At 40.2% G+C, this 121896-nt stretch overlaps 2 protein-coding genes across 2 annotated transcripts; one reads left to right on the forward strand and one right to left on the reverse strand.

Moving 5' to 3' along the window:
* The first annotated feature begins 25919 nt into the window (after positions 1–25919).
* Positions 25920–76051, forward strand: EZR (ezrin). Its single transcript, XM_089530115.1, has 14 exons — positions 25920–26015; positions 29361–29457; positions 46477–46560; positions 55124–55219; positions 58064–58338; positions 59111–59194; positions 59678–59824; positions 64277–64373; positions 67146–67309; positions 69703–69833; positions 70881–71041; positions 72222–72314; positions 74104–74355; positions 74650–76051. The coding sequence occupies exons 2-14, from the start codon at positions 29446–29448 to the stop codon at positions 74812–74814; spliced, it is 1761 nt and encodes a 586-aa protein (XP_089386241.1). The 5' UTR covers positions 25920–26015; positions 29361–29445; the 3' UTR covers positions 74815–76051.
* Positions 76052–77805: 1754 nt separating this feature from the next.
* On the reverse strand, positions 77806–121596 carry SYTL3 (synaptotagmin like 3). Its single transcript, XM_089528434.1, has 17 exons — positions 121551–121596; positions 117598–117650; positions 117056–117484; positions 115331–115546; positions 108798–108862; positions 103725–103776; positions 99815–99881; positions 97781–97853; positions 95956–96083; positions 94681–94821; positions 93302–93477; positions 90723–90825; positions 87997–88167; positions 86951–87077; positions 84965–85073; positions 81693–81898; positions 77806–78050 (listed from the first exon to the last, which is right to left on the reverse strand). Exons 3-17 carry the CDS (start codon positions 117163–117165, stop codon positions 77920–77922), a joined length of 1875 nt encoding a protein of 624 aa, XP_089384560.1. The 5' UTR covers positions 117166–117484; positions 117598–117650; positions 121551–121596; the 3' UTR covers positions 77806–77919.
* Between the last annotated feature and the right edge of the window lie 300 nt (positions 121597–121896).

Consider the following 121896-nt stretch of genomic DNA (forward strand, 5'->3'; position numbering starts at 1 on the left):
CCAGAATTCCATACGATGGAGTCATGACAGTTAAAGCAGCATTAAACTGCATTAATTCTGCAGTGTGGTAAAAGCTTGAGGAGGCCCTAGAAGTATACTTCAGATCCAATGATTAGTTACAACTTTCACCTTTGTTCCTCCGTTTGTCTTAACATATTTGCTCCTCTCAATTCTTTACTACCTAGCTGCCTAAAGGTATTGAAACAAGGTTGCCAAGTGGCAAGAAAAATACCAGCTTGGCCTATGTGCATTTCTTTTAACAAGAGCATTTTGCTATACAGAAGTCTGCCAATGAAGTGTTTATGAGTGGCACCATGCTTAACCAGACATCTGTTAAAGAGGCACTTAGAGGGACTGTTCCAAAGACTGGAAATTCTATGTTCAAGACAACATAGCCAACAAAATTATATAAGGATCCAAAATCCTTTAAAATACAAGACACACAGAAAGAGATAGCAGAAATAGGAACAGTGGATGCAAGCTACAGAAAGAGAGATTCCACCTAAACATTAGGAAGAACCTCCTGACAGTAAGAGCAGTTTGGCAGTGGAGTATGCAGCCTCTGAATGTGGTGGAGTCTCCTTCTTTGGAGGTTTTCAGAGGCTTGATGGCCACCTGTCAGAAATGCTTGTATTATTAATTCCTGCATGTCAAGGGGTTGTACTGAATGGCCCTTGTGGTCTCTTCTGACTCTATATGAGAAGTGACTGAACAAATTGATGAGATATAGTTTAATAAAATGTTTAGACAGGCGTTGCTAACCAACACTGTGCAGAACTTTTTGTTTACCTTTTTATCATGAATCATAGCTCATTCCTCCACAACTGTACATCTCATTCTGGGTGTGTCTTAAGGAGGCAGTGGATTAACCATCTGTTTTAGATTACATCAGTGCTTTCTGTTGTCAGGTGAGGAGGAACCTTCAACCTGCCTCTTCCTCTGTCTTCCTGCCCTCTCCCTGTACGGCAATGTGATTCTAAAAACCCTAGTTGATTAGATAAGGAGCTGCAGAGCATATAGAATTACCTGCCCCCGCATCCCTTCAAGTACAGGACATGCTGGAGCTGGGCCGTTCATAAATTTGTTGCCGCAATTAAAGCTGACAGCTTTTTACCTCTTCCTGTTCCATTAGCTGCAGCCTGACACACTAAAAATATGCAGGAAAGGTTTCATCTCGATCAGGAAGAAATTAAGCGGCTTATATTACTGCACATCAGGCTGATTAAAAAGTTACTTTTTTGCACTCTATCTCATATGTAGAATCCCCTAACAAGCCAGACCAAAGGCCACTCTGGCTGGAGGAGCCTGACAACTGCAATGTTAAAAGGTAACTTTTTTTCAAGCAGCATCTAAAAGTCATGAGAATATCTCCCTCTTTTCATGTCCCTCTTGCTCAAACACCCAGACTTGCACTGGTGTTGTGTAAACTCTCCTAATGAAATTCAGGGTGACTGGAGTCTCATTGACAAAGCAGTAAGTGAGCGTAGTTGTGGAGATGGAGATCCACTTTGTACCCCTTTCTCTCTTTAAAAAACTTCTGCTATGTGCTCAAATACACGTTCTGCAAGTTAAAATAAAGACAAAATGAGTTCACATGACATGGTCTTGCATTAAACGTAGCAGGCTATCCTTGTCTTCTCCATTTTTAGGATGACCAAGTTTCCTGATATACCCCCATATTTTTATTTGCCCCAGCTGTAGTACCTCTATTCCAGAGATGGCCATTCTTCAAAACCCAGAAGGCCAGGCTAACTGATTTGGGGATCCTCCATTGTTTTTTGATTTTGCCTGTTTAGGGGAAACAGTCAAATAGCATGCAGCTCCACAAAGGTTTGGTGTTTTGTTTTTGTTTTTTGGTTTGTTTTTGCCAAAATGGTTTTTTTAATTGAAAAATTGCAAGGAGGGGCACCAGAATTTTTGTGGTTCAGTGAGGTACAAAGGGCCCCACTGAGCCTCACCAAATGGTTGTGCAGAACCTGAAAGCCACACGATGCCCACTCCTTCTTAAAGTTCATCACATTCAGCAAAATATCTTGAAGAGGCCATCTAGATTGATAAAAAAATTGCAAAAGGAAGGCTTAAATCTGCCTTCTCCGGTATTGTGGCATTGTTGGTGTCAACTCCAACTTATCCAGCAACCCTATTGCTGGGTTTTCTTGGCAAGATTTATTCAGAGGTGATCTGCCAATGACATCCTCTAAAGCTGAGCGGGTGGGAGCTGGCTATGGTCACTAAGTGGTTTCCATGGATAAAAAGAGATCTGAACCCTTATCTCCCAAAGTCCCACTTCATCATTCAAGGCACAACACTATACTGGCTTTTCTAATGCTGTGATCTCAGTCCGATTCTAACTTATGAAGACTGAAGGAGAAGTGAAGGATTTATTACACAGGCTGATGTACAGTTCCCTGCAGATCTCCAAAGTATTGATCTATAGTAGGATTTCTCACAGACCTAAGAAATTAGGCAAAAAAGGTTTTGCATGCCAAACTCCTCTCAAGCCTCACACCCATTTTCAGTGCAACATAAAAGAAGACACAATAAAGTATTTTTCTTTGGAGACTGGGAGTTTTTCAGAGCTGCCATCTGTCATGCTCTACTTCAGGGTTTGTGAGTAGTTACCTATTTTTCTTTTAATATCCAAACTAAGTTCTACTACCTACATTTCCCCCCAACTCCTTGTCTACTTCTTTTCATTCCTGAATAAATCCAATAATTTTAGTTAGAGTGGGATTTTGTGGATCCTCTTAATAGCCTTGGTTCATAATAGTGAAATGTTCTCCCTCATTATTTCCTGCTCACTTTTCAGATGGATTTCCGGCTGCTTATCCTCAGCTTCCCTCTCTTCTTCCCATAGGAGTATAATGTGTTATAGTAAAGGAACTGTAAAGGAGAAAATGATAAAGGAATTAAGAGCAGTCTGCACATTCAGAATAATATTCTGTGCCCCAAACCATCCTACATTTCACAGATGAAAGTCAGGACACATGTGGCCAAGCAACATATGGTCAAAATGGCACAAGTTATTAATGAGGAAGAACATTTAACAATCTATGAGAGGACACAGCAGTTTGCTTTTGCCTGAGCCTGCTGGGATGGCCAAGACTCTGCCTTTTCTCTTCCCTGTTGAGTTAACTGAGGACATTATCACATTGCATTTAAAGTGACTTATCCCTGATGGGATGTCAGGTTTAATTTTAAAAGTGGGTGTTATCACACACAGTCATGACCAGGCGAGTGCAACCTGTATGCAGCCCAGATCTGGCAAGCTCTCATTTTTGAAAAGCTGCTGGATAAGCGTGGCTGGGATCCAGGCTGCATATGAGTTGCACTCACCTGGCCATGGCTGTATGCGATAACACCCGGTTTTAAAATTAAATGTGACTGTATCCCGTTGGGCATAAGTCACTTTAAATACAATGCAATAATCTTCTGAGTACAAATTATTTTTGCACTTTGAATTCTGTCTGCAGTGATTGAAGTAAGATGTGGATGAAAGTAAAGTGGGAAGAGAAAGAAATTGGGTCATTTTAAAAGCATCTGAAGAAGTGGGATGACACAGGATTAATTGGGGCTGTCCTTGCAAAATCAAGATTACTGGAGAGTATGGCGTCCACATTGTCTTTATACACACATTCTCAAGGAACAAATGTGGCTTCTCAAGTCTTGGCCTTTTATGGTTAATTTGTTCCAAAGTCTTTACAACTTTTGGGAAGTCCACTGTTGACACACAGCTAGAACATGTTCAGGGAAATGGGTCACGTTGGCTTCTGTGCTCTTTCCCAGGTTCAGGAAAGAGGTGGACAAAACTGTACATTGCAACTCCTCTGTTTCGGTTGTACCGCCCTTGCTTGCACCAGGTCTAAATTTAGCAACCCTACAGTATCACACAACAAACAGGATCTCTTTGTGGTGGGTGTATTTTTGGACTTGTGTCTCTCATCTAATACTTGGTGTGCAAAGGTTAATTATCTCCAAAAAGGAACTCTCATTGAGAAACAAATGAGAAATTGCCAAAGTCAGAATAAAATGTGCATCTCTAGATCATATTATTCATAACAATCTATTAGAGTTCCCTGGTTTGCCAAAAGGTAATCCTGTAAAATGCTGAGTGGGAGATGATGAAAAGATATCATCTGGCCATCATTTTGTGTATTACCACATTTCCCTTTTCTTTTGCTATCCTTCAAATCCATGAAATAGTTTGAAGTGGGAACTAAAATTAAATGGAAATCTGTAAAATTCTTTCTAATTTTGACATCTCCCTTGCTGCCACTCTGAAGATTTGCTAACATTGCCTTTGGTCTGGTAAATTTATTTTGCAGTATTTTATTTCTAAACATTTTCTTTTTCTTTCTTCTGAAGAGCTGAATAAGTAAGATAAGCTTGCTAAATCTATGAAGTGTTTTTAATAGTTTAGAATAGTTTAGAATACTTTAGGACAATTCAATTTTTCCCCCTGTGGCACTGTTCTCCTCTCTCCCCAAATCACATTGTGTGGCTTATGATTATTTTAAATTGCCTTTTTGTACACAATGTGGTACACAGCTTGCCTGAACTGTATATTAAATATCTCTCCAAATCCCCAGAAAGATATGTTATGTACATGTGAATTTCCACTATGATACAACCAACCTATTAAAAACTACCTGACTCCCAAGTCAAGCAATGAAGAACAGCATGCATGACCTACCTAAGAATGTAAGGTTTTTTTCTTCCTTAACATGGTTATAGTGCTTTACATTGCATAACTTAATCCAGTTCCTCACTCAAGTAATTACTCATACAAAGTATTCTCTGTATTATTATCATGGGTGATTTCCCCCCCTAATTATTCTTATTGCAAAATGCAACTCTTCCTTGGAGTCTGGGCTTCAGAAGTTTGCAGTTATTTACAATGTGTCAAGAGGTCATTGCCTAGTATCAATGTGAAATGCATTTAAAACAATAGCCATTGATTCTATTTTAATCTAAGCTTTTCTGCGGTTAAAGATTTCTCTTTTTTCAAAGCCAATAAATTATGTTTAACTAAGGCAGATATGGAAGCAAATGCATTCTTCCTAATGGCGTTCTCCTTTGTGCAACATCACACCTGTTCCATTTTACATACTTGCTTAATTATTTTTTTCTCCAAGCATATACAATGCAAATCCACAGACAACAGGACTGCACTGCTACCTTTAATAAAACCATCCCTCTGGCAGTGGTGAAAAATGAAAAGGCAAGCTCGAGATGGGAAGAGGTTGCTGATATTTGTGTTCATCCTGTCTTTGCCATACCCAATAGCAAAACATTAAACAATCCCATAGAAAGAAACCCTACCCCATAACAGGGCAGAGAGGTAGGGTAGATGTTGAAAAATTCAATAACTCAATAACTATGGTTTGAAACCATAGTTATGTGTACACCTCTTCAAACTGCAGTGTGGGCTCACACTGAGACCACCTCCAACACAGACGAACCTCTCTTGATGAGTGGCAGTGGAACTTTTCTGGCAATGACAGCATGAACCCAAATATCAGCAGCCTCTTCCCATCTCAAGGTTGCCTTTTCATTTTTTTTTTTTTATCACCACTGCCAGAGAGATTTTAGCACAGCAAGAGTTCCCAGGGGTCTCTGGCTCCCATTTTGGTTTCCCTATAATGCCCCTAGCCCCAATTATAAATTTAAAATGGCAGAGGAGGATGCAGATACCTCCTGACGTACCATCACCAGTGGGAGTAACAAAAAGGTGAAAGATAACTCTGGTGTGGGTGGCTGCTGCTTATACTTCTGTTTCTGTCACTAGATGATTTTTTTTAATTAATCCTCTGGGCTATGGAAGAGAACCAGAAAAAAGAAACTAAGGCAGCTGTCATCAATGGCCCCTTCCCAGAGTGCCAAGTCCCTGTCATCTGGCCAAGATTACTAGGTCCTCACCCTGGCACATGTGACTGAATGCTCCTCTGTATCAGGAGCACTTAACATTTGGTCTCCCAGATGTTTTAGACTTGAAGTTCCAGGAGCCCCAGGCAGCACAGCTAATAAAGGATTCTGTGAGCTGATGTTCATATTATCTAGAGGGCCAAAGGTAGACCTGGTGCTCTATAGAACCAATTATCAGTATGTAGAAACCTAGATGTCAGAACTCTTCTTCATTGCATACTAATTTTCTGTGTGCAGGGACTTCCTCTTCCACCACTCCACGTTTTGAAATAGTAGAGCCTAGCTGCAGGTTTGCTACTTCAGTGAGAATAAACCACATGTTGATAGCATAGTACAGTCATCCCTCCATATTTGCGGCTTTGATATTTGTGGATTTGATTTTTCACAGATTTGATTAATATGTTCTCTCTAGAAATATCTAGGTCCTCTAGCGCAACTCTATGGTCAACCTTAACTAAAAGTTAAAGAGAGACTGCTCTACTAGGCCTTTGTAGCTCCTCCAGGGCAGTTCTATGGTCAGTGTCTGTTGGACATCAACCACAGAGTTGCACTGGAGGACCCAGAGATACCTAGAGAGGTGTCCTCTCAGTAAAAACAGGGTGTTTTTGTTATTCGTGGCTTTTCCATATTCACAGGGGTCTTGTTCCCCTAAACCTAGCGAATATGGAGGGACAACTGTATTTCAAAGTTCAGAGGTGTAACAATATAAGCAAACATTTCCACCTCCCTTTTTACAGCAGGACTCCAATAAGCCAGCTAGTTCCAAATACAGACTTTCAAAATATTCCAGGACTAGAACATGCCAGGAAATCACATTTTACTCCTATTTATTTCCATGACAGAGGCCTGTTACAGACTGCCAAAATAAAGCTGCTTCGAGTCTCTTTGGAGGTATGCTGTTTAAATGATGCATGCATCCTAAGAATCCAGAAGCTGCACCAAAGCTGCCCTCCTGTACTTAGGAATGGAGTGTGGCTTTGGCGCGACCTCCGGACTCTTAGGACCCATGCATCATTTAAACAGTATACTTCCAAACAGACCCGAAGCAGCTTTATTTTGGCAGTCTGTAACAGGCCAGACTTAGGCATGTGATAAACTTCATGAGGTTACTATCTCAATCCATTAGTCTCCAAATCCTCACCTAGGCTCGAAGGATGGGACACAAAATTACTATGTAGTTTATGAATGGAGTAAATTACACTTCCTTTCCCCAAAGGATCTTTGAGACTACAAAAATAATAATTATGACAGAAGGAAATTCCTCTCTTTTTATATAGCTGGCTGAAAGAAGTGAGGTTTTGGTTTTACATGGAGCTTTAGCAGTTTCTTGTTTCAGTTTCTTGCTGCTCTGATAGCCTTGGCTGAAGTGCGGGGTATAAATAAATAAGTATTATTTTTATTATATTATTTATAATTTTATGATTATTTGTTGCATTAAAATCCCATTCTTCCTCACATGTGCTCAAGCAATATACTCTAATAAATAATAATAATAAACATTTTATTTGTATACCGCCCTTCCATAAGATCAGGGCGGTTTACAGCATTTAAAAACACACAATATACAGACTAAAAACCAAATCAAAAATTACATAAATCACATTACACACAAAAGAAAACAGGACAAAAAGCAAACGAAACAAAAACCAAAGCCCCCGGGTTAGCCAAACCGTTGCCTGTGCGGCCTGTGCGGCGAGGGGGCCTGTAGGGACTTAATCGGGGAATGCAAATTGGAACAGGTAGGTCTTTAAGTCCCGTTTGAATTGGGCCAGGGAGGTAACTGAGCTGAGCTCTATGGGCAGCGTATTCCAAAGGGCCGGGGCGGCGATGGAATAGGACCTCCTAGAGGTGGAAGATAATCTTGCCCCGGGAACCCTAAGGAGTTGCTGCCCAGATGTTCTGAGGGTGCGAGGCGGAATGTACGGGGAGAGGCGGTCCTTCAGGTATCCTGGGCCCAAGCCATTTAGGACTTTATAGGTCATCACCAGCACCTTATATTGCGCCCGGAAGCGAATGGGCAGCCAATGGAGGTTTTTTAAAACCGGTGTTATATGGCTGGCCCTGGACGTGCCAGTGACCAGCCTAGCTGCCATGTTCTGGACCATTTGAAGCTTCCGGGTTTGGTATAAGGGCTGTCCCATGTAGAGTCCATTGCAGAAATCCAGTCTCGAGGTTACCAGGGCATGTACCACAGTTTCAAGGTCCCTCTGGGCCAGGTATGGGCGCAGCTGGCGAATAAGCCGAAGCTGATAGCAGGTGCTCTTGACCGTCGCATTCACCTGAGCAGTCAGGTGAAGGGACGAGTCAAGAAGCACCCCCAGACTGCGCACGGAGTCCTTCACAGAGAGCGTGACCCCGTTCAGGACAGGTGGAACCACCGTCATTCCTGGACCAGGGGAACCTATCACGAGTAGCTCCGTTTTCTCTGGATTCAGCTTGAGTCGGTTTTCCCTCATCCAGCCCATTACTGACTCCAGACAGGCCACGAGAGGAGAGACGCCATCCTCGGTCACTGCATCAGTCGGAGACATAGAGAAAATGATCTGGGTGTCATCAGCGTACTGATAACCCCGCGCCCCATGTCTCCGGATGATCTCTCCCAGCGGTTTCATGTAAATGTTAAATAGCATGGGAGACAGAATGGCTCCTTGAGGGACCCCAGTTTTAAGGGCCCTCTCATCGGAGCACACATCTCCCAGCTGCACCGTCTGGGACCTCCCGGAGAGGTAGGAGCGGAACCACTGGAGCGCAGTGCCCCCGATTCCCACCTCTGCCAGGCGCCCCAGAAGGATACCATGGTCTATGGTATCGAAAGCCGCTGAGATGTCCAAGAGCACCAACAGGGACACGCTTCCCCTGTCGATGCCCAGACGGAGATCATCGACCAAGGCGACCATGGCCGACTCAACCCCATAACCCGCCCGAAAGCCAGTTTGAAATGGGTCCAGATAATCCGTTTCATCCAAGACCCCCTGAAGCTGGATTGCAACCGCCCTCTCGATCACCTTCCCCAAAAATGGCAGCAGTGAAACTGGCCGATAATTATTATATACCAGGGGGTCGAGGGAGGGCTTTTTTAATAAAGGTTTTACTAGGGCCAATTTAAGAACAGATGGAAATTGCCCTTCCCTCAAAGATGTATTAATTATCCGGCGTAACAATGAAGTTACAGCCGGTCCCCCCTGGGCTGCTAGCCACGAGGGACAGGGATCGAGAGAGCAGGTTGTCTTCCGAACACTTCCGAGGATCTTGTCCACATCCTCGGTACTAACCAACTCAAACCGATCCAGCTTAACTAAGTCCACGGAGGCCCTGGATGCCTCTACGTTAGGTTCTGCCTGAATGTCGGCGTTAAGACCTTCGCTTATACAAGAAGTTTTATCCACGAAGAAGTCATTAAATAAGTCACAGCAGGCCTTAGAAGGTTCAAGGATCTGGTTCAGGGCAGGAGGGAGCTGAGTGAGCTCCCTGACTACCCTGAACAACTCTACTGGACGCGACTCCGCGGACGCGATACGAGCACCATAGAATGAATTCTTTGCTGCGCGTATCGCCTCTCCGTAGTCCTCTAACCGTTGGTCTAGGAGAGTCTTTCGCATTTTACCTTCACAACAACTCTGTGAGATAGATTAAGTTGAGAGTGGCAACTCACCCAAGGTTACCCATTGAGTGTTGCTGATTGTGGAATTATTTGGTTTTTCAGAAGTATTTCTGAATTATTTCCCAGCTCACAAGAGCTCCTGAGGAAATGAACAAATAAAAAAATGAAATTTCACTCCATGTCTACCAGACTGACAATATATATGTGCTGTATACTACACCAGCTTTTTCTAATGAACAAGAGCAATCCAACTTAACTAACACAAAAACTAATTCATTAATTTTTTTGAAAGTTATTTCCATGAAAAAAAAATCCTTCCATTGCTCAGAGTGGCTTAAAACTTCCAAGAAATTTTAAAAAAGGAAATGAGAACAATATAAAAATGTACTACCCAAAAAATAAGGGCTTCTATCACATAGGACACCACTTACCCAGCAATACAAAAGCCTGCTAGAACAGAAAGGCATTCAAAAGACAGTGGAAGCAAAAGGCCAATTGAAGCTCATAAAGCAAGATGTAGCCTGGTCAATCATGCCTCTGCTACAGAGCTATAGCTTCCAGAGTCCCGGGCTAGTATAGTCAACTACCTCTCGACTAGATCTTGGAATAAGACAAACTGGTACTAGAGGAAGTGTTTACTTAGATATCCTGGACATTAATCCACTGAAAACTTGGAAGCTAATTATGCACACTTTGAAGCTTTGCTGCCATTGTCTTGCAGTAACCTAACATGGGGTAAACAAAGGATGTGTCACTATTGCCAGGTCTTAAATTCTCACAGATGAGCACTTTCGTTGCTTTTAGGAGTCTGTGTTAAGACTTTGTTTGTTTACTTGTTTGTTTGTTTAGATTCATCTCTAGCCTTTCTCCCAATAAGGCATCTTAGAATGTAAGTTAAAACAAAATTATGTGATACAAAAAAATTAAAAAGCACTAAATAAATCCAGTGAAAAGATTAATATAAAACAATTAAAAACACATCAAATACTTATTATGTATTCAGAACAACAGACCAATTGTACATCCTTCTTCATAACAAGTTAAAATGCCAAAGGCCTGCTTGAACAAGGTCTTTGCCTGCCGACAAGGAGAGCAAAGAAGGGATCAAATGAGGTTGCTGGGGACTGGGAGTTCCATAACCTAAGAGCAGCTACCAAGATGGCTCTCCCCCATGTTGTCACCCGGTAAGTCCATGAGGTTGGTGGGGTACAGAGAACCATTAGCAAGGCCAAGATCATCACCAGTTCTACTTCCCGAGCAGAAATTAATACAGCATTTTTGTCTATGTACAAAATGGCCTTGGCTACTGTGGGGGGGGGGGGGGGGGATGATGAACCAGATGGACCTTTGGCCCTCCAGATATTTTGGACATCAGCATCATTTCTACTGTGTAAATGTACCTTGATGTACTCCAGCTTTGTTCTTCTTAAGCTCTTATACCCCTTGGTTGTTCTTTAATGAAATATAACCTAGGAACAGTCAGGTTAAGCCAGCCTTTCTCAAATAGTGGGGCGGGCCCCCCAGGGGGGGCGCAAGGCTCCGTAAAGGGGGGCGCGAGGTTCTGTTATGCAGAGGTGTACTTATAACAATTTTATAGACAAATGATACTATTTACAGTCGCGCGGGGGGCGCAAAATGTTTTCTTCTTCCTAGGGGGGGGCATGACAGAAAATAATTGAGAAGCACTGGGTTAAGCTCCTGCCTTCTTATTTCTGCCTAAAAGAAAACTCCTTGGGGTGGGGAGACCCAAAACAATAGCAGTAAGCAACAAATGACACCAACACCAAACCCTCTTCCCCCCGTATGTGTGTGTGTAGAGGAATAAAAGAATGAAGTATTTCCAGAGTTTCTTTTCTGTTTCTTATGCTGCGGTCAGCTCAATCAAAGCTATTACATTGTGTTATCAACATATACTCACCATGTTGAGGCATATATTGATCTAAAATTGAACTTGGCAAGGCCCTATTTTCAGGAATGCTTTGCTGTGGATAGAAAACAAAATTAGAGCATAGTGAAGCAGTGCTCCGTGTTAGAGCACAATGCCTTGATCAGCTAATCCACTTGAGGAGGCCTTAATCCACTACCACACGTGATCTCAAGTAAGCAACAACAGAAACAGACAGGGCACACTCACTAGGGGCTTATGTTCTCTGCAAGGATCCTCTGGCCTCAGCTCTGTTTAAGCACAGCTGAGAGGCATCAGCTCTCAGTTATCTCAGCTCTTACAGCCCCTTTAAAAGCTATTGATGCGTATCAATAACAATACTACAAATTGAACAGAAGGATTTTAATACCTTTGTTTCTAGTGAATGAGATCAGCGCATGGAAAAGCTACTCATTTGAACTGCCATTCCCAGAATACACATACCCAGTTAGAGTGGCTGCTTGCCAAGCTAGTTGAGGAAGAGTTTGTGGGCAGTTCAAAAATGTAAATTTTCCAAGCTCTGAATGAGATAAAAACGTGAGTTGTATGTTTTCCAAAGAACTGTCTGATGGTTTTGAAAGAATTGTTTTAAAGGCACTACATATGCTTGTTAAACTGGGCAGATTTGCAAAGATACATCAAGCTTTCTAATTTCTGTAGCAAAAAAAAAGGACTTTTGTTTGTGTATTTTTCAACCAACAAGTTAGTCAAGTGAAAGATAACATCTAACCTGTTCTGATTTTCCATGACCAATATATCACAATAATTGTGCATGCATGCCAAAGAAACCAGGCCTATTATTGTTGCTGTGTACAATAGTTACTGTATCATTTTTCTTTGCTGCTTTTTCCACCCATAGCCCACAGAAATCACTTCCTACTCTTTCCTCCATGAAGGAAGTCTTAATAATTATTTACAACCTATGCTGAGAACTATCTTTTATTTCCAGCTGTCATCATTCTCACCTGAGGTATTTTTCTGACAATGCTTAGAGCTAAGCTAGTCACAATGGTGACACTTGTTTAATCACATATTTGCCCTGTTCCCATATACAATTCTCTCTCTCTCTCTCTCTCTCTCTCTCTCTCCTTCTGTGATAATGAGAGAGAGAAAGATTTTAACAGCAACAAGACTATATGGGAAAAGAGAATTGAACCCTCTATACCACTTTACCTCTGCACATTTCCTCATTCAGACACATCTCACTCTTGATGTATGGCTGCATGTACAATGCAGAAATAATCCATCTTGACATCACGTTAACTGCTATGGCTCAATGCTATGGGATTTTGGGAATTGTAGTTTGTTGTGGCACCAGAGCTCTCGGACAGAGACAGCTAAATGTCTCCCAAAACTACCATTCAAGAATTCCATAGCATTGCCATAGCATATCCATGGCATTTAAAGTGGTGTCAACCTGGATTATTTTTGCAATTCAGATGCAGCCTATGAGAGGGAGAAGAGGGCTTGGGCAACAGGCACATTAAGATCAGGACTCAAATAACCGGCTACTTCTTTGACAGTCTGGTACAATAATTAAAGAGTTGGGTTTATTTGTAGGAGACCCAGGTTCAATTACTTGCCCAGCTCACCTTGGGCAAGTCAATAACTCTCTATCTAAAGCACCAAACTGAGGAAGGCTGCGGGTTGAATGAGTGAGTTATGCAGACCTGTTATCTTCATAACAGGGGCCACACTTATCTACCACACTTTCAAGCTGCATGTACAACTGATGGTCATAATTGCATATCCCAACAAATAAATGGCTCATCCTTGTAAAATGAATAGCATAAATACAAGGTTGGGCTAAGTATACACAAGGGGCCACATGTAGTCCCCAAGACTGATTTTCCAGCTCATGATCTATTCAGATTGCCATTTCCCTAGTCAAAATAGGCTAAATTTTCTCTCCTGGAAGCCTTCAGGTGTGTAATATCCCTTTCAAATAGCTCCCACTGAACTGTTCAATATTTTAAAAATACTGTTTTCCAAAGTCAGAAGTGAGTTTCTAGCCATTTTGCTTATTTTATTTGATATTTTTGGCAGTGCATACATGCCTGGAAGGTCATGCATGGACTACCAGATCAAATGAAGTCACCCATTCCTAACATAAATCTTTGCATTTGAATGTATAACTTAGTAAATATCAGATTCTGGGAAAAGTAGGGATACAAAGTGAACGTACTTTTGATTGTACAGAACAAAAGGGTGGTTGGTTTTGTTTTGTTTTAAGTCAGTTTTTAAATCTTATGCTATCAAAAATGTGTTTGGGGATGCCAGCCACCAAATTCAGGTTTAAATGTATGTCTCCAGCAATTTCTACCATAATGGGGGGATAGTGAAAGCTAAAGGAGTTTCATTTTACAGGCCTAATTGCTAAACACTTATGGGAATGAATGCATTCATTCTTAGATAACAAGAGTTTCCAAATGCACAGAGAGTGAAACAATAGAATAACTGTACCTGCCCAGGCACAGTCCATGAAAGACTGGACATTTAAGATTTCATGGTAATGTCTGAAAATGCAGGTAGACAGGTAGGTGGAAAATGTGGTGCAATGAACAGAAAGTAAATTTCCAGAGGGGTCACTATGGCGGGTTACAAACCGCCATAAAGTACGCGCTCCGCGCGTACTAGGGTTAGGAAGGGCCGTATTAGGGTTAGGAAGGTTCTTACCTTCCTGACAGCCCTTTCTCCCAGTACGCGCGGAGCGCGTAGTTTTTTGCGGTGCCCATCCACATGGGCGCCGCCATGTTGACGTACTGGACGCTGTGTGTCCAGACGTGTCGCGGCGGAAGTGACGTCGCGAGGACGCACTCCACCCCTCGCAGCGCCACTTCCGCGTTCCAAAAAGGAGCGGCATTTCGCCGCTCCTTTTTTGCTGCGCAGGGAAGCCTCGCGGTCTGGCAGCTGGGGCTTCCCTACGCAGCGAATGGCGGCGGCGGGAAAACGGCCCCTTGAGAGCCGTTTGTAACCCGCCTATGTCTCTTTCGCCACAAACAATAAAAGAGTCTTGTAGCACTTTGATTGTTAATTGTTCAGGAATAGTAATGAACAAAAAGCTTTCTTCTTCTCATGGACCCAAAATTAGGCTGTTGAAAAAGAACACTATGGGGAAATAGATTTTTGTTTACAAGGGCATAATTGGTTCTTGCACTGACAACAAATTCCTGCCTGAGCACATGCTAAGAGCAAGGATGTAATTCTCCACTATGTTTCTTCTGGAAGGTAGCAATTTTCTTCCTGCTGCAAGAAAGTCTTTGAAAAGTCTTAGAACTACACAATTTTCAAGGGCTATTTGCAATTCAGGACTTATTCTGCACACAAAAATTGCATGTAGTTGTTTTGCACAGGAAACAAAATTTTCTGCAGTACGGGATATATTAATTGTATTAATATTAATTTCAATTCAGAAATATTAATTGCTGCACATAAAATTCTGTTTTTGGAGCATAAAATCCTGTTTTCTATTCAAACCAACCTGTGGGAATTTTACACAGAACAAATCCCAAATTGCAGCAGGTTTTTGTACAAAAAAAATCCAACATTTTTTGTACAGGAATTAATAATTTTGCATCAAAGTATTATTCTCCATGCAGAAATTGCTGTTTCCTGTGCAGCAAGTGATGTTTTCTGAGCAAAATAACCACATGCAAATTTTGTGCAGAATTAGTTCCAAAGTGCAAAGATTCTCATCAGTCCAGTATTCTTCTCATCATTGTTTTGCAACACTTGGGGGAAAAAACATGTTTTCTTACCATCTTTCCAATATTTTCAAATATTCTTTCTATCCTTAGCTCAGACACCTGATTCCTGAATTCTCAGCATATATCCAATTTCCTGAGCCATCATTTTGTCTACCTGTTGATAATGGACTGCTTCTAATAAAACAAAACAAAACAGGTCCCTTATGCCTGCAACTAGTATCCATGAAATGGATCCATGAATTTTTATGTCATAATAAATATGTTTAAAAACTCTCTCTCTAACGCACACACACTCAAACACACACACTTACTTTTGCTTTTACAGTGAGCACTTCCGTAGCGAGGGAGAAGCAGGGTCACTTCGAATCCAAGGCCATTGATGTGATGAACTATCACACGTAAAGAACTTAATTGTGGTGATTCCTGAGTCAAAGCGGAGTGAGAGCACTTTGAATTACCACACCAGTACATATCATGCGGATTCAACAATTTGAATTGGCACCCTTGCGCATGTTCAGTGGGGGTCTGAACACATCGAGACCTTTTACACTTCCGAGGTGAAGAAGGGGGCCACTTCCTGGTTCCACTTTCACGTGAATGCTAGCCTCACGTGAATTGTTCCTGTCATCTCTCCCCCTAACCTCCGATGGCCCCCTCCTTTGCTCCCATCTCTCCCTCCAGCCTCCTGTTTCATTCCCCAAACGCTGTCATCTACATCTAAATCTACCCTCTCTTTCATTCCCCCAACCCTGTCATCTACATCTAAATCTACCCTTCATTTCATTCCCTCCATCCCTTTCCAGTTTCACATGAATGCTAGCCTCACATGAATAACAGGGAATGTCCCCTATGCCTACATGCCCTCTGCTTTATCCAAATGTGTCACCTATCTCTAAATGCCCTCTGCTTCACCTGAATGTATCACTGGCAAAATTATTATTATTATATTATTGTTTTGCAGTGAAAGAATTTTTTAAATAATAATAATAATTCCTTAACAATAATAATAATAATAATAATAATAATAATAATAAAACATTTCTTTCACTGCAAAATAATCAGTATAGAAGCTGCAGGGCTACTTGGAAGTAAATCCTTTGGATCTGAAGGAGGTTGCATCTGCACTGGGAAATAATCCGGTTTGACTCCATTTAACTGTCCTGGCTCACTGCTATGGAATTCTGGGAACTGTGGTGTTGTGAGACATTGAACTCTCTCTGCCAGAGAGCTCTGGTGCCTCAGCAAACTAATAACTTATTATTATTATTTTAAAAATTAATTATTATTATCATTATTATTTTAAAATAATAATTATTAATATTAATATTATAACTTCATTGCTTCGATAGATGGGAGTTGGAGTTTGTTGTGGGGTCCTTGGCTTGAGGCTGTGGAATTCTGGGAGTTGGAGTTTGTTGTGGGGTCTTTGGCTTGAGGCTATGGAATTCTGGGAGTTGGAGCCTCTGCCCCAGCCTCCGGTGGCCCCCTCCTTTGCTACCATCTCTTCCTCCAGCCTCCTGTTTCATTCCCTTCATCCCTGACATCTACATCTAAATGTACCCTTCCGAGCACCAGAAGCAAATGGGGCAAAATTGCAGCACAGCATCATGGGAAATGTGGGGCCTTGGAGGTTTGGGGGGGTGTACCAGGACAGAAGCAAAGTTGCATTCCACACCAGACCAATTCAGAGTGAAATCAAAGTGAGCTTGGAAGCAACTTCTGTGAATTCGCTTGTTACCGAATTCACCAAAAATGAGGACTCACTTTGGATTCACTGCGGAAGCGCCACGGAACAACCCCCCATAGAAAGCAATCACCATGTGATAACACATCACGTTATTGCATGAATTCACATCGTTGGACCTGCAGTCACGTCGGATCAGAGCTGCAAAAGCCCCTGTGTGATAAAGCCCAATGGCTACCATTGACCTGATCTTCTCAGACCCAAATTTTTGCTTAGAGATAGATAACAGCACCTGGTAAATTAACCTAAGTCGTTTCCCCTTGTTCTCAGGGATAAACTGAATTTTCATGTATTTCTCAGGAACAGACCTTTAGTTAGGCAGAATAAAGTGGCCACGTCAGCAACAAAGTATTTTAGAACAAAAGTGTACATCACAATGTGGCCAGTGTATTCCCTAAACCAGACAACCACTTTAGGTACGAGTGGAAGATGCTATCCTGTTGAAGGGAGATTCAGCTACAGGTCTAGTTTGTTTCCATACATGGAATAGAGGGTGCTATGTTATCCCTTGTACCAGGCAGCAAAATGACTGGGCCTTATTCTGAAACTAAATGTTTCTAGGGAGACCTCACAGCAGCAAATCAGGTGAGATCCCATGAAAGGCAAACAGTATATTACTCAATAGAGAGTACAGTGCAGGGACCATGGTGTGCATTATATCAAGACACTGAGCACTATCAGAGCATACTTCTTAAACACTGGCACATTTTTAAAAAAATATATTTTTGTGGAGATGAGAGAAAGGTTGTTTGGGAAAGAATTTCTGTATGAAAATGTAAATACACACACACAATCCTTTGTGCACTTGAATCTGAGCTCACTACATCCGGCCGGGCCAAATGTAATAAAGCACTTTGGACATTAAAATTGCAATATGTATTATTCATAGTTCCTGACGGTTTCTCGTTGGTGTTTCCTCTTCTTTGTGGTAAAACCTGTGCTGATTGCCAACTTGGCACCATCAACAAAAGCTCCTTTGCTTTGCAGTTGTATTTAAATGCATCATAAATTTTGAAAGGTACTAGATAAAAGAGGAGTTGTTTTTCTTTGACCCCCTCATCCTGTTGTGCTTACATCCTGCCCCTATATCCTTGTCATCTGTAATAACTTCATTGCTTTGATAGATGGGTTTCCATTTTAAGAAGACATCCCATCCTGAAGATCCAACAGCAGTACCAGATATAGGATTCTCTAGGCACAACAGCTTTGTGTTAATTTAAGGCACTAAAATAAGCCAAAGGTTGGAAGCAAAGTTAAGTAGGACCACTGTGTACAGGACACTGATAATGAAACATGACATTGCTGGGGTTGTTGTTGTCGTGTACACCTTCAAGTTATTTTATGATGACCCTAAGGCGAACCTATCAAAGCAAAAGGGTAAAGGTTTCCCCTTTGACAAGATTGCCTAGAGATACCCAACTGTAGGGGATGGTGCTCATCTCCGTTATTAAGCCAAGGGAGCCAATGTTGTTCAAAGACAACTCATGTGGCCATCATGACGGCACAGAACACTGTTACCTGTCCACCGAAGTGGTACTTATTTATCTACCTGCACTTTTACATGCTTTCAAATTGCTAGGTTGGCAGAAGCTGGACTAGTGACAGGATCTCACTCCGTCACGCAGCACTTGGACCTCAAACTACCGAACTGCCGATCTTGCAATCGTCAGAGTCAGCATCTTTAATCGCTGAATTACCACATTCCCCAGCTATTATTTCAGTATCACGGCTACTATTTCAGAATTTCAAAAGTGGACAGTATTCAGTGTTTTCACAAGCAAGGCACATCCACATAAGAGAATGTTGGAGCTGTGTGTAAATCATTATGTGCAATCCAGATGGGTATATTTTATTGTGCATATAGTTACTAGGAAGCCACAACAGTAGTTTCCCAACACATATAATGAAATCCGTGTGTGATTGTCACATAGAGGAATTATTCAGATGCAGGTCTTGACATCCTCTTGCTGAATGGAGGTGTTTTTGTTGCAGGAAAAAGCAAATCTGTGAATTGGTGTATGATGTCTAGAACAAGTATATACATAGCAAAAGTATTTGGGAAGTATGTCAATATATAGGCTGCATCTGGAGGATCTGTGCAGTGCCTTTCCCCATGGTAGGACACTGGATAAATAAATAATCAGTCAATGTGATCTGTCTGCATTCTTTTTAAAATCTGTTAATTATTGTTCCCCTGTTCCCAAACAGCATGTCCCATCACCCAAAATACTATAGATCCAAGCCAGATGCATCCAAGTGTTGCTCACCTGTATACCATCTACAGAATATAGGAGTGTTGTTTGCATTAAGAAATGCTTTTGCATTAAGAAACACTTGGTTCCTCCTCATCCAAGTGACTCTTTCCTCCACATGCTACTCCCAGTTTTCCATCTTTGGACTGCAGTGAGAGACAAGGCAATTCCCAATTCCCAAGAGAAAGGGAACCTTAAGATAGTCTACCAAAAGCAGCAAATCATTTCTAGAGTTCATTGATTTCCTGCAGGCATATCCCTGCCTTGCAACAACCTCCCAAAGGATCCCTACTTGCAGTTTAAAACCTCAGCATATCTAACAGGTCTGAAAACATGAGTAGCACCTAGTGTGGTTTGTTAGATGATAGGGACCTAAGTGCTATAAATTCTGAAGGCTTTACCACATGAGTTGTTTTCATAGCAATTGCGGGGCCCTGGCGGAAATGGAAACATACTGCATTCAGAGCCCCAGTTGCACATCTTTGGAATCACATGACTGGGGCTGCTCTTGCCATTGTACTCTCTCCCTGAGTTCCCTTTAGCCCTGCCGCCTTGCCTAATGCCCTACCCAGCTTGTCTTTTGGTATTTTTATTTTTATTTCTTTTAACTCGTGCAGTTCTGGGTCTCTGCTACAGCAATGTCAGTAAGAAAGTTTTTTAAAAGAAAAGAATTAGGGGGTAAGGTAATCAGGCTGCTTGGTAATAGTGGTGGGTGTGGGACACACAGATGCCAAGTAACTGGCAATCTTGCAAGTGCTCCAGCAGTGATGTTTCACACCTGAGCACTTGCACTATTGACCCCTCATTGGCAAGTTTCCCCCCATCAGTGAAAAGGGACACCCTGAATGTGGTTGGTGGATGCAGCAACTACAGGTTGGAGGTGTCACTGTGTGATAAGTACAGTCAGCCCTCCATATCCACGGATTCTTTATCCATGGATTCAAGCATCCACAGCTTGGAAATATTCAAAAAAATATGAATTCCAAAACTCAGACCTTGATTTTGTCATTTTCTATATGGGACACCATTTGATTATGTCATTGTACTGAATGGGACTTGAGCATCCATGGATTTTGGTATTCACAGGAGGCCCTGGAACCAAATCCCAACAGATTCCAAGGTCCTACTATATCATCAAAGACACTTTTTTCCAGGTGTAATTGTGATTTAAAAGCTGAGTAATCTCCTGAGTCAGACTATGCAAAGCATTTTACAAAGAGCATGTCACAGAGACTTCCCCCCACCCTTTTCTTTCCAAGGAACTCTGATTTGTATTTCAACTTTTTTTTAATTTGTGTATAACCTGGCCTTTTTCTACAGTCTCAGCTCAGACACTAAAGAAGAGAAAGGAGGGACAGGGGTTACATTAATGAATAACCTGTTTCAAGGTATCCAACAAGCAAAAGTGATTGATTTTTTCCCTAAGGTTCAGTCATTGTGTTTCATATGAATTACACAATGGGTTGCTTGATGAAGGCTGCAAATCAATCCTCTACTTACTTAGGTGTAAACCTGACTGAACTAAGTGGAACTTAATTCTACATAGACATCTATAAGAATGCATATTAAATGCAGAAAAGTTGTATTTACCCATAAAGGCAGGCTTAGCACAACTGGACAATCACAGCATTAAAAATCCAGCCAGGGTTCACAGAGTGAAATCTGGAGAGGTCATTTGTACCTTTAATAGCTGCATAAAAGAAGAAATTTCAGCATGTGTTGCTTGCTACCTAGTTGTGTAACAAGCAACACTTGCTGGAATACCTGCTTCTACACAACCATTAAAGATACAAGGACCCTCTCCAAACTTCTGCTTGGAAACTCCTAGTCCAACGTTAGGTTTCTCAGTAAAATATAAAAGAGAACACACCTCTTGCACTTTTAGTAGTTGTGCAATACAGAGAATTTCAGCAGATACTGTGTGCATGACAAGTTATACTTGCTTGGAAAAAAATGCTTCTGCCTTGCTCTCCCCAACCCCCACCCCCACCCCTAGACACTAGTTCCTATGGGGAATTTTGTACACTCGTGATACTTCTAAAGCTCAACCAAAGCACTGGCTTTTCAGCCTAATTTTTTCATGAGTTTCTGGGCTGATCCCAAACTAGGCTTTCATTGTGCTTTCAGATTGTCTCAAACACTGAATTCTGAGATTTCCTTCTTCCATTTGTATTTCCCCACAAGTTCTTCAATCTTTTTTCATAAAATACATTAAGGAAGGCAAGATGGAATAGGTGCTAACTGTCCTTTCTCTAACAATACTAGAAACTTTCTACCTGGAAGCCCCTCCCTCTGTTGCAGTTCTGCTTCAGAAACCAACTTGACAGCTTCTTTTTCATGATGTTATCTTCTCCTGTAGGGAGGGCAATGCTGAGGCTAAAATCGTACAAAGGCTTACTGGGGAGGGGGGGGGGTTGAAAGAGCTCAATGGGGCTTACTTCCAAGCAGACACTGAGTGGATTGCTCCTGGAGTAAGTCTGTCTGGACTGGATATATTTGGACGGCAGCTCCCAGCATTCCTCACCAGTAGCAATGCTGACTAGGGCTGCTGGGAGTTGCACTTGGCTGGTTAATTTCTTCCCCAGTTTTCTCAAATGCAACCCCTCCCCCAACCTTGCATGGGCTGCACAGATGAGCAAAGAAAACATTGTGGTGGTGATGTGCCTTCTATTTGTTTTTGAGTTATGATGAGAACCTATCACAGGTTTTTCTTGGCAAGATTTGCTCAGAGGAGTTTTGCTATTGCCTTCCTCAAGGGTGAGAGAGTCTGACTTGCTCAGGGCCACCCAGTGGGTTTCCATAGCCTAATGGGGAATCAAATCCTGGTTTCCAGAGTTGTAGTTGTAATGCTCAGACCACAATACCCCACTAGAAAGATATTTGATTACTATCGTACCTTGCAAAAACAAGTCTATTTAACAGGTTTGACCAGTTAAGCCATCCTTCCATTGTCCAGATCTCAAGCCTACTATCATAAAACCATTGACCTGGAAGCAACCTTAAGGTCATGCAGCCCATCCCCCTATCTTGTTTGATAGAGATAAGCAGATCAGGTCTCCCGGTTTAAAAGCAACTGAGAGGACCATGGGATGGGGGCCCCAGCCATGGGGGAGGAATTCTTAATCCCCTCCCCACTATTTCCATAACTGAAATGCCTCCCCCTCCTCCACAAGCTCAGGGAGGGAAGCATGGCCTTCTCTCCCACACAGGCAGCAGCAGCAGAAGCTTAGGGGATTTTGATGATCAAAAAAAGATTACCCACACCCACACCCCCAGTAAGGTTCCCTACAAAGGAAATAGAGGGATAAGATTTAGGAAAGATAGGAGATCTAGTTATGGAACCTGTGCATTGTAGTGTAGTCTGACCACACACACCCCAACTGCAACACCAAGCAATTTAGGGGACTGGACCCAAAAAAAACCACAGTGAATGTCAATATCATTATAGAAACCCCCCAGAAATCACAGTGCCTCTTGCAAACGTTAAAATTAATTAGAGATTATTTGTAACCCAAAGCAACAAAACTCCAGCTGCATCCACACTGCAGAAATAATCCAATTTGACACTGTTTTAACTGCCCTGGCTAAGTGCTATGGAATTCTGAGGAGTGTAGTTTGTTGTGGCACCAGAGCTCTCTGACAGAGCAGAGTAAAGGTCTCACAAAACTACAATTGCCAGGATTCTATAGGATGTAGCCAAGGCTGTTAAAGTAGTATCAGACTGGATTATTTCTGCACTATGGATGTAGCCCTTGTTTTCATGTGGATCACCTTTTATTTTATTCTTGGGTGTTGCATTAATTGTGCTATATATCCAAGTTGAGAGGCTGGTAAAGTCAACAACTTGCAGGGGGGTGTAAGGGGACCTAGTTGGCCCATTTCTTCACTTCTTGGTATGATTCCTTCTACCCCTATAGACCAACGCAACTGAGGCTGCATCTGCAGTGCAGAAATAATGCAGTTTGATGCCAGTTTAACTGCCATGGCTCAATGCTATGGAATCCTTGACTTTAATAGTTTTGTGAGATATGCAATCTTCTCTGTTGGAGAGCTCTGGCACCACTACAAATTCCAGGATTTCATAGAATAGAGCCATGGTAGTTAAAACAGTGTCAAACTGCATTAGTTCTGTAGTGCAGATGCAGCATAAATTAGCCTAGGGTGATAGTAAAGATCACAGTGTTTACCACTAAAACAAGCAGTTTTTGTGGCTGCCTGGGTCCTTTCTACACCTCTTTATGCTGCACTCCCATCTGTTTTTCCTATGAACCCTCTTGCTCAGGATGACCAGACATCCTCTTTTTCTAGGACATGTCCTACATTTCAACCTTCTGTCCAGGAGATATTTCAAAATATCCTCCATGTTGAGCATGACTAAGAAGCCTATTAACTCTGGTAGAATGGTTAAAATTCAGAATTTTACTAATGCTCGGGAGCTGAAGATTATAGTGCTGACATGTACTAAGAGCAAAGATATTCTAGGTCATGTAAAATTATGTTTTAGAATGTAAACAATTTGGAAGTGGCTCCTAACTTATAATTTTAATCTAAATAAAAGGAAGTACTGCATAGATAGTTTGGGGACAGTGAAATAAAACATATAGACAAAAGATAGATAGATGGGTGGAGGGATAGTGACATATGTTAGGTGTAATATGTGAATATCCAATGAATATATAGGGGTGAAAATGTTTAATTTAAGATAACCAATGAAGTGTGATTTCTAGTTTTCTTTGTTCAAAATACTATTAAAACTGGGCCCACTTTGAATTTGGGTTCCCAGTAATTTGGAATGAATTTTGTACTTTTGGCCCGTGCGGAACGGGCCTATGTTTCCTTTCCAATCAGCTCTTTGGTCTCCCTGCTGATTTCTGGGATTAATATTCTGGCCTTAAAATAATCAGTAATCTATAACAACTCCACTTGCTTTTCCACTTTGAGAAACCTGTCCACTTGGCAGCCTGTCCTAGCTGCAAATAGGGGATAGGATGGCTCCTTCTCAAGTTATTTTTTCCTAAGAGGAGCAGTAGCAAACAAGACTTGCCCCCAGAGCTCTGGGTATGTTTGTTTCTGGGGAAAGGACAGCAAACGCGTTAGGCAAGGGGCTACTTAAGGGCACAATGCAAATGGTGAGAAGGCTTTTTCTTTCATTTCAGGCCCTGATAGATGGAGGGAGTTGGGACTCCCATTTATCACATACACCCCAACCCCCAAAGATTTAAGCACTGAGAGAAGGAAGGATAAACATGTGGTGGCTGGCTCCAGATGTTTTCTAGGGCATGGTCCCTTGCAATGTGCACACTCCTTCCTTACCCCTGGTGCATCCACACTGAAGAAATAATCCGGTTTGACACCGCTTTAACTGTCTTCTCCCCAGATAACCAAGGGTTGACTGTGGGAGGAGGTACAGTTACTTTGTGAGGAGAGAGATCTTGTAGCACCTTGAGACTAACTGAAAGAAGTTGGCAGCATGAGCTTTTGTAGACTTAAGGCTACTTCCTCAGATGCACTACCTCAGACGCCTCAGGGGAAGTAGGCTGAAGTCTAGGGAGTTTATCAGACAAGGGGAATTGGAAGTATAATCTGATGGCAATTTGAACGCAATCATGGGGTTTAACATTATTGTGTGATAACCTACTACACACAAATTTGGGCAATGGTAAGTCAGTCTGAACGCAATCATGTGGCTTCATGTTACTGCGTGATAGACTGCCGCATGCAAATTTGGATGATGGTAATGGGGAGCCAGTTCGAATGCAATGCATATTCATGAAATTGTGCAAAACTAGCAACTTTAAGTGTATGCATTTTGGCCCCACTTTCTTTTCATTTGAATTTAAGAGAAATTCCTCCCGTTTGATAAACTCCTAGGAAAGTTCGTGCTGCCAACTTCTTTCTTCTAGTTAGTCTCAAAGTTGCTACCAGCTTTCTCTATGGACTTTATCACACGAAGGAGATTGGGAGATTATCCCATGAATATCCTGGGAAAATTGTGTAATTACACTAAATGATTTCCCCATGATGTTGTACAAAACCCGCCATTAAAGCGGTCACAAAGAAACATTAACAGGCATCTTTTCACTTTTGGGATTTCAGTGGCAATGCATTTCCAATATCACTTTGTTTCTGCAATTGCATGTGATAATCATTTGCACAGTTACCTGCCAGTTTAGCTTCATTTGTGGGAAGCTTTAAATGCGCTTTAATCTCTCTTTAATGCCGGAATCAGCCCTGGTTGAGAAACTCCTTGGAGACTCACTGAATTGCGTTTTCCTAGACTTCAGTCTACTTCCTCAGCTGCTCAGAGTATCTTCCTCAAAGCCTCTGAGGAAGGAGGCTTTAGTCATGCTGCCAAGGTCTTTCTTTAAGTCAGTGGAGGAGAGTGGGCCTGGCCTGGTGGCAAGGGCTTTCTCTGCTTCTGCCTTCCTCCCTTGGAGGATGGAGGGGGGGGGGGGGCATTAAAGACAGGGTCCAAGGGGGTCTCCTCCAGCTCAGCTTTCCAAATCACAGCCCTTCTCTGGTTCCCTATCAGTCAGTCCCACTTTCTTTTGGAGGGGAACTCCAACTAGGGAAGGACTAAGGAGGGGAGCCTGGCTCTCTGTCTCTCTCAGGCCCAGAGGCCGAGCGAGGAGGAAGGCGAAGAAGAAGGCAGGGCTGGGGGGGGGGGGCTGGCCCATCCCCGCCCCGTCGGCCATATTGAGCCCTAGCCACGACGCCCACAAGCCCAAGGGCCAGAGCCAGACCCAGGCAGAGAGAGAGAGAGAGAGAGAGAGAGGGAGGGAGGGAGCAGCTGCAGCCCAGCAGGACGCCCGGCCAAGGCAGCAGCAGCAGCAGCAGCCCCGGGACTTGTGGGCCCAGAAAGGTACCCCAAAGCGGCTCTTCTTCCCCCAGACTTCTCCAGGGGGGACCAGGCAGGTCCTCCTTTTCCAGGACAGGCCCTCCAGCCCCACTTTCTGCCCAGGAGGGAAGTCTGAAGCCCCCCTCCATTTTGAGAAGGACTAAGAAGCAGGCATTTCTCTTTCCAGTGAGGGTTTGGGGCTCCCTTCCTCCTCCTCCTCCTCTTCTCCTCCAGGAGGAATGGCAGAAAGGCCCTCCATTTGGAGCCCCGCTCCGAAGCAGGAACGGACACTTCCTTAGGAGTCCCTTCTTGGCTCCCGTCCTCCATTTGAAGCCTCTGCCCGGCAGGAATGTTAAGCAAGGCTAGGAAGCATGGCAGGGCTTTCTAGTTCAAGGAGGGCTTGGAGCTGTTTCTTGGGTCATGTCCTCCATTTCAGCCTCCTTCTCTCCGGGAGGAATGGGAAAGTGTCCTCCATTTTGAGCAGGGCTGGGAGGCATGAGTTTACATTTCTAGGAGTGTTTTGAGCTTTTTGTTGGGTCACGTCCTCCCTTTCAACCTTCTGTCCAGGAGGAATATCAAGATGTCCTCCATTTTGAGCAGGACTAAGAAAGATGAATTCCCACTTCTAGGAGGTTATCTTTTGGGTTTTGCTGTTGTTGTTTGCCTTTCTTGGGCCATGTTCCTACTTGTTTTCCCCTGAAGGTCCTCTCTTTGGCGCTGCCTTGTCCTCCTTGGCGGGGAGGATGTCTGGGCGCCCCTGAGGAGAAGGCCCCGCAAAATGGAGGACAGGCTGGAACAACGGAGGGACAGGACCAAAGAGAAGGGGGCAGAAATGCTCCTCTCCAAGTGTCAAGCCATGCTCCTGAGCCCTGCTGCCAGTGAAGGGCATGTTGGCCTTCCTCCTGGACAGAAGGCAGAAATGGAGGCTGGGTCCTGGGAAAGGAGGACACCAGGTCCCCCTGCCCTCTGTCAGCCTCGTTGTCTTTGGAGGACGGCGGGCAAAGCCTGAGTGGCTTTGGGGCCTGGGAGGGGGAGGCGGGCAGGCAGCTTTGGCAACCGGTGTCCAGGCTGGAGGCGGCGGCGGCGGCGGGAAGAGAGTGGTTTGATTTAGTTATAAGAGAGTATCACTCAGCTCCCCTTTGAGGTCCTCGGAGAACCCTACTAGCAACTCCGTAGTCATGGTTTAATGTACTCACATGTTACCCACACATCATATTTCCCGTCTATCACTGAAGCTAATGGCCTTTTTGTTGCTGTTCTCCTAGTGTGCCTGCAAGTTGATTCGCCTGTCCTGGTGTTTTCACGGCAAGATTTGCTTAGAAGGGTTTTTTGCTATGGCCATCCTCAAAGGCTGAGAGAGTGTGACTTGCCCAAGATCACCCAGGGGTGAAGGTTTCATAGCCTAGCCCGGATTCCAACCCTGGGCTCACTGTTGTGACATAAACAACTAGCAAAAATTAAAATGTATGCTTTTTTATACCAGCGTGGTGGAATAGTTTGAAGATCAGGGTTCGAATCCCTGCTGGGTCATGTCAAACCCACTGGGTGACCTTGGGCAAGTCACACTCTCTCAGCCTCAGAGGGTGGCTATGGCAAACCTCCCTCTGAAGAAACTTGTCAACAAAATCCATAAATTGGGAAACGACTTGAAGGCACCCAACATCAGTAGGTTCTCAGAGTAGAACTTTTTGAAGACCTCCTAGCTAGTTTCTCTCCTTCCCCTCCTTCTGGAAAGCTTTGCCCACAAGAAAGGTCACCTTAACGTGTGTCTGCTAGCCTCCCTCCACCTTGATTTAATAGTCTTTTGCCTTTAAATCTCACCCTCTTCCTCCTCTCTTTCTCACGGAACTAAGTTCCCAGGGAGTTCAGGCAGACTCGAATCCCTCCCTCAGTGTACATTGGACTCCATCCAAGGCATAAAGGAAGCTCCAGGAGGCTTAGTAGACCTCGTTGTTGTGTGCCTTCAAGCCATTTCCGATGTATGGCAAACTAAGGCAAGCCCCTCACAAGAGTTTGCTTGTCACGTTTTTGCCATGGACATCCTGAGGCTGAGAGAGTGTGACTCACCCAGAGTCGACTTAGGAAATGTTTGCAACTCTAAAGTGAGCCAGTGTGTGTAGTGGTTTGAGTGTTGATTAGGACGCTGCAGACCGGGATTGTGATCCTGGCTCAGCCATGGAAACCCACTGGGTGATCTTGGGTGAGTCACATGCTCTCAAACTCAGCAGATGGCCATGGCAAACCCCCTCTGAGCAACTCTTGCCAAGAAAACACCGTGGTAGATTTGTCTTAGGGTCACCACAAGTTGGAAAAGTAAGTCTTGAAGGCACGCAGCCACATACCCTTTACAGGTTTGGTTGAAACCTTAGCTTTCTGGGTGTAACGAGTAGTCACACTGTACTCAGTGGGGCTTACTCTGAGGTAAGTGTGAGTTGGAGTGCAGCATTGAGGAGGATTGGGGTCCCATTAGCCACCCTCTCCTTTCTGCCCCCCCCCCCCAAATATCTTCCCTGGGTGGCAGAAAGGATGGATTTCTGCCCTCCACCCTAATATATGTGTGCAGAAGGCAATTGTTTTCCTCTCCATAAGTGACTCTATAGGTGGAAGACCTGTCCTTGCATTGAGTAAGGCAGGTTCAGAAAGTGGCCAAATGATACATGCCAGCCCTGAAAGAAAGGTCTTCCCTCCAACTTTTCATTTGAAGCATGGTGGAAGCTGAAACAGTAGCTCCTGCCTGAGTGGACAGACCATAAGTTACATCATACCTGTCAGGAAATTCCTCTTGCTTTGCTTAAGTTTCAAGGCAAAATGAAGCAATGCCTCCCTTGCCTTCTTCATATTGCTTCATATTTCGGAGCTCTGGTGCCAACAAACTACCATTACCAGAATTCCCTAGCATTGAGCCATGGCAATTAAAGTGGTGTCAAACTAGATTATTTCTGCAGTGCAGATGCAGCCCTAGTAATTTCTTGAAAAGAGGCTGTATTTAGTGAAGGAAGCACTCCTACAGGGTGTCTGAAGGAGAAGTTTCTTTTAAGGGATTTAGTTGCCTCTGTGTTGCTTGGATACTTGGTTTAGATAATCCCCCACCCTGCCAACTTCCTCCTTCCCTTGAAAAAATATCTTGAAATTATAGGTACTCCTATGGGTGTGGCTAACCAAGTGGCCTTCCCTACTTGCAATTGGACTCTTCCTTCACTGGGTGAGGCTCCTGGTTTTATGTTTTCTTCTAAAGCACTGGCGTTACTAAGTAATTATTGGTCATGAATGAATCATCGCTGCGTACTTAACCTGCTTAAAACTCCTGTACTGTGCCATGTGTGTCTTAGTTTGACTTCTATGTGATAATTGTTTGGATTCTTTGCTCAGGTCTCTTAGAAGAAAGAAGGAACACCCTTAGGCTGCTGTATGAATATTTGCTTTTGGACCGACAGGAATACTTCAAGAACCGAAAATGCCAAAACCAGTAAGTGCTTATCCCTTCCTGCAGTTTAACACTATTTATTAATTAGTATGCAATTAATTATTTTATGTTTTCCTAACACAGGTGTTACAAAAATTACAGAGATTTTCAAATGTCTGTTTTGATTATAACAGGTGTCCCTTAGTATGCATGTGTGTAACTTGATCTATTGTGCTTGCCATGTAGTTTCAAATTAACTCTGGCTTATCAGGTTTTCTTGGCAATATTTGTTCAGAGAGGGTTTGCCATTGCCTTCCTCTAAGGCTGAGTGTAAGTGATTTGCCCAAGGTCACCTAGTGGGTTTCCATGGCTGAGCAGGGATTCAAACCCTGGTGTGCTGGAGTCCTAGACCAGTGCTCAAACCACTATACCATGTGAGCTTTAATTCTTGTCCAAATTAAAATTAAAGTTTTTTTTAAAAAAGCCAAAATTATAAGGACATTATTCTTAATTAAAATTTGAATGAAAATATTACTGTTGGAAACGTAATTCTTAACATTCTGTTTCTTAAGCAGCTTAGCTGTGGGTGTGGTCCAGTGCCCTGTTTCTTTGGGAGTAACCCTAATAACTCATGAGACTTGCATAACAATAGACATAAGATTATATTGTAAAATAAAAGTTGCAGGAACTCTGGTTTCCTTTGCCAAAAAGTCTACTCCTAATTTCATCTCATAGTACAGACTAAACTTATTGCATTTAAAAGTAAAACTTGACCTTTTGAGTGTTCTTATAAACCTATTATGTATATTTGTCCATATGCACCTGATTTTTTTATTATCTAACTCAAAACATTGTTTGAAAACAGGCATGCCTTATGCCCACACTACATTATATGTTATGCTATAGTTTCATTCAGAAGGACTTGCTTAGGCTGTGACCTGACACACAGTAGAGGAAAAAGACATCCTTAGTTCAACTAATTTTCAAGTTAAAGGCAAAATTAAGACTAATTATGGGGTTTAAAAAAATGCATCAGTCATTGCAATGACAGGGGAAGCAACTTGTGGCTTCGGTTTTTTTAATTAGTACTACCTTTACAGGAAAATGCTCTCCAAAAAATTCAAAGAATAAACATTTCTATACCATTGTTTTTTCAATTGTGGAGAGGAATTAGCATTCTTGCTCAAGGGCTTGATTTGGAATGGTTGCTGTGGGCCTCTGCTGACCTTGGGCTGTACAGTCACACTGAATGGCTGATGTTCTAAATTGCTTTGCACAGGTCACATGGAGGCAAAGAATTTGCTTCTCCTGCAGAATTGGTATCTAAGAAGCAGTTTAATTATGAACTTCGGTTTCAGTGGGATGGCAGAGTTCATTAACAGAAGACAAGTTTCTTTCAGAAGGATACTGAAGTACTACTTGCACAGTTCATGCTTAGTAAACAGGCCATATATAAAGTCCATAAACTGCATACATTGGTTGGATTTTTTGCCCACAATTTGTAATATATAATTATAGTGCTTGACTATAATTATATATTACAAATAGTGTATGCTTTTATGTAAATTGTTAGCAGTCCTAGACTCTGTGAAGAAAAGTGGGGCATAAATCAATAACAATGATGATGGTGATAAGGAAGAAAAATATCACCTTCTAATTGATCCTGAGCGATACAAATGGGACGTTCACAAGTTTAGTAGAGAATGATTTCTAAGAAAAGTGAATATGATGGAATGATGAAGCTCTCTATAGAGCAGGAGCAGTGGGATGACCTTTGGTCAAAGGACTTTAGCCTACCATAGTTCAGGTGTAGATGATTTCAGCATTTCATTATATTCTTCTTGAAAGTAATTTTCTAAATTCTAAATGGATATGTGACTTCATTATCATAGTTTGCATTCTGCTCATTCTGTTGCCACAGCTATATACACAAACTAACTATAAAACTTAGATGAGAGAGGTGATTTTTCAGCATCCTAATAGTGGTTGAGAAACTGCAGCCAGAGGAAGCTAGCAGTGCTCAGGACAGTCCATCTGCTGATCAGTAAAAGAGATGTTTTAATTATTTGATTGTATATTCACTTAGGTGGGGTTAAATCTCAGTTAACTTGTTTGAACCTCATGGTGAGTTAAAATTCTGGGTGCTACGAGTTCCAGAACCCCATTATAACAAGAGTCAAGGGAGTTTATTTTAGGGAGGGATGGGGAAAACCCAGTACAGTCAGCCCTCCATAGCCACAAATTCAACCATCCAGAGTTTGAAAATGCTTAAATATATACATACGTTCCAAAAAGCAAACCTTGATTTTTCCATTTTAATAAGGATACAGTTTCACCATGCCATTATCTATAATGAGACTTCAACATCCATGGATTTTGGTGTAGGTGTGGTGGTGGTGATCCTGGAACCAAACCCCAGCAGATACCAAGGGATCGCTGTCACTCATCCTGCTGTGAAAACAATTGCTCTTGCAACTCCTTGTATGGCATTGGGAAATCTGTTACTATGTATATGTGCAAGCAAACTAAAATCTGTTCTCTCAAGGAATTAGGACCAGCTCCAAAGCCTTTGAAGTCTGAAAGGGTTTAGTGAAAAGAGCCTGTGTAGGGAGGCCTTTTGCCAATACAAGCTCTATCTTTTTGGAAGAGAATTGCAGCCACAAAGTGCTGGGAAAATCCAGCCCCTTTGACTTGAACTTTTCAGATTAGGATTCATCTGTACATAAATTGCTGATATCCTTCAGACCTTTACAAGCCCTGGTTTATAAAGAGTTCTTCACCAGGGCTTTTACTTTTGTGAACTTTTTTCTTAGGTTCAGCATAGCTTCACAGGTGTGGTAAGTTGGACCCATGTGCATTGTAATAGTTGAAGCTGTGGCTCGGAAGAGGAAAGATAAATATGTTTGCTAATTCCTAATAGCTCTTTCCACCCTTGGAAATGGAGTTGTTTGTTTAATTATGAGTAGATGTGATGGATACTTCTCTGATCAAATCTGATTTACATCATTTATTATTTTTGTTGAAGCTGATTTTTTTAAAAAAATGGAATGAACATTGTATTTTATCAGTCTCAGAATCATCAGGCCTCTCCTTTTATTTACATTTCTATAGCTGTATTTCAGCAGTGGGTAGTATAGTGCGGTCTTAAATTTTCCTATCCTTCAAAATATAATCTCAGGATTTTCTCAAAGAAGTTATGAACACCATTTTATCAGGTGGTTTGACTGGCTGTGAATGGCTAGAGAAAGGATTTGGGATTGTAGGATAATAACACTGTGAAAATGGTTAGCCCAGCATGTAGTAGTTGTGAAAACAACAAATTCTGTGCTAGGGGTTGCTGAGGAGAATTGGCAATATTTCCCATAATTTAAATCCTATGTACTGGTGTGGTTGCTGCATCTTAAAATGCTGTAGAGCTGGAAATAATGGAAAGAAAGTAGTCCAAGGGGTGAGCAACACTCCTGTTAGTAAAAATTGGACTCTTTGGGAAATTCTGGCTTAGGGTTTGTCTGTTGTTTGTTGTTGTTGTTGTTGTTGTGTGCCTTCAAGTCATTTTTTACTTATGGAAACCCTAAAGTGAACCTGTAATGGGGTTTTCTCAGAAAAAATTGTTCAGAGGTGGTTTGTCATGGCCTTCCTGTGAGGCGGAGTGCATGTGACTTACCCAAGGTCACCTAGTGGGTTTCCATGGCTGAGCAGGGATTCAAACCCTGGTGTGCCGGAGCCCTAGACTTACCCAAGGTCACCCAGTGGATTTCAAAGTCATAGTTCAACACTCAAATCACTATGCTATGCTGGCTGTCAGGCCTTGTCTACATTCCCCTTGGTCTGGCTGCTTGCTGTTTATACGATGCAGCTCCAAAGCCTTGAATTGGGTCTGGGCTGTTTACACAAAGCCCAGACATGATTCAGGTTTTCCACCTCTTTTTCCATCTTAAATAGATTAACCCAATGCTCCAGGTTCAGAAAACCCAAATCAAAACATGGTGGCAATGATAGGCAGTTGCCTTCCCACATGGGCCCTGCTGTGTTGCTCTGTGGGTGCAAGTCGCTCTGAGATCAGAAGAAGACTGGGTGCCTCATTCTGTCTTCAGAGCAACTTGCGCCCACAATGGCAGTGTGGCTGGCTTGCAAGGACCACCCATCATCATCGTGATTTGCTGCAATAAGTAAGGGGGCCAGAATACTTCAGAGGCAGCCCGGAATATTCTGACAAATGTAGTCAAGCACTTAGAAAAAAGTGACGACAGACTCCTGATTTGCTTTCAAATATTCACGTACATGTTTTTAATCGTTTTAGCCTTTTATACTATTTATATATTTATTTTGTTTAAATTATTTTATTTTTACCAGGAATTATTATACATTATTTTTTTAAAAATTTGTATGCCTTCCTAAGGTCTCACAATAAAGTGATATATTTTAATTAGTAAACACTGAGTTATATCAAATTATTAGCAGTGTGGCAAAAGTGGATAGAGAGAAGTTACCGCCTTGCAATTCTGGAATCCAGAATCATCTAGTAACTGAATGATGGAAGGTTCACGATGAACAAAAGGAAGTATTTCTCAACATCATACTTGATGGCTAAACTATAGAATTAGAGGGGTTTTTTTGTTTGTTTTTTAAAGGATATTAGAGTCACAGGAAAATATTAAGAAGATGGAAAAGGTAATAGAGGTAGAGGGAATTCCAGTCAACAATGGGAAAGGAAGTGTGTTTAAGAAGTCACTATGAATTTAAATCTACGAGATAAAGAAAAGAAGGGATTATGGGAAATAATAACAATGTCTGACGAGAAAACTGTGTACGATATATTATGTTTTATGTACATGAAGACAATCTATAATAAAAAGGATTAAAAAGAAGAGCACATTAATGAAGGATGCAGCCATCAATGGCTGCTACATATACTACCCTGTATGCTACCTCCAGGATCAAAGCCTTCATATTGCTGGATGCCAGTTTCTAGGAGACAACAGTGGGAGAAAGCTGTTGTTCCTACGCCCACTTGTGGGCTTCTCTGAACAGGCACTATGGGGGGAAAGATGCCAATTAGGTGGGTCTCAGCTCTCTTCCTCTGAACTGTCATAGGGCAGTGAGCTGCCCAAGCTTATTCTCAGACAAACCACATTTTGAATGCCAGATTTTGAATCGCCATGGTCTCCCTAGTTCTTAGGTCATGAGGCAATTTTCAATAATACGATTTTACCATTCTTCAAATAATGCTGGATTTCATACTCTTGCTTAATTCTGGGGGAGTGGGCACATCATTATATTTTAAGTTCATCCATGCTACACAGATTAATTTCTGCTTTCCTGCTCCTTCCATCATCTTTTCCCCCTCCTTCTGCCCTGCCCTGCCCGCCCTGCCTCTCCCATAATATGAGGCTTTCTGCACTTTTCAGTCTAGCTGCATAGAGCAAGGAGGTTTATTTGTTGGTCAGGCTCAGGAATAGGGTCCTATCTTCTAGTTATAACCTCTTGGGCTCTGGTTAGATGCACAGAAACATTCTGTAGCTCGAGGAAAGGTTCTGTCATCTAATCAACAAAAGCTGCTTACAGCTGTGTTCTTAATTATGCCTGAGCTGGGTTTGTCAGCTGACTCTGGGAGCCATACCTAGTAGAGGTGAACTTACTCTTTTTTCTCCTGCAGTCAGCAAGTGTCAGAGTCCAAAATGCTGGTTTGGTCTGTAAGGTAAATGGCAGACATTGTTTCCTTGCCAATGATCTGGAAACTATGTGATGTCACTAGGAGTTTGTAGACATGGCTCTGTGGCCACTCCTGCTAATAGACAAGAAGAGTCATGTGGGAATTACCTGGTTTTAACAAATTATTCATTTTAAATGGCCAAAAGAATGAAAATTCACATTGGAATCTCTGTCCTGCAACTCTGCCCTCTAGCACTCATTCATATACAGATTGAGTCTCCCTTATCTGAAATGATTAGGATCAGTCCCAAAGGATTTTGGATTTTGGAATAACTGTATTTGCATATAGGTACTTAATGAGATAACTGGAAGATTGAATCCAAGTCTAAACACAAATTCTTTTATAATTCATATACACTCTGTACACATATTTACACAATATTTTTTAATAATTTTGTGCATGAAACCAAGTTTGTCTGCACTGAACCATCAGAAAGCAAATCTCAGCCACCCATGAAAAAATGTTTTGGTTTTTTTTTTAGTATTTTGGAATTCCAAATAAGGGACACTCAACCTGTATATAAATGAGTGCTGCAACTGCAGCATTGGAAGTACATTTATTTATTTTTAAACTTGATTTGTATCCCGCCTTTCTCACAGAAACATGAGATTCATGGGAACACACCTTTCTCTGGAAATAGAGAATCTTTGATGGAATCTATGGTGTTTACTCCAGTTTGATTTCTGAGATTACCTTCTGTTGCAACACAGAAGCTGAGATAGTGACTTGCCTAAGGGTGCAATCCTGAACCCAAGCACTTGTGCACCTTAGTTGAAGCAGCCACAAATAACAGTTAATTATTTGTACTGATTTTGCAGTTTCTTGGGCATTCTGTAAACTGAAGTCAAAGTTTCTGTAGCATAGGTATGCTACAGTTGGAAGGAGATCAGATGTTTACACCAAAAGCCGTATTCTACAACCTCTGTAAACTGTACAAATGGGGAAAAAGTGTTTCTGTATAGTTTATTCCATTTCTGTAGGCAACAGAAGGAGCAAGGAGCCATATAGAGTTTAGAAGCTCCACTATCAACCTGACTTCCTAATCAGCAACTACTTTTGAAATTCAATAGGCATTGGTCTTGCACTTTCAGTTATAGCTTTTGCAACCATATGAATAAATAACTTGCTTTTTAAAATATGAAAGCTTAAGTTTCTTAAGCTAATTTCTTGAACCAAAACTACATTAGGAGGCCTTTATGTATTTCTATGGAATAGTAAATAACACCCAAAATTGTTTTATTTATGTGAGTTATGTGGATTTTGGGAGATGAAATGAATTGTGGATTACATACTGAAATAGCAAAGTGGAGACAACAATTTTTTCACTATGAGTGTAGAAGGTGTTCATCATCATGTGTTGAGGTTTCTTTTGAGTTGTGATACATCAGTTGTGTATGATGCATTGGAGGAAGTGAATTGTAATCTAAGAAAAAGAATCATGCTAACATAAATTGGTTAGTCTTAAAGATGCCTCAAGACTCCTTTTTTTAATGCTGAAATGCTAGCACAGCTACTTCTTTTAAAAATGCTATACAGTACTTCCTCCATGTTTCTACATGGAGTTATACACAAAATTTGCTTAGAAATGCAATAGGCAATTTTACATAGCATGAGTGTAAAGTCTGGAATGGGATGAAAACTTATCTGGGGCTGCATTGACACTGCAGAATCAATGCAGTTTGACAACACTTTAACTGCTATGGCTCAATGCTATAGAGTGCTGGGATTTGTAGTTTTGTAAATATTTAGCCTTCTCTGAGAGTTCTGGTGATGCAGCAAACTACAAAATCCAGGATTCCAAAGGATAGAGCCATGGCAGTTAAAGCAATGTCAAACTGCATTAATTCTGCAATGTGGCAGCAGCCTTAGTTTCTCCATAGAACTAAACAGAAACTCCTTCTAGAGATAATGGCTAGCCAGATATAACTTGCTATTGAATTACTGTTTCTACAAACATAAGTAAGAATTAGGAATTGAATGAGGCAAGGCATAATTCATGCAATTAGATTATTTTAATGGATTTTTTTTTAAATTGGGAAGAGGTAATTCATATTTGGGTGGTGGGGGAACAAAGATTTAAAGCCCTTCTAATAACCACGCTCTGTGAAGACAGATTTAAGGAGCTGGTATCTTTAACCTGGAGAAGAGAAGGTTAAGAGGTGATATGATAGCTCTGTTTAAGTATTTGAAGGGATATCATATTGAGGATGGAGCAAGTTTGTTTTCTGCTGATCCAGGGACAGGATCCAGAGCAACTGAGTCAAACCAGAGGAAAAGAGATTCAATCTCAACATTAGGAAGAACTTTCTGATACTAAGAGCTGTTCAACAATGGAACACGCTCCCTCAGAATGTGATGCAGTCCCCTTCTTTGGAGGTTTTTAAACAGAGGCTGGATGGCCATCTGTCAGGGGTGTTTTGATTGTGTGTTCCTGCATGGCAGGGGTTGGACTGGATGGCCCTTGAGGTCTCGTCTGATTCTATGATTCTAACCCATACTTGCTTTTTACACTTAATATTCTAGCAATTGTTCATTATTTGGGCTGTAGTGCATTTTAAGACACTTTGTGCTTGGGCGAGTGAGTCCCATCACTTGATAAGTCCTATCTCTGATAAGATTGTGTGTTAAACAGAATTGTTGCCAGCTTCACAGGAGAGGTCTTGCTGCACAATGGTGCAACAATATTTGAAGGAAACTGAAGGTATATATACTTATGATAGACTTCAGGAACTGATTTTTATGCTTTGATGTGTGCAGGTCCCATCAAACGTTAGATATTTGTTAGACACGTTTATCAAAAATATTCAGGCTGACAAGGCAGGAGCTGTCATGTGACAGAATTTTCACAGTCATTATGCATGGGATTTGGAACATGCCTTCAAATGTAAGCATAACCTCTCAGTCAGCTTTAATATCTTACAGATACAGAATGAACACAAGAACTTTTCCTGGGCAGATTTTCTTGCTGTGCATGCCTTCAAACCCAACTTCTGTGAGGGGTAGACACCAAGGAAAATTGAGGGAGTGTATGTACTCAGAAAGAAATACTATTATGTTAAATGGGAGTTATTCTCTTGTAAGGGTGTGTAGGATTTCCACCTGACTCATGTACCTGCTTGCTTCCTGCAGTAGGTCCTGATCTGCATGACTCAGACTTGATATATTCACCTCTGTTCTTTAACATGTGTGCAACATGGCAGCATTTGGGGACCAGAAGGTATTTCAGTATCAGGGATCTTCCAGTGCGACACTTGATTTTTGTCTGAATGTAGGCCAGAATCAAGTCATTAACCTACCTATTGTTTGTATCTAGCACTGAGAGAGCCAGTGTGGTACAGTGGTTTGAATGTTAGACTAGGAGTTTGGGATATGATGGTTCAAATCCCAGTTCAGCCATAGAAACTCAGTGGTCAAATCATGTTCTCTCAGCCTCAGAGAAGGACTGTGACAAATCTCCTCTGAATAAATATTGTCAACAAAACACTCTGATAGGACTGCTGTAAATCAGAGTTTCTTTGAAGTCACATAACAAAGCATAGTGTGATGTCTGTCCTGTCTTCTTTCCCCCAAAAATTGTATGATCCTTTTTTTTAGAACACTTTCTGAATGAAACTTAAGCATCTTTTCTTTTAGCATCACCATCTCCTTCATTAATGAAGTCCCAATTTGCATACAGCTGTTACAAGAAAGCTGTTTTAGGGAAGTGTGTGCTAACAATTGCCTGCTGCTTTTCCTTGTGTCAGTTTGGTCTTTCATACAAAGAGTCCTTCTGTTCTCATGCAGTCTGTGCTACACAAAGGCACATGAACCGTTTGTCATCCAAAAATTAGACGGTATCAATCTAATCTGTGTAAATATATAAACAAGAACCATGCTTCTAATGAAATTACTTTTTTTGGCTATTTTCTGTAGTGAGTTCTGCAACCAGCTTCATCAGGATTTTCTTCCACCTTGAAAATTAGGGCACAATAACTGAACAAGTTCTACTGGTTTTGTGGATTTTTTAAAAAAAAGAAAAGAAAAGTATTTTGTGTTTCTGGAAAGTGACAGTGATTAGAATCCAAGATCTTGGATGCACTCCATCACTGAAAGGGGTTTCCTATGAAGTTCATAGCATCTTTGATCATCTTAAAATAACATCAGATTTTACCTTTGCCAGTTTTATAGCACCTAATACGATTTTAAAAAAGAAAAATGTAGAGTAAGAGTTCCTCTATACAGATGAAAGACAGCAGAGTGGTGGGTGTGTATTTATAAAATAAAATTAGGCAACACACATTTTTTAATACCATACAACTCTTCCTTGATACATTTTGGGAACAGGGAAGGGTGTTATCTAGTGTTGTATTGCCGGTTTCAAATTTTAATGCTAACCAGGTGTTAATGTAAAGTAGGTTCATGCCCTGAAATCTGTGCCACTCAGGAGGCAATGAGAAATAGTGAACATTATAATTCATTAGTTAACATTACTTTAAAATGTTACAGCTGAAGTGAAATGGTCCGTTATAAGTGTCGATGTGCAAGGAAAGTGTATTAAGTCACAATCCTAGAAAAAAAACAAAGTTAAGCCGGATAAATACATTCAAAATATGTTAAGGCACAACTTGAGCAGGATGTATAGAACACTGGGAGGATTTTTTAAAATGCACAAAACAGATAGGAATTCAGTAGTAAAGCTTCTGAGCTTTTGTTAAAACGTTTAACAAATAAGCAAAGGAAAAATTAGTTCCATCTGTTTCATTTAGTACTTCCTAAGAAGACTGAATGGCAAAGCAGCTGTCCCTGAAGAACACACCAGAATTCATACCAGAATGCTCTAAAAGATATTTGTAAGATGCCTTTCCCACTGAGTTGCATGTTTATTATCCATACAAGTATAGTTAATAGGTTTGGAATAAACCAGAATATTAGGCCATGTGGCTTAATATCCTGTCTTGCTCAAAAAATATTAACCATAATTTCTCAGTTTAGAGCAAATGAGATACTATAGTTGAAGGATTATTGATTGGTCCATTCCTGACCTGAAGGAAATGTATCCCTCCCCATATGGCTTTTTCATGTTTCACTTTATTAAGCTTAGATATCACCTGACCCATCATATTTTTAAAACTCAAGCAAGATATTTTAGGGTTCAACGTGTTTGGTTTGACTTGTTCTCCAAAATTTTCCTGAACAGAGGCATTCTAATTCATAGCTTTTGGTATAAATTGGATCTATCACCACTGGCTAGAATCTGATTTTAGGGGGATAGAAAAAGACGTCCTTTAAGTGTGTGTATGTTTTAATGTTGTTGTTGTTGTTGTTGTTTTTGTGTGTCTTCAAGTCATTTCTGACTTATGACGACCCTAAGGCCATTGGGCTTTCTTGGCAAGATTTGTTCAAAGAAGGTTTGTCATTGCCTTCTTCTGAGGCTGAGAGTATGTGACTTGCCCAAGGCCATCCAATGGGTTTCATGGCCAAGTGGGGAATCGAACCCTGGTTTCCAGAGTCTAGTCCAACACTCAGACTACAACACCATGCTGACTCCTTGTATTTTAATGTAGTATTTAAGTAATGCTGTTAGAATTGGATTTGAGCTCTTGATAGTACCTGAAATCAGCTTTGATTTCATCATACCTAAGAAATAGGCACAAAGTTTTCTTTCCTGGGGAAGAATGTAAAATAAGCAGGATATGATTAGACCTCTGAACACTTTATTGTGGGAGTATGAGGAGGTGATGTGGGTTGCTGTTTATGGACATGGGGGGGTGATATGGGTTGCTGTTTATGAATGTAGTTTGTGGGTATTAATGGGTCTTAATCTTAGTGAACACTTCTCCACTGTTTGGACATTTCTAGCTTTCAGTGATGCTCCCTCTAAAACAAAAATAAATATGCTTCTGAAACTACTAGGCTGAAGAATTTTAATTCCTTGATGTTCATGCAAAACAAATTTTAAATACATGAATAGCTTTAATTGCTTTAGGCAAATGACCCAGGGCTATTGTATTGAAACCATAAAATATGCTGTGAAGATTGAATTCAAAATTGCCATTGGTGCCTTCAAACCTGTATATCTTGTTTTTCACTGAAGTTGGAGCATAGGACTCATGTAATACTTTTGTATACCTAAAGATTTAAGATAATTGAAAGCACATTCACACCAGAATTGGATGGGATTCACAACTGAAATGCAAAAACAGACTTCTCAGTCAGTAAGAATAAAGAGAACAGTCCTGTGACTTTTTGTGAAGCCAGACTTGAATAGCATGTCTATGTTGTCATTTAACCCGAACTTTAAGAGAAAGCTGTCCTGGAAACATTTTTTAAAATGTGCTGTGGATTATTGTTTGCTGCATTGCTTTATACATGTACTAATAGGGTACTCTTAAAATAAAGTGATTTTTTTTTATTCTGGGTAATTGTTCCTTTTCAATGAAATTAGATTGGCACAGGTAATATTTTAAATCACATTGATTTAAATATCTGATTTAAAGAATTTTAATGTTTGATTGAAATCACCAAGAGAAAACCATAGTCTGAATCACTGAATTCAGCAAAAGTTTTGCCTGATACATCTCCCCATGTTTCTCAAAAAACACTAAACTACCAGTATGTTAATGCACAACCCAGGGGAGCAGTTTACAACATCTAAACTGCTTCTTCTGTGGCAAAGTCCTTTGTTCCCCTTTCATATATGGTCTCTTTGTGCCATTTCACTCCTTTGCCTTTTCTGGTCCACCTTTTTATATCATGTTACTGTACGTTAGTCTACTGAGAAACAGAAACTGAAAGTCATGAATGTGAAGCAAAAAGTGGTAATTACTGTTCATTGCAGGGACAGACTAGAACTCTTTTCATGAAATAGAAAACTTAAATGAATGCCTATGTTTGATTGTAAGTAACTCAATCTGAGCAACTGGAAGAGAGAGATTTGTTCATTTTCATGAGATTCTAAGTAGGTTTAGGTAGCATTTAGTGATGAGATTTATTTTTAAGTCAGTCAGTCAACCTTTATTAGGCATACAACAACAACATACATTTACAATAAAACTTCAGGATCATTATTAAAATTTAAGCCATAATTTTATTGCCTCCACCAGAAAATTGGCCATTAGCCTGGTAATATGCAGGTTCCGATCTTCCAATGTATCCCACTGATAACCCATTCCAACAGATATTCATTTCCAATAAGCTTTTTAACAATTTTTTCCCTCGGAATTATATACAATGGACAAAGCAATATAATATGATGGAGAACAACTGGAGCTTGATCACAGTGACATACACAATTTAAAAATGGGGTCTGCAAATATCTGTCCCGGTCACATTTGAGGGTACATTCAATCTTGCAAACAAAAAGGCCTTCCTCGACACCAGCAGTGAAAGGGTTTGAAAATAATCCGGAATCCTACCCTGGAGAACACACTCTAGGAGGAGTTGGATATGTCAGTTGATGGTCTCTCTCTACAAGGCAGACCCTAATAGATTCAAGACACTCCATTTCGGTTAGTATTTTAAAGTATTTAGTGAAGAGAAATTTTGGTCCAAATCTAATTGTTAGTTCCAGACTAGAAGAATAGCTCCAGATGAACCAATGGAATCAAATTACATGGTGAATTATCAAGACTTAATCTTTATTTTTTCTAAAAAAAAAGGTTGATTTTTAAGAATCCACTGTGGTTGCGTTATTGATGAGGTTTTCCATCTGAGTGTTTAATCTCTTACTACAACACTTCACAAGAGCACTTCATACTATGGTATGCAGTTTTACATGATGTACAGTATTGCTTCTATTTTTGACTTATTAATGTGGATTGTAGTAGCTCTCAGCACTGCCTTCCTGGATGTTAGTTAAACATCCTGGAAGGCAGTGTTGGGTGCTGCTAGTTTTTCTCTAAGTGACTGTATGTATTTATGTATGTGTGGACTGTATAAACCAGAATTTGATTGGCTGTACAGAGGAATCAAAAGTCCTGTCAGGCATGTCTGAGTCATTCCATGTGCTTAAGATACAGCATTGAAGTGGACTGGTGTTGTGGCTTTGTCAAGAGTTCTGTGGGCTTTTGATTTGTTCCATGTCACATTGGCGTTTTACAGACCGCCCTTCTAGGCGGTCTGCCGCCGCCCTTGTTTGCCGCGCGAGGGAGCCACAGCAGACAAACCGCACGGCTCCCCCTCGCATCAAAAAGAACCTGCAAAAAGTGGGTTCTTCTTGCGGTGTAGTTATGATGCCGCAAGGCACCAATGGCACACTTGCGGCGTCACAACTGCGTCATGACGTGCGGACTATAAGCGTCCATCCATCACGTCAAAATGGCGGCGCCCATATGTATAGGGCACCGCCATTTTGATGCCCTCGTTACATGCAAGGAGCAAGGCGCATCAGGAAGCGCCGCCCCCACGCCTAACAACGGCGCCCAATAGGGCCTGTCTATAAAGTGCCATTGTTTCTCTACAAAGGCTGAGGATCCTAAGTGTTAGTGCTCTTTCATGTTTCCTTAGCTGAATCACTGGGAAGTGTCTTTTGCTGATATCTGTTGCTTGTTACAGTGTAGAGATGATAACCACTGAACCCTTGCAGAAATTCTGTACAGTTTGTAACATTCATCAGTGTGAGAAATGCACCAACTTAATGACAATATGGGGCAGATTACGCACCATGCTGAAAGCTAACTTCTTATATTCAACATCTGAAATGTCTGAAATAAAATCTGAAATAAAATATATTGTGTGTAAAAAGAATACCTGACCTGTGGCTTTTAGTGTGTGTGAGTTTCATATATGGAGCTTCTTAGAATGATACAAGAATCCAAGTGATTTTGCATGTGTGAGCCAAACTTGCCATCTTCCCCCTAATAGAAGTAGATTCAACTTTAAAAGCTGTACATTTAGAGAATCTATATCATTTGTTTTCCCAGTGATAATTTTGTTATGGACGTTCAAGTCATTTCTGACTTAGGGCAGTTTTAAGGTGACCCTGTCATTTCTTGGCAAGATTTGTTCAGAGTGGGTTCGCCTTGTCCTTCCTCTGGCTGAGAGAATGTGACTTGCCCATAGTCACCCAGTGGGTTTCCATGGCTGAGAGGGGATTTGAACCCTGGTCTCCAGAATCATCGTCAGTTGCTGAAACCACTATACTATGCTGGCTCTTAGTGGTAGTTGCTAGGAAGCACTGTGGATCCTTTTTGGCCGGTGTTTGTTTTGATAAGCTTAAAAGGCTTTCTGTGTGCCCAAGGGATTAATCTGCATATTTGTGATTTTCTTAGGTGAGTAGGCATGGTTTCAAGTTTAGCAGCTAAATGAGTCAATTCGCTTCCTAATAAACAGGATGTTTGTATTGAAGAAGAAAGGACCCATCACAGATGGGAAAGAAAACAAAAAGGTTTTCTGAACCTTGCTTAGTATTTCAGTGCAAACATACTTTACATGGATATTGGCTTTCACCAAGAAGTGTAAATAAAATATGTGAGCTGCAGGTTTTGTGATTTATATGACTGATTGTGTACCTTGCTTAAGGAGGTACAAGAAATCTGATCAAAGGTCACTGTCTCATTGGGGTGAGAAGGAGATTTTCTTAACAGATGTACCTTAAGGCTTATACTGTTATAGCCAATCACTGTATTCTTAATGGGCATCTTTGGATATGGAGACTAAGAGAGAGGACCCATTGTTCTAATATTTTAAGGGTTTATTAAATCCTATAGAGAATAAATATTTGGAAAACCAAACTGTCCATTATTTCCACACTGCATTGATTATAACCTAAGAGAATTATAATACATGGTGTTTATTATGGATGTATTGTTGCAATTACTTTTAGCTCAGCTTTGAATATATTTAGAATAAAAAATTCTAAATAAATTCAGAATAAGAGTTCTGACTACAGTTTTCTCATGCTTGGAGTCACAATAAAGTAGATGTATTATACTGCAACACTCCATAGCATAGATCCTCCTCAATCCATGAGAACAGTCTTTAACTATGTGCTTTACAGTAGTTTGTAAACTTTAATTCTAATATAAGGATTTTTTTCCTGTTTTGACAAATCATGTGCCATATTGCCCAGCATTCCATTAATAATAATTTAAATGTTTGACACATTCATGAAAGGTGATCTATACCTGTGTATGGCCATGATAGCTTTAAGGAAATCTTCATGCTCAGCTGTAGAATATCTCTGTGATTCAAGTATGTGAATACAAACCGAGGTGGCTGTTAATCTTTACATGTTGTTTCTGAACTTTCAGTGTTGGAAACAGAATGTAGGGCCAGACAGGTGTTGGCCTGCTTCAGCAAAAGAATTCAAAATATTAACTTCATTCCTAGTAGGATCAGCATAAGAGAATTTCTATCATAGCAACTGCCGGAAGAGCAACTTTCTTTTCCTATGATTAATGCACAATAAAACTGTTTTCATGTACATCCCTAGGCATACGGAAAATTCTGTTACCATTATTCTCTATCCATAAATTCCCGTAAACTTGTTTTCTGTTTTCAGTAGACCTCTTAAAGGCAACATAACACTGCATGCTTATTGGATTAATGTTGATTAGCTTGGAAGAATAATCACCATCCTTTTACCTCTTTAAAACCCCAGAATAACTCCAGCTCTTAATATAACAGGAAGGACTATGTTATAATTTAAAAGCTGTCCCTTAATGTAGTCAGTTCCTTGTCCTAATTCCAAAAGGATTTTAATTAAGATGTCAAGTTCCATAGTAATAGCAGGCCTGCTTAGTGTAATGGCATACTCTGGAACAATCCACACTAAAATGTCATCTTGCTTCATTAAAAGCTCAATCCAATTCAAAGCTGAGTTGCAAAGACAGCAGAACACTCAGGATAATGTTTGGCCCTGTTGCCTTGGTGTATGCAAAGGATTTATCTTTTTTTAAAAAGTAACAGTTGTGCCTCTTAAGCATTGCTATTATTATAATATAGTTATGAAGACACACCCAACTAAAGGTGGTGGCAGGTTTGGGTGTGCAACGCCAGTACCCTGGTGAGAACAAACCGTGATACCCAAAAAGATCTGAAACTAGATGTAAAGTTCAAAAAAGGGGGGAAATTTAATTTAAAGGAAAGGGCAAACCAAACCTAGAAATGAAGCAGGGGAAACCTACAGCTCCTCCCATAAACTAATACAAAGAACTTTTCTACACTAAAATAATCTATGGCCTGAACCAACACAAAGGAAAATGCAGGGGGAAATTCAAACAGTCCTGGCAGGACATCACAATAGTTTTCAAGTACTTTGCATTTAAAAAACACTTTTGATTCCCAAGTTATAGATCTATACTCCACACATAAGATACCAGTAAACTGGAAAACTCTTGCACTTATGTGGCCCTCCATTTCCTTATCCTTTATTTTAATTTCTTTTCTAGGTCAATGTTCGGGTTACCACTATGGATGCAGAGCTGGAGTTTGCCATCCAGCCTAATACTACAGGCAAACAGCTGTTTGACCAGGTTAGTATGAATATGTGTGTCATTTTCTTCCAGTTTGTCTGCAGCCGAATGATTGACTTTTTCTATGGGCAGAGAGTCTTGGAATGCATGTGTTTGGCACCTTGAAGATCTGCCCATAGAGAAATCCCAAAACTGATGTCCCTAAAGCTGGAATCCCATAACTTTGGGGGGGGGGGGGGGAGTTGGTGGACACATTCCAAATTCTGTGGGTGAATTGTGGGCACTCATAAAATGAGTGTCCTATAGAATGGCCACTCACAAAATGTCTGCCATAAGTTTTGTGGACAGCCAGAAAACACTGGATGAGACTGAATGAACAGACATTTGTCCAAGCTGCTAATGCAAATCAGAAATAGTCTCTGAGCTTGGAGAGAGAGAAGGGGAGAACGAGAGTGAGAAATCACTCTTTTGAATTGACACTTTCTGCTTCAGTGCTGGTTTCACAGAAGACAAGCTGATAACATTCAGACAAGTGACTTAGCCAAGAAATGAAGTACAGAACAGATTCAAAGTTGAGCTCCAGATGCCAAACATAATCTGCCCTCACAAAAAAACTGGGAATGTTCATATAAATACACACATTCACAAAAAAATGAACATTGTGGTCACATAAACACACAGCCCAGGCACAAAACACACCACATGAAGAAAATACCAGGAAAAATACAACATACACAAGAATAAATCAAACCCCATCCCTGCAAAATGCACATACACTGCCACCTCCTTCAATGCCCCATACCAGGCATTCTGTATAACCTTCTCTAGAAACTCCCAGCTTACCCTTTCTCTCCGTGGTTGAGCACTCTTCAAAAGAAAGCACTGGGCTGTAGCCATCTACTGTATTTCTTTCTTTAAAAATAGGAGGGAAAGGCAGCTTCACAGACACCAGAGTGAGAATCACATTCTTTAAAAATCTGCACCTGGAATATTTAAGGGGCAAGTGAAAGGACTTCTTGCTGGTCCTTTTGGCTAAAAAGAAATGGAAGGAAGCCTTTGACAATAAAAACAAAGAAAGGCAATAGGGACTGGCAGTGCCAAGTGTCGAGTTGTAATGTGGAAACCTTAGCAGTCAGAGGATATAGCAAAGCAGTAATGTGTATTCTTTTGAGCCTTTAGTAATTCAGAAATAAGGGCCATGTACATTCTGGATTAAAAGATAATTCTTCACTTTTAAACTAGGTAGGAAAAACCTATGTCAGGATTGTCCTGTTTAGACATTACAGCTTTTCCTTATTCCTGTCCACCATTAAGTTTTTAGCATAACAATAATCAGTTAATAAAAGTTGCTTGATTAATTAGCTACAAATGAACTATATCTAGAGTCCACGTACATGTTCTTTTACATTGAATCAACATGAGTAATTGTGGAAGCATGTATTAATCATACTTAAACTACTCAGCATCTGCCACTGCTGTGAGATTAACAAGTGGGAAGAAGAAAATACCCTGCAATAATGAGGAAGTAATAATGACTTAATAGTCTATATCCCAAGGAATAGTGGAGAGGCTTAATGTGTTTGATCTATATAGTTTGGGAATGGACTCCTGTTTTGTTGTCATTTGTGGTGGTGAGGAACCTCACATTTGTAAGTGGAATGTCTATATTATTCTACCTTAAACCTGAGGCTTCAGGCTATATTTTTCAAGGGGTTTTGCTACTTCTAGTGATTTCAGAGAAAGGGAAGGCATGCATAATATAAGATTAAGAGGGTCTGTAATACACCTGAATATGAGGGATGGGGAGCAAGGCGAGGTGAGAGAATGAATCCCCTTTATCTTGGTGCAATGACTGCATGTAAGTTTGGGTGCTCTTCTACCATTATCACTTTGCCATTCATTTTGATGGAAAGGTCCAGCTACCAGAGCCATGATTGCAAGGCATATACGTGGAGTTTTGTATTTGATAATGGATTAAACTGTGTAGTATATCAGTGGAGCAGGGTTTTTTTTCCCTTTTCAATTGAGACTTGGAGAAATTGTTCCCTATTAAAAGGTGTAACATTGGCCCCATACAGACTGCCAAAATAAAGCTGATTCGGGTCACTTTGGAGGTATGCTGTTTAAATTATTTATGTGTCCTAAGAGTCCAGAAGCTGTGCCAAAGCTGTGCTCCAGTGCTTAGGACTGGATCGTGGCTTTGGCATGGCTTCCGGACTCTTAGGACGCATGCAACATTTAAACAGCCTACCTCCAAAATGACCCGGAGCAGCTTTATTTTGGCTTGTCTGTATGGGGCCATTGTTTCCTTTTGGTACTTCAGGGAGTACTTCTTTGGGTCAGGAAAGAGGGTGTATAGTCAAGGAGAGGGAAAGAATTGTATCAAAGATCAGTAACCTAAACTTTTAACTTGTTTTCAAAGTTGTTACAGTGTGAGAAAAGATATTTTGTTAATAAATAACAAGAAGTCAGCAGTCAGTTCTTTGTCAGTGATTTAACCCTTTCTAGGAAAGGCTTATCTTAAAATGGAGGGTTCTTTGCAGGGGTTTTCCCCCTTTTAACATAGATAATGTAGAATCACAAGCCTAGCAGAGCAAATTGTAGGATTCATGTTTTGAACTTCTTCTGGAAGAAAGAGTTAATGTTGGTCTTTGTTATTGCCACTGCCTCTTCCTCCCTGTCACTTCACTTAGCCAAGGAACTACTAAGGTGCTAGCAGCAGCCTGATTGATGCAGGAAGCTATAAATCAAAGTTGCCCCCAAATAACTATCAACCAGTTTCAGAATTGCCTTCCTAGGTGAGATGAAGGTTTACTGAGTCCTATATTTGTCTACCAAAAATGCAAGAAAGGTAGTTATGAATATAAGCTATAAGCCATCCCAGCCCTAGCACTGGATTGTCAGATGTATACAGCCTCTGTACATAGAGACTACATTTAGCTGTTATGGACAATAGCTACTGAAAGCATATCCTCCATGAGTTTGTTTAATGAGCTTAATGTAGGGCAGTCTTTGTGGCCCCAATTCCCACGACCCATCCTTTCTCCGGACCCCCAAAAGGTGGTGAATTGCTTTTTTGGAAGCTCCCACTAACAGCTGTTCACCTTCTAAATAAGCCACAAGGCACTTTTAAGCACTGTTTAACTTTTTTTAAAAAATATGCCTTGAAGAAACAAACACAGAAGTGGACTTGGAGCACACTTTGGCAGTCCCTTAAGCTGAGGGTTCCAGAAACAAAATGGCCCCTGAGCCCACCAAAGTTGCCCGCTCTGGTATAATTCTTATTTCAAAGCTAAGCTAATAGGTGTTACATGTCTTGTAATGAATTCTATACTGGGTATACAGCAGCTCACTGGTAAATACAGTGCAGGGGGCTTTGGCCACTGAAGAAGGTGGAAGCAGGGTCATCACTAAGGGGATGCAGGGAGTGTGGATTGCACTAGGTGGCATCCTGGAGGTGGCAAAACCACTGCACTACAAACTGGGCAGAAAGGGGCTGTGGCATTTGCCAGCATCCCTTTAAATTCTGTCACTCAGTAGAAGGTATGAGTGGAGACAGGAGAGGCCCCAGGTTTTTAAAAGAATTAACATTTTAAAATCAAAATTTAAAAAAAAAATAATTTGTTAACTTTTCTTTAAAAACGTCACATCTTATCAAATTTTAATTTTAACAACATGAAATGTACATGCAAATACATTTGGGCTGTGCATATATTACAATTTAAATGCATAATTTAAATTTTGCTAGTTGTTTATGTCACAACAATTGCCATGTCATTCAGTAATGTAGAGAAATAAGATTTATAAGTAGCATTATTACAAAAAACATTACTAAGGATTCTGTATGGTGTGGCATAGAAGAAGGTGGGGGGGAGTGACACCATGATTTACTGCACTGGGTGAGATCAACGCTAATGACTCCACTGGGTAGAAGGGAACACCAACATCTGCAACAACAAAAAAAGACACATACAGGAGTAAGGTGAGCTTAAACCTCTCACAGATGTTAGGGCTTTTGTCAAGCGCAAGAGGTCCTCTTGTTAGAGAAATTATGCAGTATTTGTTTGCCGTTACAAATAATTGATACAACTGGACTATAATTCCTCTTCTTAAAAGTAACATTTCATGGCTTTTTCTCTATATTTTCTCTGAGCTTTAATGTAGGTTTTTGTAGCTGATTACTCCCTCTTTGTCAATAATGTCACTGTGCCAAGTTAGAGTGACTAAATACATACTCAAGTTGAGAAAAGTCATGTGAATTACTCTAGAAAGGGAAGCCAAGGGCAGATTCATGTAAGGTGTGTTCCACTGTAGTTCCCCCCAGGCAGCAGAGTCATTGGCCATCCTGCCTAGGGATGGCTGGGATTGTACTCAGATGAATCTGAGCAACATCAGATTGGAGAAGACCAGCTTAAACTACTTGTTAGCATTTTAACAAGTTTGTTCCTGGGTTTCTGCAGCCTCTCTCTCTGTTGCTGGCAACATTATCAGGGCTGTCAACCTTGCCCTGAGGGTGTTGGGAGCGGCAGAGTGGAACTGAAGACTGCATGAATAGGCACTAATTGTTATACTTCAAGCTTTAGAGGAGGTAGCCTTTGATCTCTATCATACAGTAATTCCATATATATGTAATGGAAAACATTTGAGACTTATTATAGTGCATAATAGCAAAGCAAGGGCAGTAGAATCCACAGAAAATAAAATTAAATTTAAAAATTCCCAGTGGGCACTGTTGGAGGACGAGCTGAATTGACCTGGCCCAGGCACCATCAAGATGTTTGGAAAGACACCACAGTACAAGATTTCAAATATATAAAGTTAGGATAAGGATCCTTTAGCCTTTCAGGTGCTTTGGACTAAAGCTCCCATGGTGTTTTAATTTTAGCCACATGGGCTAGGTCTGTTGGGAGCTGTAGGGCAAAAGAACTGGAGGACCAAGGATTCCCTTCCTTTCCCCTAAAGGCAAAGCAGTTGCTCTTAGAGAGATGGCTGTTTAGTTCAAAAATTAAGAATTATTTTGCTTGTAGTTTAAGAGCTTTCTAGTTTGACTTTTTCGGTCCTCCACAATCTTCTTGGGATTGTCCACACTGGCTTCTGTATAAAGATTCAGTGGACACTAAATGCCTTTGTTATGAGATCCTATTATGGAGGGCTCTTTTACTATGCAGTTACGGCATTGTGATTCCAGCTTACTCGCCATAACTGCATCCTGTGAAATACAGTTGGCCCTTCTTATACATGGATTTTTTATACATGGATCCAAGCATTCACGCTTTGAAAATGTTCAAAAAAAAGTATAAATTTCAAATATCAAATCTTGATTTTCCAATTTTTATAAGGGACACCATTTTGCTATGCCATTATATTTAATGGGACTTGAGCATCCACAGATTTTGTTACCGTATCCATGGGGGATCTTGGAACCAAACCCCAGCATATAACAAGGCTCCACTGTACTGAGCTTTGTAGTATGGAGAGGTTTTACTGCTCTCTGGTAGAGAATTTTAAGTACTCTCCCAAATCTGTAGGTACCATCATTCTGTAGGATGTTGCCACGGCAGTTAAACAGGAATCATGGTTCTGTAATTGGATAATGTAAAAGGGCCCATAGTCAGGGCTGAAGAGAAATGAAGGGGCAAATCTTTGGGCCCTAGGCTTCTGAGTCATGAACAGAGAAAACTGCCAAACAATAATTACAAAATAAATGCTGGTATCTCAGCATCCCATGGAGTGGCAGTTATGTCTGTTGCTGAATTTAGGGATGGGAAACATACATCACACTCTGGGCCCAGTGCTAACTCAGTGACCATGGATCCTGGTGTAGAGGTGGGGAGTATTATGCCCCTGGCTTTTGTTATACTGTTGTTTCTATCCATGCTGATCAGTATAGCGAATAATGATGGATAGTGAAGAGCTATATACTGTATTCTTCTTCTCTGCCCTAGTAGATTGCATTACTTCCTCAAAAGGAAAAACATTTTCAAAAGATCCCACCCTTACTAATTAATATACAACAGGTCACTTCTGCTAACAAGTTTGCCTTGATATTGGAGCCCATTCATACTATGCAATCATAGTATTATGGTTCCACTTCAGCTGCCATGGTTCCTTCTTGTGGAATCCTTCAGTTCAGTGAAGAGTGGCGTGGAGAGATGCAGAATGTGTTTGGACAGGCCTCAATCCCAAAAGGAAGATTATTTTTAAAATGATTGAGAATTGTCACTATAGAAAAGGGACAAATCTTCAGGAAATTATGTTACAACTGTGTACTTCTATGATATGTGTTTATAATTACATTGTCAGTTCAGTCAATGTTTTAAAAGCAATTCTAGTGTTCATTAAAAGATTTATCAGATCTGGAAACAGACAGACAACTCAAGGATCATTAATTGTGCTCATGTTGTTCTGGAGAATGGACTTAAATGGTCATGCAGAACATAAATTAACTTGAATTGGATTAATATTACTAAAGCTAAAGTCTGTTATCTCTCTTGATTTCAAAACAAAATCAGAACCACAAGACTTTTCTAGAATTTTTCAGTATAGTCGCCTTTCAGCTCTCATGGCCCTAAACTTGGGGCTGGGTGTGTTTTCAATATAGAGATTTTTGACACAGTTTTTGTGTGAGAAAAAAATATCTGTTTCCATTTCTATTTTCTTGTAGACATATTTTCAGCAAGTTGCAACACTGATTGCTTTTAAGGGTATTAAAGGATAATTCTTTAAAGAGTATTTGGTTATTAGAGCTTCAAAGGGGTATTAAACCGTCAAAACATCATTTTTGGACTATTCTGACTCTAGGGTTCTCTGTAAGGAAATTGTGCATGCGCACACACACCTACTCTATTTCTGTTAAAATTAATTTCTGTCCTCTGCTCTTGGCCTAAACCCAGTTTCTAGTTTCAAACAACATTGGATTCACTGAAGCAACTACTGAACTGTTAAGTCAAAAATACATACAATATATCTCTTTGGTTAAGTGATATTGCCTAGGTTGGGACCAGCAGTCATATTTGGGCTTTAGTCTGTAACAGTAAAATACATGAAACATTTCTAGGTAAAATGCAGAATGTTAAGAAAATTGTATGTCTCTTTTAGAAGGGAGACCTTCGTCGTAGCCTATAGAGGCTTTTTGCTAGCAGAAAGTGGAAGCACGCACTTTTAAGGGTTTTTTTAAGCTGAACTTCCAGTGGGGAGCTAGTTAGAGCTAAAATGGGAGGACCTGCCCTAACTTATCAAGACACCATGGTTGATGCTTCAAAATTTGAGTGTGTTGTTGTTGTTGTTAGCTGCAGTGGCCAGTTTCACATCAAAATTTCAACCTGAGAGTTTCCTAGAAATAAAAGTGGGGCCTGCCATAACTCATCAGGATATATATATTTAAGGGCTATAAAACACAGAGAGACAGATTTGTGAGGTGCTGCTGCTAGGCTTCCTGAAGATTAAAAAAAATAAGGGAATGGGAAAACAGGAGTCCCTATAGCAGTTTTCGCGGTATAATATAGAGCTGAGCAGTACCAGGTGCAATTTAGCTTGAAAGCAGGGGAAGGTTGTGCTTAATTCTTGACACAGGAAAACAAAAAACAGAGGCTAAGATATTACTGAAGCTTTAAAAGAATGTGAAATGGGAGAAGGCTCCCTGAGGTACTCTGTTAAGATTCTTGTAGTTTTTTAAAAAAGGAGGGGGGTTAGAAAGTCCCATATGCACCTCTGAGACATTAGGTACAAACACAAGGCCTGCTCTGCTAGTTCATTAGCTTTTGCAGAGAAGCTGCTTGTGGATTTTTTGGAAAGTTTAATGAGATTGCTTCAATTACATTTTACGTTGAGTTCCCAGTACAGTAGTTACACTGAGCTATCAATCTCTTAAAACCTATGCCCAGTATTAATTATAATTACAGACAATTTTCATAGCATGGATGTAGAGAGTCTGTAGCTTTCCAGATATTCTGCTCCCACTCATATCAGTCTTTGCCCACATGACTATTGGGCCATTATGATGGGAGATGTAGAGCAACATTGGGAAGAATAACAGGGGTTGCTTCCTTTTCTCCACATTTTTCAAACAACTTTGCAGTTACTCTTAAGGGAGGCTTATTGTTCATAGACATGGATCCTAGTTGAGTGTTCCGCAAGACTCGGTTTCTTTTTCCACTTGTGTTTTTGCATCATGTTGCTAATGGAAGTACCTCCAGCATCAGTTGCTAAAAAAAATATGTATTATTGTTGTTGTTTTTAAATCCATAAATACAGTTATAATTACCTGTTTGCCTTGACCCTAGTTTTGTGCACCAATTATTCTGCTGAGGCAGTACACACCTAAACAATATATCCTTTGCTCATTCTTTAAGACCAAGGTTTCCTTCTGTTACTTGTATTGGTGAAAATAAATAAATACAGCATTATTGTTTTCTTACTTCATTCCTGATATGTTTCTCCATTTGAACTGGAATAATGTCTCTGCTTGGAATAGTTCCACCAAAGCTTGGTACTGAAACCTGTATTTCATGGAGTGGATGGAGAGGTGGTCAATCTATTAAACTAGTCATTTGATAAGTCAACTGTAACAGAAGTTGTAAAGATTTTTTGACTACTGAATATTGAGCTCTTTGCTAATCCTCAGGTGGTCAAGACTATTGGATTACGTGAAGTCTGGTACTTTGGTCTTCAGTATGTGGATAATAAAGGATTCCCAACCTGGCTGAAGCTTGACAAAAAGGTAAATCAAATTTAAAAGCAACTTCTATGCATGACCCTTAAATAAGGATATTTGTGTGCCCACATGCTGTGGTTATAAACTGCCTAAATATTAATAAACTAAATCAAACAAAAATGGAACATACACTAAAATATCCACTTTCCCTTTAAAAAGCTATCCCTGTTGGAGTTTAACAGTATCTTTAAATAATGTTTGGACTTGGACACTGACTGTGAAGACAATGCCCATATTCTATTTGCACTTACAAACTGAATAGGACACAGAGATAACATTATTAAGTGGGTGCACTTGTCCAGTATTAGTCTGCAATGAAATGTTTAGGACAGAGGGCCATTTAAAGCAGAGCTGTCATTGTGCTGTGTGGACCTCACCAGGTGACACCCTAAGGGAGGTGACATCACTGCTCCCCAAACATCTGCCTTTTGGCAGAAATGAGCTGTGGTTTTTGACTGCATTCCTTTAAAATGTTGAAGAGATGGGGTGAGTAGGGTGAGGTTTGGTGGGGAAAGAAAGGAGATGCCCAGATTTTAAAAATAAATAAATATTTTTCAATATTTTTAAAACAGAAATTAAAGTTATTATTCTTTTTTTTAATTAAAAATATCACATCTTACCAATTTTTCACTTTAGCCACATGCGCCAATGTGCATATAAATATGTTTAGGTAGTGTTTATGATACTGAAATTTAAAGTTATAATTTAAATTTTGCTAATTGTTTATTATTTCAACTTTTTCATTACATTCAGTGATATATGGGAAATACAATTACAAAAAAATACAAAAAATGTGGTAAGGGAGGAGGTCAGTTGAGGGTCACACCATGAGTTATCATACCAGGTGACACCAACCCTAGTGACACTGATTTAAAGTGTCCTGTGTCAGAATCGACACTTTGAATTTTGCCTGGCCTAACCCTAGAGAGGCAGCTACATCAGGAGTTTGGGAAAATGTACCTAAATAGCTGTTCAAAGGTTATGTGTGTATATGTGCCTTCAAGTCACCTTTCAACATATGGCAACCCTATGAATTTCATAGGCTTTTCTTAGGCAAGGAATACTCAGAAGTGTTTTGCCAGTTTCTTCCCCTAAAATGTACCCTACAACACCTGGTGTTCATTGGTGGTCTCCATCCAAGTACTAACCAGGGCTGCGCTGCTTAGCTTCCAAGATTAGACAGGATCCTGGTGCCTTTAGGGTTCTTAGACATAAATATCTCTCAACAAAATGAAAAAAAGAGAAAAGTGCATTTGAATTTTTACAGCAGTCTTGTCATTAATGTGCCCTAGCAAACTGACTACTTGTTTAATTTTGGTGAATCAGTACTGACAATCTGATCTCTTTGTACAGAGACTAGTCCCAGCATATTTTCGCGTACCCCAAACAGCTGGCTATTGTGTTTATTTCAATTAGCAGAACATCTCAATATATATGACTTAATCTTCTAAAGCCTTTGTAGGACTAGTTGCCAGGCTGTCTAGAATGGGCTGTTCTCATAGTTGAATTATAGTGTAAAGACTAGTCTAGACATACTCCTTATTCTAAAGGTTTCATGGTGTGGGTGTTTCTTGGTGTTTGTTTTTTTTTTTAAAAAAGATAGCATAAACTTTTGTGTCATCATTCTGTATTTTATGGTGGCTGTTAAGGCTGATACTATGGTAAAAAATGACACAAAACTATTTTACTGTAGCCTTCTCCTTAGCAGTTAGAGATGCACAAAGGTACTGTTAATTTTTTTCAAAGGACACTAGAAGGTCACATATTTTATTCTATAGACAGATATGCAGTCAGCCCCCCATATCTGTGGATTCTGCATCCACAGATCCAACCATCCACAGCTTGAAAATATTTTTTAAAAAATAAATTCCAAAAAAGCATACCTTAATTTTGCCATTTTATATCATGACCACATATGGGAGGGGGGGCTCGTATTCCCCCTTCCACCATTTTCAGGTCTCAGCTCAAGAGGTCAGGAAAGAGCCATTGTATTCCCTATTACCATGTATGCATGTGAGAGCTGGACAGGCAAGAAAGAAGATAGGAGGAAAATCCATTCATTTGAGATGTGGTGCTGGAGAAGAGTGCTGAGGATTCCATGGACAGCCAAAAGGACAAACAAATGGGTCCTAGAGCAGATAAAGCCAGAAATATCCCTAGAAGCCAAGATGACCAGACTTAGACTGTCATACTTGGGACACATCATGAGAAATAATGAATCATTGGAAAAGACAATGATGTTAGGAAAGATGGAGGGAAGTAGAAAGAGAGGAAGGCCACATGTTAGATGGATGGACTTTATTAAAGAGACCACAAATACAGTGGCCCCTTCCCTTATATGGACCTCTCCTCCCGTATAAGGGAAAACCGTGTATGCTCGAGAACCATTGAAAACAATGGGGTGTGTGCATGCAATGTGCACACCATGTGCATACATGCCATTGTTTTCCCTATGATGTAGCTTCAGCATAAGCTGAAAGCCATGTATGCCACACCCGCATATGGTGCAATGTTATTGATAGCCATTAGAGACATACAATAGTCAAAGTCAGGAGGAAGAAAAAATCAACAGATAATGTACTTGAAAGCGGGATTTCTGAGCAAAATAGTTTTCCTGCCTAAGTGAATCATTGATCATCTGCTGATCAGAAGGAAAACTGATGGGAAATTATACAAACAGAGAACTCTTGCCTTCAAACATAGAGGAGATGCATGGTTAGAATGTCTGAGGTGAATCTGCACAATTTAGAAGATAAAAAATAACCTTTTTGTGAAATAAATTGCATTGTGTGTTCAACAAGCTTTTATTTCCTGCTGTTGCTTCTTCCTTCCCCCTTCCACCATTTTCAGGTCTCCGCTCAAGAGATCAGGAAAGAGAACCCGCTGCAGTTCAAATTCCGTGCCAAGTTTTTCCCTGAAGATGTAGCCGAGGAGCTGATCCAGGACATTACGCAAAAGCTATTCTTCCTGCAGGTGAAGGAAGGCATCCTTAGTGACGAGATCTACTGCCCACCTGAAACTGCAGTCCTCCTTGGGTCATATGCTGTGCAAGCTAAATTTGGGGACTATAATAAAGAATTACACAAGGCTGGATATCTCAGTTCTGAACGCCTAATTCCCCAGCGGTAAGAACTTGTATTTAAAGAATTCTAAGACCATTCAGGTCTCAAGAATCTATCTTTAAAACTGGATATGTGGAAGTTTGTAATTAACCCTCAATTCATTTTTTTGTGGTGCTTGTTACAAAGTTAGTCTGCAGTGTGTCTCTTTAAGAAATTCAAATATTTAGAATGTAGTACAAATGAGTGGCCACCAAAACACAGGAATATTTGTATGGGAGTCACTTGTACAAGGAAGACCTTCTCCTTTTTAGTCTCTAGCTGTAGAGTGCTAATAGTTTCTGTGACGCATCCCTACCACTTACCTTCGAGTTAAAAATCTGCAGATTTCACAATCAGGTGCACAACCTCTATAGACAAATCATGCAAATTTACATTATTGCTGCCTAATGCATACCAGTTTCCATTCTGGGTCTGTAATTTATTATATTTAGAGCTTCTTGATCCAGAACTCATCAGTCTGAGTTTTGTACATGTGCAGACCCTTCCTTATTCATGCTGGATTTTACTTGTCCAAGATGGATTTTCAATCTTGTGGTTTTGGGCACCTACATGCACCTACCAGTACTTTCTTTTACTAGAGGAGCATTGAAATGGGGTTGTGTGCAAGAGTGTGGTCAAGCTTAGTCTTGACAACAAAAAAAGAGTGTGAAGGACATCTCTTTTAATCATGCAGACTTATTTTGGTAACTCTGAAGACTGAAAAAAATAACCTTTTAAATACTGCTATAAAGGAGGAGCTATAAATTCCATAATATCTGTTTTCTTCATTTGGTAGAGTAATGGACCAACATAAACTCTCAAGAGAACAGTGGGAAGAACGGATCCAAGTGTGGCATGCTGAACATGGTGGGATGCTCAAGTGAGTAATGGTTTCATGTGTCCCTTAACATTTTAAGCATCTTTTTATTAAGCTTTTCTAAGCTTTTTAAAAGATATTTGCAGGATCCATACATTTTACAGTCTTCATTTCACACCCAGATTTTAGGTGAGTGCTAAGCAGGAGACACTTGCTTCCAAATGTTATTAAGATATCTCTTGTTCTCTGGTGTCCTCTGCATTGATTCTATAGAATGGACAGTTGATAAATATAGACATTCTAGTATTATGCTTGTTGTGTACATGGAGTGCAATATGACTAGCTGCAAGTTTTGAAATATCTTGAAAGTACCTTGGCAGGAGAGACATTAGAAATGGGAATATGAACAAGAAATGAGTAAAACAGTGGCCATTCTGTAGTTAGGTTAAATTGTTGTGTGTTTTTACATACTTTCTGCTAGCCCATTAAGTGTCTTAGAAATGTCTGCTGATACTTTCTATGTATGATTTCTCTGTGGACAACTAGAGAGAATGCCATGCTGGAATACTTGAAGATTGCCCAGGACTTAGAGATGTATGGAATCAACTACTTTGAAATTAAGAACAAGAAAGGGACAGATCTCTGGCTGGGAGTAGATGCCCTTGGGCTGAACATTTATGAGAAGGACGACAAGTAAGTTGAGGTTTTATTTCCTCTTTGATTAAGCTGAAGAGTTGGTGCTAATGCCAAATAAATTTTCTTAATATCTATATTCTGTATTTTTATAGCATTCTTATCAGAGCAAGTCACCTTGCCATTCAGAATAAGTTCTGCATGCAGTTGTACCGGGACACACGTGGCATCAAAGTGACTTGCCTTTGCCTATCTTGAAGCTATGACCTCTTTTCCATTTAACATGTCTACCAGCTACTACTTTAGAAGGGCAAGCAGGGGTCAAATGGAAGAATCTTATGAAGTGGGAAAGAAAGTATGGATCAGATAGGCCATGGGGTCCATTTTTCTTGCCAAAACTTATTTACACATGCAAGATGAATGATTTCTAATCCATCCCCAGTGGATATTTATGAAATGTCATACTTGAAGTAGAGGAGTATGTGCTGAGCCATGAAAAACGGGGACTTTGATTTCTGAACCAAAGGATGATGTAGAATATACCTGAGTGGTCTGAACAACCAGCCTCTTGCCACCGCTTCCTTAACCAGCATGTGGTTTACAGATGAAGTACATCAAGATTCCCTGAACACACAGCTGTTACATAGAAGTTAGGAATTACAACCAGTGTAGGCAGTATGCTTAATTTGTAAGGCTAGCCCTAAATTTTAGTACTTTCCATTGAGACTCTTTCTATGCTGTGAACCATGTGTGTCCATCAGTTCTTAGATGGCCAAATTGGGGTTAATCTGGAAGCTAATTAGATTGAGTCCCATGGTGTCAAGAGATCTGCAATCAATCTTTTTCAGTAGGTAGCTGCTGGATCTCTTAATTATGGAGGAGAGCTAGGTAAGAGCAGGTTGTAGTCAGGAAGTGGGGGAGATGAAATGTAATGAGAACAGAAACCAAAAATACTTCACCCTGTTTCTGTTCATATACATGTTTGCTTAGAACAGAAAGGAAGTGCATTATTGAAAGCAAAGATGTTTAAAGGTAATATGAAATACGGAGCATGCTTGAAAGGGAGCCAATTATAAACCTTATAACCAAACACACTGGAGATGTACAAGTGGCCTGTAAGGGCTGGAAAAGAGTAGGCTAGGTATTGATATTTGTGTTGATCAAAATTAGGTTAAGACCACAAAGTAAGAGCATTCCCTCACTCGCCCACAATGCTGTTGCATGCCATCACCCAGAAAACAAGGAGTGTCACTCTAGGTATTGCATGAGTGAAACTGCTTCTAATTTCTTGCACGACAGGCCTCTTTGTGTAGCTATAGTCATGCAAACAGGTTTTGCAAGCTGAATAAAGCCCGGGGAAAGGAACCTTTGCCTCTGAAGGAGAAGTGGGGGATGGGCAGACATGCACAAACAAATTAATAATTCATAATCTTTTAAACCTGAAATTAACAGGATTTCCCACACACCTATTTATATCATTAGAATAAATGGGATTAAAAGCACAAAGAGAATGATAGAGTGAGAATACCAATGGTTAATAGCAGAATTTAACAATGCCCCACTTTTCACAGTGAAAACAAGTTCTGGTTCTCCTATACTTGTTTCTTGTGCCATTGTTTTAAAATGGTGGATAGTGGATTGAGATTAAAATGTAATTGTAGGTATAATTTAATAAATTATATTTTCCACACAAGACAGATCCTTTGGTCAAACTAGATATATTTTCCTGTAATATTTCCTGTTGGTAATATTAGAATTCCAAATTAGGTATAGAAAACAATGAACATTTTGAAAACTTTTAAGAGATGTCCTGTATATAAGGTAAATGTTTATTAACATCTTCAGTAGATATTGATAGTTTTGCCTGTATTTTGAAGCTGAAATGGTAGTAATTTGCCATTAAAATTTGCTGAATTTTTAACATGAATGAAATCTACACATAAATGGTGGACAGGGCATGATTAAATTGCTGAAAAGAGAGTTTCTTTGAATGAAATATTATTCTAGCCAATAATATTTGAAACAGTAAGAGAGGTGAGACCACAGGGAAAGTGAAGAAAAAAACCTAATATATTTAGTCCAGTAGTTAGTATAAGTGTACCTGATCTATAGAATTATTAAAGTTAAGTAAGTGTTGAACTGATGGAGAACAAGTAGCAACTGTAAATAAGCTGGACTTCAAGATCATTTCTTGCCAGCTATTTGAGTATTTGACCCTTGTCCTTCTTGGCTTATTATATTCAGTAAGGAGGGGACGCCAGGCTGGATCCACAGAGTTGTAAATTCAGCTCTAGGATCTCCAATGAAACTGATTTTCCAGATCAATCTAATCTGAATTTAGGCCTGAATTTTTGAAAATAACCTGCCTTTACTGTCCTGTGGAATGCCTTGGGAGACCCTGTTGATTCTGTTTGCTCACCAGATTTTGATACCATGATCAAGATAGGCTTTCTGAGCTATGATGTGGGAACACTGTATTTCAGTGGTCCCTGCTAGGATGACCAATTCAAGAATGTGCTGTTTGGGGATTATTGCTCTGATCCACAGGACTTGGCATTTGCTCCCTGTGCTTTTTGATGTCTATGTAACCACTATGAGACCTAGAAATGTATGGTGAGGTGTCATCAGTATCCAAGATGACTCAGAGTTCTGCCTCTTCATTAAACTCAGGTGAAGGAGCTAAATCACTAAACCAGGGTTGGACAGAGCACAGTAATGGACTGGATGAGACTCAATGATATGAGATTTAACCTGCACAAGATGGAGTTCTTGTATGTGGCTCATTTTGAAAAACTAAATGATATTCACCATGTACTGGAAGAGGCTATCTCCCCATTCCCTTGGGCCTAGTTTATGGCAAGGCACATAAATCTATAATTGTTTCTAGAGGCACAGGTAGCCTTTGGCTTGGAGCATCATTTAGCAACTTAACCTGATGTATAGGTATTAATAGAATGGGCAGGAATCTATCTTCTCCATCCTGGTTCAGCCAAAGACAATGGAATGTAGAGAAAGTGGGGATGGAGCAAAGGAGGAAGAAAAGGATGGAGTGAGTGGTCTGATTAAAAAAAGAGGGGGTTGGCCAGTTGGGAGAAGACTGATAGCAAGCTTTTCAACCTTTTTATCCTGGAGGAGCCATCCCTTAAAATAATTTTCAGGTCTCAGGAAATGCTGCATAAAATTATTACATCTGCACTTCAAAAAAAAAAATTCTCCTCAATCACAATCTCACAATCCTGGTGGAGAAACCCTGGCTGATAGCATAAAGAGCTAAGAGTTTATGGAAAGGGGCTGTGTGATACAAATTGAAAGTGAATCTACTATGAGAATGTTAGATATTTGGAAAGAGGTCCTGTAAAAAATACCCTCCTCCTCCTTTTCCTTTGTTAATCCACTCCCTGGAACTTTATGTACAGATGACTTAACAGGTCCTGGCAAGGTTATATTATCAACAATGCAATTGGAAGAAATGCACCAGGGCCCTAAGTGACTAGGGGCTGCATGATCCTTCTGGCACTAGACGCACACAAACCAACATAAACACACACAAACATATGTTTCTGCTGTTGTGATATTGTCAGGAGAGAACTGCTTCTGAGGAAAGGAATGAAGATCTCTTCCCAGCTACTGTAGGGTGGAAAGTAATGTTTACTCTACACTAGCCCTATTCTCCAGCTGTGGAACAAGTAAACATTCAGGCAGTGTACTGGTAATACTGCTCTCAGACTCTGGCTTGGATCATACCATCTGGGACTCAGGCAGCAAGGATGCCCAGAACTACCTGCTGCCTTGGTTCTGAAAGGGGAACTACCACACATGAACACAAAGGGGTCCTTCTGAAGCCTTTGAAACTGCTTTACACCCCCATCCTCATTAATCCAGCCATAGGTCTTTGCCACATAAATAGAGAGACATTGGGACATACACACCTGTATAGATATGTTTCTGAAGTCACCTTATTAACATTTAGACTACTTATTAATGGAAATGGAAAAAGTGGGACAGCCTGCTCCTGTATAAAAAAGAAGCATTCTGGGAACTTGTCCTTGCAATTGTTTTGTTTGTTTGTTTTCTTGTTGCATTTATCATGATGTGTTGTGAGAGTCTGCGTTTGCAAATGGTCAGGAAGTCAAGATGGCAAGACTGCTAGATGGCATTGCTCAGTATGATTGTATTATGTCAGCAGTCTGCCTTCTGTTCTGGCAGCCACTTCCTTTCCAGAATCAGTTATATGCATGCATGCGTGTGCATTTTAATGTACACAATTCATAGGACTCTTTTTATCAGATGTTCTGAAAGCCAAATAAATAAGTGTTTGCACCAGAAATAGCTTCTTTTACTGCAGATTACCCAGAGATATGTCAGCACATCCAGATCTCCTGCTTACCCCTGCTGTAGAGATCTGACACTTCAGAGCTGTTAGCATAGTTTGAATAAAAACAAATTTCATGCACCAACAGTTTCTTTCATTAAATATATTTATATATTTATACATTAAATTCTTTTTTCTAGATTAACCCCTAAAATTGGCTTTCCTTGGAGTGAGATCAGAAACATCTCTTTCAATGACAAGAAGTTTGTTATAAAGCCAATTGACAAGAAAGCACCAGTGAGTATAAGTGATGAGCATTCTTTCTGAACTGAGAAGATTAACCTGTGCATTTATTTTAATGCTAACTTCATAATGTTAGTAAACAATGTTTCCCATTATCCTATAGGTTAGCAGAATCTTTATTTAGACTGTGGAATGTAAGAGAATATTATAGAAAAGACTTACTTGTTAATTTGTTTTTCACTGTCTCTAGAGTGATCTTGAAACACTTAAAAATAGCCTTTGTGACTTTATCTCGTATATATTCTTCAGGGACCAGAAGGCAATTCCTCATTAATTCTTCCAAGCAACAAGCTAATGAACTATTCTCTGTATCTGAAGGAAAGATTTCCCACAAGACTTCCAAGTCTAGTTTTTCCAAATAATTTGTATTTCCAAATTGCTTTTTATCACTGATGCTTTTGCAGTTGAGTATGGGATTTTTTAAGTGACTGCTGCAGACTTGTAAATACAAGCATCCTCAAGGCATTTGTGGAGGTGGGGTCTGTTGTTTCACTTGCTCAGAGTGAGGAGCTCTGAATGTAATCTTTGAACAAATGCTGGAATGACTGGTAGAAAACGGATCTCTTCCGGCAGGCATTCCCAAATTGACCTCCTCGGAATGTTCACTCTCCAGTTGGGAACTGTCGTTTTTAATGGTATTTTAAGGTGGGAGGGAGATAGAGAATTGGATTTTATATGTTTTGCTATGTTTTTTACTCGTGGCTTGTTGTGTTTATTTTTATTATTCTTATGTTTGTTGTTACCCGCCTCGATCCAATACAGGGAGAGGCAGGATACTTATTATTATTATTATTATTATTATTATTATTATTATTAGTGAACCAGAGTGAGGACTTTATCAGACATACTGACCATCCAAATGATGTCCCTTCAACAGGAGGTCCATATTGAAAGCTTTTATTTCTATGAGATAAATTGTGTTGGTGGTGGACACTGGTTTAACAAAGTTCAGAACACTCTCTTCTTTTTCATGGATGTATAACCTGCTCATACCTGAAAACAGATTGTGGAATTACATATATTCAGGAAAAGCATAGCTTTTCTCCTACCAGTGTCCTATAAAGACCTGGAACATTCTTTCACTGCAGAAACATGTAAAGGATTGTTACAGAAATCAGCTTGGCCTAGTCAAAAGCATTGTTGTCTATAGTTTATATGCTTCTGTTTCACACTATAAATCACCAGTGGAGCTTTGGGTTCAGATTTGGTCTGGTTCACTTTGGATGTTTTCTAAAGTTGTCCACATCTGCCTGATTCAATTTGGGATTTATTCAGATCCAAAATACTCCTCTACTATATAGACACTGGATTCCCAAAAATTCTGAAAACCTTATTCCTTTTGTGTAGTGCTTTGGGAGGATAAAAAAGATGCCTTATTTAGCTAATAAAAAACTGAACATTGTTTAAGGAATAAAAGTGAGCCAGTGCAGGAATATTAATTGTACTAGGAAGTTTGGCTTTCAGTCCTATATCATAAACTTACTGAATAGCCTTGGGCAAGTCATTGTTTATCTCAGTCTAAACTACTTCATATGATTGCTGTAAGGATAACTTCATATCCATCACTGTGAGCTCCTGATACAGAACTATAAATAAGAAGATAATGCAGTTTTGCAGTTCATAGAAATCTGGTTGGCAAAATGCAGGTTTACTCTGGTAGCAACTTGTGCCTAGTTTATTCAAGTGTAAAGCAGAGTAATAGGTGTAAAGCAGATTGTTGCAGAACAACCTGAGGCTGACCATAGCAATAGCAAGTACATTTCTATACTATTTAGCACTGTACTAAGCAGTTTACAAAATATAGGCTAATTGCCCCCAACAAGCTGGGTACTCATTTTAGCAACCTGCAGAAGAATGCCAAGCTGAGTTGACCCCGAGCCCCTGGCTGGTATTGAATTCACGTTGTGATCTGTGAGTGAGTGGCTGCAGGACATGCATTTAACCACTGTGCCACCATCAAGTGCATTAAGTAATAAATATCTTATGAAGCCACCCACCATCACCACACCATAAAAAGATCTAAGAATTAAGAGTTGGAGGTAAAACAAAAACACATCACATTGTGCAGAAGCATTATTTATCATGTTGCTATATAATATATAGTCACATACAGAGTGACAGCTTTGTTTTCTGCCATCATATGAATTGCTGATGCCAGTTTTCTGAAGTTTCATCCTCTTATGGCTCTGTAAGTGGTGATAGTACCACTTTACTGGTGCAGCATGCCCCTTGAGGAAGATTAGTCACATCTGTTGGCAGTTGTGAAAACTGCTGAGTATCCTAAATATTAATTAGAGCATTATTGGAAAAAAATTGGTCTATAAACACTTCTGTTATTCCAATTTTCTTCTATAATAGCTTCAAAATCTAATCTTTTGTTTGTACAGTTTTTCTTCTCTCCTTGGTGCTCAGATCTCTTAAATATTTGATACCTTCCACTGCTTACTTTCAAGCCTAGTCACATATGAACATTTCAGAGAATGATTTTAAGGAAGTGGTGTTATGGCATTTACTGAAAAGATCAGATTGAAGAATTATTAATGCATTTAAGCTGTTGAAATAAACATTCATAGACATGTTACAGGAAAAGAACAAGAGCCTCATACAATTAAACACATAAATCACTGTTAATGTGTTACTACCTGGATTTTCCATTACAAAGAACTAAGGACCAAGTGAGTGGACTAGAAAAGCTGCAAGATAAGAATACTTATGCCTATGCACTTTTTGACCTGTTCGTTGTACATCTTGTTTTTTTCTGTGTAGGACTTTGTGTTTTATGCCCCTCGTCTAAGAATTAACAAGAGAATCCTGCAGCTGTGCATGGGAAATCATGAGCTGTACATGCGCCGTAGGAAACCTGATACCATTGAGGTCCAACAGATGAAAGCCCAGGCCCGTGAAGAGAAGCACCAGAAACAGCTGGAAAGGTATGGGGGTGGCAGGAAAGTAATGTCCCAACTGAATGAAGAAAGTGGCTGGACTTAAGTCTGTTGCCCAGCAAAAGTTGGAACAGATGGAGATTGCTGACTCTGGTAAAATGGCACAAAAGCATGTTTAGGAGTCAAGAAAAATCATTGAACTGCCACAGTTGGTTTTCTTACTACATGTATGTGGTTACATACATGCACACACATTGAACCTAAGAAGAGTAGCATAATGTAAATGTTACTGCAACATTAAAAATGTCTTTAGTATTAGCATGGCAAGTCTGACCAAGATAACTTTAAACTAAATCCTTGGGGGAGTTGGAGATGCTAACTCAAACATCAGTCCAGAGGCAAGCCCAAAGGCAAACATCAGCCCAAACATAAGGGGGAGAAGCAGTGGGAAAGAATGGAATCCACAGAAAAACTGACAGTAAATTAATAGGTTAAGACAAACAAAGATAACTATACACAAATGCAGAGAGTTTGGGAAACAAGGAAGATGAGAGTCTGAAGTCCTAGTGCAGAAAAGTAAATATGACTTCACAGGCACAACAGAGACCTGGTGGGATGATTCCCATGATTGGACTATTACAATTGAAAAATAATGTGTTAAAAGAGGAGTGGGAGTAGCATTATATGTCAAAGACAAATTCACTTATACAGAAATTCATGAAAGTGATCAGAATGAACCAGTTGAGAGCATTTGGGTAAAAATAAATAGAGAAATAAGTAAATGCAACATTGTGGTAAGAGTTTACTACAGGCAACCAAAACTGAGCATAGGTTGAACATGAACCAGCAAAGGGGGTGAATGCTATCTTAGCCTGCATTAACTGAAGCATAGTTTCCAAGATGAGAGAAGCAGTAGTCCAACTATGTTCTGTGCTGGTCAAGCCTCATCTGGAGTACTGTGTTCAGTTCTGAGTCCCTCATTTTAAGAACAATATTAAGTTGGTACAGATTCAGAGAAGGGCAATAAGGATGATAAGAGATATGGAGCAAACAACATATGAGGAAAGGTTGAAGGAGCTGAACATGTTCAATTTGGTGAAGAAAACAGTGAGGGGTGACATGATTGCACTTTATAAATACCTCAAGGGCTGTGACAAAGAGGTGGGGGCAGGCCTGTTCTCTGCTGCCACAGAAGGTAGGACCAGGTCTAATGGTTTGAGGTTACAGAAGAGTAGATTTCAACTGAATATTAGAAGGAACTTCTTGACAGTAAAATCAGTTCAGCAATGGAACCAATTGCCTAGAGAGGTTGTGGAGTCTCCATGCTGAACATCTTCAAAAAGAGGCAGAACAGCCACATGTTGCCGTTGCTGTAGCTGGACATCTTGTTCTGGGGTGGGGTTCGACTCAGTGGCCCATAGCAGACCTTCCAATCTATGATTCTTTGACTCTCTCCCAGCATGATTTTATCTCAGTGCTTTAGAGAAGTATCTTGAGAAATCCAGTTGAGAGAGATATTGAGAGAGTGAGTGAAATCTTCTTCCTTTACTAGGAACTATGCCTTTATGCTAGGGATGCGATGGCTTAGTAATTAAGATGCCAATTGTGATGATCATAAGGTCAGAAGGTTGGCCGTTTGAGGCCCAAGTGCTGCATGATGGGCTGAGCTCCCATCACTAGTCCTATCTTCTGCCAACCTAGCAGTTTGAAGGCATGCAGATGCAAGTGAATAAATAGGTACCACTTTGGTGAGAATGTAACATGCTGGCCACATGACCACACTGGCTCTTCGGCTTAGTAACGGAGTTGAGCACTGCCACCTACAGTCAGTTACCACTAGACATTCATGTCAAGGAGACACCTTTACAATTACCTTTATGCCTTTAAAGCTTAGGATAAACTATATTCATCAACCATTTTTTGTTGTTGGGTTTTTAACTGTTTCAGTCATGTTTTTTAGTTGGGTTTTTAACTGTTTCTATCATGTTTTTAATAACGTTGACATTTAATTCATTTTAAACTTTTGTAAATTAATGTTTTAACTGGATCTTTTAAAAATTATTGTAAGCTGTTTTGAATCCCATTTTGAAAGAAAGGCAGGATATAAGTGCAATAAATGAATGATAATAATCTTGAAAACTGAAAAATGGCTATAGTCCTGCGAAAGGCCAAGTTACCTGCTCACATCCTTCTAAATTTATTTCTGGTTTCTTTGTATGAAGCTTGTGTCTTCTAATCATTGCTGCTTCCCTGAGTGACAAAAATCAACCACTGACTAATTGAGAAGAGTGGTTGTTATGTGTTCAGTATTCTTTGGTGCTAATTACTGGAAAATCACAAAAGATAAAAGCTATTAACTCCAGTGTAGATGTGATCTTATAGATTAAGAAAACTTTGTAACTCCTGAGAGTCTACAGAAAAATATTTTTATATCCTCATAGGCAACAGCTAGAAAATGAAAAGAAGAAAAGAGAAACTATTGAAAAGGAGAAAGAGCAAATGCTAAGGGAGAAAGAAGAGCTGATGATGAGACTGCAAGAGTATGAACAGAAGACACAGAAAGCAGAAAAAGGTGCTTGCTTGCTTGCATTCATTCATTAATTCATTCAACAATTTTTCTCAGATCTGCTTAAGGATTTAGTCTAGCTATGTGTTTTTATATTACAGTCAGCCCTTCTTATACACGGATTTGTTATACACAGATTCAAGCATACACGGTTTGAAAATGTTCCAAAAAAGTATAAATTTCAATGATCAAACCTTGATTTTCCATTTTTTATAAGAGACACCATTTTGCTCTGCCATTATATTTAATGGGACTTGAGCATACACGGATTTTGTTATACACGGGGGATCTTGGAACCAAACACCAGCGTATAACAAGGGTCCACTGTACTACTATTCCATGCCTGTTCAAAATGTGCTATTCCATGCCTGTTAATCAGGTTTCCTGGTTAACAGAAATATGTAGAGAACTTCACAGAATATGGTAACCACTAGGGATAGTGGGCTGGTAATCCATTCATCTTAGTTTTAGTTTTCAAATCCTACCAGAAATGTACACTTCTTTTCCTTCCCTTAGTAGCCCAGACCACCAGCATTTTCATTGTCTCAGCTGCTTTCCTCCCTTCCCAGGGCTTGAGGTTTTGACTTTAAAAACATTAAAAATTAAGTTCATCTTCATGGTCCACAAACCAGATGTAAATCTTAAGAATGTTTCAAAAAGCTGTGATCATTCATTTCCCCAGCAGGCCACCAGTAAAATTTGAAATGGCACCTGCTGCTTTCCTTTATAGCTTGATTTAGATGGGCCAACATCTATCTGTACATGAGACTGTGACAGCCAAATGGATAACATGACCTCCTTTTAACCTGTGCTAGTCTGAAACTCTACAATATGCAAATTTCTTGCATTCATATGTGGCATAATGCAAATATGGCAACAATTTATCTTCAAAGAGGGAGTGGCTTGCATACAATGTAAATCAACAATTGCTGGTATTGAAGAAATCAGGTGTACGTGGAGGATGCTGAGTTGGCTTAGTTCTTTTATGATGTTGGACATCATTCAAAAACCCAACATTTCATTCATAATTTAGCCTTTTATTTTATTTTTCAGAGCTCTCAGACCAAATCCAAAAAGCCAGGCAGCTGGAAGATGAAAGGAAAAGGGCTCAGGAGGAAGCTGAGCGTCTGGAGAATGAGCGTTTGGCCGCCCTGCAAGCCAAGGAGGAACTGGAAAAGCAAGCTGTTGACCAGATGAAGAGCCAGGAGCAGCTGGTATGCATTCAAGACATTTGAGAGCTAAACATGAAAACTTGTATTAATGTTAGCAAAACAGGCTTGGCTTAATGTTATACTGTGATGTAGTGAGAAGTTACTGGCCAGTTTTGAAATGATTTGTAAAGTATTTCTAAATAACAAGGTTTTCAAAGTATTTCTTAAGGAAAATATTGTGTAGAATAGACTACAATAGTCCAATCTTGATGTTAGTAGGGCACACAGAATCATGGGCACATGTGTTCTCCATTCCATTGAAGAAATTTGGCAGCAATGCCCAGACCCAGAATGAATTCAAGACTAGAAATTTGATTTTTCAAGGGAAGGACAACACCACCAAAAACTGCCCATTTCCTCGGCCAGCTGACTATGGAGGCATTCACGCTTATATTTTTGTTCCCTGGAGATCTGGATCTCCAGGGTGATGCAATCTCAGAGTCATGCTCTCACTGCATTTTATGTCCCCAAATCTCTCAGAGGAAATTTAAACCTTGTCCCTGTTCACACTGAACCCACTGGAAAGAAAATGGTGCTGTCGCCATTTTCAGTGCTGCTGCCAAGCAGCCAGGATCAACTCGGTAGCGTATTGACACTACCAAAAATCCAGATCGCTCAGGCACTTTTTAAAAAGACACAGTAAGAGACCCGGTGTCAAATGCATGGGGTTAAGTGGGGTTGTTTTTTTCATCCCCCTGGCAAATGGTACCAGGTGCATTCGGGGCCACTGTGAACATCACAGAAATAACCCAATTTTACACCGGGTTATTTCTGTAGTGTGAATGGGGCCTAGAAGTGCTTTTGCATTGTCTGATTGCTTTGATTGAGAGTTCTTGCATAGCAAGGGTTGGACTGGATGGCCCTTGTAACCTCTTCCAACTCTACAGTTCTGTGGCCCCATACAGACAAGCCAAAATAAAGCTGCTTCGGGTCACTTTGGAGGTATGCTGTATAATTGACACATGTGTCCTTAGAGTTTGGAAGCCATGCCAAAGCCACACTCCAGTCCTAAGGACTGGAGCACGGCTTTGGTGCAGCTTCTGGCCTCTTAAGATATGTGTGTAATTTAAGCAGCATACCTCCAAAGTGACCCGAAGCAGCTTTATTTTGGCCTGTCTGTATGGGGCCTGTGATTCTATGATTCTATGAATTATGTTGATTCTTCTTCTCTTTATCAAACAAGGCTACAGAGCTTGCAGAATACACAGCTCGAATTGCACTTCTGGAAGAGGCAAGAAAACGCAAAGAGAATGAAGTGGAAGAATGGCAGCACAGGGTAAGTGTGGAAGGAGTTACATATGTAGAGGTTTAGCATTCTGTCCCTCTTCACAAATCCACTAATATGATCTTCTATTTCAGTACCATTAATCTGAGGGCTAGTCTTTACTAGGGGCAAAATGCTTGGACACCTACCCTGGAGCCACCCCACATACCTTTCCTCTGCAGGGACATCAGGTGGATTGTCTACAGTATCCAACTATCCCTGCGGAATTTCCTGGGTTACTTGCCATCCCCGCCACCACTGCCTTTCAAGGCCAGGACAGATCCTGGCAGGTGCCACCATTTTATGTCTGGACCACTTCCTGGCCCAAACAATGAAGTTTTTCCCTCCTCCTCTCTCAGCAGTGCTACCTCCACTAGTGTACTTACCAGGTCTGAGGCAAATGAGTGCCCAGGATGTGATTTGGGCACCTTGTCTCACCTTATAAGCAAGCAGCTGTGAGCTGGTGGTGGTGGCACTGCTGGGGAAGGAAAGAAAGACCTCATATTCAGGTCCAGGAACTGTCCCAGACATATAAGTGGCAATGTCTGTCAGGGTAAACTCCGGAGAAAACTCCAGATTGTAAAAACCCTGAATCTGGGGCAGATGGGGCCATGTGTTATGTGATCTTATCTCCCCAGATTTGGAGGGAGGGTGGGGTTTATGGTTTGTAAAGTAGTGTAGACAGGCCCTGAGATTTGAGATGGCATTGTCCCATATAGAATAATAGTTTTTGTTAGTTTATAGTAACATAAGAAAATCTGTGCTGGATGTGATCAAAGGTTTATCAAAGGGATAGTGAACCTTTGCCCATCCAAATATTTTGGACTTCAACTTCCAGAAGCCTTACCTAGCAGGACCAATACAAATTATAGTTCAAAACATGTGGAAAGCATCCCTGATTTCCCCAGTCCATGATTTTTGTTCACACAATGGCCAATTAAATGCTAATGGGAAGCCCACATGCTGGGCAGGATTGTGGTAGCACCTTCCACTTGGTTTCTGAAGCAGCTGATAGTGAGAGGCATTCTATTACTGGAATAGTGTATAGCCATCATAACTGATGGGAGTGCTTTTTCCTCCATAAATTTCTGGTCCCATTCTAAAGCCATTCAAATTATGGCCGTTGCAGGCAGCCATACCTTGTAGTAGTAAATTCCATAATTCAACAGTGAAGCCGCCATAGAGTAAACATGAGGACTGTGTTGATAGTGCTACAATCTATTTATTTAAGGGTTTTCTACCTGATCCTACATGCAAGCTTCAAAGTAGTTGAGTTTTAAACAAGACATTTGCAAAACTGCATCATAAAAGCTAATGATAAAGCTGAGGCTAGGTGCAGCCTGTTATAATGGCATTGGACTGTAGTGCAGGTTTGGAGTTTTGTCTGTTTGCCGCCATTCTTCGGTCTGCAATCCTGTGCACAGTTATCCAGGAATAACCCAGTATGATTAATGGGACTTGCTTCTGAGTAGACATGCTTAGAAGTTTAGCATTTGACTACTATTAGTTTGAAAATACCACCTTCTACAGAGAAACAGAGCCAGTGTGGTATAATGGTTTGAGTGTTGGACTATGACTCTGGAGACCAGTGTTGAATTCCTAGCTTGGCCATGAAACCCACTGGATGACCTTGAGCACATCCCATGCTCTCAGTCTCAGGGGAAAGCAATAGCAAATTTCCTCTGAAAACAAAATTTTGTATCTCTTTTTTCTCTTCTATATTTTGAATTGCAATTAACTAGATTCCTAATATACTGTAAGTATGCTGTAACAGTTCTGTTTCCTGATGTCACTTTTATAGGCTAAGGAAGCCCAAGAAGATCTTGTAAAAACAAAAGAGGAACTACACTTGGTGATGACTGCTCCTCCTCCACCACCACCACCTGTTTATGAGCCAGTGAACTACCATGTCCATGATAACTTTCAAGATGAAGGAACAGAGTCCTCCGGCTACAGTGCAGAATTCTCCAGTGAAGGCATATTGGATGATCGCAATGAGGAGAAACGGATTACTGAAGCAGAGAAAAATGAACGTGTGCAAAGACAGCTGAAGGTAAGATTTTCAGGCCTCCATAGTTGAAAATGACAGTTTAGTCAAGAGATTGTTCAAGTGTATGGTTGCCTCATCCAGCGTTTTAGGAGATTAGGAGAATTGTGGTATGTATTGTGGAATTGTCAGGCTGCTCTAATAGTTCTCTGCTGAAGTTGCCTTAAGATTAATAAGAAAAGGGCCAGAGGAATGGATTGAATGGATGGGCCTCTCCCTTGTCAGAGTCTAAGTACCTTGTTATAATTCACTCCTCAGTTTCTTTATGCCTGTTTAACACTGTCTTTAAATACTGCATAGACGCTGACTGATGAACTAGCCCAGGCCAGAGATGAGAACAAGAAGACACAAAACGACCTCATCCACACAGAGAACATGCGACAAGGACGTGACAAGTACAAGACACTGAGGCAGATCCGGCAAGGCAACACAAAGCAAAGAATTGATGAGTTTGAGGCTATGTAAATACCCCAACACAAGACTCTGGGAAAGACAGCTTTTGAATGCTGACTTTTTTTTCTTTCTGAAGGGTTACTGGACATTCATAACAACAACAAAAAAAGCCCCCAAGTCTTCACCTTATCAAATGCTACCTGAATCTAGCAGAAGCAGCGATCAACTTTTGAGTATATCGGAATAGCTGCCACAGAGTTTCAATCAAATTTTGGTCATGTCCTAGTGCCAAAAGGCCTCTTAGAATTGCTCATCCCCCACATATGTTCACAGTGTGCTTCTTAAGTACAGGCATCTCTACAATGGCAGTTAAGTTCAGATCTGGGGCTGAGGCACTGTTAGTTTGTTGTGCCATCTTCCTTGTTTTTAAACACCACATGTAATTCACCATTGTAAAGGTCTCCAGATTGTCCATCACTTCCCCTCACCCCTTAGCATTTGTCCCTCTTGTAGGAATGTAGGTGGAAACCACTTAAACATAGGCCTGAGGAAACCTTTTAATAGCACTGTTGTATTGAAGAGGCACCCAAAGTGATCACTCAAAAGAAATACAGCACAGGCACACTTGGTTGCCTTTCTTGCATGGGATAGTCAGGGATATTGTTGGCCTTCAATATTATTGAAGAGTGGTACTCCAGCTTAACCAATCAGCTGTAATGTAGTATTTATATATATACCTTTGTTAAGTGAGATATATAATTCTAGTTTGAAAAGGGAGGTGAAAATGCTTTTGCTCTGTATATTTTGTTACTACTTTCAGACTTGATGTTAAAAGAATAATATGTAAAAGAATTAAACAATATCTCTTAGTTTCTGGGTTGAGACAGCGTACGAAACTGATTATGATCTAGAAAATATTTGTAAAGATTTTTTTTTACTTTAATTGAACATTGTGATACATGCCTATGATTCAGTATATACAACTTCGCTGTACCTATTTTTTCTAACAAATTTTCTAATTTTTTAAAATGATCTAGTTTCAGACTCCAACCATGAAGGGACTTTGTCAGCGTTTTATTTTCTCATTTAAAGAGAATTTACATGGATTTCTTCCACTCCCTAAATGTATCCATCCCAGTCTTTGGAAATTTACTAGAATGTCAATACAGTACATCATTATCTCTGTTCCACATACAACTCCCTATGCTGCTTTATATTCGAAAGTTTAAACCTTTGTATCCTGATAACAGTGTTGTGGGATTTGTTTTTGTGCAATTCACCCACAAATAAAATCTGCAAGGCAACATGATTTTGAAGTTTTGTGTGAATTTTTTTCCCTTTAAGAAATAATCTCTTCTCCTTTCATAATATTTAAATATGGTATTAGAATAACCAAAGAAGAAAGTGAATAACACAAACTCATTTCCCCATTTCTAAATGAACAAACATTACAATTAACTGTAGTGCATGTTCATCGGTGATACAGAGTAGACATGAGTTCAGTCTGTGGTTAAAAGGGTTTTGGATAACAAGACTTACTTGCCTTCTACACAAGGGAGCTGGTGCCAGTCAGACAATAATTGGGTAAGTGGTATTGGTTAGATTGCCACATAACTGAGCAAGTTCAGCTGTAAACAAATGCCAGCTTTCCCAAAAGTAGTGTGTGTATTTCATTCCAAACCCCTGCTAACTCTGCCTGGTGATAAATGATCTACAGATAAATGATCTTGCTCATTTTGTAAATTAAGGATACAATAAAGAAATTATTTTTCACTTATGTTTTGTGGAAAAGATTGTGTGTATGAGCCAGTGTGGTGTAGTGAACTGAGCTATGACTCTGGAAAGCAAGATTCAAATCCCTGTTTAGTAATGGAAATCCACTGGATGAACCTGGGCACATCACACACATTCAGCCTCAAAGGAATTGCACTGGAAAAACCCCTCTGAAGAAACTTGCCAATAAAACCCCACGATAGGGTCACCTTAGGATCACCATAAATCAGAAACAACTTGAAGACAAATACAACAACAGATATATATGTGCACCCATTGGCGTGAGTACTAGCCATCTTTCATAAACATGGAACAGCAGGGGAGGATGATCTCTGTGAGGTGGGTGACCATTTCTTCCTGCTTCTTCCCGTTCAACCAGTTTCCAATCAATAATTTATCCCATGACTGCTAAATTTGCCCTGGAGTCTTTGCTGAGAAACTTCGCCAAAAGACTTTTGATAGTTTAAAGAATGTCTGTTGCTTTTTTCCAATCCACATATTAGGGACAATTTCAGAAAAATACTGAGATAGGATTTACCTTTCCAGAGACCATGTTGACTCTTTTTCAACAGAGTGTGTTCTAAATGTTTGACACTTTTATCGTTCATAACACTTTCTGTCAATATACCCAGAAAAGATATTAATCTAACCAGCCTGTAAAATCTCCCCTTTGAAAATTCTGATTTAAAAAAAATCTGGTGTTATTCTGGCTAATCTCCAGTCCTCCAAGTGCATCCCCACAATCCATCACTAGTCATATAGATGGAGCTGTTCCCTTCAGAAACCCCTCCCCTGACTACAGCTGTTGCTGTTGGGGGAAGACAGCTTGCACAGTGAGTTACTGAATACCTCCTTTTGCATCATCTGAAAAATGTAAGCACAGCTGCAACTTCCAGCTAAGCTTTTGTATGTTACCAACAGAACGCAGTCTTATATATTTAAAGTAGCATGCAGATTAAAGTTTAATATACTTAAAAGAGTCAGCTCTTTAGTTGCTTAGTCTGTTCTTGGACTTAGTCTTTGAAATCTGTAAAAAAAACAGTGCAATCATGGACATGGATTGGTGTTACTTGGAATCAAAATGAGCATAATTGAATTCCCAGTCTAATCTCACAATTGTTTGCTTTGTGGTTGGAGGTTCCTATTCCTGAGTTGCCTAAGATATCCAACCAGTTCCTCAGACACAGCGATGATCTTTGTAAGAGATTTTTAAAAATACATAGTCTGCCTCTGTTTCACTCCCAACTTACCTAAAAAAGAGAGACCTTAGAGATCTTACTTTGTTTCTTTGTGACTTTTATTTTTCAGGGTTAAAATTCTTACTTGTCTGGGCAAGGCAATGACAAATGCTATGAACAGATTTTCCTCTGCTCTTAAACCAGGAGACATTTTGTACGTGACTGTTCATACTTTAAATGCAGGAGCATTAGGATACAGCATAAGTGTTATGTCCGTCCATGTGTTTGGGCTGTTCAGCATTTTTTCCCACTGAAGGCATGCTTGGGAGGTTGTACCCACATTGCCAGTGGGTATATCTGCAACAGAAGAAAGTGAGAATGAACTATCTTGTTTCTGTCCATTTAATTGCTCTGATTTACCCTGGATAGCCCAATATTTCATATCCATACACTTTTCATCTTGCAGTATTTGTAGTCACATTATGGCTTCAAAACAGCATATCTAAGTTAAAAAAAACTTAGCTGTTCCTGTGTTTCATGTTTACACGCAAACTGAAAAGAAAGGAAAGCAAAACTCTGATTTCTACCCAACCCCCTCTTTTAAAGAAATGACATTTCTATGTCTTTGTGGCAAGGGAAATTGTTTGTAAAATGCCTTTGCTAGAAAACTGCCATTTTAAAACAGGATATTTAGAACTAGTTCTTAGAAACTAATGGTGACTAAAGCAATAATGTCTTTGAAACTTGCTCAGACAATAATTTCACAGAATGCCACAAGTTGCAAGCACAAGTACAATCTGTATCTATTGTGTATTGATAGGAGACCAAAGCATATGTCTTGACTATATCTTTCCAAACTTCTTTGGAGCTCAAAACATAAAGATGCTGAAGTGCAGAGATCCAGGGACACTTCATGTCCCTTACCAGGAGCCACTTCACATTATACAATTACAACACTATCATTCCACTTTAATTGCCATAGCAATTAAGCTATGGGATCCTAGGGATTCTAGTTTGATGAGGCTCTACAGCTCTCTGGCTGAGAATTCTAATTACCACTCCCTAAGCTACAAATCCCAGGATTCCTTAGGATGTTGCCATGGCAGTTAAAGTGGAATCATAGTGCTATAATTGGTTCGTATGAAGGCTCTCTAGTTTGATTATCCTCTTTCTGTGATAGAAGTCCATCGAGAAAGCAAGGGAAGAGAGGATACTCACTGGATGACATCTTGCTAGAGATATATGTAAGTGTAAGTCCACCTTTCACCTGCATATGTCTTTTTCCTCATTGTGGGTGAGGTTGGTATTCTCTTCCATTGTATGCAAAACCAAGGCCTACTCCTCAAGACTTGTCATTTTGCTATGCTACCCCCCCCCCCCCCCCGCCGGTTATTCTTTAGCTGGTAGAGGAGGATCATGGAAGTGTCTGGCTATGTTCCACAGCTAGATGCTGACATCATCTGCTGAGACCCCAGAGGAAGATGTCATCAGTCAGCATCTGGCTGTGAGGCATAGTCAGATGTTTCACTGACCTCTCCCCCAGCTATGGCATGGCCATTCAGAGAGGCTATCACAGCAAAACCATGCATACTGGGGTTGGCAAGCAGGCAGCCATAGCAAAATTCCACCTGCAAAATATTCATGCTATGTCGGACAGTGCAGGATCTTGGTGTCTTACTTGGATCGCTAGATGGCTAAATAGGTGAACAATACATTCAAGGCCATCTCCCACAGTACACGTGTTGCTGTAGCTGCTACCACCCAATTTACAGACATATTTCATACTGCTTACTACATAATTGGGTTTGGAGCAGTGTAAAGTCTTTTTGCCTAACCAGTTTTTAACTAGATAGGTCTCTAAGCAGTGGGAAAAGGCTACCTCACCAGAAAGAGAGTGTCTAGCTGGATGCAAAGCAAGCTGAGAGTAATTCCAATTAGTGTTGCTAATGGCATGTCAGTGTTCCTCTTTTCCTTTGCTTGTTTGCCAAGGAAGAGGCCATTCTAAGGGAGACCCAGAACAAGGAATAATAATGCAGAAGACAATGGGTTAATTCAGCAAGCCACAAGTAGGTCAGTGATTCTCCATGTGTACTGCACGCTACAGTAGGATGATGCTGAGTCTCACTGGGGAAGTTAGTCTTCCATAAGGACTCCCTCCTGGGATGTGTGCTGACCAGGCTGGAGGCAGAACAGTAATACGTTTTGTCAAAGGGCTGTGCTAAGAACCAATAGGGCAGCCTTTTGGGTTCTCTGTATCTTTCATTTAAGATGCAATGTGCCCCCATGCTGACATTTAAAAATGCTTCACATAGCGTCATGCTGCTGCTGCTGCTGCTGCAACCACAGCGAGAAAGTCTTTGCCCTCCACCTTATTTGTACATACCCTCCGATATACATGGTCAAGCAACATCAGAGTAGGGTCTGTTGGAAGTGAACAGGAATCAATGCTTGTTTCTTTAGTAATTAGGGATAGAGAGGGAACTTTCTGAAGAGCATGTCTTATTTTCTCACTCTATACTCATTGACCTGTGTAACTGAAGCCTTTTCTATGTCCTGCCTGCAGAGGTCAGTTCTTTCCTCTCTTTTCTTCTCAGAAAGTTAGTGTCCGTGCCTTACAAGCCTTTGCCTGAGATGGAAACATCCATGAAGTTTCTCAGCTTCAGCATTAGGGATCCTTATACTGAAGTCTAGGTAATTTACTTTTGACTATCTAATTGCCTGTTTTGGATGGATTTCTTGCAACAATAAAGGAAGTGTTTTTTTAACCTTAACACAACATCCTGAATATTTCTACCATGTTGCACTGGGGCATACTGCACTCTGGTTGATATAAATACCAAGAATTTCCTACATGGTCAAGATGGCAAAAGGTATTAATGTCAAAAAAACACAATATCTAGGAGAGGCTGCAGCAGTTTACTTTTGAGTAACCCCACTGGGAAGGGCTAGATCCACCCCACCTCTCCACTTTCACTTGCTGAGTTAATTAAGTGCAAACTACTCTCCCCACCCCTCTGCTCTCCGAGGCCAAACAAGTGAAAGATGCCTCCTTGGTCTAGGCAAGGACATCTTTTTACCACTGCTCAGCTGCTGTCATATGTACAGAACACAGGGTGTGGGAGGGCACAAGGGAAGGGCTTTTCATAAGGACCACTGGGGAGAGGAGACTTAAAGCTCTCCAGCTCCTCAGCACAGAGAATACCTCAGCAGGAGGGAAGACTCAGTAAGGCTCCAGGACAGTGTTCTTTCTGCAGCTGTGCCCTCATTTCTCACTTTTCATAGAAATACGGGGTTGGAAATGATCCCAAGCCCCCACCTAGCTCAACCCACAGCCAGTCAGAAAGAAGATCACAGGACAGATAAAAGCACCAAGCCACATGCAGATCATACAACCCCCCAAGCCCTGCCTTAAGCAATCATTTCCACAGAAGAAAAGCCTTTTCCTGTAGCTAGAACAAAGAGATCTTTTCCCTTTTCCATAATCATACTGCACATCATTGTATGGTGTCATCCCCAAGTTCCAAACAGGAGAGATATTGAGAATCCACAACTGCATAGTTGTATGAGATTTATACAACATTTGTACTACATGGAACCTTGGATTTGTGCTTTGAGGAGGCACTTAGAATTCTCTGCTACAGCAAGGATATGGTGCTTTAGGTCACGAAAACAGACTAAAGCTCTCTCATTACAAATTTCAAGATTAATGGTAAAAATGTGACCATTAAAGCAAAATCAGATTGTTAGGACTGTGTAATATAGACACACTACCAGTGATTTCATGGCTGAGGTAGGATTTCAGTTGAGAATTGAGGGGGGGGGGGCTCTCATTCTCTTAAAGTGCTACCTTGATATCAAGCCAAGGCATTATCATGTATGTGTGGTGCTTTTTGTACCTCTATCTTGAAATATACTATAATGGCCATATTGGCTCTAGCAGTATAAAAAGTAACTTTACCAAGCTTTGGCTTTTCATTTTCTTTGCTCTCTACCACTTACATTTTCCAAGCCGTGCTCCACCCAAGAACTGGTCACGTAAGCCAAATGTTACTTGATCCCATACAGTTAGGTCTAGAGAAGACTGATGCAGCTCAGATGTTGTAACTCCGCTAAAAACAAATAGGTGGTTCCACTGTGGATGCGCTTTCTTCTTCTGCACAGGAGTCCTTTGCCTTGTGTCCTTTTTCCCCTGAATGGAAAGGCAGCTTTTTGAAAGGGAAGGTTAAAAACTATTCAGAAAATTCATGACAAAAAAAGAGTAGGCTACAGTCCCCCTGAAGGTATGAGCTTTGATTCTCCTTGTTGATTTACGGTAGGGGAGTCGAATATGTCCTACTTTTTAATTAATTTTTAAAGCTAATATTATATTTCCATCACTGATGCCCTACTTGAAGAAACATGGACTTAAAACTGCTTAACAGCTTTGACTGAATTATGCCCTTCTTTCATAGGAAAATACAATGCAGCATGCATTGAACTTTGAACTTCCATGGATGCAGCCATAAACCATCAAAGGAAGCAGCTTCTGTCCCAAAGTTCAAACCTCAAATTTGTTCATTGTTAAAGTACCAAAAGACAATGGGTTAGTCTACACATAAATGTACTATGCGAATTGGTGAGCATTTTTGCACATTCACATTGATGATTATTTGTATTCACTTTCCTGCGCAAATTTTCATCTATCCACATCTATTTACCCTCCCTCTGCCAAACATAAGCAGCCATCTGAATGCATGCACATGTGACAATGCACATTTTTATGACTTTCAGTGGATACTCCAGTAAAAACTGCAAAGCCCTTTCCTGCAGCGTTTAAGGTGTTTGGGGGGGGGGGGGGCAGGGTGACAAAAAGCCTGAACTCCTGCAAATCATGTGTGGCCAGATCACATTCTATTTGACTGGAATGAGGAATATTTTAAATGAGAATACTAGACATCTGTCCTTTTACAGCAACATCCTGATGTAGATTTTCTTCTTCAATTAATCTACAGGGGTTTTATAACAAATCTTGGGCTCATTCACGTCTCCATCATTTTTTTCCTGACTCTAAAAAGCATTTTAAACATGAATCTACACTGATGTGGGAATATGAAGAGAAGGTAGTGACCAGTGCTGTTCTTATGACCCAGTACAGGCAGAGCATAACTTCCTATCTACCACCGTCAGCAGATATTCCATGTCCACAATTCTGAACCTTTGGCTTCAAACATCTCAGGGTCAAAGGCCAAGAAACACTCCTTTGTGTCTTTAGCAATTTTACAAAAGCAGATCTTCCCAGGGCTTCCTGGTGCAGAAATATAGTCATTGGGGAGGGGGGAAAACCTTGTACAACTGCCAGTCATGCAATCATTCAAGACGCAGGGAACAAGGAAGTGGCACCTTGAGCACTGTCGATGGGATCTGGAATTTCAGTAATCGTGAGCACCAAGAAGAAGCAGAATGTGGCAAAAGAAAACTAGAGGCTTCCATAAAGCATCCAGGTGACCGTGTAGATGTGACAATCAGACAGGATGATAAAGAGGCAAGGAGATGAAGAATCTAATTGGGTTTTTTTAAAGTTATACAGAAACCAGTACGTTTGAGGATTTGTTTGTTTGTTTGTTTTTGCCAAAATCAGTACTTGAACATGCTACATGCAATAAAAGAAAAGCAGATCTGAAAATTATGAAGTAGCCTCCTCCTAAAATACCTCTTGGCAGGAAGTGGGTTGCTGCAGTTTGCATCACTTAGAGCTATTAACCCACTGAAGATTTCAGTCTTGATTAGCATTATTATCTAAACAAGCAAGATTGTTTTCTGAGAAGGAGCTGCTATATCTAGAATTCTTATCTTCCTTGTATGTCTGTATAAATAAAATTTAGATTCTGTCTGTTACTGCACCACACAAAATGGCTGGACAAATTTGCACCAGCTTTGGAGGGCATGTTTAGAATGATCTGACTCAAAATTTAGATTATATATAGCATAACTAACAGTCATTTTGGAGTGGGGGACTGGATGCAGAATAGTTATTTTTTATTTAGGCATAGTAGTATATTTGGCAGCTGATTAGGAGATGTACGCTGTTACAAAGCCAATAGAGACAGATGTGATATGTGGAAAACATTTGAGCACTCAGAGAGATACTATAGGCAGCTATACTCCACAACAGGTGAAACTAAAACATCATGAACAATGTTTAATGATTCTCCAAGCAACAGTGGGTACCTACAACATCTAGTTTGGAAATCCATTGTTACTTCCCCCAACACTGCCCAGCATTCCTATGACAACTACAACCCTGATCAAACAAACACTTTATTTGCACCATAACATCTTCTTAATTGTTGTTATGTGACTTATGGCAACCTTCAAGTCAACCTATCAGCAACAGCCTGCTCAGATCTTACAAAACCAAGTCTATAGCCACCTTGATGAAGTCTATGCACCTGGGAATGCCTTCTCCCTCTTTTCCTGATACTTTTAACTTTATTGATCATTATTTCTAGTGAGTTATGTTGTCTCATTTTGTGTCCAATTTGCAATAGTCATTTTGGCTTCTAGTGAAAATGCAGACTTGGTTTATTCTGGGATCCATTTATTTGTCTGTTTGGCAGCCCACAGTATCCACAAAACCTCTTGCACCACATTTCAAATGAACTGTTCTTCTTGTCAGCTTTCTACACTGTCCAGATTTCACATCCATATCCCAAAATCAGAGATTTTAACATCTCCTACATATCACAAAAGTATCCCCCAAAGTCAGTTAGTTGGATCTGTCTTGTGGGGAGGGAGGCCACTGTGTTGTGTAGGAGTATGTATTCTGTAGTGCAAAACTCTCATCTTGCTACTTCACTCCCAATGTACATATTCAAGACATAATTAAGCAATTTTAAAACAGGAAATCTTAAACCTTTATTATGGAAATGAGTGGGATTCAAAAGTGCTTAATGGTGACTTGTTAGGGATGTAGTTATGCTGGTCTCTCTTAATATAAAGAGTGAAATTAAATACTTTATCCCACAGATTAAGGCCTGGGTTCAATGATCCTTCAACAAGCTATTTCACTAACACAAGAGGGGTTTCCCCTGTTTCCCCCCCCCCCCCCCCCAGACTGCAGTTCCTTGCTCTGGCATTGGCATTGGCAATAGTTTTGGGAAAGAAACTGCACTGGTTCTTGAGCTTCCTGCTCCTTACAATATCTGCATTAAGAGTATAAAGTTCTTTAAAAAAAATTAAACTCTCATCATGAAAAAATATTTTTTTTAAAAAACCTATACTGTCAGTCATACCCTTTAACAAATGAGTTCAGTAGTCCATCACTTCTTATCATGGGCAAGTTGCTGGCTCCAAGAATTATAACATGAAGTTGGTAATCAGGATGTGCCTTTTCTGTTCTCCCTGAAAATGAAAATGTTGTTTAATCTTAAATGAGCAGCTGGAATTATGTTAGGACATTTTTGCAATTAAAATGTTCAATATCAGTCAGCCAGATTAGCTTTCTAAATCACACTGTCAAGAGTGTTCAATTCTTTAAGTAAGGCAAACATGAAAGGAAAGAAGGAAAAACACTACAAAAGTAAAGTTGTTATCCTATACTGACTTATTGGAAATAAGTTTGATTCTAGTCTGAGTGACCATTATAGAATGTTAATATAAATTGTTATTGTCCACTGCCCTCAAGTTGACTTTGACTCATGGTGACTCTGTGGATGATACCTCCCCAAGAACCTTGTCTTCAACCTCTCTGCTTAGGTCCTGTAGGCCCAGGCCTGTGACCTCTCAAGGCTAACCTTCTGGTATGTGGTCTTCCTCTCTTTCTACTTCCAGACCCTGGTTTTCCATTTCATGAAGTGATTTTGAGAATGGGGGCGGGTTATAGACTGCCGCTTTGAGGCGGTCTGCTGCCGCCGCCGTTTACTCCGTAAGGGAGCCGTCGCAGCCACACCGCACGGCTCCCTTGCGGAGCAAAAAAGAAGCTCCAAAATGGAGCTTCTTTCTGCGGCGCCTCTGTGACGTTGCGAGGCGCCGCTGGCGCACTTGCGACGTCACAGGCGCCGCGACACGTTCGGACGCACAGCGTCTGATACGTAAAGATGGCGCCGGCCGTGTGGAACGGCCGGCACCATATTGTACGGACAGAGTCCGTATTAGACCCAGGGGCGTCTAGAAGAGACACCCCTTTTTTAAAATGGGACGTCCTGCGGACGTCCCAAGTGCCGGTTTGTAACCGGCCTAGGTCTCCATTACTTTTACAATAATAATTAATAATTTGTTTTATTTATATACCGCTATTCCAAAGATCATAGCGGTGAACAGCAAGTAAGCTAATTAGCAAGGAAGCTAATTTGCCCCCAACAGTCTGGGTACTCATTTTAGCGACCTCGGAAGGATGCAAGCCTGAGTCGAGCTTGGGCCCTTTTGCTGGTCTTGAACTCGCAACCTTGTGGTTTCGAGTGAATGGCTGCAGTACAGGCATTTAACCACTGCGCCACCAGGGCTCCAAATAATGTCAGTTTTTTAAAATTTCTGCTCCCATCCTCTTTTCTAGAAGCTGATTCTGTATTGGTTTTGGTAATGGTCCTGGGCTTTTTTAATGCTATAATTTTATATTGTGACATTGTTCTTAGAAACTTAACAAGGCATGAGGCTAATGACGCCCATACACAGGTCACTTCCACTTCATTTTAAGCTTGCTAGGGCTCAAAATGTTAGGTGGAGTGAAACTTCAACTTCAGAAATGAAGACTGGAGAGAGGCTGAAGTTAACAACCCACCTGTGTGTGGAAGCACTGTGAGCAATGTTCATAGAATCATTGGCGCGTTACAGATGCGCCAAAGGGGCGTGGTAGGGTTGAGAAGGGGTGTCACTTCCTGACGCCCCTCAACCCTAGTATGGACCGAGTCTGTACAAAATGGCAGCGCCCATCCACATGGGGGCCGCCATTTTGATGTCGTGGATGCATAGCATCCAGACATTGCGCGGCGGAAGTGATGCCGCGAGTGTGCGACTAGCGCCTTGCAACACCACTTCTGGGGCCCAGAAAGAAGTTTGGCCGCTGCGGTTCCCAGACACAGCAACCGGTGGCGGCGGCAGACCACCCATTTTGGGCGGTCTGTAATGCGCCATAGAATCATAGAGTTTGAAGAGACCACAAGGGCCATCCAGTCCAACCCCTGCCATGCAGGAAATTGAATGATTTAAGCCAGGAATGAATGTGAGTTTTGAGGGGCTTGCCTAGATTAGCTGAGAGTTTTGACAGTGAACCCAATACATACAGCCCTCTGTATTTTCTTTCAGCTGTTCTTCATACTGGGATCTTTTACACAGGGAGGGTAAAACCAGCTTTGCACGGAGTAGAAGTTCTCCACTGTACTGAGCCACATTATCTCCAGATTTTTCAGGCTGTAGAGAAATTAAAAGAGATATATGCACACACACAAAAAAAAGGTTGACCATTTATGACCATCTGTACATTCACCTCTTCATTCACATAATCAGTTGAGGTAGACATTATCAATTGATAAATGAGCCAAGAGTAAAAGTTTACCTATCATAATCACACCTATTATATGAGATAACAATATGGGAGTCTGGCTTCATATTTTGCTTAGTCATCTACTATTTGCAGGGGGGGGGGTTACATGTTAGCTTTAAAGGTGCAGCTACATTCTTTTTTTCTCCACTTCCCCCTCTTTTCCTCCATTTTAGGTTTCACATATATGAAGGACACTGTCACCTAAATAAGTGGTTCTCAAACTTTAGCTTTCCAGGTATGCTGTGGCCACAGAGCTTTTACACTGGCAGGAGGTTGGAGTAGATGAACTTGGAGATACCTTTCAACTATGATTCCAGGAATAGCAATGCTTCATATATCAGACAAAAATCAGTTTTAATAAAAAATGTTAGGAATTAAAAGTATACTATATATGTGTACATACTGTATATAATAAAACATATACACCTCACTGCCCTACAAACACAGCTAGGATCCTTTCACACTATAGCACTGTGATTCCATTCAGAATAGCTGAATCCTACAGAATCTTAGAATTTGTAGTCTGAAGAGGCACTAGACCTCTGAGAATTCTTAATACGCCTCCCTAAACTTCAAATCTCAGGATTCCATAGGATGGAACCATGGCCCATAAAAGTCAAATCATAGTGTTATATTTGTGTAGCGTGAAAGGGTGCCAGGTTTGCTGAAGCCTTGTTTCAGCAAGGAATAAACAGAGCCGTCTGAAATATGTATGTGTGTTTTTACATTCTGAATAATCTTTGAATAAAATACATGTATACAAAACTACTATCAAGCCCAAGTTACCTTTGCTTTGAGTTGATACCAGTTGAATGACTGAGTTGAATTGTCTTCAAAATCCCAAGATTCAAATGAGATCACCACCTCTCCAAGAAAAACTCGGCGTCTGAAAGTTCCAGAGTGCCACACGGACACCTGAAGCTGTCGGGTTTCCAGCTGGGAGTACTCAGTTTTATACTGTAAACATGAACATTATCACTATTATAAGACAGAACTGGGCATTGTCCTCACTATCTAAGGTATCTAAAATGTCAGAAGTGTGGTGCAAGCCTCTGAGTTCTCCAGAACTTTTCATCAGGCAAGATGATACAAAATTTAGGAAATGAGTTGAATAACATGGCTGTAGCACCTTTGAAACTATGAGGCTGTGCACAAAGCCCTGAAGAGGCAGCCTCCAGCCGTCCTTTTTACAGCCAGATCGGGGCCATGGCAATCGCATGCCGTGGCCCTGATCTGGCCTTTCCAGGGCTCCTTTTTTGTACCCTGGAAATGACACCAAAGCTGCAGTGCCACGGCTTTATGGTGCTCATTCAGCACTGTGTTGTGTGGATGCAGTGCTGGAGGAACGCCATGATGCCATGCACTGTGCGGTGTGACGCGCAGCATTATGCCACCCTGGGGGTGGAGCCAGGGTGTGCATCATGTAGATGCTACACCCCGACACTGCTCCCTAGCTGACCTTTCAGGCCGGTCTGTACAGGGCCTAACTGAAAGAAAGAATTTGGGAGCATGAGCTTTTGTAGACTTAAGTCAATGAAAGCTCATGCTGCCAATTTTCTTTTTCCAGTTAGTCTCAAAGATGCTACAAGATCTCTCTACATACTGATTCAAAGTCAAAGTCAAAGTTTATTACCACTTATGGCCAAAGGCCTTTGCGTAAAACAACAGTACATACAATATACATACAAAATTCAAACATGCATACTGATTCTATAGACTGATACTGGCTGCTACCCTGAATCCTATCAGTAACCACCAACATTAAACTCATGGGCTTTACACAAAGGTTAGCTTTTAGAATATTCAGCGGGTCTATTCTATGTCCACAGTTAAACTTACTTATAAGATGGAAATGGCAAACAAATGTTAAGGGAAAAAAGATGTAAAAGTATACCCATTGTTGTTTGCTGGGATATATAGTTAATGAATGCTCTCCATACCTGAATGCTATAACATAAATGTCTAGCCCATTATATAAAGCATTAACCAATTCTCACTAAAAAAACAATTACTCAAAGGCAGCTTTATAAGGTAGGATGGCATATCTAACTCATGCCATCATGCTTATTGCAAAGATCATGGAAGGAGCACCTCTGCCCAGTCTTCAGGACTTCCAGTGCTAGGCAAATTACTTTTAAAAAGAATGTGATGCTGTTAGTCATAGCAATTTCCGGAGCAACTTGGTATTCTCACTGGCTGCAAATTTTTAAAAGTAACTTGGTAATATGTAAAAGTAATGAGTTAGGTGGAACAAAGGAGTCCTTATGTTACCATTCCTTATATTACTTTTAAAAAGAGGCAAGACCTGAGGCAAGCTGTTGATGACCAAGATTCATGGAAATTTCATTCACAGGAATGGTATAAACTGAAGCTGATTTGACAGCAAATAATAAAATTACCCCTTAAAGTAAGATGTGATGGGCAACACTGCCAGTACATGTTACTGCTCAGTTCTCCTCCCTTCTCCCTCAGCCCCCTAACACCTCCAATCCACCTTTCTAGAGGGGTTCAGTCTTGAAACTCTAATTCAACTTGACCTTCTGATGTTTAGATGGAAGAGAGAACTACTATACCCTCTTGAAAGGTTAGGCAAAAGAAGGAACTCCAATAGATCAGACTTTACTTTACTTAAAGAAAGAAAAGCAGATCTCCTTGGTACAACTATTAAAGATAAAAGAAGCAATTAGCTTTTTCATAGGTACGGTTAGCTTATAATGGTGTTTTCCGTGTCTTGGTGTTCTGATTAACAGGCCTTTCTGTTCCACTAAGTTTTGAAAACGGTTTGGAAATCCATTTAGATCTATGTTCTGCCTATATGTAGTGCAGAGGACTATCTAAATATTGCACTGATGACTCACAGCAGAAAAGGAACACTGAAATCTCCTAATGTTCTTTAAAGTGGCAATTGAAACTTTAAGTGAACAATCCTGTACAGGAATGAATGAGCAATTCACTGAGAAAAGAGGAAGAATATGCAGTGGATTTTAATTCCCTTCAGATTCAGATGAATTCAGTCAGACTCATGCTTCATTGGCTGGAATTCTTCCTTTAAACTTCATAAACATAGATATTTTATGAAGCTGTTAGAAATTTAAAAGTTTAAAAGTACAGTAAAAGGTGTTAAAAGTATTTGAAATTTGTCCTCTGCAAGATAAACAACTGATGTGTATTTATTCCAGCAAGGGTTTTTACTTTTTAGTGCTGTCTTGATAGCTTTGGCAACAGCATAATTCAATTTTCCCATAGGAAAAAGGTGACTTTCTAACTTGCACGAGTCACTTTAAAGTACAATTTTGACCTATTCCTTTTATTTTAATAGTGTGTGTTGTTTCTTAAATCTAGATTGATTCTGATAGACAGGGATGGATGGTTTAGCTCAAATATGAAAACCTTCTTTAAGTATTGCTTCACAGAAAGGTCTCATCCTGCCTACTCATTCTGTGAATGAGGATCTTGCTGTGGACACAGAAGACAGAGCGTAGGAATCTAGTAAAAAATATTGTTTAGTGTACCTTTAATGTTTCTTGGAACAATGGATCCACTGTGTCCTTTTTGACAGAGGTCTTCCGTTTACTCTGTGGTGATTTATCAGGCAACAAGCAAGTCTTAACATACCTTACAACCAGAGACAGAGAGAGCAGTTAAGAGAAATGGAGGAAGGAACTAAAGCCACATGCTTGCTACTAATTTATCTTTGTGGCATTTTTTTCTTTTTCTTTCATTTTCTTCTCTCATTCTGTACTATCAGTTTCTCTTTTGTGGCCCACAGGCTTCACTTTTACCAACCTCTCTTCAAGTAGCTCAGCCTCAGTATCATTGCAAGCCCTAAAACTAACATCACTCATACATACAACTATGGAAACCATCTATCATAACGGCATAATGAAAACTTACTTCTAAAAATGTATTAGCTAAAGCTATAGTTTCAAAGACACACACACCTAGTTACTGCTGTAGTTGGAGGGTTATTTTTTAAAACCAATTCTTTATTTTCTTATTTCTCAAAAGTACCTCAAATAGTTTATTTTTCAGGTGAAGGACTGAATTCATCAGGATGAAGCACAGCATGAGCCAACATTTGAACCATGTGATATATTTCTCCTCCATATTTAAGAGCCACATGTCTCTAACTATAAAAGTAACTCAAAGTTACAGATACACCAGAAAAGTAGTGAAGTGATACCTCAGCATTTTACAATTGTAAAATTGTAACTTCATTATTGGAGAAAAGTATAAAATGAAAGTTTTGTTATTTGTAACGTCTCCACGCTCTGCATATTAGGAATTTTACTGATGATAAACAATATTGGTACCCCACTTCGTGTAGTGAAGTGGTTTTATGCATGCCATACCGTGTAACATAAAACCAAAGCCTTACTTAAATTTCAATAGTAAATGGTAGAAAAGAGAATAGAGGAGCAATACATGTCCACAGATTTATTAATTGATCTTATATTGGCTTGGTCTATCATGAGTTAATGGATTCAGGTATCAAACTAGCTACCTGTTATTTGAGATGTCATGGAGTGCCATCCATGGAATCAATGCTACCATCACCCAGTATGTGGCATTTTCTTGCTGTAGAAGGCAATACTGGTAGCCTCAAGGTAAATTTTAGCAGCTTTCCCAATGAGAGGGAGAACAGGTATGTAGGTCCCGTCAAGAACAGTATCTGTCTGCATGGCATACCACCAAAATTGTCAATTTAATCAAATAAATGAAACAAATTTGTTTTTAAATGTGTTTTAGAGACACAGTTATTCATATTTTAATTTGCTTGACTAATCTGAATTTGACTTAGGCCTTTAAAGTTTTTTTAAAAAGACAAACCCCTTTTTAAAAAAGATTTTTAAAAGATATGATTTTATTATTTCCTTATTAATTCTAGATAGTACCATTGAATTGTGGCTGTTATTGATCTGTATTTATATTATTATTTTAGTGTCTGAACAGCCTTATGACGGAAGCCCTTTAAAATACTGTAATTTATAAATACTTAAAATGAGTGCATAAAGATATGCCTAAACAACGCTTACAAAGATATTTGTCCAGAATCCAGTTTAGATTCTGCTTCATACTGTATTTTATTTTCTATCCAGCTTCTTGAAGTTTGTCTACAGTTTGTCACCCCCTGCTGGTCAATAAATGTCTGAAGAAATTTCTCTTGAAATTTTCTCTACTTAGAAGTACTGTAAATAAAATATTTGCAGTCATTTGCAAATTACATTGATCATTCGATAGCTGCATAGACCACCTTCCCATTTATTTATATATTGAGAGCTTGTTCCTATACCAGCTAAAGTAAGTCCTTTGAAAGACAATAGCTCACCATTTTGTACAATTTATAGCAAGGGTGGGTGAAGTGCAGACCACAGGTAGTTTGCAGCCCACAAGCCCCTCTATGCAACCCTTGCCCACCAGCACCCCCTCCCCAAATTTTAAAAATATTTCACATCATTAGAGAGCAATTTTCATTCAAAATTGTACAAACAGCCCCCCAAAGCATACCAACTGCCAAAAGGTCACAACACAAAAACCCTCACAAAGCCCCCACTCCACCCCCAAATACATTCTTTTTATATATGTCCTTCTCAAAATGGCAACCAGAAGTAACACAACACCACTTCCTGTCACCTTTATGGAAAGATACAGATGAAAAGGAAGGCATTTGGAAGCTATTTTGGCACACTGGTGGGGGATGGAGCAGGGCCAGGAAGGTGAAATCTGTTTCCAGCCCCACAAAGTTGGTCACCCCTTATTTATACTCTTAGATTATACCAAATCATTCAGTATAGACTGGTATAGATTGTTGTTGTTGTTATAGTAACAACAATCTATACCAAATCATTCAGGGCCACTTCCATCCTTCAGTGTGCCAATTAGAATTTCTGAATGTTCAGCATTAACTCTTTGCTTCCTTTACTCCTCACAATGTCCCTAGAAAACCAATCTGCTTCTTCCTTTTGACAAGTACATTAAAACAAAGGAAAATGTAAATTTATAGTGTCAAAGAAGCACTGACTTTATTGACTTAGCAGGCATTAAATTTTTATACCTTACGATTTGCAAAGGTAAAACAAAACAAGCTTACGGATTGCATTTTTTCTTCTCTTCCCCATAAGCTAGGTTTTTGCAGGCCCCGATGCACACTTCTAATGTTCCAGTTCTGAAGACATATTTGATGGCAAATTCTATTTCACCACTGACATCAGCTATATCAAAGTTCCCTGCCTCTGTGCATGTGCTGCTAACGCTGTATAAACTACCCTATAATATGACAAGGAATGAATACAATGTAAATTAAGACATCATATAATTGTACAAATACATTTAAGGCAGCATCATTCATTGGTCAGTATTTTAGGCCTAAAGTGAATGGTACCAAATCAGAATCCTGGAATATAATGATCGTCTTCTAAATCATCATCCACATCCTAATCTTCTTCAGCAAAGAAGGTTCCCTATATGCCTGACTTGCCCGTACAACTATCTCTCCCAGATTAATAGAGCTGTATCATAGCCTGGATAGCCTACTCTAAAAGTGAATGTGTAAGCATTACTTTAAAAGATAATGTGTTGCTGTCACCCCCTACTTTGACACTGCCCATTACTAATGTTACTAATGCATTGCTGTTTCTTTTTTCAGAAAACCAATTTTAAAAATGCAAAATATCCTCACAAAAAGTAACATTTGAGCTAACAAGTAAAGCACTTTTAAAAATTGTAGTGTTGTTGTTATTAATGTTTAAAAGAATTAGAAATAGCATTATTGGCAAACTTACTGAGAAAAAGTAACAATATCACTGTTAACAACTCACTTCAAAACTCTGTGCTGTGTCCCTACATATTCTGCTACTAGGAACCATAGTAAGGTCATTTGTATATCTAATCAATATATACAAATTGACAGAGGATAGCACATCACTTCTCTCTCAAAGAGTGCCTCCTTAAAGCAGTGATTAAACTTGGAAGACAGAGGGGAAATTTTTAATAGTTTGGTGTACCCTTCAACTGTCTTGATTTGGCAGGGATACTTCCAATTAATCTTCTGCCATCCAATTTTTTTCAGTTGCTTTTAAAATGTCTGAGTTTCTCCCTCCTTCTCCCATTTTCCCCCTTCATCATTGGCTTACTTCAATTGCTGCAAACAGAGTTCAAAGTATAAAAGGAGTCTGCACTCAGTTAACTCAATAGGGAGAAGAGGGGGCAGAATCTTGCCCTTTCCAGTAGGCACAGGAAAAAGTAAACTCTCACAACCTCTCCTAGCTTGTGCATTTTTCCTCATTAATTTTTGCCATATTGACCACACTCTGATCTTGCTTGGCTTCATGTATCTAAATTTCATCTGTAAAATGTTGGAAGATATGATTTGGCTGATAACAGTTGCAGTGAATTTTTAAAATTTAGGAATCGCTTGCATCTTCATGCAAAATGATAAAATCACAGGATTAACATAGGATCGCTACTTACACTTCTTATGCCTGCAGAAAATACAGTTTCACTTGTAGAACTGGATGGAATGAACTCTTCACTAGAAATATTTTTGAAAGCAGTTTCATTGTTGTTTTGTTCCCCACTTATGAGATGCTGGAGACTTGGGGATTCTTTTAACTGTAGGAAAAGATACAGATGTGCTAGATTTTTCTTTATTTTCATTTATATTTATTTTACAATAATATCCTACTTTTCTTATCAAATAAACTCGTAGTGGTTTACAAAAATCACAAAGTAGACAAAATAAAACAGTCATATCCAAAATTACAGTAAGAGCCATCCAAATTACTAAAATCAATTTATACTTGAATGAAGAGTAAGACAAAACACCTTAGCTCAAAATGAGATAACTTTAATCCACACTAAAAGCCTGGAGGAAACAGAGGTCTTAGCTGCTATCTGAAGCCAAAAAAAGGCATCCAACTGAACCTCTCTGGGAAAACAGGTTCACAACCTGGGTTCCATTATTTAAACAAAATGCCTGTTTAATTGTTAAGATAGTCATTCCAGTGATACACTTTATAGCAGATGAAGGCTTGTACATGCATCAATTAATGTCTATGAAAGTAACCCGTCTATTATAGTGGATAGAACAGGCCAACACAACCAAAATTTTCCTCAACAGCTGCTCTCAACTCTCTCTTCTTGGGATAGTCTATCAGTGATGGTTAACCTTTTACAGACCGAGCGCCCAAACTGCAACCCAGACCCCACTTATTTATTGCAAAGTGCCCCATCCCTTTGGCTTTCTAATAAGAAACTCTGGCAAACTCTGTGCTAGGGCGACAGCATGTGTGCCCACAGAGAGGGCTCTGAGTGCCACCTCTGGTACACATGCCATAGGTTCGCCATCACTGGTGGTAAGGTGGGGAGACAAAGTATTTCCAGTTACACAAAAGTGTGCTCACTGAATTAAGGACAGAAAAACATCACTAGTATGTAATTCTAACATTTTCTCTATTTCATTCAAAGAACTGTATATATTTTCTGGTTGCAAAAGCTGTAGACATTGTTATAGTCCTAAGGTCAGAATGGTAGTCCTATGACTATCATTATTTTTAAACAGTCTTTCAAAACACACTTGTCCCTCGGTGTTCCCGGTCTTGCCATTCACATCCCTCAGTCTTTTGTGAATGGCAAGTACCAAGGGACAAAATGGTGTGTGCAGCCATTCGTAGGGAGGGGGGTCCAGAACGGATCCCCTGCAAAAACAGAGGGGTGACTGTATTCTGAATGTTTATAACTCAGTACCTTGGAGGCCATATCAATTGCAGTATCAGACATGGTTCTCCTTTCCTTCAGTGGATCCATTTCTTGCACATAATTTGCTGTTAGAAAACCCTTCTCAGCTGTCATATCATTTTGGGACTTTGACATTTCTAGAAAAGAGAACATGTGAAGAAAAACCTGTCAAATGAATCCAGCATGTTTATCTTTAAGAAGGTAGTTTAATGTCTTGTAGCATCAGTGTGATGTAGTGGTTTGAGCAGTGGACTATGACTCTGGAGTTCAATTCCCAGTTTGGCCATGAAACCCCCTGGGTGACCCTGGGCATGTCACATGTTCTCAGCCTCAGGGCATGGCAATGGTAAACCTCCCCTGAAAAATGTTGCCAGGAAAAACCTATGCTAGGTTTGCCTTAGGATAGCCATAAATTGGAAATGACATGAAGGCACATGGCAACAACAAGTTATGAATGTAGTATAGATCTTTTGGAAAAAATATAAAACATAAAGATTGTGGTACTGAAATTTACCAACACATTATAATCATGTACAGATCAGATTTATAAAAATAAAATGTGGAGGTACCAAAACAAAAGGTATAAAATACAAGCTTTACATAATTGCCTAAATGTTTTACCTTTTTATGCTTCTTAATGGAACAAGCTGTTAATACTGTGTCTACCTATGAGCTATTTTTTAAAGGGATATTGCATTAGAAGGGAAGGGCCATGGCTCAATGCACATGAACCAGTGGTTTGCATGCAGAAAACTTTTAACAAATTAGTTCCAAGCCCTGTACTGCGTCTCCACCTATTGCCTGCTGTCAGGAAATGATGTAAGGCCATTTTTACATATAAACAACATATACAAGCTCACAGAAGCATCTTCATGTGAAACTGAAAAAGATGCCTCTTGGAAACTATGGACAGCTATTTTTAGTTAGTGCACAATGCACCCATGGAAAATGGTTGGAAAAATCCATTCAACAAAAGACATACTTTTACAATCATCTCCCATGGGAAGAGAAGTGAAGCACTACGATGTCATGCAGTAAGCCACGGAGAAAGCTGCTACTCTCTGGGTCTGTTTCTACTTTGTTTTCTTGTGCAATAAGGCTATTAGATAACCCTCTTCATTCCTGAAAGGCATCAGCATTGGTTTTTTTCTGTTGACAAACCTACTTTGGAGTGCACAATGTAGAAGGTCATCCAGCTTTTCTGCAAATAACATGGGATGGAGGTTTTCATATTTTTTTTAAACAAATATGATGCTTATAGCAAATACCAATGCAACAGAAGGAAAGGGGAGGAGAAAGGGAAGTGAGGAAAGGCAAAAAGGAGGAAACACCCATACTCTAACTTAGGGCATGGGAAAGCTATTTGTTTGGACTATAACTCCGGAAACTCTCAATCAGAATGCCCACTAATTTTGGGGACAACAATCCAAAAAATTAACTTTTCCTAGCTCTTTTTTAACTATCATTAAATTGCATCCTTTATTATTTTAGTGGTATATTTTCATCAACTAAGTAATCAAACCATGGGAAAGGAAACTCAGTTATGACTTTTCCTCTGCTAAGTGGACAGATCCATCCTCTCTAACTGTTGACTATGAAGCCCATTCAGACTACATGATTATGGTGATATCATTCCACTTTAGCTGCCAAAATCCTGTGCTTTGCAGTCCTGATGAGGCACAAGAGCTCTCTGGCTAAGAATTCTAAATACTTCTCCCTACACTTCAAATCCCAGGATTCCATAGGATGTTGCTATGACAGTTAAAACAGCACTATAATTGTGTAATGGGCCCATGTAGTATTAAAATGCAGCAAAGTCCTTGCGAACACTTACTTCTGATGTGTGTAGTAAATGACAGAAATAGGTTTTCCATAGACCTGTGGAAACTTTTACTCTGGTCATGTTCCTGCAAACACAAGGGGGGGGGGGGGAGGGGGAGAAAAGATAAAATGATAAATGAAGAAGTTGTTTTCTCGATTATGTCTATATCACATGCTCATCAGAAGTTTCAACAGAAGCTTGTGTGCAAGATTGCCAACAGAGCTAGTATTTCTGTAGCCAAGCAATTAGGAGAAATGCTTTGGCATGGGAGTGGAATTGGGGGCCTTTGCTAAAAAGGACAGAAAGGCCAGCTCAGAGCTTGTGTGTCTACCAAAGCATGCAAGTGCGGTAATTATGTTCGTAATAAAAGCAAATAACGTACCTGGATTATTGGTATGATTTCTGTAAATATTTTTGCACAATTTTTTTCTGGGTAAGGATTTTAGCAAGCCTTGAAATGGGTAGTTACTGGTATGAACAGGAGTATGTTTTGCTAGACATGTGTGTACACGTTTGCATGCACAGAGACAAGTAAGTATCCAATTTAAGATTTGCTAAATTCTATATTTTACCTTACAAAAGCTAGTAAGTTTAGCTGTAGTCTTGAAGCTGGAGAGCCATGTAACTTAATAAGATTGTGAGGAATATCCTCACCCCAAATACTGGTGAAGAAAGCCAGGTGAACAAAAGAACCATGTAGATAATCATAGAATTATAGAATCATAGAGTTGGAAGAGACCGCAAGGGCCATCCAGTCCAAACCCCTACCTTGCAGGAACTCTCAGTCAAAGCATCCCCGACAGATGGCCATCCAGCCTCTATTTAAAGGAGGGAGACTCCACTACTCTCCAAGGAAGGAGTGTGTTCCATTGTCCAACAGCCCTTACTGTCAGGAAGTTCTTCCTAATGTTGAGATGGAATCTCTTTTCCTGTAGCTTGCATCCATTGCTCTGGTTCCTAGTCTCTGGAGCAACAGAAAACAAGTCAGCTCCCTCCTTAATATGACATCCCTTCAAGTATTTAGGGATGTCATATTGAGGAGGGAGCTGACTTGTTCTCTTCACCCTACTTTATCTCCTTGCATATCCTCTTGCTCACTACATTTCTTCCAGCAAGATTCATTTAATGTTCTGGAGCATGATGACTCGCAGAAAAACTCTGTTTGGAGACAGAGTGCATGATCCAAACATCCTCACAGGCATCAAAGAAGGCCTCCTTGGTGGTTGCTCCTGTGTTGTGGAACTCCCCTCCAAGGAGACTACAACTAGTCTCCCTGTTGCCTTTGCTACCACACAAAAACCTTTTTAGTCAGATAGGCTTTTGATAACTGGAAGGCAGTGGAGGAAAGGGGTTTTGTTTATTTTTCCTTAACTTACAAATTGTATCTGATATGGTTGTTTCAGAATGATAACCTATTTAATAATCTTTTAATATTGTAACTTACTATGTTTTTTGTTTTATCTGTGTTTTAATAATGTTGTAAGCCACTTGAAGTTGCAGTGATGAGGAAAAGTTGGGATATAAATTAAATAAATAAATAACTTGCACATGTATAATAAATCATACATTTATAAATATTATGAATAGGTAAACAACCTGCAACATATGGTGACAAAGGCTAACACTTCTTATCTATATATCTCTTTACATCTAACCCCTTTCATATGTTGGTTCTTATATCACTGCAGGAATTCCATGTTAAAACCAATGGATTTTGTGCTATTATTTCTAGTCTGACCCTGAAAAACCTAAAAAAACACATAGTTAAAGATAGGGATGTCAGATTAAGAACTGGAGAGGGTACCTATTTTAGCAAATATTGCTTATACCAACATCTGAAATTCCCTCTTCTACAATCATTAAAGTATTGGTGTCCCCTGCAGTTTTCAATCCAGCAACCTTACTTACAAATCAAAAGTCTGCCAGGAAGAAAGACTAAAAAGTTAAAAGAAAAAAACATTATGTGTAACAAAAATAATAGCTAGCAATACTCATAGATGTATGTTTAGAAGGTCCCTAGAATTGAAAAACAAAATTATACATTACCACAGTATTAACTCCAGTTGTGGACTCAGCAAATGGAGGGGGAGTTGGAGGAACAACCGATATGTTACTGAGAATTTAAAAGAAAAAATACAACCAAAATGATATAAGCACATTTCTGCAAAGTTTTGTTCATTATAACTACCTCCTTCCACTTTTCCAAAACAAAACAAATATCTAATTCATGAGCCATCATCCTAAGAAATTGCTCAAGATTGTTCACAATAAATATAATGACAGCAACACAACACAATATATAACAGCAAAAAAGAATCAGAACAAAGAGTAATAAACATTTGAAAATAAATAACAATCTAGAGTAAGGTCTTCATCTGTCTAAAGGAATATAAAAAGGGGGAGTAATGGAACTTCCTTGGAATATGATTCCACAACTAAGATATCACAGCTGAATAGATCATGCTTCAACACCTACTGAGGGGTGAAACAGACTTCCCCAAAAGGGCAGATTGGAGCTGCCTGATGTTGTTCACCCCAGCGCTGTGGCAACCACATGCTGCGGCCTCAATCTGCCCTGGAGCTTGCCCAAACAGGAGCGGAAAAGATCTGCTCTTATTTGGATGGGTAAAAAACATAGGGTGGCTTCAAGCCACTCCAGGCTCATGTGGCATCAAAACACCATGCCCCTGGAGGGTCTTGAAGCTGCCCCTATGTGGTTGGCTGAGCAGCTTCTGGGGGTCTTGGGAGTGAGCGGCATCAAAACTCCGCGCCCGCAAGCCACCCAGAAGCCAGCTTTTGCAGCCAGTCTATTCCAGCCCTGAGTTTAACTTCCCAAATAGGTCAGACACCCTGATATTATCTCGGTAGCCTACTGCAGTACTTTGAGATTCTTATTACTTAAGGATATTATATAACTGTACTTGAAGGTCAGCCACAAACCTAGTAAGAGAAAGTGCCTTTGAAGTTCTTTGGTTCCAATTGTACCATGGGAACCCAAAGAGCTCATTTTACACAAAGGTTTGTGTGTCATCTCCCACACTACCCACACTGGACTAGTATGGAGAACAACATACAGTAACACCTTGCTTCTCGATGTCTAAGGACTTTATCACACAGACAAAAAAGATGGGAGCATAGCAGGATGCTCCCATCAATTTTGCACAATGAGTTGTAACAGGTCAGGGTTGTTCAATGGCCAGTTTTGTGACCTGGAAATAAACCTATACAGTACAGAGTGCAACATGGTCTAGCCTAGAGGGTATAACATATATGGGGTAAGCTATAATAAAGAAGGCTAAATACATTAGAGTATGTGTGGATGTATCAGTGAGAACCTGGCAACTGCTTATGTCTAGGGGAAATGCATACTAAAAAATAAATACTGTAAGAGGTGAAAACACCAGCGCTTCTAAAAAACATTGTAGGATGTGAGCAGATGTGACTTATAATAGCCTCCTAGCAGATATGATGCCCACTTAATTATCTTGTAATCAAGATGAGAAAACATCCAGTGGATTTGACGGAAAATAACCATTCTAGCTAGTTCACTGGTTGAAGCAATTGGGATGGTAGGCAGCCAAAGAGTCCAAATGTTTTGAGGTGGACTCATATATAAGGAGCTCTGTTTTGACTGGATATCATAAGTGAGGAATAGTTAAATAAATCTTTTGATTTATTTTTCATTGGGCAACTAATAGCCTGGGAGAGGCTAGGTAGAGAATAAAAAGGCCATGATAGAGCCAACAGATTAGATTGCTTTGCAGTTTGAACCAATTAAGAACACTGCCCATGACAACTGTACTGTTCCTGAAAACTGATGAACTGCCCAGATATGCTGAATGATATGCTAAATGATAGACCATGCTGGTAAATGAGAGAAAGTCTTTCCTCTCATGCAGGCAATGCTAAAATAGATATATTTCATAGAATCATAAAATCAAGGGCCATCCAGTCCAACCGCTGCCATGCAGGAAAGCACCCCTGACAGAAGGCCATTCAGCCTCTGTCTAAAGACCTCCAAAAAGGCAACTCCAGTGCATTCCACTGTTGAACAGCTCTTACTATCAGGAAGTTCCTCCTAATGTTGAGGTGGAATCTCTTTTCCTTTAGGTTGCATCCATTGTTCCATGTCATATTCTCTGGAGCAGCAGAAACCAAGCTTGCTCCATCCTCAATATGATACCCCTTCAAATACTTAAACAGGGCTATCATATCACCTCTTAACCATCTCTTCTCCAGACTAAACGTCTAAATCTTTCCACATAAGGCATGGTTTCCAGAACCTTCACCATTTTGGTCACCCTCCTCTGGACACGCTCCAGCTTGTAAACATATTGTGCATAACGATGTACAATACCACCACTGCAATTTATGAGTCAATATGTGTACCCCAGAAGATGCAGGCAAACAAATACTGAATTGTTAGAGTGGTCATAGTAGATCTGAGAATATTCCTAGTATCTTCTCTGAGAGTGCAAGCAGTCCTTGGCCAACAAATCTAAAAACTCCATGTTACTTCACTGGTATCCTGAGAAATGTTGCTTCTGCATGGATGTCACTACTTGCGGCTTACCAAAGATAACTGGTTGGCTGCTGCCTTTGGCCTAATTCAACATAGCTCTATTAACAGAATCATAGACTTCTAGAGTTAGAAAATATCCCAAGGATAATCTAATTTAATATCTTGTCAATGTAGGAAATCCACAGTTAAAGCAATCCTGGCAAATGTCCATCCAACCTTTGCTTCTGCGCTTCCAGTAAAGGAGAGTGCAGCATCCCCCTGAGCCAATCCATTTGCACTGCTGAACTGCTCTTACCATTAGGCAGTCAAGATCTCCTTTCTCATAATTTGAATCCATTGATTCAGGTGCTACCCTCTGGATCTACAGGGGAAAACCTGGATCCATGTTCTGTATGACAGTCCTTCAGTTATTTGAAGATGACTATCATGTTGCCTTCTAAATCTTCTCTTCTGCAGGGTAAAAATACCCAGCTCACTCAACTATTCTTCATATAGCTTGATTTCCAGAGCCTTGACCATCTTTGTTGTCTAACTCTACATATGGTTCAGTTTGTCAAAATTCTTCTTAAATTGAAATGTTCTTTACTTCTCTTGGTGTGCACAATGAGACCTGGCTGAATACAAGCCAAATAGAGTACATGTTCACCATCTTAAAAAGTGGAATTATAATGGACATGGAGGCTATCACTACAAATGGCAGCCCTGTATCAATGTCCCAAATCTTGCTCTGTAATGTCTAATCTTCTCCCATGTCCCAGTATTACAACTCTGTGTCTTTCCTAAGCCCTGCTTCACATGACTGGCTTGCACAGTGTCATAGGCAGGAATCACTGAGCCCCTGCTGAAGACCACAACTAAGTCACTCATTCTCATTGTACATTCTCCAAAAAACCCTGCTCCTCCTCCCTCATCTTGCTGTTACTGGTTTTTCACCTGCCTCATCTAAGCATGGAAGACATGACAAAAGTATTGCATTCAACCTCTGGAAAGTTGTGTGGATTAGAGACAAAAGGAAAGAACAAGTGTGTATTCAGCAGTATTCTGGAGAGGAGGGGAAAGATCAGGAGAGAGCATCTTGACAGAAGCCTCCCTAAAAATAGAAGCCACTCACAACATGAGTGGGGGAACAAACAAAATAATGACATCAGGGTATGCCATAAAATATTCTACACACTGAAAGCAGGAGACATGGGGATCTTGACATGGGGCTGCCATTTATGGTAGCAATCCTATTTATTACATTTCATACTACCTGAAGTCATCCAAGGAGTGTAAAGGCACAAGAAGTCTTTGTGATCTGCTTGTTGTATTACAAGGTTTTAACAAAAAAACTGACACTTTCTGAAACCTCAGGGACAACTTATTTTGGGTTATGCAATACATCCTTTGTACCATATCAGTGTCTTCAAAATGGGTCAACCTTCTCGTCCTTACCTTAGTAGCTGATAAGATTTCAAGAGCTTTGCACCGGCAGTTTCACGTCTACCTATAAAGCGAGACGAGAGCCCAACAAAGTCATTTACAAATAGGATATTTGCAGTATGATATCAATTTGCATTTTTGATCAGCTTTTTTTTATACAATTGCATTTTGCAAAACATTAAATGCCCTCAAAAAATTATGAGTCATTGCCCTTAAAACAGGATTTAAAGGGTTTTTTTCCTGTTTTCAGTTCAGCCATTTTGTCAGAATGGATGAGAGAAAACCATACTACAGCTGAAATATTTACAGTCACAGAACTCCATTGTAATATAATGCAGCACGCTTCCCTTTCTACACATAACTCAACTTGAACCACTGCAAATCTGCACAACAGCCCACCATTCAAGTCCAAGAATTGACAAAGATAATTTCTGTCCTTATACAATTTTAGATTGATAACCAGCTAAAAGGGAAACAATCTATATGATTCCATTATTAATCATTAATTAATAAAAAAATTAATAATACATTACAAATAAAGCAATGGGTGTCAATGATTAACAATGAAAACCCCAACATGCAACTACAGCTGCTACAAAAATTCTTCTTGTTGTTGTGTGCCTTTAAGTTATTTTCAAATTATTGCAACCCTAAGGAGAACCTATCATGGGGTTTTCTGGGGGTGAGTTTGAGCCGTTGTCTCAAACTCAAACCATTATATCATGTTTGTTATTGCTGTGTGCCTTCAAGTCATTTCTAACTTATAGTGACCCTAAGGCAAACCTATAAGGGGGGTTGCCATGGCCTTCCTCTTCAGCTGAGAGTATGATTTGCCCAGAGTCACCCACTGGGTTTCCATGGCTGAGTCAGGATTCAAACCCTGGTCTCCAGAGTCACAGTCCAACACTCAAACCACTACACCACTCTGACTCTCATCAGATCAATTATTAACAAAACAGAAAGTAACCCCTTGGCCTAATCGACTGAACTAGCAACAAAAATTACATTCTCACAATGACTAACTACTTGATCTCCCAAGTAGTCCAGAAAAATAGAGAAATAATTGAACACTCTGAAAGAACCATGTTGCAAGAACCCCATTGCTTCAAAGCTACTAATTTGGATGAGGTTTTGTTAACTGCCGCGAACCCCCATCACTATAAATTAGGCAGTATTTCCTAGACTATAATACCAGTGTGAACTTGCAGGTGATTAGGCAAAAAAGCATTAGAGAAAAGAAGTTAGAAAGAAACCATCTATGTGCACAGCTGGAGAGGAGGGCTGAAGGCTTTAAGGAATAGGATCTATTAACATACTTTGTTCAAATCTATGTCACAGACTTTCTGGGCAACTTTGGGATTCAGACCCTTGTTCCCCAAAACCAGAATATTTCTGCCTATTGCTGTGCAGCAGGAATGGGCAGCATACAGCTTCTCCAGGTCATTTTGTAGTACCTCAAGGCTCATCAGCACTCCCACCAATAGATGGGCAAAAATGGCCCTAGACACTAGGAAGGGACACAGGAGACAATCCTGCTACATTATGGCTCCCCAGAATCCTTTCTCTTTTTTGAATAGGAAGTAAATCAGAAGTTCCCAAAGTCCTAGCAACATATAAACCACTACACAATGCTGGCTCTCGAATTAATATTAATCACTGTAATTAGCCACATATTTATTTCTGACCTGTTTTTCCACAAAAGCTCTGAAACTGGTTTATAGTTAAAGATAGATATAGCACTAATAAAATTACAACAATAAAAAGAGTTGCAGGGCATTAAAATTGAGATTTAACATTAACTTTTGATTAAATATAATCTATTAATTTTTCAAAGGCAGATGATTAACCAATAAAAAATGTAACTGACAACTCTGCTTCTCCAGGTCCCCATTGTTAACACTGTGCCAGTTATGTCAGAAACTTGCCTTGTTCTCACAGCAATTAATGTGAACTGATTATTCAAACAGGCTATTAAGAGAGAATAATATTTGCAATTTCAGTTCACTGCTGTTAGCCTGTTAATTTATTCTTGCCTCAAGAGAGCCACAAAATAGGAACACTAGTTTCTTTACCTGCAGTTCTGCACATAGCCAGATTGCTTAAATTCCATTGACTTTAAAAGGTTTTAAACAGTTAAAGCTTATATAAAAGTGCAGTTTTTAACTGAACCATATTTTGCTCACTTTGAAATGTTCATTATTACTTGGGCATTTCACAAACAGAAACATTTAGTACAACCCCCCCCCCCAGCCTTTCTATTCATTTCTTGCCCATACTGCATGATAAAAAACAACAACCACAGTCTATGTAAAAAGCAAACAAAAAACTATTGGTCCTGTGATACTGGCCAAGATCTGACATCAGAAGAGGGATACAATGATAAAGCTCTGTCATATAGCCACATCTTCTGAAGCAAATCCCCTAAAACCATACCCCTTCAACTTCCAACTGAAGGGTTTCTGATGTGCTGCAGGTCAGTGTGTTGGGAAATGACAACTGCAAAACTATACTAGTCATGGAGTACTTTGAGACAGGCAGCTGGAGAGATCACTCAGGGTCCTGCTGCAGTTGCTTAGCTCAATGCACTCCATGACTGGGAGGGCATTGCAGTTGTCATTTTCCAGCATCCCAATCTGCAGTTCCTTCGAAACCCTTCAGTTGAGGCACTGTCTGGCTTATGTGGTAGGTTTTTGGGGTCACATTTGGTCATTTACAACTGTAAATATGAATTCCAAATGTTCCAAGACTGTAAATCCAGTTTACAATGTTGTAAATATTGAACAGGGTGCCAGTTATCATTAATAATATCTAAAACAATAAATCAGTCTGCTTTAAGATTACATGATAAATGTTATTAAAGAATTAAATACTGTCATGGCCAGCCAAGAGCAGGTCTCAGAGGAGGAGGAGGATGGGGCTCCCCCAGAGCAAGAGGTAATTGAGGCTACACCAGGTGCTAATCCTGCTCTGCCAGAATCCAGCCCTGATCTCCCAGCCCCAGAGGAGGAGGCTCAGCCAGGTCCTAGTGCTGATGAGATTCCTCTGGTGGCACAGCAGCCTAGTGGTGACTCTGGGGAGGAACCAGGCCTGGAGGTTCCCTCCTTTAAACAACGCAGGGCTGAGAGTGCTGGCAGACGCAAGTCCAGGAGGATTGCTGAGAGACAATTGGCAAACAAGCCTCAGCTGGCACTGAGGAAAGAATCTCCTACTTAAGAAGCAGGGAGACACCAATTCAAGGCCAGAGTTTATTGCATGATTGTTTGGTGTGACTGCTGCCTGCACTGGCTCCCTGTATCTTGACTCTTGACTTCGGAACAGACTGGACTATTGCTACCCTCTGATTGACCTCACCCTGGACTGGACTGACTATTGTGATCCCTGTTATCCTGACTTCAGCTTTGGCTTTCGGTTTGCTCTTTCTCTCACTCCCTGCAAGGTTTGTGGACTATTTCCAGCTGCATAGCTAATTATCTTGTTGAGCCATCCTTATCAGTGTATGTTTATATGTGCTGGCTGCAGTCCTGGACAAATACAACCAGACACTGTAATTAAGCTGCTATCCAGAACTAAGTGTCTGGATAGAAGCTAAACTTTTTTTCCCTTTTTTTTCTTTTTGCAAAAACTTTCATGGACTTCAGTCTATTTCATCATATGCATCCAGTGAAGAGGGCTGGAATTCATGAAAATGGACACTAAATAGCTACAGTCGGGAAAAATCTTGGAAATTAAAATTGGTTTGAAATCAGAACTATACTTATTAAATATGGTGATTTAGAGAATAGTGAAAAACAGAAACATTTGATAATTTGATAAACTATTTAGTAACGTCAGCAAGATTGGTTCTCACAAGAAAGTGGAAAACCAATAAAATTCCAACATGTACAGATTGAATGGAAAAAGTAATGGAAATGGCCCAACTTTGGTGAGGAGAACACAAACGGATTTATTTATAGAAAACTGGAAACCACTTATAGAATATGTTAAAGAATTTCAAGAGATATTTGTGTAATAGGGTTTGATAGCTAGGTAGTTGAAATTTGTTTTGTTTTTTGGTATACTTCTTTTTTCCTTCCTTTTTTGTATTTATGTAAACCATGGAATGTGGAATAATAATAATAACAGAGTAAATGCTTAGGTTAGAAGAGAAATTTAGAAGATTAAGAAGGAGAAGAATATTATTACTTAAGAAGCCAAATAGAGAATAGGCAGAAAGCTTTGTTTGTTTGTTTTAAGAAGAGAGGGAAAGAGGGAAGGAAAAGTGATGGTTGTTATATGTTGTTATTTGGTCATATGTATGTCTATGTCCCTGTCAATGTATGTCCCAATTTATGTGTAAAATTCCAAATAAAAACTAGTTTAATCCTAAAATGGGCACTAAATAAAAAAATATTGATTCAAGTGATGCAAGACTCTACAAAAATGTAATAGTAATTGTGACATCAAGACATACAGTGCATTGTTGTTGTGTGCCTTCAAGTTAGTTTTGATTTATGGTGATCCTAAGGTGAATCTATCACGAGTTTTTCTTGGTAAGAATTGTTCAAAAGGGGTTTGCCATTGCCTTCCTCTGAGGTTGAAAGTGTGTGACCGGCCCAAGATTTACCCTGATTTTGGACCCAGTGCCACAGCAAGTTGACCCAGCATAAATTTTTGCCCTTCCTTTGTGACATCACCAAGATCCGTTCCCTATAACAGAACAAGAGCATGCTGCCTGGTCTTGGGAACGGTCCCTTAAATCTCAGGGAATGGAGTGTGGCTGAGCAGACAACCCTTGTTCTTATTGTGTGCTTTCAGGTCATTTTCAGCTTATGGAAACCTTAAGGTGAAGCTATCTTGAGGTTTTCTTGGCAAGATTTGTTCAGAAGGAATTGCCTTTGCTTTCCTCTTAGGCTGAGAGAGTGTGACTTGCCCAACCTCACCCAATGGCTGAGTAGGGATTTCAACTCTGGTCTCCAGAGTTGTAGCCCAACACTCAAACAACATTATACTTATTGCTTGCTGAGAGCAAAATGTGAAACAGAAATATTCTTGCATTCCATTTAACACTGGAAGTAGGAAGGTTTCCTGTTGGTTTTAAATAACTACCTTCAGTGGGGAATTTCTTTGCTCGCTTCTCAAAGAACCACTCCCCTGTTTTCACTTTAACATCCCTGTAAAAACAAACAATACATATTTGAAGCTTATATTTTTCAAAAAATTAATTTTCTGCAATTTTTCACATACAGGCTGATTACTGAAAAATTAGCTTTACCCTGGCTATCAAGCAATGAAATCTCATCTATAGCAGGGCTCCAGGCCTAAACCTATTCTGTGCTTTTGCACAAGGAGGGAACAGCCACAACACTTGGTAGCATGGGCATAATATTTGCCTTCTTGAAAATACCAACAATTTGCGTTCTAGGCTTGAAAATCTGAATACAGATTTGGAAACATAGACTGTTTTATAGAGGGCTGTCTATGGCCCGTTACAAACGGGCACCCTAGTACGTGACGAGCGCGCACTAGGGTTAGAAAGGGGCGTCCTTTCCAGATGCCCCTAACCCTAATATGCGCTCTGCGCGTAGAAAATGGCGGCGGCCATTCCACACAGCTGCTGCCATGACTACGTCACGACCGCACCGCCTCCAAATGAGGTGGCGCGGTTGTGACGTAATGGGGCCGCGTGAGGGTGCCTAGTGCGCCCTTTCCGCGGCCCCGGAAGGAGCTCAGTTTCGGAGCTCCTTCCAGCTTTGCGTCGCTGGGCGCAGCCTTTAGATGGCTGTGCCAGCGACACAGAAGAGAAAAGGGCCAAGCGGCCCCTTTCTCCTCCTCCCCGCCACCGTGAGGTGTCCTTGGGGCTCGAAGCCCCAAGGACACCCCTTTCCAGGCCGCGGGGAAGCAGCCTTTTGCCGCTTCCCCCCAGCCTGGAAAGCGGCAGATCAGGGCCTCAGCGGCTGCTGCTCTGGCCACTGAGGCCCCGATCCGGCAGGGAAAGGGGCAGGGGCAGGCCGCCACTTTTCGGCGGTCTGTAACCTGCCTACATTCACTGGTGTTAGGGGCATAGGACCCCATGAAAATGGAAAAACTGCAAATAATTTTTTTAACCTGAGAAAACACCTCTCTAGGAATCACTAGGTACTCCAGCACAATTCTATGGTCAACGTCCACCAAGGCTGAGCATAGAATTTTGATAGAGGACCTATGAAGACACACCCAACTAAAGGTGGTGGCAGGTTTGGGTGTGCAACGCCGGTACCCTGGTGAGATCAAACTCTTCTACCCAAAAAAGGCTCTGAAGCTGAATGTAAAGTTTAAAAGGGGGGAAATTTAATTTAAAGGACAAAATAAAGAGTTTTCTCCTCCCCAGCTCTAAACAAAAGGTACTTTACAGTTGCAGCAATCTTCAGGTTGTCATTTTTCTGGGGCTGATGGTTTGCTCCCCTCACTCAATGGAGCTGGTGCAGGGTCTTTCAGCTCCTGAATTCTTCTATTTTCTTGCTGATGGTAACTAATTCGGCTGAGTTGGTAACTAATTTGGCTGAGGTGTAAGAAATGCCCTTTCCGGCTGTCTGGGCCTGCTTGCTCTCAGCAAAGACTGCTCCCCAACTAAAAACCTCTAGCTACCGCAGAGCATGTTGGGAAAGGGCAAACCAAACCTGGAAATAATGCAGGGGAAACCTACAGCTCCTCCCACAAACTAATACAATGAACTTTTCTATACTAAAATAATCTATGGCCTGAACCAACACGAAAGAAAATGCAGGGGGAAGTCAATCAGTCCTGGCAGGACATCACAGGACCTATGAATGCCTAGGGAAATGTTCTCTATAGCAATCTCTATGTCTGTCAGTGCAGCTTCCAGTGAATGTTTCCACAGAGGAAACACTATAGGACCTAGAGTTTCTTAGAAAGAACATATGAATCAAATCTGCAAATAACATCAAATCAGCAAATGTCAAAGCCGCAAATCAGGAATAGGCAACCCTGGGAGGATAGGGGACACATTAGCCCCCCCCCCCCCCCAAACTGGAAGGTTAGACCCTGTGCAAAAAATAAAATTTTACCACTAAATGCCTTCTAGGTGAAGTGGGGACATTTTTTGCCATGCTTTGAGGAGCTCTTGACTCCCTGTATTTGACCCCCTGAGGGTCAAATGAGTCCCCACTTTGCCCATCCCTATTTAATTCACAGATTGAAATAAGAGTTTGAAACTGGTTTACAACACATGTGACAGTTGCCTATGCGCATCGATTTTTTTTTACAAAAAGCACCTTCCCCAACCTGAAGCCCTCCCCCCGCTCCCCCAAGTGTATTAAACTATTTTATTTATTAGGTATATTCATATCCCACCTTTTCTCCAATGAGCGCAGGTGGTATACACAGCTCTCACATTTCCCCCATTTTATCCTCTCAAGACCACTATTAGGTAGATCATGGTTAGAGGGTGACTAGCCCAGTGATAAACTTATCGCACAGTATTTGGAGTCATGGGAACAGACAGGAATGGGGGGAAACATGTGTTATCACACAGGAGAATGCCACTGATGCTGCTGGGAGTCCCGAAGCCATTCGTCAGCCATTCCTTGCAGCTGATTTTGAAGAACAGTTCAAAATCATACTTCAAAATCAGCTGCATGGAATGGATGGGGAATGGCTTGGGGACTCCCGGCAGCATCAACAGCGTTCTCTCGTGCAATAACACACATTCTCCCCCCGTTCTGTTCTGTTTTGTTCCAGTCCCTCCAAGTACTGTGCGCTAAGCTTATGAGTTTCATGGTTCACTGGGGACTAGAAAATGGATGTCCAAAGTCTTGAATCAAATAGTTTAATCACTATACCATACTGTATCTAGTGATCATGCAGTATGGTTTTTCTTTCATCATCTAAAATTAGTCAAAAGGAGGAGATGATTTTGATCATAACTACAGCCTAGAGGTAGGAAAGTTTATTCTTTTCTCCCATACCACTTTCAGTCATTAACTAAGGAGGAAGAATTACACAGGCACAGTATCTTTTTTTAAAAAAAAAAAATCCATGGCTAATAACAGTTAAAGAGTGGCTTTGCCTGGGGAAAAGCTTAAACCATTCCTTCCCCTTATGATTCTCAAATTATTTCTTTTAGGCTTCAAGTACTGTAAAGCTGTTTCAAATGAACTGTTACAGTCCTTCATTAATTGTACTATATGAGACTACAAGGCAGAAATAGGCTATTTGAATGCTTACCTTTGTAAGGAAAACATTTTGTGCATGGAAAGGTAGCACATCAAAACTAGGCAAATGCCTTTCTGTTTGTGTGTATGTACTTTCAACTTACAGCAACCCCTTGAATTCCACAGAGTTTTCTTAGGCAAGGAATACTCAGAAGTGGTTTTACCAGTTCCTTCCTCTTAAATATAGCCTACAGCACCTGATATTCATTGGTGGTCTCCCATCCAAGTACAAAACCAAGGTTTGCCCTGCTTAGTTTCTATGTTCAGACAGGATCTGATGCTTTAGGGTATTTAGGCTCTTTACTTTTTCCTCAACCCAATAATTTTCCACGTTAAAGAGGCTTCTTTTTACACAGGAAGGTGTTTTTTAAAGGATTTCAGGAAGGGGTTGTATCATATGCTGATTGGTGTACTGGGTTAAAATAAACTGACCTGGGGTAAATTGATCATATCTTAGAGGTAAAAAGAGTGGGAGTCACAAAGCTTGGGAGTCCCAAGAACTCCAGTATTGCTCTAGCCACACAAAGTAAGATTACCATTATTGTATTCCATTCTACACAGCCACTTGTATAGGGTGTTGTTGGTTTTTACTGTTCTTAATTGTTAACTTTGTATTATTATCATGCTGATGTTTTAATTGTCTTACTCTTTGATGTACACCGCTGTGATCGCTGGAATAGCAGTATAAAAATAAAATTTTATTATTATACATTATTCTAATCTTTTATTTAATCTGACAACTCAATAATATTTCTTAATTAGTACTGAAGGCCTTGATAGCTGGTGTCTACTAGATAACAAACATATTCTAATGAAAGAAACAGTAGCACCACCTCCCCATGTCAGTTTATTTTAACCCAGTATAAAATCAGAACAAACAGGAACAAAATATGAAACTTAAATCAGTCTGAATGTACCCACAGTGAGAATATGGAGACCAATATTGACTTCTTGAGCTGCCTGGCTGAAGGAACCAGCTCACCTCATAGCAAGATGATGACTAGGTGAGGGAAAAAAAGAATACTAGTGCAAGCATTCACTTACAACAACTTCTATTGCATTGAAAGAATGTGTCAGAGAGGCCAGATCTCAGACTACCATGTGCTGTAGTTAGTACAAGGATACTAGCATTCTGCCCCTCTGCATATATGGATCTCCCACAAGAACTACAGAAAAAAATCTTAGCTGGATGAGCCACATGTTTGATAAACTGCTGCAATTCAAATGTTCTTCAGTGTCTGTAACTACTGCAGCGTTTTACTGACATCAGGCTTCCTACAACATATCAATGCCTTTTAACTTTCCCAGAGCTAAACTACTTCTCCCGCCACATTTGCGGCTTTGACTTTTGCGGCTTTGATTATTCATGGATTTTATTAATATTTTATCTCTAGGAATATCTAAGTCCTCTAGAGCAACTCTGTGGTCAACTTTAACATAAAGTCGCACTGAAGGACCTAGAGATTCCTAGAGAGAACTCTCCACCAGGCATCTGTAGCTCCTCCAGCGCAATTATATGGTCAATGTCTGGCGGATGTTGACTACAGAGTTACACTGGAGGACCTAGATATTCCTAGAGAGGTGTTCTCTTGGTAAAAATATAGTGATTTTTGTTATTTGGTGTATTTCCACATTCATGGGGGTCATGTGTCCCTAACCCCAGCAAATGTGGAGGGATGAATGTAGTCTAGACACTATTCACACAGTCAGTAATTATGGTAATTGCTTTTTAAAAAGAAAGTACAAGAAAGGGGGAAGGAAATCTTGAGTACAAGGGAGGGGGAACTTATGCCTTCCTCCCATGATGTAGTCCCAGTCCGGACTGGTGGTCTTACACCTTCTATTTGAACTATGAAAATCCTTCTGTTTGGTCAATGGGAGCTTCCCCTCCATGCAAATAGAAGGTTTGGAGTGGGAACTGATCTGGATTGGTACCTGAAGGGGAAAATTAACACTCATCTAGGGCCTTGATTCAAATTAGAAGCGGTTCAGCTCCCAAGGGCTATTTTATAAAGTATTTGTAACTCTGAAAATCAACTCAACCCTATCATAAACACTATTAAACATTCGGACTGTACTCCTTTCCTTCCTTGCTCCCAGGAAACTGTGCTAGCTCTCCTCCACCACTGTTCGTTCTTAATTCCTTCTTCTCCCATCCCCAAAGACATGCTGCCTTCTTTTCTTTCTTCCTTTTCAACAGAAGACTGCTCTACAGCTCCTACAAGTCTGAGATCCATAATGGACTTCACTATTTTCATAAAGAAGACAACAAATAACCCAACTACAGAGAGTTAAAATTTGGTGTACCCCAGGGCGCCATCCTGTCTCCCATGCTATTTAACATTTACATGAAGCCACTGGGTGAAATTATCCAGAGACATGGGGAGGGGTGTTATCAATATGCTGATGACATCCAAATATATTTCTCTATATCTCGGACTGATGCAGTGACTAAGGATGGCATCTCTCTTCTGAATGCTTGTCTTGGGGCGGTGATGGACTGGATGAGGGAAAACTGACTTAAGCTGAATCCAGGTAAGACCGAGGTACTCGTTATAGGAAACCCGAGCCCGGGTATGGAGTTACGGCAGCCAGTTCTATGTGGCAGCCAGGTTAATTACAGGTACTTCTCGTAATGATCACATAACACCAGTTTTTAAATCCCTTCATTGGCTACCAATTAGTTTCCGGCAAGGTACAAGGTGTTGGTGATTACCTTTAAAGCCCTACATGGCTTGGGTCCAGAATATTAAGGGAACACCTCCTTCTGTACTGTCCGTCCCACACGCTAAGGTCCTTGGGGAAAAATCTACTTCAGCCAAAAAAATCTAGACTAACCTCAGTTACCCAGAGGGCCTTCTCCACTGCTGTTCTGAACCTTTGGAATGACCTGACGAAGGAGATCCGCCACATTTCCACTCTTACAGCCTTTAAGAAGACTCTTAAGACACATCTTTTCCGGCAGCCTTCCCTACCTAATTCCTCTCTCTGTTTACTGTGACTTATGTCGCTCTGTCCACCAATTCTTCTCTTAAATTTAATGAAGAAGAATTAAATTAAAATTAATTAAAATTAAATTCTTCCCTCAAGAAGAGCCCTCTCTCCATGCCAGCTGTCATCATCCGGCCTGGGAGGGAGTGAAAAGGCAGGCCAAACTCCATCAGAGCTAGCCTCAAAAAGAAGAGCCCTCCCTCTATGCCAACTGTCATCAGGCCTGGGAGGGAGTGAAAAAGACAAGCCCAACTCCATCAGGCCTAGCTGTGAATTACTGTGACTTACATTGCTCTGTTTTATCATATTGTATTGTATTGTATTGTATTCTCTACGCATTTTTATTGCTGTGACCCACCCAGATTCCTTGTGATTGGGCGGGCTATAAATAAATCATTATTATTATTGCTATTAAGTGATTTGTACAATAATTCTCACTCATAAGCATAGCAGATAGTACACATCCACAGGGAGGGTTTCAGATAGATGCGACATCCGGAGCACACTTGATGACTGCACCCGTTGCACACTGCACCTCTGTTTATCAGCATTCCAAGAGACCTCTGGCAGCGGGCACATGACTTTGCCTGATTTTCACTGCTTGTGCTTTTTGCCCTCTTCCATCGAAGTTTCTGCAGCTGTATTTTCAGATTTCTGTTCTCAGGACAGAGGAAAGAGGTGTGTTACTATGGAAGCATTTTCAATATTATACCCTGTAAAAGTTGCTAGAGTGCAACATGAGCCCAAGTCAGCATAACTGATAGTAATGGATGATGGTAGCTGCAGTTCAACAACATATGAAGGATCACAGCTTCCCCAAATCTGATATTCCTGGAAAATGACTGGAGGACATCACCCAGAGGTTTGAGCTAAAGTGTCATCCTTGTAGCTCATCTAGAAACTGTTTTAGGACAGGTAAATATATACAAGCTGAAACTTGATCCTGACAAAATGAAAATACCACGGGCAAGAAAAGTTTACAAATCTGCACAGAAGATTTCACTGGTTCGAGACAGGGCTCACAGTTCCTCTGAAATACTACATTCATAATCTGAGGGTTATCCTGAACTATCCGTTGAGGCACAGGTAGCTGTGGTGGTCAGGACTATCTTTTACCAATTGAGGTTACTGTACCAACTGCGATCTTATCTGAATGAAGGAGATAAGAGTTACTCATCCTTTGGTAACATTCAGACTATACCAGTGCATAGAAACACAGTTTATGTGTGGAGTCTCTGAAGACAGTTTGGAAAGCTACACTAAGCAGATTCTAATGGGAGCAAAGCATTTGGATCATATTGTCCCTGTTTTATGCCAGTTGCCATGACTGTCTACTCACTACACAGTGCAATTCAAAGTTCTGGCATCAAAGAGCTAGGGACCAACATGCTAAAAGAATTCATTGCACTTGCACAAGCCTTCCTGAGCATTTAGGTTTGTTTAACGGATGCTGCTTCTTTGCTTGCCATTAATTGCAATTAGATTGGTGGTGGGCATAAGGGAATAGGGCCTTTGCTGCAGCAATTGCATCATCATGATCATCATCCTTGGTGAGATTCCCTCCTCTAAGACCTAAATTTGGCTCCTTCACTGTCATTCTTTGGGCAAGCCCATAAAATTTAAAATTATTATTTTAATTTGCCTTTGGTCAGTAATGGATTTTTATCTCTTATACGAAGACTTTACCTTTTTTCTCATTGGCCTTTGAATGAAACATTTTTAAAAAATTTAAATATTGGTGTTTATTGATTTTTGTTTTGTTTTGTTTTAATATCTTGCTTCTGATTCTGTATTTTAGGAAAAATATTTTAAAGCATCTAAGAATTACAAGAAATAAACTAAGAAATAAATAAATCCGTAACTTCTATTTCCAGTTTACTATCTAGTGTTATGCTGAAGTAATAGTTGATTTCAAGATCTTAGTGGAGCTTACTTCTTTTGCCCTTCCTTAGATTATCTGGGTTTTTTAAAAAAGTATTTTGTATTACATACTTCCTGCAAATGTTTTCTTCTGGAATACTATCATGAGAATGTCCAAGTGAAGAAGATGAGGGGAGGGGGCACAGCAGCAAATAACAGATGAGAAAAATAAAAACAGACCAAAACCAGAGGGGGCGGGCGTTAGAGAATTATGGCACACCATATTCCATAATGGTAACATACCTTATTCTTTCTTCATCCACCTTTCTTAATATTTGGTCACGATGAAGGACCTCTAAAATAATCTCTTGCTCCAGGCCCTTAAGGAAATTGAGATCAAATTCCCTGGACATTTTTTCTCCTGATTCTAACAACACTGTTTAGAGAATCCTATGCACCCCTTCAGGAGACACGTGTTGCTGAAGCCTTTCAGGAATCGAAAAAAGTTGTATGTGTTAACACAGAACTGCCTGTGTTGATTTTGTGTTCATTTCAGATCCATTTGCATTGTGTCATACTTCTGAAAAAGAATGAAAAGAGTCCTTTTCCTTGCAGGTCATCATTTTCGTACTCATCACCTACTGAACACAGATGGTTTGCAGGATAACACTTAGCGCTACTGTCTCCCACAAACAAGGGGACTTCAGGCTCCCAGTCTGGTGCAAGCAGTGCCTAAACAGATGGAATGATAAGCAGTTTGGGTTGATTAATACAGTACATATTTGTATGCTTCAAATTAGGAAACATTAGAAACAGTAAAAAAACAAGAAAGTAATCCCACTTACCTTGTTTTAACTTTAGGGATTTCATATGAATATAAGATTATTTTTCTTAAGACCTATGGAAGAAGGGGGAAAAAAAGGGGGGGGGGGAGTTACACCCTCTCCAACCTCACTTTTTTTTCTGAAACACAGTGCTAGCTCCCAGTTCTTCAAAAAAGGAAAATACACACCCAAATTAATACAAGGTATCATAGAACTCAACCCGCATCCTAGTTTAAAACAACAAAAAAAGAAGATATCTTAACTGAAATACATATCCCTCTTCGTGCACTCTGCTGTTCCTCTTATTCTCCTGAAGTGAGCATGTACCCTGGTGCAAAGGACAGGCACTTTATAGAGTCTTTTTAAAATCAATCAATTATTTATAGGCCTTAATAGATAATGGATATGTCTTTGAATCTATCCCTGGATGGTGTCTGCAGAGACAGATAAAAACATTCTGTGCAAAACAATGCCATTATCACTGACCACACACAGCCCATACTCATACCAGCTCAGGGGTGAGCTTTGTCCAGAAGATACACATTTAACAGGAAAAGCCATATCTGCATTGACTTATAGTTGTCAACAGTAAAAACCAGTAAGCATTTAAACAAAAGCCTCTAGCTTGGAGAAAAAAATAATCATAAAGAGAAGATAAATATAGGTTGCAACTGCATGAGTGATCACTCATCTTCTGGAATGCTGCAAGAGTAAACCAAGGGCACAATACCAATTTTAAGAGAAAGCACAAGAAGCTGGGAGGAGGGGTTGGAGGAAGAAACTGTGTGTATTTGTTTGTGATTCTAACCAAAGATCCTGTCTCCATGTCTATTAACATAAAAGAGGCTGCTATGTGCCTGACTGATGGCTTTGAGGTCCAAATGAAACAGATCACAGCTTTTTGCAGTTTCAGAGATTTTTCATGTATTTCACCCCCTGTCAACAAAACATGTCAAGACACATGGCTGAATTAAGCAATTAAGTTGAATTAAATATTCACACCATCACCAAAACAAGGTACACTTAACCATAGTAGTGCAGTGTGTGCTACTGTAATGAGTAAGCAAGACTAACTCATAACATACCATGGCAAACTGGGTTCTCTAGGAATTATAAAGACTCCATCCAAAGTGTTATGATCTTAAAAAATCATATTACAATTTCTGCTATTTACATTCAGAAAACAAATTGATCTTCAGAAAAAGGCAACAAAATCCAAAACAGTGATACCTTTATTGGACCGACTAAAAAGCACAAAATATATCATACACGCGTTTGAAACTTCACTGGCTTTTTCATCAGGCAAAGATCCTAAAAAATCAAAAAGGTAAAGATAAAGGTAGTCCCTTGACATGAATGTCTCGTTGTAACCAACTGAAGGAGGTAGTGCTCATTTCTGTTACTAAGCCAAAGAGCCAACATTGTCCAAAGACAACTCCAGTGGTCATGTGGCCAGCATGACTGCACCGAACGCTGTTACCTTTCCACCAAAGTGGTATTTATTTATCAACTTGCATCTGCATGCTTTTGAACTGCTAGGTTGGCAGAAGCTGGGATGAGTGACAGGAACTCACCCCATCATAAACTGCCAACCTTCCGATCTTCTGATTGTCAGAATTGGCATCTTAACCACTAAGCCACCTCATCTCTTTTAAAAAATCAAACAAATCCCTTTCTTAGACAGAAGCAACAATAAGTTGAAGGCACAAGTAATTTGTTGTGGAATATGCTCACATGAGACATGGGTGGGGTTACTCATAAGAGAATTAAGGCTTGCAACAATAGAGTTAAATGTGCATTACAAAGGAAGGAAGGAAGTTGTGTAATAGATCATTTCATACTACATAACCACAGAGAAATAAACTTGCACCTATTAAAGTCAGAAATTCATATTTATACTGTTAAATGCAACATTTTCATACTTCGATGCACCTTTCCAAAACAGAAAGGCAAATTTGCCTGATGTTCATTAACAGATTAATTGGTTTATTTTTATTTATCTTTTTAATGAGTGAACAATCTTCTTCCCAAAAAGAACACATGTATTGTCATCTAGTAGATGGCCATATCATGAGCAGACATGACTCACTAAAAGACAATAATGCTTAGGAAAGTAGAAGGCAACAGGAAAAGAGGAAGGCCACATTCCAGATGGACAGATTCAATCAAGGAAGCTATGGCTCTGAATTTGCAAGACTTGAGAAGGGGGACTTGGAGGACTCCCATTCATAGGGTTGCTGTAAGTTGAAGTCGACAGCAGTTAACAAGAACAACAAAGACAGTAGAAACTGACATCCTCTGTGCAACATTACAGAAGGGGAGGAACTTCATGGAACTGGAAGAGACCTCAAGGGCCATCCAGTCCTACCCCATTCTGCCATGCAGGAACACACAATCAAATCACTTTGTATCTATTGCTCCAGGTCCTATTCTGTGGAGCAGCAGAAAACAAGCTTGCTCCATCCTCAATATGACACCCCTTCAAATATTTATACAGGGCTATCATATCACCTCTTAGCCTTATCTTCTCCAGGCTAAACATACCCAGCTCCCTAAATTGCTCCTCATAAGGCATGGTTTCCAGCCCCTTCACCATTCTGGTTGCCCTCGTTTGAACACGCTTCAGCTTGTCAACATCCTTTTTGAACTGTGGTGCCCAGAACTAGACGCAGTATTCTAGGTGAGGCCTGACCAAAGCAGCACAGAATGGCACTATTACTTTTCTTGATCTAATCACATTGGCTTTTTTAGCTGCCACATCACACTGTTGACTCATGTTCAACTTGTGCTCTACTAGGACTCTTAGATCCCTTTCTCCAGGGAGCCTGGTGGTACAATGGTTAAATGTTGGTACTGGAGGCACTCAGTCACAAGATTGTGAGTTCGATAGGGTTGACTCAGCCTGGCCTCCTTTTGAGGTTCTAAAATGAATACCCAGCTTGTTGGGGACAATTAGCTTATATGTTGTAAACCACTTAGAGACTCTTTAATTCACTATGAAGCAGTATAGAAATGTAGCTGCTATTCCTATTGCTTTCACATGCAATCTTGTTAGGCCAGGTGTCTCCCATTCTATATCTGAGCATTTCAGTGAAAAACTGATGGCAATAAATAAATATTGTAATCTGATGAGAATACTACTGGAGGTGCTTGTTCATGACAAAATGTAAAAATTATTATTGCGGTAGGAAAGTGCATGGTTCACCTCTCTCCACAACAACCTTTCAAGGTAAGTTTGCAGAGAGGCAGTGATGGCCCAAGGTCACATGGTGAATTCCATGACCAAGCAGAGATCTGAACTTGGGTCTCTTTGTTACAACACTTTAAGCATTACTCTATAGTGTTTTTTTCAGATTAGTTGTAACTATAAAACACAGTATCAAGGTTGAGACTTAGTACAAGAAAAATGCAACAATGAATTGCTGAATTTGCATAATTATAATCTGCATAATGTTCAGGTTAAGTGCTTAGATCTGAAAAAGTGGAATACGGCAATCTTAAGATAAAGCAACACTAGACCTGGAAATATTATTTAATACAATACATATTTGTAGAAGTTGTATCACATTAGCTCCCATCATATGTGCAAGTGCACTTTTAAAACATATCAAATACATGCATTTTAATCCATCATAAACAGTAATGAGAACTGTACATCCTAAAATAGGATAGCATGATAGAAAATAGAAAATTAAATTTTAAAAATGAATTTTCCATTTGTTGGTAATTGGAATTTTTTTTGGGGGGGAGGGGATTTAGCACTCTCTTTTAATCATAACTGTATGGTATCTTTGGGATATTACATGAGGAGAAATGAGATAGTACACTCGATTGCTGATTCAATAAATCCTGAAAAACAGTGCATATGCATTCTGCTAGTGGCAGAAAACACATTAATTAGCTACAGAGAGAGGAATGAATATCATCTGCCTTGCGAATATCTAACTGACACTATCATGTGAAACAAGCCCTACCTTTGTTAGCAAAGATCTCCTGACCTTCTTCTCATAGAGTTCCACATGGTTCACTTTATTGAAGAAAAAAGCTTATCACCTTCTCATCCATTTTCTTCCTGTTGGGCCCACATTTGACATATAGGACCTCTGTACACTTCACTGTATGGTCCTACAGCTTTCCATATCAGAAGTACTTGCTACTCATGTAGTCGGATGTCAAAACAGACCTTAAATGCTTTAAAGGTTTGGGAGGGAGTAGCTTGCTGTGAGAAAAGACAAAACTTTACTCATCAAAATGTACTTGAAGCCTCGCTAAACCACCTAACAGGAAGAGCTGTAGCTATTAAATAAATGTTCACATGAT

This window comes from Sceloporus occidentalis, unplaced genomic scaffold (assembly GCF_023333645.1).
Source record: "Sceloporus occidentalis isolate IW3139 unplaced genomic scaffold, rSceOcc1.0.p SCAF_6, whole genome shotgun sequence".
NCBI classification, from domain to species: Eukaryota; Metazoa; Chordata; class Lepidosauria; order Squamata; family Phrynosomatidae; genus Sceloporus; species Sceloporus occidentalis.

Bases quoted from the DNA above. Each gene is read 5' to 3' on its own strand.
- EZR (XM_089530115.1), top strand. The intron at 64,374-67,145 runs GTGAGTATAAGT...TTTTCTGTGTAG, and splicing joins CAATTGACAAGAAAGCACCA to GACTTTGTGTTTTATGCCCC. The intron at 71,042-72,221 runs GTATGCATTCAA...TTATCAAACAAG, and splicing joins TGAAGAGCCAGGAGCAGCTG to GCTACAGAGCTTGCAGAATA.
- SYTL3 (XM_089528434.1), bottom strand. From the start codon at position 117,165: ATGTCCAGGGAATTTGATCTCAATTTCCTTAAGGGCCTGGAGCAAGAG. The intron at 115,547-117,055 runs GTATGTTACCAT...TCCTGAGAACAG, and splicing joins GTGGATGAAGAAAGAATAAG to AAATCTGAAAATACAGCTGC. The intron at 90,826-93,301 runs GTAAGCTTGTTT...TCTGGTTGTAAG, and splicing joins GAGAAGAAAAAATGCAATCC to GTATGTTAAGACTTGCTTGT.